Here is a 130,515-nt window from a genome sequence, read left to right as displayed (position 1 = left end):
CTTATCATTATACAATATTTCTGCATATATTCTTTGCATATTTGTTTGCATATATATTTGTGTTTACCTGCATGAATATATGAACCTGAAGTTCATAATTACTTTGAAACCCGAAGTTTCTTATACACATGCCTTGTTAGAAAACCCGAAGTTTTCACTTAAATATATCACCCATGAAAACCCGAAGTTTTTCATGCAAAATTAAACCAATACATGTCTATTAGAACCTGTATGTTCTACTCCTATGTGAATGGATTGATTTTTTCTCCATTACACTAACCACATCTTGTCCATCTATTTTGTGATAGGACCATGTCGAATTTGAACAAACTCGACTTCACCGCTTTGGAGGTTTCTGGAAGGAACTACCTCAAGTGGGTTCAAGATGTGAAGCTCCACCTCACTGCAAAGAACTTGCGTCCTGCTATTGAAGAAGCAACAGATAAACCTGTTGGCGAGGCTGAAAAAGCCACTGCTATGATCTTCATCCGAAGACATATCCATGACGCTCTACAAACTGAGTACCTTGCTGAGGAGGATCCACGTGCATTATGGGTCGCTTTGGCTGATCGTTTCGATCACCAAAAGGACATATTCTTGCCTGAAGCAAGACACGACTGGCAGCACTTGCGCTTCCAAGACTTTAAGTCTGTGAATGAATATAATTCTGAAGTTTGTCGAATCCGATCACTTCTCAAGTTTTGCAATGAAACTTTGACTGAAGAGGATCTCCTGGAGAAGACCTACTCGACCTTCTCTGCTTCTAATATTGTCCTGCAGCAACAATATAGAGCTCAGACGTTCACTAAGTTCTCGGATTTGATCTCTGTTTTACTTCTTGCTGAAAAGTAGAACCAGCTGTTGATGAAGAATCATCAAGCTCGACCTACTGGGGCTACTGCTGTGCCTGAAGCACATTATAGCACTAATCAGCACCCAAAACGCCAAAAGAGGCGTGGTAAGGGCGGCCAGAAGCCATCCCACCAAGGTCAACAGAGCCAAGGCCCATCCAAGGGAGGAAACAAAGCCCAGAAGCGCCCAAACCTCGCTCCCAAGGCCCCGAACTTCAAGAATAAGGGCAAAGCACCTGCCACAATGAATGACGATATGTGCTATCGTTGTGGTTCCAAGGACCATTGGTCCCGTATTTGCCGTGCTCCCAAGAAGGTTGTGGATGCATATCATTCTCGTCGTACGAAGTTTGAATCAAACTTCCTGCAAGTGGACGAACCGGAGACTACAAAGATGGAGGTTTCTGATTTTCAGGAGGATACCACTCCTATGGAAGATTAGAATCTTAGACATAGACTTATTTTTCAGTTAAAATAAGACAATTGGGGCCGAATTCCACCTAGTGGCCGAACCCCACCTTGTTTTTTGGTTGATTTTGAACAATTTTCCTTTATGTTTTGGATTATTAGTTGGCGATTTATTTTGGATATTAAGTTTTATCCTTGAATAAATGAAATTATTTTGAATTGATACTTGTTTTTATAAACTTTTATGCATGTGACCAATTCAAATTAATTTTTCATTCTAGGTATGACTAGTGGGAAAGTTAGTTGTCTGGCAGATAGTGCAACCACGCATACTGTTTTGCGTGAACGCATCTATTTCACTAACTTCGTACCTAAGAATGCACCTCTGACAACCCTCTCAGGCCCATCCAACCTGATCGAAGGATACGGTAAGGCACGTATAATGTTGTCCAATGGTACAATCTTGACCATTGCTGAGGCACTCTATTCTCCACGTTCCGGAAGAACGTTACTAAGTTTCAAGGACATTAGAGATAACAATTACCACGCTGAAACCCACGTAGAAAACGGAGTTGAATTTCTGTGCGTAACTTCCTACGAATATGGCCAGAAGCGTATTCTAGAGAAGATGGAGCGTAACCCGAGTGGTCTGTATATTACGACCATACGCCCCATAGAATGCCACTATGTGGCCGGCCCTACCACAGGGACTGCGCACGAAATTACACTTTGGCATGATCGTTTGGGACATCCTGGACGAATAGCGATGCGCCGTATCCTCAAAACTTCACACGGGCATCCACTAACCCGAAGCTTAGGTTCGATCCATGAAATTGCATGTCAAACATGTTCTATGGGAAAGCTTATTACTAAGCCTTCTTATGACAAGATTCGTTCGAATCCTCCCATTTTTCTACAACGGATTCAGGGGGACATTTGTGGACCGATTCAACCTCCCTGCGGACCATTTAGATATTTTATGGTTTTGGTTGACGCTTCTACACGTTGGTCACACGTGTGCTTGTTGTCCACAAGGAACGCTGCATTCTCCAAACTGTTGGCTCATGTTATCAAGCTCAGGGCTCACCACCCTGATTATCCGATCAAATCTATTCGATTGGATAATGCTGGAGAATTCACATCTAAAACTTTTGATGACTATTGCATGTCGGTTGGGGTTGAAGTTGAACATCATGTACCCCATGTTCACACCCAGAACGGCCTGGCAGAGGCTTTCATTAAGCGTTTACAAATGATTGCTCGATCATTGGTCATACGTACCAAGCTCCCGATCGCTGCTTGGGGCCATGCAATATTGCACGCAGCAAAGTTGGTCCGCCTGAGGCCTGTTGCGACACAACCATTTAGTGCCCTTCAATTGGTCACCGGATGCGAACCCGACATATCGCATCTGCGCGTTTTTGGTTGTGCGGTCTATGTGCCGATCTCGCCGCCCTTACGTACAAAAATGGGGCCTCATCGAAGGATGGGAATCTATGTCGGATATGATTCTCCTTCGATTATTCGTTACTTAGAACCTTTGACAGGCGATCTGTTTACCGCTCGTTTCGCGGATTGTCACTTCTATGAGACAGTCTTCCCGTCGTTAGGGGGAGATAAGAACGTCAACGTTCCTAATGAACGACGCGAATTATCGTGGACGACTCCCACTTTGTCTCATTTAGATCCCTGCACCGCTCAGTCTGAAGCTGAAGTGCAGCGCATATTAGATCTCCAGAGCATAGCTCAGAGCATGCCAGATGCTTTCACCGATCTAGCGCGCGTGACAAGATCACATATTCCAGCTGCGAATACGCCTGCAAAGATGGATGTACCAAATGTACGACGGACTACCCTCCTAGAAGCCCGGGACGCCAATTCTGGTGATCCACGTACATTAGCGGCTAGCCAATCATCTGCCCCTACACAAAAGCGTGGCAGACCCCTTGGTTCAAAGGATTCACACCCCCGGAAGAGGAAAACCACGGCACAAGGTCCTGAAGAGCCTACCGTGAATCCGACTATCGCTTACTCATTTTACCCAACTCATGAGGAAATTCTAGATTATGGAAGCGTCCTTGAAGAGACGAATCCTCCTCCCGAGAATCGTGAGATTTCGGTCTATTATGCTAGCTTAGATGATGTGTGGCGTAGAAATGAGATGATTGTCGACGATGCATTAGCATTTGCAGTAGCTACTGAGATCATGTTGAGCGATGACATTGAACCGCGTTCCGTTGATGAATGTCGACGTAGAGCTGATTGGTCAAACTGGAAACAAGCAATCCAAGTCGAACTTGATTCACTTGCGAAACGTAAGGTGTTTGGACCTGTAGTTCCTACTCCTCCACATGTGAAGCCCGTTGGCTACAAGTGGGTTTTCGTTCGGAAGCGTAATGAGAAGAACGAAATTGTGCGTTACAAAGCTCGTCTTGTAGCACAAGGTTTCTCACAACGCCCCGGGATTGACTATGACGAAACTTACTCACCCGTTATGGATGTGATTACTTTTTGATACCTTATCAGTTTGGTAGTTTCCGAAAAACTGGATATGCAGCTGATGGACGTAGTAACCGCGTATCTCTATGGGGATCTTGATACGGAAATTTATATGAAAGTTCCCGAAGGACTTACATTGACTGGTTCAAATATTTCCAAACCCCGGAACACGCTCTCAATTCGGCTGAGGCGTTCACTATACGGTTTGAAACAATCCGGAAGAATGTGGTATAACCGTTTAAGTGAGTATTTGACTAGTCAGGGATATGTGAATAACGAACTATGCCCTTGTGTGTTCATTAAGAAGTCACATTCCGGATTTGCGATTGTTGCAGTATATGTCGATGACATGAATCTCATCGGAACTCCTGAAGAGCTCGCGAGAACTGCTTCGCACCTGAAGTCGGAATTTGAGATGAAAGATCTAGGTAAGACTCGATACTGTCTCGGTCTCGAGATAGAGCATTGTTCGGATGGAATCCTAGTACATCAATCGAACTACACCCAGAAGGTGTTGCGCCGTTTTAATGAGGATAAAGCGAAGTCTTCGAGTACTCCTATGGTCGTTCGTACGCTAGATGCAAAACGAGATCCCTTCCGTCCGAAGGAGGATGATGAAGAGATTTTGGAGCCTGAAGTTCCTTATCTAAGTGCGATAGGCGCTTTATTGTACTTAGCTCAATGCACTAGACCCGACATCTCCTTCGCTGTTAATCTTTTGGCAAGATACAGCAATGCACCAACACGCAGACATTGGACTGGCGTGAAAGACATCTTCCGTTACCTTAAGGGTACTACGGATTTGGGCTTATTCTATCCCTACGAATCCTCGAGTGATGCCGCACCCTATGCTCATCGGGTTGATTCTCGCCTTGTTGGTTATGCCGACGCTGGATACTTATCTGATCCGCACAAGGCGCGTTCTCAAACGGATTATGTCTTTACCGTTGGAGGCACCGCAATATCTTGGAGGTCAACTAAACAGACCTTAGTTGCCACTTCGTCTAACCATGCTGAAATTCTCGCCTTACATGAAGCAACTCGGGAATGCTTTTGGTTGAGAGCAGTAGTGGGCCATATTCGAAGCTCCTGTGATCTTCATCCCGCCGTTAATGCCCCGACGATGATTTTTGAAGACAACGCAGCTTGCATCGAACAGCTCAAGAAGGGTTACATCAAAGGAGACAACACCAAGCATATTGCGCCGAAGTTCTTCTTTACACATCAACAACAAGAGCATCAGAAGATTGAAGTCAGGCAAATCCGATCACAAGACAATCTGGCCGACCTCTTCACCAAATCACTACCGAAGGCGACGTTTCAGAAGCTTGTTCATGGAATTGGTATGCGTAAACTTTCTGAGTTGTAACTTTGCTATTTCTCTGTGGAATTATGTCAAACTCAGGGGGAGTATCTTCTAGATACTTGCTTGATCTTAATGTACTCTTTTTCCCTACGATTAGGAGCATTTTTCCCACTGGGTTTTTGCTACCTAACTAGGTTTTAACGAGGCACCCACCTTGGGCTGGTCATATCCCTGATTACGTCCTGTAGACGTTTCTTTTGACTTTGCATTTCTCACGCATTTTTCCTTAGACTATGGATTTTGTCCCTACTTGGGTTTTTGCCATAGCCTTAGGGTTTTTTAGTGAGACTTACTACTTATGCAAGTTCCTACCTTATTGAGAATAAGCGTTGTTCCTTGGAATCAATGCCAACGAGTCGACTTCCTCAACTTCTGCATGATGCTGAATCTACCTTGAGTATTTACCCACTCAAGGGGGAGTGTTGTAAACATTCCTAGTTTAAGTATGATTGTGTAAATCCTAGATAAGATTTGATTCTAGTTATCCTTTCCTATTACAACTTGTATTACTTGGAGGAGAAGGAATATCTTCTCTCCCTTTACTACTATAAATAAAGGCACAATGTAGGAGGGATAACAACACACACATTCCCCTACAATTCTACAAACACACCTCTCTCTCCTCTCTCTCTCTGCCGCCGGCCCTAGTCCCTCTGTCAGATAAAATAGACCACAACATATTCTTAGTTATATATATTTATATTTTGGATTTTAAGATTCAAGTTTTTTCATTGGATGAAAAATATTAATTTAGGTATGTGCACCAGAGATGATTGCACTCAAATAAATAATATCTTTCTTAGTTGAATAACATTTTTACTTGCTGGCACGAGCTTCACCTTGAACTCAAATCTCATATCTATATTTGAATTTCACTTTAGCCAAACACATATATGAACACAAATATAGAATTTGATCCCAAAGCTCTTAATTAATTGGGTTAGAATAAAATCACCCTTCAAAAAACAAGAAAGATAAAAAGAGTTTGCTTCTCCATCATAGCTCCCCAACGTCTAATTCGATAACATAACTTAAGCATTTTTTCGCATTTTGCTTCATCTCGACCATTATAATACATTAATAATGTAAAACCCCTTCCCAAATTTAGTTTATAATTTTACTAAGTTTTGGGTTTTTAATTAAAAAAAAATGTTTTTGGATCTTAATTGGTGAGCCCAAGGGATCCACCCCCTGATTTTTGTCCCCCAAGCCTCTCAGCTCTATTCTCTCTCAGTACTCTCATTCTCACCTCACTTTCTCGTGCTCCCTCTCTCTGTGCTATTTCTTCCCTGAGCTCCCATACACATATACACTCATGCACACTTACACAATACGACGACCTCAACCCCACCCCATATCCTTTGCGAGTCCCACGAACCCAGGATCGATGGAGGAACCCCTCCCTCAAGCTTTTCTCTCTCCCATCACTGTGCAGCCTTCCTCGACATGTTCCGCCGTCTACGGCCAAGGGTAAGACTCTAAAACCTTGTAGGGTGTGTTTTAAGGTTCGTTAAAGTAGGTTTGATGTTTGTGTAGACTGGTTGGACGCAGAACAACTCAGGGAGGTGTTTTCCCAGTTTTACTGGTGAGTCCGACGGTTTCCAGCCAAACCATGACGAGTTGGTCGGCGTGCAAGGTATCAATCTTTTCGTCTCGCCCAATTTCACTGAGTATTGAAGAAGTTATATTCATTTGAATCTTACCCAGTTTCTGTGCGACCTCCATGGATTTCGAGGCATTTTCTGGCCAAACCATGGTTAGTTAGATGTCGTGCAAGGTACCATTCTCTTCGCCTCGTCGAGAGCTATGATTTTCATTCTTTAATCACTTGATTTCGTTGAGTATCGACAAAGTTATGAACGTTTAAAGTTTGTCTAATTTTCCTGCCGAAATCTGGCCTTCTTCTTCGTGGAGTCCGATGACCCACAAGTTAAACGGGTCAAACCCGAGTCAGAATCAGAAACCCAGCCCAAACCTTGGGCCTTTGTGACACAAGCCTAAATTAGTCCCAAGCCTAAACCCAAAACGTTTTCAAACCCAAACCTAAATCTGAATTTAGGCCCAACCTTTTTAGCCTAAACCCCTAACCCTTTGGGCCATTTAAAACTCAGGCCTTAGGCCCGTGACCCCCAAAGCCCGAACCCTTTTTATTTATTTATTTTATTTGTTTGAAACTAAACTCAAACTCTTAAAGCCCAACCTTTTTAATCTAGGGCCTTCGGCCCACTAAACCCTTTAACCTTTCAAACCCTAAACCCTAACCGGCCCACACCCTTTATGGGGAATATTTCATTAGGGAATATTCTATTAGGGAATATTCTGTTAGGGAATATTCTCTAAAATATTCTTTGTGTTGACTTTATGAAATTTACTCGGGACCATTCTTAGGGTAATTCGACGTCCTGAATCTGTTTCCGATGTCCGTTTTCCCAAATTCAATTGTTATAATATAGTTTTATTAATTGGTCCTTTTATGTGCTTAGGTGCATATATTGTAACGATTCCGTCTTCACTAGTTTGTGTGGCTCTTCGGAAGCGAAGTATCTGTGAGTGGACCCCTTCTAAAATACATGTTTTAATAGTAGAAATGCATACATGAAAAGGGTGATTTAATGATTATGTTTTATGAAATGTTGTATGAGAAATTGATTTTAATAGTAGAACTGCATACATGAAAAGCATGATTTAATGATTACGTTTTATGAGAAATTGATTATCATGCTATACTGAGCTTATTTTGGAATACCATATTTTCTATTGAACCCATGTTCTTGTAGGATATCTGATGGATGACGTTATACTATCTATAACATGTTTTTATAACACTTCTTTAAAGTATAGATGGTGGATGACTACATACTATGAAGATGTTTTTAAGATATATATACTTATGTTTGGAAAGACTATGTTCAATGGCTTTGTGCGTATCTAGTGGTCACTATATATGTGTTTTCGAGTGGGTGCTGTAGGAGCCTTCGGGCGATTAATATTATATATGCCTTCAGGTGGGTGTTGTAGGAGCATTCGGGCGATTGATACTATATATGCCTTTGGGTTGGTGCTGTAGGAGCCTTTGAGCGATTGATACTATATATGCCTTTGGGTGGGTGTTGTAGTAGCCTTCATGCAATTGATACTATATATGCCTTCGGGTGGGTGCTGTAGGAACCTGCAGACGATTGATACTTGTGAAGGAAGTGTTCTATGTTCTGCCTATGGGCGATTATAATACCACTAGTTAGCACACTATATACGAGATATGTTTTATGGCATGTTAGGGTTTACGGAAAATCTACCACTTATTATGCTATTAGTTTTCATAAAACTTTGGGGGTTAGTATGTTAATAACTGTTTCAATATTATATATATATATATATATATATGTTGATGCACAAAACCGAAGGGGTCTTGAAACAACGTAAATTCGACCGTGAATCTACAAGAAATGTAAATAAAACAAGATGTATCGTGGTTCACCCCAATGTTTGGGTTACGTCCACATTGATGTTGTATTTCTCTGAGATGTTAAAGAGGGAGAGAGAGAGCTTCTGAGGGTGAGAGAGCTCTTCTCAATCTAAGAGGCATGAGGGGGTGAGGAGGCTTCCTTATGTGAGGATGAGCTTCTCTGAATATGAGAGGGGATGTGAGGCTCTCTCCAATTGTGAGGGTGAGGAGTCCCTTTTATAGAATAAGGGCTCCTCACTTATTACATATTTGCCCCTTCCTTTATTACATAATTACATTTGAGTCCCCCGATGATTTATACGAGATCTAAATATGGATACCCTAAGTATGGTACAAACAATAGTCCCCCAAGTCTTCAGTCAAGAGAGTCTTTTGGCTGGAGACTTGAAATTCAGTCTATGTGTGGGCCGAAGTAACTAGATGTCGTCTAGGACTGATAATAAGTATGAGGCGGTGCTCAATTTGAAATGATGCTTAACTAGAAGTAGCATATGTTGCAAGGCTGCTCGGCTTGTGGCGTTGAAGGTGAAGAAATCCCTTTTATAGAATAAGGGCTCGCTCCTCAATACATAAATGATGGGCTAGAGTTGGCGATGCGGTTGCTCAGTAGGCGGCGGTGCTCTGTAATGATGGTGAGAGAGTCCATTTTATAGAATAAGGGCTTGCTCCTCAATACATGAATAATGGGTTAGAAGTGATGCTCGCGGCGATGCGGTTGCTCAGCTGGCAGTGATGCTCTCTAATGAGGGTGAGGGAGTCCATTTTTATAAAATTAGGGCTCGCTCTTCAGTACATGAATAATGGGTGCTCTTTAATGAAAGTGAGGGAGTCCCTTTTATAGAATAAAGGCTCGATCCTCAATACATGAATAATGGGTGCTCTCTAATGAAAGTGAGGGAGTCCCTTTTATAGAATAAGGGCTCGCTCCTCAATACATAAAGAATGGGCTAAGTTCCCCAAGTATTTTTCATGAGGCCCAGTTAAGGCCCAATATGTGGTACATAATGTAGTCCCCCAAGTCTTCGGTCAATAGAGTCTATTGGCTAGAGACTTCAAATTGAATCCATGTATGGGCCGAAGTGGCGGTTGTTCGGAGGCGGTATTTGTATACCCTACACTGAAGCTTTGTAGGTGAAGCTTTGCAAGTGAAGCTTTGAAGCTAGAGCTTTGTAAATGAAGCCTTTGAAGCTAGAGCTCTGTAAATGAAGCTTTCGAAGCTGGAGCTTTTGTAAATGAAGTTTTTGAAGTTAGAGTTCTGTAAATGAAGCTTTTGAAGCTAGAGCTTTTGTAAATGAAGCTTTTGAAGCTAGAGCTCTGTGAATGAAGCTTTTGAAGCTGATTGACATGAGTGATGCTCATGAATGTTTGTGTTAATTGACATGAGTGATACTTATGAATGTTGACATGAGTGATGCTCATGAATGTTGAATGTTGACATGAATGATGGTCATGAATGTTTATGTATGATTGACATGAGTGATGCTCATGAATGTTTATGTATGATTAACATGAGTAATGCTCATGTATAATTTTGGAGTACTGGACATACTTTTGATCAACCTGGTTGGTGATAATAGCGGCAAGTTGCCGAATAATTTTGAAGTACTGGGCGTATTTGTGATCACATGGTTGGTGATAGTAGTGGACTTGGCTCTTTTGGGCATATGGGCATTCGCCCTCCACATAACATTCCAGCCCATTATTTTGGGCTTTGCCGTTTTTTTTGTTTTTGACTACCCTCTGATGGGGTTTATACAGATGTCTCCGAAAAATAAGAAAAGTAAATTACATCATTCAAAAAAGCTGCTCCAGATATGGTTGGATAGTGGGATAGCATGCGCAGCTGTTGGAGGAAAACTTCATGTGAAGGCAGGTTTGGTCAGCAGGCATGGTCTTTCATACTTTGATACTTTTGCATGTTCTCTGGATGGGTTTTTCAAAATGGGAATATGCATGATGAAAGGTCAGTATACTTATCCAAGTGCTTTCCTCTTTCCTCTTTTTCCTTTATTCAACTTTTGCTTTCCTCTTTTCCACCGCACATTTCTCACTCAGTCTTTTTTGTTCTTTTCCACCTACAGACATCTTCACCTGCACATACTTGGTTTTGCTTTTGTTCTCTTCCTAGCGTTATGATTGATTCCTTCTATTTTACCAATTACAAGCCCAAAAATTGTCGTTAGGAATCTTTGTAACATATTGTTCACCGCCAGCTTGTATTGTTTACCTTCTAGAAGCTATGGCAGGACCTCCTGATTCAGCCTCAACAAGAACTTCATTGATCAAGTGCTCAGCCTTCGTGATCTGCTCCGGAGTACCCATGAGCTCCACCATCCTAGTTGGAAAATTGAGGTTCGCATCAGAATTTCGGGTAGCTTGAATCTTGGCTTCCGCCGTGTATATGGTGCTCATTCTTCCCAGAGCTCTGTCGAAGTACCCCGTTGGCGTATCCACCGTGCTCAATAGGATTAGGAATGGCGACCTTGCCCTCCTCAATGTGATTCAGAACTTGGACACTGTTTTCCTTTCGAAATTTTCTGAAAGCGTTGACGGTCCTCTAAATCCGCCGTCTGTTTCGTCTTCTGCGCCGGGAAGTTCAGAAAATAGAAGTGGGTTTAACCTCACCTTAGTTGCCTCTTCCGCTGCTCAAAGTCAAATATTTGCGTCAAAAAGCCTCCAGAAAAAAAAAGTGGCGAGAAGAAGCGATTCTTTAGCGGAAAGCCTTTCCATTTCCTTAGCATAGGCAACAGTAGCTCCGGGAACAACCTGTTGAACCATCGCTCAGCATACAGACCGTTGGAAGCGAATTCTCCCATCTCCGTAGCATTTCTGGCGACACTGCGGTGATTTACTGACTGAAACGGGTGCAGTGGTGGCGATGGAAGAGAAGGCCGACGACGGCGAAGAAGACGGAGTCGAATACCACGAGGTTATGGAAGAAAATGCAGGGAGGTAGCTCTGCACCAATGCCATTGGAGAAAGAGAAACTCTAGGGGTAGCTGAAAAATGAGAAGTGTACTGTTTTGAATCGTCGGGAGAAAGGAGAGACATGTGGGTGGTTGGTTTGCTCTAGCTGCTGATTGTTGCTTTGAACAGGAGAAATGGAGGGACGAGATCGCTTCGAGAAAGCTTGCAGACGCTATGGATGGCAGAGGAGATGGAGTCCAGTCTAAGCAAGAGAAAGTGGATCGGAAAGTAAGTGGAAAAACACTGGCAATGAGGAGGACAAATTAGAATATTGGCGTGGTGTTTGGTTTTCTTGGGTTTTTTTGCAGATTTTGTAGATTCACGGTGGAGGTGAAAAAATGAAAGAGAACCGACATAGTTTTTCATGTCGATTCCCACAGACGGCGCCAAATGTTGATGCACAAAACCAGAGAGGTCTTGGAACAACGTAAATCAGACCGTGAATCTGCAAGGAAGTAAATAACACATGAGGTATCGTGGTTCACCCTAACGTTTGGGCTACGTCCACACTGATATTGTATTTCTCTGAGATGATTGTGGGGGAGAGAGAGTTTGTGAGGTGAGAGTGAGACCTCTGGAAGTGAGGAAGCTCTCCCTAATTGTGAGGGTGAGGGGTCATTTTATAGAATAAGGGCTCCTTACTTATTACATATTTGCCCATTCCTTTATTACATAATTACATTTGAGTCCCCCGAGTATTTATACGAAATCTAAATACGGAGGCCCTAAGTAAGGTACAAACAATATATATATATATATATATATATATATATATATATATATATATATCAACTTCTTCCACTCATGTTTGTTTTGCGCCCCTTCAGGACTTAGAATCAAGGCGTACAATCCCGGCTTCAAGACACTTCTGCATCTGCATTTTCGAGTCATCTCGGTGTAGGACCCATTCCTTTGTTCATTCAATTTTATATTATTTCTTTTAGTGTTCTAGTTAGTTGTATGTTCTGAACACGTTCCTAAATTTATAAGTCTGAATTATTCTTGTTATCAGCATTTGTATTCAATAAATGATTTTCGTCATCCTCGGGTGTCGGCTAGCACGTACCTATCTTGATGTTCGGAAAATATTAGGATTGAGACGTGTCAAATAATCTAACGATCCTCATTTAGTTATAAGTCAACTTCCAACTGCATCATATTCACATGCAGAGCCACACCACGAAATTTACAAGCAGATGCCCTGCATGCCACATATCTTTAAAGTAGAGCTTATAATTAAGAGTGACGCGCAACATTGATTGATTTGATATTTATGAATTCTCAACTGTATATCAAGGGTACGATCCCCCGCCAAACAACTTCCTCATCAAGCAATTAAGAGCCGCCGTGGTTGTGGTTAAGCATTGAGCTCCCTCTTTAATTGATTAGACGGCCATCAACACGTAAAATAGCATTAGTTTAATCACATATGCATAAATTATGCTTTAGTTGAGAATTGTAATATTATTTTATATCTGGCATGGTGGGCGGTCGGGCGCCGGGGGGATGGGGTGCTCTTATTATCTTGTCAGTTATATATCTCAGCCTGGAGAGCCCAATTAAGCCACCTAAATATTTATTGCATGTTGAAATTTAGAACAACCAAAGAAGAGTGACGTTACACACTTACACTTACCATCTCAAATACTGGTAATGCACATTATTGTATATTGTTATTATTTATGTTTTGTACAAATGGTTGTATGTATATTAAAGGTAGGGAGTGAGCTTAGTCTTACAATAAATTTGCCAAAATAATGTGGTTCAATTTTATATTTGGCGGAAATCGAACCTAATGAGTTTAAATTTTGAAATTTCTGTTTATCCACTACACAAATATCAAAATTTAAACTCATTCAACGTTGATAAATAGGGTGGTGAAAAAAAATATTCTCTATTTTTCATATAACATCTGTATCACTTCTTTAATTGAGGTAGAGCCCAACAACACATCTAAGTCCCATCATTATTAAAAGAGGTGGTGCAAATATAGTGTAAAAAATGTGATAAGAGTAACATTAATTTTTGACAGCTAAATATTTATTTGGGTTGTTAATAAATGAATACCATCTGACAGCTTCGCTTCAGAAAAATCTATGGCTCGAACTTTTTTTGGGTCCAGACTCGATCTTAACCATATATAAACTGTAGAACCACAAGATTATGCTCATTTCTTTTAGATCATTCATTTTTGTGTACCTGCCACTTGGTGATATTGTCCAGATGCATGCAGTTGCAGGAGGACTAGGGCTTTTTAGTCCTAAACTGGCCAGGCTGCAGATGCAGTCATATGTAATTTTCGTGATTTTCTTCTGCAATATTATTAGTAAGAATAACGTCATTGAGGCAGCTGCGACAGTCAAGCTGCCGAAGAATGTGACTGTCCCGGCTGTTATTGCATTCGGAGATTCGATTGTTGATACCGGCAACAACAACGAAAACTTCAAGACATTTGCACGCTGCAATTTCCTTCCCTACGGAAAAGACCTCAAGGGAGGAATGCCAACCGGCAGATATTCGAATGGAAAGGTTCCCACAGACTTCATAGGTTGTCATCACCATCACCATCATCATCGAACACTAATAAAAGATTACTAACTGGTATTATTATGATAATTGAGTTAGGAATAAACTTTGAACCCTAGCCTCTGCTTTTTGTACAACTTCGTAAAACCGGTCAATTAACAATAGTTTTTATGTGAAAAATCCAAGAATTTAATTTTCATCTTTAATTTTGTCCCAGAAATTCTGAATTATTCACACATACAATAAAATGTTCAATAACCCTACTCTATGTTACGATTTTTTTTCATGTACAGTGGAAGCATTCGGAATCAAGGAGCTGTTGCCGGCATATTTGGATCCAACCCTGCAGCCTAATGACCTCCTTACCGGTGTTGTCATAGCTGCCGGTGGTGCAGGTTATGATCCATTGACAGCAAAACTTGCGGTACGACCTATATATTTAAGCTCTAATCCTTTGTTCTTTTGTTAATTTTAATTTTTTTTCCTCCATTAATTCTGGAATTCGATTGTGTAGGCAGTCGCATCGCTATCTGACCAATTGAAACAGTTCAAGGAGTACATAGAAAAGCTGAAAGGAATTGTTGGAGAGGAGAAAACAAACTTCATCATACAAAACAGTCTGATTCTTGTGGTAGCCGGCAGCAACGATATTTCTAATACCTATTTTCTTAGCGGTGTTAGGGAATTGGAGTATGACGTTCCTTCTTACACAGACTTCATGCTCAAATATGCCTCTGATTTTATCAAGGTGTGTATTTTCTTGATTCAGATTGCTAAAAATGAAAAATCTACATTTCCTTGCAATTTAATTGATGTAGCTAGCAAAGTTATGAATTTTGTAGGACTTGTATGGATTGGGGGCACGAAGAATAGGTGTACTAAGTGCACCACCTATCGGATGTGTGCCTTCTCAACGAACGGTAAAAGGAGGCATACAAAGAGATTGTGACGAAAAACAAAACCAAGCATCACAGCTGTTCAATTCCAAGCTCTCTGTGGAGATGGACCACCTTAACAAAAACCTGCCAAACTCGAGAGTGGTCTACATTGACATCTACAATTCGCTACTCGATCTAATCATAAACCCCACTAAATACGGTATGGTGTTTCATTTACTCTACCTAGCTAGCTCCATTACATTTCTTATAAATTAGTAAAGATTTATTTGTTTGTGTTGATCCATCCCGACAGGGTTTGAAGTTGCGAATAAAGGGTGTTGTGGTACTGGCACCATTGAAGTAACAAAACTGTGCAACCAGCTCCAACCTGCAGGAGTCTGCATAGATGACTCTAAGTATGTTTTCTGGGACAGCTACCATCCAACCGAAAGAGCGTACAAGATCATTGTGAAGCAGATTCTAGACAATTATACCAGCCACTTCATCTGAAACAATTCATTATATCTTTACAAATGAATAAAACCCTTCAAATTCCCTGCTTGGAATAACAATTTGTAAAATTGATTTGTTCTGGACTTAGGTTGATCAAAGAGTTATGTGTTTCTTTATGATTTAGGTCGACATGGTTTTGTTATATGAAACAAAGAAATCAGACATATTAACAAGAGAAACAAGAATTGTATATAGCTTCTTGAAATCATTCACACGTACATATTCGGAACAAAAACATGTTTAGATGCATAGATCTGTTTATCGATATGAATTAGACCAATAGAGAGTTTGACACGTGGGGACCACTGAGATACCGAGGGCGGCATCAAGAAACCGTAATTTTGAAATATTTTTGAAGAATCTGCGAAGCAACGTTTCCTGCACCGGCAGCTCTTTCTGTCGATCGGGTGAAAGTGAATACAAACATTATATAGAGAAATTTGTACATGTGAACGGACTGAATTGGCTTCACAATAAACCTGTTTCTATTGTTCCACTACCACAACAGCCAAATTGCGTAAGAAGCACTTCAACTGCTTTTTGAGGTTTCACTTGTATTTTTACTCATAATTGGTCTAAACAACATTTTTACCAAAAACGTTTTTAGTCACTTTAATAGCACTTCTAAACAAACGCTACAACTTTGTAAAGTAGTTTTTTTCTCACTTGACCTAAATTTCATTGGAACTTGAAAGTTAACCACATTTGGTTGGAGACGGACTCAACTATGGTGATTCACTACGTAAACTCTCCTAGTTATTCCTTGGTATTTGCATGTTGATTGGAGCAATTGCTTGTGGGCAGTTAGGCATATGCATGTTTTTGTTTCCCATATTTTTCGCGAGGGCAACTGTGTAGCCGATGCCTTAGCTAACTTTTTGCACAGATCATGATCCATATTATTGGTGGTCTAGTCCAACGTTCCTTCATGTGTAGCGTTTGCTTATATTCATGATCTTTCTATTTCTACCAACTATTGTTTTAGATGATTTTTATCATATATTTTCTTTGTAAGTGAAGTTCCCCTATCGTGTTACTTGCTATATATGTTATTTCCATCAACAAAGTTTAGCTTTATGTCTTCCTCATTTGTATTTCACTCAAAACATAGCCTAATTAAAGCCTGCTTTCTCTTAGTTATATTAGAATCGTATATTTTAAAATAAAATAAAATGACATTATGCATGAACTGATGCATGAGACATTTGTCGAAACTTTCATTAAAATTGTTCTCTAATGTAGAAAATCTAAAGGGGAGAAAATAATTTTTTTATCTTTTAGCTCTGTATCAGTATGGAGAGCCTATTAAGCCACCTAAATTAATTATTGCATGTTGAAAAAAGTTAAAACAACTGACTATTTATTTTCGTTGTTAATAAATGGACGCCATCGACTGAAGCTTGCTTGAGAAAAATCTATGACTCGATCTATACGTATATATTGTGAGGATGTGAGGACAAAATTTCACATTGGTGTGAGATTAAATCATATAAGAGATTGAACTACTCATCATATCGTTAATTAGTTTAATGGTGGAACATAGCATGTTAGCTCACGTATGAAACCTAATGACGACACAACGTGTGAGACCAAACATGCAAAGACGTATAAGAGGGATGTAGTCCAACTTTCTTTGTGTAGGCAACCTAAACTTTCTTTGTGTATAAAAGGGTTTATAAGAGGGATGCGGGCAACCTCAACTGTCTTTGTGTATAAAATGGTTTATACGAGGGATGTGGGCAACCTCAACTTTTTTTGTGTATAAATTTACAACAAACACAACAGCCAATCATATAAAATTCACCAGAAACAATCGGAAACTAATATAAATTCACAACAAACACAATAAACATTCACATATAAATTGATTAAATTCACAAGAAACAATCGAAAACTAATATAAATTCACAATCGGAAATTAAAGACCCACAAGTTTATGCTCATATCTTTTCGATCATTTATTTTTGTGTACCTACAACTTGGGGATTTAATTGTCCACAATGCATGCAGATGCAGGAGGACTAGGTCTGTTTATTCCTAAACTGATCAGGCTGCAGATGCAGTCGTCATATGTAATTTTCGTGATTTTCTTGTGCAATATTATTAGTATGAGTAACGTTACTGAGGCAGCCGCAACAGTCAAGCTACCGGAGAATGTGACTATCCCGGCTGTTATTGTATTCGGAGATTCAATTGTTGATACCGGCAACAACAACAAAAACTTCGTGACATTTGCACGCTGCAATTTCTTACCCTATGGAAAAGACCTCAAGGGAGGAATGCCAACCGGCAGATATTCCAATGGAAAGGTTCCCTCAGACTTCATAGGTTGTCATCACGATCATCATCACAATCATTGTCGTCATCATCATCACCACCATTAAACACTAATAAAAGATTACTAACTAGTAGCCATTCTGGCTTTGCTTTTGTAGAACTTCGTAAAACCGATAAAAAACCGTGCGCTAACTCCTAGTTTTTTGTGAAAAATCCGAGAATATAATACTTTTTATCTCTAATTTTGTCCCAAATATTCCGAAATATTCTCTTATACAATAAAATGTTCAATTAACCCTCCTCTATGTTACGATTTTTTTTTCATGTCCAGTGGAAGCATTCGGAATCAAGGAGCTGTTGCCGGCATATTTGGATCCAACCCTGCAGCCTAATGACCTCCTTACCGGTGTTGTCATGGCTAACGGTGCTGTAGGTTATGATCCATTGACAGCAAAACTCGGGGTATGACCTATATATTTAAAGCTCCAATCCTTTATTCTTTTGTTAATTTTATTTTTTCCTCCTTCATTAATTCTGGAATTCGATTGTGTAGGTAGTTGCATCGCTATCCGACCAAATAAAACAGTTCAAGGAGTACATAGAAAAGCTGAAAGGAATTGTTGGAGAGGAGAAAACAAACTTCATTATAAAAAACAGTCTGATTTTTGTGGTAGCCGGCAGCAACGATATTTCTTATACCTATTTTCTTACCGGTGCTAGGAGATTGGAGTATGACGTTCCTTCTTACACCGACTTCATGCTCAAACATGCCTCTGATTTCGTCAAGGTGTGTATTTTCGTGATACAAATTGCTAAAAATGAAAAATGTGCATCTTTTCACTATTTAATTGATATAGTAAAGTTATGAATTTTGTAGGACTTGTATGGATTGGGGGTACGAAGAATAGGTGTACTAAGTGCACCACCTATCGGATGTGTACCATCACAACGAACGGTAAATGGAGGCATAGAAAGAGATTGTGATGAAAGACAAAACCAAGCATGCCAGCTGTTCAATTCCAAGCTCAATGTGGAGATGGATCGCCTTAACAAAAACCTACCAAACTCGAGAGTGGTCTACATTGACATTTATAATCCGCTACTCGATATCATAAAAAATCCCGCTAAATACGGTACGATGTTTCATTTACTCTGCCTAGCTAGCTCCATTACATGTCTTATAAATTAGTAAAGATTTATATGTTTGTGTCGATCCATGCCGGCAGGGTTTGAAGTTGCGAATAAAGGGTGTTGTGGTACTGGCCTTATTGAAGTAACAAAACTGTGCAATCAGCTCCAACATGTCTGCACAGATGACTCTAACTATGTTTTTTGGGACAGCTACCATCCAACCGAAACAGCGTACAAGATCATTGTGAAGCAGATGCTCGACAATTATTCCAGCCGCTTCTTCTAAGCAAGTATTGATGTGATTTAAACAAAAAATTGTATCTGTTGTACTGTTATCTGTTATGCCGTTGTAAAATAAAGTAGTTTAAAAAAACTGCTTTTATTGTGGTGTAAGAATAAATAATTGTAAAATAACTAAATGTTTGGTTATTGTTTTTTTTTTTGTAGAAGTGTTTTTAACTAATAAAAAAGTGTTTGAGTGTTTGGTAAATTTTTATATGAAATTATTATGATTATGTTAAGAGATTAAAAAGCATATTATGTTCATATAATAATTTATTTAGTTAAAATAAGACTCTCTCCTTACCTCATTTTGTCCGTCCTCATCGTCGCTCCCTTATGATTTAGCAGAGTTGGTGCAATTTCATGGCTTTTCTTTCCCACTTTACGCTTTACCAAAGACAATCTTTAACGAAACCATCTGCAATTTCATGGCTCTTTGCCCACTTTAGGCTTTATCAAAGACACAATCTTTTACGAATCCACTTTAATTTCTCTGGTTTTTTTTATCTGGGTTTGGCTTGTTTTGTGATTTGGGAGTCGTTTTCTCATTTGCGTAAGTGCGAAATCCCACTCGCAGGGATCCCAACGGCGATGATTGTTGAAGCTAGGAATAATGAAAGACGTAGTGGCGGGAGAGAGAGGGAAGATTCCCCGACAAGCTCAACCACCCACAGTCTCTCTTCTGGACAAGGATTGTCTGACCTCCACTTCCGGTGCCCTCCTCGTGCCCTCCTGTTTGTGTGGTCACGGTTAAGCCACGTTAACATTTTATATTACTATTCATTTTTGTCTTATTATATCTATAAAAAAAACAATATAAAATGTTGACGTGGTTTAACCGTGACCACACAAAACATGAGGGCACAGGGAGGGCACTGGAAGTGGAGGGCAGACAATCCTTGTCCCTCTCTTCTACTTTGACTGATTCTCGTTCACCGCTCGAGGCCTAATTCGATCATCGTGTCAAGGTTGAAGAGGTCTGAACCTGGCTTTCTTATGAAATTGTAAATTTAGAGGGTATTCAATTGAGAACGCGAGAGTTTTTAATGGATTTATAAATTCATGGATTTTTATGGAGTTTAATTGATTTGTAGAGATTCTATATAAAATTTTGATTCAATTCCCTTGAAATTTCAAGGGAAGATGTGAGATTTGTGGATGTTTAAAATACACTATGAAATCTCTCAAATTCCTTCTAATTCCTCAATTTTCTCAAATTTTTTAAAATCAATTTCTGATTGAATACACCTGAAATGTTATAAACTTCTTTAAAATCCTAATTGAGTACACCAAGATTTCTAAGGATTTTAATAAACTATCTTAAAATTCTAATTGAATACACCTAGAATTTCAGAGAATAATTTGAAATTCTGATTGAATACCCCTAGATTTATTAAAAGAATTAAAATCCCTTAAAATCTCAATTGAATACACCCGTTAGTTAATTAACTTTAACCTAGAATTTGAGGATAAATTTGAAGAGTTCAAATCTGGAAGGAGACTGGGACCCCAGTAGACCTACTGCATGCTGCGGTATGTAAGATTAGGCGCCGTGATAGGTGGTCTCAAGGGCGGCGCCTGAGTATTGGAACCGGCAATAACAACGAAAAGGTTGGCAGAGATCCATATAGACTAGCTTCGCGTCTGTAAAGTTCGCATTGATGCAATCAAATTCAGATGATAACTTCGAATTGAACTCTCCAAACAACTCCATCAGTAACCCTCATCTGGTTCTGCCAAATGGCGTGCATCCTAATTCTTTATCACCGAAAACACCAATTCGCCTTGCCCTGAGGCTATATATAAATCTTCAAAGTCAGTAAGTAACACTATGCGAATCTCCAAACGCGAACAGTCCTTAAAATTTAAATGTTCCATTTTCTGCAGCAGGCAGTTGCGCGCCCCTCGATGGCTGCAGCTGCATAAGTTGTGGTGTAGGAACAGAAACATAATTGCACCTGAAGTACTAACAAACTAAATTCTTGTAAAAAGTTACATAAAGCATATTCACAAAAAAAAAAAAGTAGTAACACTCCTTCATATCAATTTTATTTTTAAGGTTCACTTGTTGTTTGGGCCCAAAAATACTGTTTTGGGCCGAGTTATATCTGTTTCGGCTCAGAATGGGATAAGCCGAGGTTAGATTCATCCTCGACCCAGAAGTTATTCTGCCCATGGGCCGAGCAGTCGAAGTGGATCATATCCTATCGGAAAGAGGAATATGGACGAATACTGTTATGAAAGGGAGTCTCGACGGGATCAGGATGCTGAGATTGAACACGGTTTGATAATGAGTTGTGTTCAAAGTCCTAGTAGGAATAGGATTAGTCGAGATAAAGGTGGATTATGAAAAGGAGTTCTAATCCAGGAATGAATAAGATTCAATATAGGTTGGCTGCTATAAATAGGGAGAGAAGACATCGAAACAATCCCCCTTTAATTTAACACACAACTGCCCTGCGCAAATTCTTTCAACTACCTTGAGACTTTTTCCTTTTCCTTTTTCGTCGACACACTTTCAGTTTGGATAAACAGCACTGTGAAGGCAACCGGTGATATCTTCAGTCGGCATAGATAGCACTGTCACCGTAGAACCAGCCGGTCTCGCAGCATCTTCAGTCGGCATAGATAGCACTGCATCGAGGGTGATTGGTTATCTATCCAAGTCTCGGTCGAAAAGGATTTTCGAATCCTTATTGGTCGAGGTCATCTCATTAGTCGTCTCGGCGAAGTGAGGTGTTACAGTTTATTAGGCTCAGCACATTGCACGCCGAGTTAGTTTATGATTGGATACTCTCAAGTGGGATTTAGAGTTCGGCATTCCGACGGCCGAACCACGTTTATTGTTAAGACATATATCTGTTTTGAGTATTTGTGCCCTTACACTTTGGTGTTGATTCGACGTGAGTTTACTCTGAAAAATACCATCACTGTAACCGAATCCGACGACGACGATTTGTGAACTTCGTAAGAATAGTAGCCTTGTCTTCAGGTTCGAAAACCCAAGAGGCCGAGACGTGTTCCTTCCTCGGTTGTAATCGCAAGACGCAGAAGTCGGCCGCGCGCTCAACACAACATCAGCATATTTTACTCCTCGGCCAAGCTCGACCGACAAGTTGGCACGCCCCACATTCAACCGAAGGACGTAGTTAACTCATAGATTACTCGGCCTACGCGCCACGTAGGCTTGGTAGTTTTTAGGGTCAATATTTTGGCACGCCCAGTGGGACCCAGTGCTAAAACTACGAAGTTCATGCTAATTGAAACACGATCGGTTAAAAAGAAAACAGCTATGGGAAAATCAACGACCGATTTGCCAATTCAGAACATAGGATAAAATATACCACAGGCGAAGAATCCCCTTAGCGCCGTGACACCTGAATCCACAAGTGTGACCCGCCGAGAAATGGAAGTTAATCTCGGCGGTCAGCTTCGTAGTCTAGAAATCCATAACAAAAACACATGCATTCTCAATGAAGGGATAATATAGGACTGTGATGAAGATGGTGGTGAAAGCTCTGATCCACCAACAAGATCGTTTCTTCGAAGACCACTTGACGAACAGTCTCGGATGGTTGAATAGACATTTAGTCGAGGAATTGATAAATTGCAAGACGTAATACGCAGTACCAGTGAGACACAAACCAGATTACTTGAAATACTGGTTAGAAAGGTCAGCGACGACATGTCTGATTTTTCCCGGTAATTACCGCCAAGAAATAATATGTTACCAATAGTGTAGGCCGAGCCAATCCCTGCTCGGCTCAAACCAATTAACTTAGAAACAAGAGGATGATCGAATAGTAGGTCAGACGGATCCGACCAGAGAGTGGAAACAATACCCGTTGATATGACCGAGGTCCAGCGGATGATTGATTCGGCCATGAAAAAGGGGCCGAAGTTCCTTAAATTTATCCATCTGTATCCAGCATATGTGGAAACATTTGAATACCCTAAAGGTTTCAAAATTCTAGATTTTAGCCTTTTCGCTGGAGAATCGTCCTTATCTTCATTAGAACATATGGCTCGTTTCACCGCGCAATGTGGAGATGTTAATAATGACTTTCATAAGCTACGGTTGTTCAACTTTTCGTTGATCGGCTCAGCATTTACCTGGTTTATCAACCTCCTACCTAATTCTATCCAAAGTTGGGAGGAGTTAGTCGAGAAATTTCACGAGCAGTTTTATCGGCCAGGGATGGAAATGTCAGTTTCTTCATTAGCAATGAAGGCCTAAGCATCTGATGAGTCACCAATGGACTATCTTACCAGATTCAAATCGGCCAGGAATTGGTGCCGAGTGCCTCTACCCAAAGTTGAATTTGTTAGACTTGCTCTGAACGGCCTCCACGTGGAATACAAAAAGAAATTCTTAGGGGCAAACTTTCGAGATATGTATGAACTAGCCCAGCATGTCGAGCAATATGATCATTTGCTCCGAGAAGAGAAGATCTTGAAACCCCCATCTAGATGGACGATTTACAAAAACACCACGGTTAGTTATGCATTGACCGAAGGTGAAGAGTCCCAATACGTCAGCGTGGACGCAGCCGAGATAGTAATAGATAAACCATACATTTGCAAGGCATTGACTTAGATTAATTCCAAGGAAGCTAAAACTCGCTCGGCCACGGAAGAAACAGCGAAGACATCGAAAGTCTACACTTTTGATATTACAAAGGCCGAAACAATTTTCGATCAATTGCTATCAGCAAAGATCATCAGACTTCGGCCAGGGCATAATATTCCCAAGGTCGAAAAGGGAAGACATATTGCAAATACCATAACTCGACAAAGCATGCGACAAACAATTGTGTCATATTTCGTGATGATATCCAAAGCTAGATTGACAAAGGCAAGTTAAAGTTTCCTGAAAAACGCATGACGGTTGATACAGATCCATTCCCTTCAGCGACAATAGGCATGGTAGACGCCCGTTTGCCCAAGAGCAAAGGAAAAGAGAAGGTCGATTTTGCCCCAGTACAACACATCCAAAAGCAAAGCTCCCAGCCTCGACTCAAGATCGACCTATTTTCCAACGCGCCACCTACCGAGCTCTCAGGACCGGCCATAGTTGAACCAATGTCAAACTACAACGACGAAGAAAATGGCGGGCCAAGATCAACTTGTTTTCTAATGCACCACCCACCGAACTCTCAGGACCTGCCATAGTTGAGTCCATGTCAGACTCCAGTGAAGATGGAAATGGCAGGCCGATAGTTTTGTGTAGCACTTGTAAGGCACGCGTTGTATTAACTAAGCCAAGAGGAAACTGCCTCTGATGCAGATGCCGACATCACAACACCAATCGGCGATTACGGCGAAACCTTTAAAGGAACCTAGTGAAGGCCAGCGTAAAAAAGTATTCGACAGGCTCAGCCTAAGGAAACAGACAGATGGTCCTACATCGGTCAGACAGCGTCTTGATTTCGACGCACCGTTTTACAACGAGGATTATTATTCCTGCAATTCCAGTAGTTCGAGCTCATCAGCAAATCAAAAAACCTTCAGGCCACCTGAACCACGTGACCAATGTTGGTACAGTTATAATTCTCTCACCGGCATGTATACCACGCTCTCCAAATCTCAGAAACGTCGACGTCAGCGTATAGATTGCTTGGCTCGACGGCAAGCGGCCCAGCCTATTTCGACTACTAAATGGCAGCTGAAAGAAACGGCAGGAAGCGGAGATGATCGACCAACCCCAACAATCATTGCTGAATTACAAGGGCAGAAGGAAACCGATCGGGACTTCGAAACTACCATTGAAGCAGCCGAGAAGCGCATCAAACTTCTTCTTCAGCCCGGGGAAATGAAAGCACGTTTCGAGCAATTTAAGAAAGAGGCCGAGAGCCAATTGCCCCCGTTACCTTTGAAAGAACCACTAATCAGAGTTCGGAGGAATTTGCACCCCCATTCCTCGGTGAATCATTAGAATATATGAAAGAATTTCAAAAGAAATATTTCGCCAACGACTTGTATGGGTTGCCCAAAGCCTGCCAAAAAGCTCTTAACCTGGCATTAACTTGCCCCGATGCTGAACAGATCATCCAAAAAACCACTGATCCAGCAATGAAAGCCTGATTCCAGCACATTCAAGAGGCTAGGGTTCTCGGCTTTGAGCATACACGGATATTAACACAGCCGAACTCTATTTTTCTCTTGAAGACCTTTAACACCTTCGATATCACTTCGAAGTTTTTTCGACCGTATCCTTGTTCGGTTTAACAACCGATGAGAAAGAACGGGTGGCACGTCTGGACACTTACCTGGACACAAGGAACGCCCCGATTGCCTATGAGGAACGAGTTCGTCAAATACGACAAGAGCAGAGTCCGACACCAGATGCATGTAAGCCCGACGAAAACAGTCAAAAGGACACAGAATCAGATTGTGTGCGACAAGTGCACGAAGATGTCGAGACACACAGCGATCAGGCCACGATTGCTCCAACACACGATGCTATAGTCCTCATTACCCCGAAAAATGAAGACCAGGATCTGATGAGCCCTTCAGTCCTTGAAAATAAGGAAATCAACATGGTCCATGTTCTACCTGCCGAATTTCAGCTGACTACACACCAACCAAGTTCCTTAGACGGTGATGTGGTCGCCGAGGAAGCAACACAAGTTGATTTCGTCACTATTACTGAAGACGAGTCAACAAACGACGACAATAAACTTAAAACAGCCTTAGACATCTTGTTTCCCCGTTCTTCCTCGACTAATCTTCAGCATTTAAAACCGTTGTATGTCACGGCCCATATTGAAGGCTACCAAATCTCCAAGATTTTCGTCGATTGTAGAGCAACGGTCAATATCATGCCTGTATCCGTCATCAAAGCATTACGATGATCCAACGACGAACTCATTCCTTCAAGAATAACCATGAGTAGCTTTGTCGGTCACAAGTCTCAGACCAAAGGAGTACTCCCTCTAGAGGTCAACATTGCAGGTCACAATCACATGACCGCATTTTTTTATCGTCGACTCCAAGATCGAATATAATGCTTTGCTTGGTAGGGATTTGATTCATTAAACGAATTGCATTCCTTCTTCTTTATATCAAGTTCTCCTTTTTTGGGATGGTAAATCAGTTATGGTCCACCCGGCCGACACACAGCTGTTTGAAACCAACATGATTTAGCCCCGCTATTATGATGATCACATCGGCTATATTACCCTACAGGGTTTTAATGAAGATAAACGGCCGACTCGGATCACATTCCAGAAAGCCATCGAGGTAGGCGCCGAGACTGTCCACCAGGATTCGGCGAGACTCGATTTGGCTAATTTACTCCCCACCACTGATGATTGACATAAAAAATGAAAGGCGTCGAGCCACGGTTTCATCCACGATAGAACGTTTGCTGGCCCATTGGTATGTTATTTCCAAGCACCCGCATTCGGGCATCAACTTAATCGGATTTTTGGCCGAATAAGACAACAGCCGGTACTATCATTGGATAAAGTTCAGGCCACACCGGCCAAGCTTGACGACAATCGACCCCAAGTTAAGGATCCTCTAGAGGAAATAAATGTTGGAACTACCGATGATCCTCGGTCGCTATTTATTAGTGCATTATTACCCCATGCTATGAAAGTTGAACTCCATCAATTGCTTCACGAGTTTAAAGATTGTTTTGCTTTGAGTTATCATGAGATGCCGGGTCTCGACCGGACCCTTGTCGAACATGAATTACGTATCAAATATGGTTGCAAGCCTTTTCGACAACCTCATCGATGATTCTCGACCGAAGTACAGCTCGGCATAAAAGATAAAATTGTTCGACTGTTAAATGCCGAGTTTATCCGAACTGCTCGATACGTCAAGTGGTTGGCGAATATCGTACCGGTGCTCAAGAAAAATAGGGCCTTACGCATTTGCATTGATTTTCGAAATTTGAATCTGGCAACACCCAAGGATGCATATCCCGTGCCAATTTCAGATTTGCTAATCGACGCCGCGGCTAATCATGACATGCTGTTATTCATGGATGGACATGTCGGTTATAACCAGATATTTATTGCCGAGGCCGATGTTCATAAAACTGCTTTCCGCTGCCCAGGAGTACTTGGAACCTACGAGTGGGTAGTCATGCCATTCGGTCTAAAAAATGTTGGTGCTACATATCAACGCGCGATGAATACCATTTTTCATGACCTGATCAACATTACCATAGAAGTGTATATTGATGACGTCGTGGTCAAATCAAAAAGTCGCTGAATGCATATTTGTGGAGCCTAGGCCCCACATGGATTTTTGGACAAAAGAAGACAAAAATACCCTTGATGCATACTGGGATTCCTACGCGCGAGCAGTGGGCAATCATTTTTCAACCAAGTCAAAAGTGCTCAAAATAGGTAACAATTTAAAGTCTATTTTATCAAATCCTTTCTATAAGGTAATTCCCAAAACCTAATTTATTTAATATGTTTTATATTCCATTATTTAGCTAATCAATTAGCTAAATAATATATTCCTTTCATATTTCCTAAAAATTGACTAATTAAGGGATTAATTACCTAATCAATCCCTTAATTACCAAATTGAAACACCCATTCAAACCTAGGGCCGGCTATCCCCATTTCAAAAACCTCATCCATCACCTTTTCTACCTTTTTCACCATTTCTTCCTTTTTATTAGCCAATAAATTCCATAACCACAAAAGCATTTCCTTTTATGATTAATTAGCCAATTAATTGGCTAATTAAACCAAAACAAAACCTAAAAACCCTACTAAGTGGTCGGCCACCCTTTCCTCTCCTATAAATTGGTTCCCATTTTCACCAAACACTAATTTCAATTCTCTTACAAAAAATCCCAAATACTCTAAACACTATTTCTCTCTAAAATTCTAACTTTGGCATCAGAGGTTCTTCGGCCAAAGTGCCCCCCATTCATCATGGGCGCGTGAGGCTTTTGGCCTTCACCTAAGGTGCTAGTTGTTTTGTAGGTGCAAAATCGTCCAAGATCGAGGAGGAGAAAATTTGCATCCACAAATCGGTGCTTTCATTGAGAGTTGAAATCCATACTCGTAGAAGACTCTCGCACAAAAAGGTTTTTTTTTTCTCTATTTTCTAGTCCATTTGAATATTTTTCATACGTTCTTATTATTAGAATTTTTTACTTGCAAAGGTTCTTTAATAAAACGTATAAGAAAAATATAATGGCTAGAAATTTAGAAAATACCACAAGTGAAAATTCGAATACTCAAGAAATGGGATTGCGGAGATCCGTGAGGCAAAATGCGACAATAAGTGGAGCGGCACCACCACCACAAGTTTCCACCATGGGAACCACCGCGATGGCTACTTCGGTAGCCACTCATGGCGAGGTCCATGGTGCCTTCACCACGGCCCGAGCCGTGGCATCCACGGCTCACCAAGGCCACGACCCAAGCCATGCCATCCAAGTTTACATGGACCCAAGCCCAAGCCTCGCATTCGCATGCACCACACATTGAGCAGCCTGCTCCCGTGATCCAGCCGGCTCTTGTAGCCCAGCCTGCTCTTGTAGCCCAGCCTGCTTCAGTGATCCAGCCTGCCCAAGTGATCCAGCATGCTCCAGCGATCCAGCCTGCCCCAGTGATCCATCTTGCCCCCGCAGCCCAACCTGCTCTCATGGTTTCCTAAGTTGCCCAAGTCAGCCCGAGACAATCTCAACCATCCGGACCAATCATCGAGGCTGGGGCGTTTTCACCACATTTCTCCGCAGATTTGACATTCCCCAACTCAAATCTCGCACTTGGAGTCAACCACCCTTCTATTGTTCAAGGAAGGGCATTCCATCCAAGTTCTTCTAATCCGAATGGTGAACAAAACTTGTCCCAACAAGTCATAGAATTGATGAGCGCCCTTGCGCAACAAACAACCTTGGTGAATCAACTTTTGCAATGCACTGAGATGCAACGTGCACACGATGAAGTATCCCGAAGTAGAACAAGGGCAGACAATGAGCCTCTTAAGTAGCGTCCTAGAAAGCAGTCGTTCAACCAATCACAAGTCGAGCATTCAGACAGCGCACACTCTCGATTAGGCCCCCGAACCAGAACAGCTGAGTCGGCAGGAGCAGTCGTAGCGGCCGAATGACCAACCGCTCTAGAAGTACTTGACAAGAGAGCATTAAACTTGACTTCCCATGAAGGCTGCACACAAAAATCATTTTATGCACAAGGAAATCACGAAAACATATAGCAAGAAGGTTTTTGTTTTAAACCTGCCGAGAGGAGACTTCGGCCATGTTTTCGGGTTCGTTGCTCGAACCTAAAGAACTTAATGACCGAGCCCAGTGTCTTAGACTGCTTCTCAGTTCACGCAGCTTATAGAGGTTATCTACGTTCGACGGCCACTGAGGCGGCCAAGAAATATAGATAACACATTTCGACGTGTAGAATTTTCGACAAAAAGAATGGGTGGGCACCTGACATTTAATATTTTCTCAGTTCAGACATGTTATAACAAATTGACAATAGAAAGTAATCGATCCTTACAAAAGTCTAGGTCACTTCTTGAGGAGGGATGCCGAGGTCGTGATCCTGAAGATGAAGTGGAGTTTCTGATGTCGCTTCAGGCTCGACCATAGGCTTCTTTCCGCGATCGGTCGTTGGAGGATCAACCTGATCGGCTGCCTCAACCACGGGGGGAGGATCAACGGAAGAAGCCTGGATTGGTCGATAGCGACTCGCCAGCAGAGTCTCGTCACTCCCATCATCCTAAAAAAAAAGTGTTAAAAATTGTTGGATACTTAATAAACAAAGGGAGTTGACAACGTAATCATACCTCTTCTAAAATGACCACCGAATGCTTCAGATTCCTGGAGAGATCCTTTCTAATCAAATGAGTCGTCTTCCCCAGAACAGGTACTCATGTTGACCCTGGAGCTGCATGCAAGTCAACCAAGGGTGCAACAACTAGCTCAACCATTACCCTGGAGACCTCAGGTGTTGGTTGAGCTTGGGTTGCCGGGCCAGCCAGAGAAGGCCGATTATCTGCCGAAGTTTGAGCAACAGGAGCGGGAGGAGAGGCACTCAAGGCTGTCATCCCAGTGGTATGGCTGGAGATGACATTAATCTCTCGAGCTCCATTCTTCGCCAATTTCTTGACGAGTTTCGGGGGACGAGGAGTTTCGCCTGTCGTCTCGGTAACCCGGTGATGTCATTTGTTCAATAGGATTTTTACGATGGTCGACTTAGAGGAAAGGGCCAGTTTTTTCTTGACCACTACCGGGGCGACCACATCCGTCTGTTTTAGTACCTGACCACCTAAGAAATCAAAGTCCCGTTAATAGAATTACTCAAATGTCTAAAAGAAAAATATAGGTAGAAACAGGTGTATACCTTGGGGAGCCTCTTTAGATTGAGGGGCGAAGGGTTTCTTGGGCCGATCACCAAATATTTTGTTGATCATCAACCGAAGTGCCAAAAAATTCGTGAGTATATTCTTCCCACTAGTCGCCGAAGATATGAGTGCCGAGAAACTCAGGAGAATTTGGTCGAAGATGAAATTTCCTGCATCGCTCCTAAAATTCTTTTTCGGCGTCTCTACACTCCCTTTCTGAATAACCAAAGACGCGTCATCGGGTCAAAAGGGAGCGAGAAAAAAGTAAAGGCAATGGGCAACCTTGGAAGTACCCGAGCTGCCGGGCAGCAAAGTGGGAGTGATAAACTTCCCAACTCGCCCAATGAGCATCACAACCAAGGGGAGGGTCGCGAGTTAACACGAATGACCCCAAGTTTTGACGAAAAGCAGCATCCTCACTGTCACTCCAAGTCGATGTGGGAAGCCTGGTGGAGCAAGGATATTCTTGACGACGACATATCAAAAATTCATCATCAAAAAAGACATCCGGGCCGAAGAGATGTTTGAAGACTTCTTCGGCTCGGTGATGAGGCACTGGTCGAGAGGCCAATTGAAGGTCGAGCGTTACAGTAGACTGGAGGTTAGAGACTTCTGGCCGAAGCGTCGAGAAATAAACCTGCAGCCAAAGTTGGAACACCCACAAGGGTCCATTCTGGTGCGGGTCAACCTTGTTAAGGGTCGTCTCAGCCAAGCAACGAAGAAGGTTGGCAAGGATAGCAGAGCTGAGTGCTAAAGAATGACCACTAGCTAGGGCTTCTGCTATTGGCATGTTCTCGACCAAGCATTTGTTTGACTTGGTACAACAAATGAATTTGTTATACCAGTAGAACAGGAAGACCTCGTGTTCCCCCTTCCGAAGGCTCGCCTCTCATCGACTAGCAAAATGGAGGATAAGGGTGTTGTAGTTCAGGAAATTCTTATGCAATTTCTGAACATCGACTTTTGAAGGCTCTTGACCTTCCTAGCTCAACGTCTCGACGGCTTGATCGTCGAATAACGCCTTGAGATCAAGGTTAGAAGGGCATCCAATAAGGGTAGCGTCGACCGGGATGCCAGAATGAGAAGTCCCAATAATAGCCAAGATGTCGAGGATGGTAGGAATCATAGGACTAAATGGAAGGACCAAGGTGTTGGTGGCCGAGCACCAGAGGCTAAAAGCTGCCATGAGAAGCTCTTTATCCATTGTAATCTCCATAGTCGAGAACTTAATTGCGTCGTAAATACCAAGAGTTTTCCACTCTTTGCCAAAGAACTTTTCCATTCGAATGACCCATGCCACCCAGTTTGCATTGGGTGAAGGCCAAGATCCTTGGGGTTTTGTTTGGCACCACTTCAACCAATCGAATCCTTGCAGCAAACCTGTCAAACAGTATTTTTTGAACAAGTTGGTGATGGATGACGGCACCGTATCCTTGAAGAATGGGCCCAGAACTTGGTGAGTAGTGTTGGACTCACCTTCGAAACGCATTGTTTTGATAGCGTGCTGATCAATGAAATCCTTGCACTTGTCGCACTCAGAAGAGAGTTGTGATACAAAGGAAGCCATTGGAGAAAGGTTAGAAATTTCTGAGATGAACAAGAAGAATCCTTGTTTTTGAAGTTTTTCTAGAAGAAAACAGAACGGCAAGAAAATTTCAAAGGTTTGAGAGAGCGTAAGGTATGAATGGAAAAGTCTAAGTATTTATAAGCATTTGGGAACGGAATGCTAAACGGTTGATTTTCAAAATCAAGCTGGAGATATGTTAATTATTGTACACGATCAGAAAATCGAGGCGAGAGGATCGAGATTTTCACGGATTGAGGACGCACGATGGCGTGTTACGGCGGTTTTAATGCAAGAGAGACGTTTCGGCGGTTGCATGGTTTCAAGGATCATGATTAAAGGCTGCTAGGGTAACCAGGGGATTGACACGCGACATGACGATTTGTAAATCGAGATTGAGGTATCACGCCTCATAAATGCGCGTGGTGGCAGTTCCCGAGAGTCGGTTTCACTTATTCAAGGTCGAGGCTCGAACTAAAGAGTATTGGTTGATGACCTCAGAAGCGAGGGGGTAATGTTTGGGCCCAAAAATACTATTTTGGGCCGAGTTAGATCTGTTTCAGTCCAGAATGAGATAAGCCGAGGTTAGATTCATCCTCGGCCCAGAAGTTATTTAGCCCATGGGCCAAGCAGTCGAAGTGGATCATATCCTATCGGAAAGAGGAATGTGGACGAATCTTGTTATGAGAGGGAGTTTTGACGGGATCAGGATGCTGAGATTGAACACGGTTTATAATGAGTTGTGTTCAAAGTCCTAGTAGGAATAGGATTAGTCGAGATAAAGATGGATTATGAGAAAGAGTTCTAATCTAGGAATGAATAGGATTCAATACAGGTTGGCTGCTATAAATAGGGAGAGAAGACATCAAAACAAGCCCCCTTCAATTCAACACACAACTGCCCTGCGCAAATTCTCTCAACTACCTTGAGACTTTTTCCTTTTCCTTTTTCGCCGACAGACCTTCAGTTTGGATAAACAGTACTGTGAAGGCAGCCGGTAATATCTTCAGTCGGCATAGATAGCACTGTCACCGTAGAACCAGTCGGTCTCGCAGCATCTTTAGTCAGCATAGATAGCACTACATCGAGGGTGACTGGTTATCTATCCAAGTCTCGATTGAAAAGGATTTCCGAATCCTTATTGGTCGAGGTCATCTTATTAGCCATCTCGGCAAAGTGAGGTGTTACAGTTTATTAGGCTCGGCACATTGCACGCCGAGTTAGTTTATGATTGGATACTCTCAAGTGGGATTTAGAGTTCGGCATTCCGACGGCCGAACTACGTTTATTGCTAAGACATATATCCGCTTTGAGTATTTGTGCCCTTACACTTTGGTGTCGATTCGGTGTGAGTTTACTCTGACTAATACCATCACTGTGACCGAATCCGACGACGACGATTTGTGAACTTCGTAAGAATAGTAGCCTTGTCTTCAGGTTCGAAAACCCAAAAGGCCGAGACGTGTTCCTTCCTCGGTCGCAATCGCAAGACGCAGAAGTCAGCCGCGCACTCAACACAACATCAGCATATTTTACTCCTCGGCCGACGAGTTGGCACGCCCCCACATTCAACCGAAGGACGTAGTTAGCTCATAGATTACTCGGTCTGCGCGCCACATAGGCTTGGTAGTTTTTAGGGTCAACACTTGTATATGGTTAGGACTCAGTTACCATGCAGGGGAATAAACGATGAATTTTGTAGGTGCATTTTAGAGTGTTTCAATTAATATGATCAGAAAGCACGCCTTTTGCATGCGCGGTAACAGATCCCTGCAAGCAATTGATCCCGAAGTCACGCAACTGACACTCACACATATGGTGAATTCTTCTTGCGTGTTTATAATTCCATACGTAATGCGAATCATGAGAAAACTTCATTGTTTTCTCCTGCAGTATTAGCTGCAATGACCAGTTTATTTTTCTTTTTGCTTGGTTCTCTAGACCTGATATTCTCTACTGCCCAAGCAACTGTGAAGCTACCAAAAAATGTTACAATTCCTGCTGTTTTTATGTTCGGGGATTCAATCGTCGATACAGGCAACAACAACAACCTTGTAACAATTATTAAAAGCAATTTTCCCCCATATGGAAGAGATTTTATGGGAGGAGTAGCTACCGGAAGATTTGGCAATGGCAAGGTGCCCTCAGACATCTTTGGTGTGTAATAATCTCTTAATCATATATTATTATACATAATACAAGTCCTAATCAAATTAATTACTAATGTTATCGGCTACTAATTAATTCTTTTTTCAGTGGAGGAACTGGGAATCAAAAAACTTTTGCCGGCGTATCTTGATCCAAGTCTCCAAAAGAAGGACTTTCCCACCGGAGTAAGCTTTGCTTCAGGCGCTTCAGGATTCGATCCATTAACATCTGAGATGATGGTACACACATATGTACTCATTTTTTTTCTTGATTTTAGTCATATTTTGCTGAATAGTATGATAAAAAAATGATCATATTCAGTCTGTTATACCGCTATCAGAACAATTATGATAAAGTTTGTTTATTTTGTGTTTTTGATTGAGTGTTTGAATCGGTTTCTTTTTGGTAGGATAGTAGAGAAATTGAAAAAGATAACTTGGAGATTGGTTTCTGCTATGCAAATAATGCAGCAGCCTTGATTGAATAAGAAGAGTGATTTTTACACAAGAGTATGGTGCATTTCCATCACCCATACTTTCTACAAAAGGTGATTGACAAGAGGCCTTAACAACCATTAAGCCTTACTACTCCAGATTACATCTTAACCCTTCATTTTGGGGTTAAATGATTTAATCTGGAGTGTACATTTGTCACTCACACACTTACACAAACATTTAAAAACAAAACTAGCCGTTGGAGACTAGAACCCTTCATTTTCTTTCTTCTTCTTCGATGCAGATGACATCCTTTTGCTCGGGAGTATCTTGCTGCCTTCGACTCCCCGACTCCAGGAGCTGGTTAGCTTCCAACACTCCCTTCTAAACTGCTTCTGGGAGTCAATCCGAGCAAACCCCTCAGGTAATTGAATCTCTCCTTCGGTAGTGCTTTTGTGAATATGTCTGCGATCTGATCTTCTGTGCTGCAATAGATTAGCTTGATTGTGTTGTCTTGCAATGCTTCTCTGATGAAATGATATCTTCTCTTGATGTGTTTTGTTCTCTGATGAAATACTGGGTTTTTAGTCATGGCAATTGCAGAGGTGTTGTCACACAGAAGTGGTGTGGCTTCAACTTGCAATTCGCCAAAATCTTTAAGTATGAACCTTAGCCAAATGGCTTGAGATGTAGCTTCTGATGCACTTACATACTCTGCCTCGGCTGTGGACAGTGCAACACTTTGTTGCTTCACAGAGGCCCATGAAAAAACCCCTGATCCGAAAGTGAAAGCATAGCCCGATGTGCTTCTACTATCATCCTCACTGCCACCCCAGTCACTGTCACAGAATCCAATTAGAATAGATGACTTTCCCATCTCATATTTGATCCCATAATCAAGAGTTCCTTGCACATATCTTAGCACTCTCTTAGCCGTGCCCATATGTATCTTGCTAGGATTCTGCATAAACCTAGAAAGTAGGCTTGCTGAGAACATCAGATCCGGCCTTGTTGCTGTTAGATACAATAGACTGCCAACAATGCTTTTATAGAGACTAGCATCTGCAGGTTCACTTCCATCCTCCTTCTTGAGCTTCTCATTTGCAATTAAGGGTGTAGAAACTGGTTTGCAACCTTTCAAACCAAACTTTTCAAGCAAAGTTTCAGCATACTTCTTTTGATGAATAAAAATGCTACTTGCTTTTTGAATTACCCCAATGCCAAGAAAATGATGCAAGAGGCCTAGGTCAGTCATCTCGTACCTCTTCATCATTTCTTCCTTGAACTCTTCCATCATTGCAGCATCATTTCCAGTGTAGACAACATCATCCACATAGATTGAGACAATGAGTGTCTTGTTGTTGCTTTCTGTCTTGGTGTAGAGTGTAGCTTCACTAGGACTTTTCTGAAATCCTTTCTCAATGAAATATGAATCAATCTCACTGTACCAAGCTCTTGGAGCTTGTTTTAGGCCATAAAGAGCCTTCCTCAACTTGTACACTTTTTCTGGAAACTCTTGATTTGTGAACCCTTGAGGTTGTTCCACAAACACTTCCTCCTCTAGCACTCCATTTAGAAATGCAGATTTAACATCCAATTGATGCAACTTCCAACCCTTCTTGGCTGCTAGTGCTATCAAGGTCCTTATGGTGTCTAACCTTGCTACTGGAGCAAAGGTTTCATTGAAGTCTACACCAGGTTTCTGTGAGTAACCTTTGGCCACTAACCTGGCCTTGTTCTTTTGCACAGAACCATCTAGATTTAGCTTCACTTTGTACACCCATTTTACACCAATCACAGGCTTCTCACTTGGTCGATTTACAAGTTCCCAAGTGTCATTCTTTTCTATCATTTCAAGCTCTTCCTTCATTGCTTTCTTCCAAGCTTTGTCTTTCTCAGCTTCTTCATACGTTTCTGGTTCTACTACACAGTAATTACATGTAGCATAAATCTCATCCAGATTTCTCAATCTTACTGGAGTTGAACTAGGAGTTGTTGTCTGTGATTGACTTGATTGTGGACTCATAGTAGCTTGCTGTGGAGTCCCTTGTATGTCACCATTATCTGTGACTTCTTCTTGAACTGAGGTCTCTATAGGCTCCCTTGTTTGCCTTTTGTTTAGGTCAATTTGTAGAGAGACACTGTCCTTTTCCTCTACCATTGTATCCCAGTTCCACATTGAGTCTTCATCAAAGATAATATCCCTTGATAGGATTATCTTTTGAGTCAATACATTATAAACTCTGTATCCTTTCTCACTGGTACCATAGCCTACAAAAACACCCTTGTTACTTGATTTCTCCAACTTGTGCCTTAGTTGATGAGGGATGAGATTGTAGCATACTGAGCCAAACACTCTCAGATGCTTCACAGAAGGCTTCCTTCCACTGAACACTTCAAATGGAGTCTTCTTCTCCAATGCCTTAGTAGGACACCTATTCAATAGATACACTGAGGTGTTCACAGCTTCACCCCAAAATTTATAAGGCATGTTCTTCTCATGCATCATAGACTTAGCCATTTCGACTATAGTCCTATTCTTCCTTTCTGCAATCCCATTCTGTTGTGGTGTATATGCCACAGTGAGTTGCTTCTCTAACCCCACATCTTCACAAAATACATTGAACTCATGTGAGGTGTACTCACCACCCCTATCACTTCTTAGTCTTTTGATTTGGTATCCACTTTGCAATTCCACCATTGCCTTAAACTTCTTGAATATTGTGAATACCTCATACTTGAACCTCATGAAATACACCCAACACATCCGTGAATAATCATCAATGAAGGTTAGGAAATACCTGTTTCCACTGATTGTTGTTGTTCTCATTGGTCCACACACATCTGAGTGAATCAATTCGAGTGGCTTTGTTGCCCTCCAAGCCTTTCCAGCTTCAAATGAATCTCTGTGATGCTTGCCAAACACACACCCTTCACAGATTTCATTGCATTGATCCATTTTTGGTATACCTTGCACCATTTCATCCTTTTGCAGATTTTGTAAGCTTGTCATGTTTAAATGACCAAGTCTCTTGTGCCATAGTTTCATAGAACTTGTCACACTTGCTTTCTTTGCCACTTCTTCTAAGTACTTCAGTACAAGTGGAAAGCTTCTGTTTTTCACTTCCACTTTGGTCACCAAGTTTGATAGGGATCTGTCATCATAGATCTCAACCACAGTCCCCCCAAAGAGTAGGAAATAGCCATGCTCCATCATTTGACCCACACTAAGTAGATTCTCATCCAATCCAGGCACTAGCATCACCTCCCTTATACATCTTCTTCCTTTCTTGGTGTTGATAACCAGAGTTCCTCTTCCAGTGGCTTTGACAATGTTTCCATCACCCATTTTCACTTTTCCAGTGAAGTTTGTGTCGATGTCAATAAGTAAAGACTCATGTGCAGTCATGTGGTTGCTGCAGCCACTGTCAATGTACCACACTTCATTGTTTCTCTCCATTTTTGCATTGAAAGCACAGAACACATTTGCTTCTTCTTCCACTTGATTTGCACAGTTTACTTGTTGCACATTCTTTGATCTGCAGTCCTTCATAATGTGCCCAAACCTGTTGCATTTGTGGCATCTAGGCTTGTCCTTGAACCAACACTCTCCAAGGTGGAATTTATCACAGTGCTTACATTGCTGCTTGGTTCTTGGACCTACATTGGTGTTGCTGCCTTGGTTAGGTCTTGAGTTGTGATACCCTTTTCCTTCCCATTTCTTGCTTTTGCCCTTCCACTGTGGTTTCTGATTGCTTGCACTGGCTTGACTGCTAGATCCAACATTGAGTGTTTGAAAGGCTTTCTCAGGTGCAGAGTCAGCATGCCTCTCGAGCCTTTGATCAAAAGCTCTTAAGGATGCCATCACCTCTTGTACACTGAGTGTTTCAGTGTCTTTGGTTTCTTCTATAACACTCACTATTGAATCATAGGGTTTAGTCAAACTAATCAACAGTTTTTGGACAATTCTTTCATTAGGCAGTTCCTCACCATATGTTTTCATCTTGTTTACAACATCAAACAGCCTAGTGAAGTAGTCTTTTAACAGCTCATTTTCCCTCATTCTTGTATACTCAAAATCTCTTCTAAGGGACTGAAGTTTTACCTTTCTAACTTTGGTGTCTCCTCTGTATTCTTGCTGTAAAACTTCCCAAGCTCCCTTTGCAGTCTCTTCATTTGCTATCCTCGGAAAAATGGTGTCTGAGACAGCACTTTGAATGATTCCAAGTGCTCTAGCATCCTCCATCCGATTCTGCTTCAGTGTTTTGAGTTGTGTTTCTGTGAGATCCTCCTCTAGAGCATCGATCTCCATCTCAGGTAGTTCATACCCATGTTGAACCATATCCCATAGATCATAGGATTTGAAAATGGTTGTCATTCTTATTCTCCAAAAATCATAATTCTCCCCATCAAAGACTGGAGCTTTTAGCTCACTGCTACTGCTGGATCCTTTCATTTCCAGAATTGTTTGTTGATTATTGTTATAGAAGACACTACGTTGGTGCTCCCAAAGATCTTATCTTGCACAGATTACGCCCCGAAAGTTGTAAGATCAATAACAAAGCTCTGAGGCCATGATAAAGTTTGTTTATTTTGTGTTTTTGATTGAGTGTTTGAATCGGTTTCTTTTTGGTAGGATAGTAGAGAAATTGAAAAAGATAACTTGGAGATTGGTTTCTGCTATGCAAATAATGCAGCAGCCTTGATTGAATAAGAAGAGTGATTTTTACACAAGAGTATGGTGCATTTCCATCACCCATACTTTCTACAAAAGGTGATTGACAAGAGGCCTTAACAACCATTAAGCCTTACTACTCCAGATTACATCTTAACCCTTCATTTTGGGGTTAAATGATTTAATCTGGAGTGTACATTTGTCACTCACACACTTACACAAACATTTAAAAACAAAACTAGCCGTTGGAGACTAGAACCCTTCATTTTCTTTCTTCTTCTTCGATGCAGATGACATCCTTTTGCTCGGGAGTATCTTGCTGCCTTCGACTCCCCGACTCCAGGAGCTGGTTAGCTTCCAACAAATTACTACTGCTGAAAGAATACAAAGAGAAGCTGAAAAATTATGTTGGAGGAAAGAGAGCAAAGAGCATTGTAAGCAAGAGCCTACACTTTGTGGTAACAGGCAGTGACGACCTAGTGAATACCTACTTTCATACACCTGCACGCTCCTTGCAATACGATATAGATGCCTACACTGATTTTATGGTGGTCGAGGCTTCAGCCTTCCTGCAGGTATATACTTCAACTTCTCTGGTTCCAAGTATGTAAACATGTTATAAAAGCAGTACTAATTAAATATAAACTAAACTAAGGAATTATATGCATCGAGAGCACGGAGGATTGTCATTTCTGGGCTACCGCCGGTTGGATGTTTGCCATCAATGAGAACTGTAGACGGAGGTTCAGAAAGAAATTGTGTTGCGAGATACAATCAAGCAGCAGAGTTGTTCAACTCCAAGCTATCCGCGGAGGTGGACCGCCTTAACAAGCAGCTATTCCATGCCAAAGTGGTGGTTTTGATGGATGTCTACCGTCCACTCATGGATATCATCCTCAAGCCACAAAAATATGGTACTAATTCAATTATATCTACATTTTGCTTCTTTCATTCGAGCGATTTCTAATCCAATCGAAAACACACTTGGGTACAAATGTGACACACTCTCCTATCCAAGTTAATTACGTGAAGTCTGATGAATTTATGCATGCAGGATTTAAAGTTGAAGACAAAGGTTGTTGTGGAACAGGAAGAATAGAGGTAGTCAGATTGTGCAACCGATTGTCACCAAACACATGCAACAATACCAGAGAGTACGTTTTCTGGGACAGTTATCATCCAACTGAAAGAGTATACAAGTTATTAGTCCCAAAGTTACTCCAAAAGTGCATTAACGACTTATTCAGCCAAAGATAAAGGGATTATATACCTTGCTGAAGAACTTACTAATTTAGTCAAAATTAATCAGTATTTATTTATGTACTAATCATGATTTAGTTGGGGATGTATGCTTCATACTTGATGTTGATGGAGAAATAAAACAAAAGGGTATTGAATTTGAGTCATCAAAACAATGATTACAAAGGGGATATTGCGAACTTCTTCTATAGCAATTTAGTAACAGAATCTCAACAATTATAAGTTTTATATAAATACGTAGAGTTTGTGTTCCTGGAGAAAAATAACCCCTCAGCTAACCACTTGTCATGTTCTAATTGATTCTTAGCGAGTAACATTTATTATGTGCTATTTTCTTGTTGATAAGTCAACATAGTATTTTTCTGTTATGCGAAAAATTATAAGAAATCGTCAGAAATTATATATTTGAAAATCTCAGTTGCTGAAGTTATTAATTTTTACTATGTTGTCGATATCTGATTTTGACTAATTCAACAATTAAGATTTGAGTTATGGTCATTTTACCTAATTTTCTTAAAATGAATAAACATAAAATGCTAACTTTTCAACTCAAAAACAAGCGTGGCAAGGACCAGGACCAGTGTTTATATTTTAAGCAAAAAGAAAAAGAAGACGAAGAAAGCAAAATGAGAAAAGAAGGAAGTTCAGTGGACCAAATGCTTGCCGGCTTGCTGCTCTCGCGTTGAGTCTGGATTTTGAAATTCCAGCGGTTTAGGTATGTAAAAAACCCTCGGAGTTTCCGAAAAATCGCTTCCAGTAATACTTCGTTGGCTGGGTCAGTAGGTGTTGGTAAGGTTTCTAAGATGGAACCCGTAGCTTTTGTTTCAGACAAGATACGAGGCTTCACGAAATCGACCCAGGAACTGTTCGGCAGCCTCGTCCATGGCCGCCCTCAGCCTTCAGCTCGCCGACATCCGGTATTTCCGAAAATGCTCCTTTCCATTTTTGTCACATATATTTTTATGTTTTAATTCGTTTTGCTGTTTGCTTGATCAGATTTAATTAGTTAATAACCAACCTTAAGCGAAGCTGATAGTAATTTGATTTGAAATACTAGAGCACCCATGGTGAGAAATTTTGGGGAATGTTCTGCTACAAGTGCTTTTATTGGAAGAAATTCAAAATTCAAGTGTGGCAGCCTGGCAGGTGCTTCTCCGGAATGCACTTATAAGTGCCTCTATAACCCAGAAGCATTTTTAGTTTCTGCTGCTAAACACTGCTAAAAGCAGTTTTGATTATATGAATTGAAAGCACTTTTGGCAATTCCAGAAGCATTCCGAAACAAGCTTTTATTCAGATTATATAGATGACTAATAAAGCACTAAGCTATTAAACACTTATATGCGGATGAGGTTGATCTCTTGGGGGCATTCTTACTTGTGCTTAATGTTGGTATATGGTCCAGCCCATGATCAATGTTCTAGATTATTCTAGTAAGCAAGTGAGGTGGTTGGAGCATGCTAGACAATTCTAGCATGTTATTAAGTTGATGGAAGAAGCTAGAGAGTATTAGCTTCCTTGGTTGCAAACGGAAAGATCTAGAAGCTACAATTTTGTGGCTAGTCTAGATCTTTCTATGCCAGAGGTTTGAAGAATACAATGTAAACTAGTAGAATGCAAAACCCTCACCTATAAATATGGGTGTGATGTTGTAGTGAAGTAACCAATTAAGAACCAAGTGTGAGTAGCAAAGGATCAAGTCCAAAGCTAGAGTTCCACTCCAAGAGTGAGAGTGAGAGTGAGAGTGAGAGTGTTCCACTACACATTGTGAGTGAAGTTTAGAGTGATAGAAAGTGTATGTCATACTTTCTTGTATCCATCAAGCCTTGTCTTTGGCTTGGTAAGACTACTCTTGTTGTACTCATCTTTTTTCATGTAGTGAAGACTGATCCTTGTTTCGTGGACGTAGGCATAAATTGCCGAACCACATAAATTCTTGGTGTCCATTTTCTACTTTACCTTGAGCATTCTCTATCTTGTAGTACCGACATTCCTAACACTTAATAGTGAGGATGAGGTTGATCACAGCTCTGATGCTCTTACTCGAGCCGGAATGAGAACTGGGGTTGATTCGAGGTTTGTTTTTTAAACTACTGTTAGGGAGAATGATACGCTTGTTGCAGAATTCGTGGCCGGCCAAAGGCACAAGAGTGGGCATTGATCTTTCAGAATGCCCACCTTCTCTAGCAAAAGCTTCCTATACGGCAAATGGTAGCAACTGGTTGTCTGTAATTGCAATTCCAGTGGGAGCTCAGTGCAGGGATGTTGCGGTTATTACTAGTCCTCTCACCAGGTATTACACGCATTGATGTCAATGGTTTCCTAGATTGTTTCCAGTATTCCTTTTCCTTTTCTTTCTGATAAGATATGTATGCATCAGTGGAAATTGGAATGCTTTTCAGGTGCTTATTTGATAGTATTATGGTCATGACTCACAAAGTAATATCTACCTAACGATTGTATCTGTTTGCTTACAGAACATTTAACGCTTACATAATTTGCATATGGCTTACTCGGTGTTTATCCTAGTCCGTGATCTTTTCGGTTCTTTAAGTTTATTTTGAGAATCAGCTAGGGTCACCATATCATTGGTAAGAGTGTTTATTTTGCGGCAATCATGCCTGAAAAGTTTTCATATTTTGGTGTTACATCGGTCTTGTTATGGATTTTAGTAAATCAGAGATGATTTTCTTTTCTCATGACAGGGGAAGGGCCTTACTGATCTTTCATCATTTGGGCCACTGGCAGTGCAATTGGCTTAATGGTGAAAAAAATCAAATGTTGTTGCTTCCTTGGCTCAGTTTGTTTCCGTACTGGCAATGCAACCGAGTTCAGGTAGGGTTGGGCGCTGCTTGAGCACCTTTGAGCAAATTGTCTATCAACTTCCTAGAGGAGCAAAGCTCTCGCTTCTGGGTCTATCAACTACCTAAGTTATCAGGTGAATGTGGGGAGCATAGAATTGGAGCTATTACAATTCCTTTTAGCAGTTTGGTGCATCGCAAATCCCCCGAGACAATGATTGAAGCCCTTGTTCCACCCCTAGGAACAAACTCACAGGACAATCGGTCAACTGGATCTGTTGCTCTGATGTTGGAATCAGAACTTGATGAGTTCACAAAGCTTGGGGGTTGGATTGAGATGAAGCAGTCGAATCCCAAACATTTAGAATGGGCTGTTACCGTTGCTGATGATTCGGAAGATTCAGTTGGATGGGGAATAGGTTTAAATGGGATATTTGACTTCATCTTCCTGACATTTTGCCATCCAAACATTTGATTTGTTGAACCTTCAATTTGTGCTCAAAACTCACATGACAAGAACTCTATTACACGTTTTAAAATTAACGCCACATACGTGTTATAGAGCTGACAACATTTTCAATATAGTCAATAATGCACATCATTTGATTTGGTTTACAGCTTGTTATTAATAAGGGTGCTTCTGATCTTCATATTGAGATGGATTTCAAGGCTATTGTTATGTTGTTGAAGCAAACCCAAGTTGATAATTTTCATCCTTTGGAGACAATTATGCATAACCGCAGATTAATGATGAGATAATTGAGGAGGTGTGAATTGAATCATATTTACAGAGAAAAGAATATTGTGACGGATCAGTTGGCTAACTGAAGTTATAATATAAATATTGGTGGTCTTGTATTTGATCATGTTTGAATTAAATCAGCTCTTATTGATGATGCTGCTGGAGTCTCTTGGACTCGTTTTGTTGTTGTTTTGTAGTTCTCTTTGGGTTGTAATTGATAGGATTTTTACTACTCATGTGAACGGGCTTAAATCTCCTATTTTACTTGCAAGAATCACAAGGTTATTGTAGTATAAACGGATCTCGCAAGGTCGTCTCCACAGGGACTATTAAATAATTCGAAACTAATCAGATTCTATTTAATTATTGTAAAGTAGAAATTGAAGTGATTGATTTTATAACCTAATTAAAATAAAAACGAAATTAATGAATTAAAATAAACAATCTCCAATATTAGAGCTAGAGAGAAAAGAAAACAGTTTTGGGAGAATAAAATTAAGAAAGCACTAGGGTTCCACCATCACCTAGCAATCCTATAAATTTTTAGGCATTACTTATGATCTATACATGCCACTTTGAAGGTTAGATTTTCCTAATTCATATTCTACTTGGAACCTCCAACATAGAACGTATATCTAACATGCAACCCGTCCGGACGTTCGGATCAAATCTGAACATGAAAGACTCATTATGCTTTATGAAAATCATTTGAAAAACCATGCAATCCTTAAGACGTGATATTCATTCATCCTAAGTGAAATTACAATTATTAATCACAAGAAGCCAACGTCAATTTCAGGGAACCTTCCGACCAAAATTGCATCAAATTACTTTTCTAAAGATCCTAATGGTGATCAGGCATTAAGACAATTAAATAGTTTTTATCCCGGTAATTAACAATTCAAAGTATGCATGCAATCAATCATAAGCAATTAAATAAAAATCACATATTCATGCTAAGGCTCAAGGTTTCGCCCTAGCAAAAGAAATTAGTTCTGCATATTCATAATTGAAATCATAGAAAATATTACTAAGAAAAGGATTGAAAACACCTTAGAGTAGAAAATCTTCAAGAACCCTAGCAATTCTCTCTGTCTTCAAAATTGCATAAAAGAAAGCCTAGTCTAATATGGTAGACGGCCAAGCAATATAACTGCTAAGCCACCACACAAACCCTAGGAAACTAAAATTAATTCCAATAAAATAGGAAACATAACCCTAAATTAAATGGTAAAATTCGCCTAAAATCTGAACAGCCACGTTTTGGACTCATAAGCTGCTCCAAAACTGGCCCAATATAGCTGGATTTAATGTTTGGAATATTCTAAACACTTCTTCAGAAGGCCACGAACCAATCTGAGGTCATCTTGGGCTCCAAAAACGCAATTTAAGCTCAAAAACGTCATTTTCCAGCACTGCGCATTGCTTCTTTATTTTATCGCCAGAAAATAACCGCTTGATGGAAAAATCCCAAATTTTGATACGATCAAGCTAAGTGACTCATGAACGTCCTCCAACTGGAATTACTCCAAAATTCGTCCATTTGGTCCTGTTTTGCTCCAGAGGAAGTCGAAAGTCCTATATTAAAAATACAATTCAAAGTATCAAAATTCTTTCAAAATATTTACCAAAATATACTAAGATTAGGGTAAAATATATAATATAAAATCTACTCATCAGTAATCTCCTTTCTTCACCCAAAAAAATAATAATAATAATGAAAAAAGGTTTGAAAACTTTGAGTTTTAATGATAAGGACAAAATAAATGATAAAATAAATAGTATCAATATTGAATTTTTAGTGTAAAAATATGATTTTTTGTTAAAGTAAATAATATCAGCATTAACTTTTTAATGTAAAAATGTAATTTTTTCGTTAAAATAAACCGTACTGGAAATTTTTCAATAAAATTCTCCAACAAATAAAAATGAGAGTGAGAATTATTTTAACTATTCCAATCATGTCGTAGGCCATCAAAACATATATGCCTTTTATAAAATTACTAAATTATTAAATAAAAATATTATATTAGAATGAGAAGCTAGTTGTCGGGCTTCTTATAAAATTACCTTGTTTTGTTTTTCCTCCAAATTCTCCAGTTCTCTATCAAATCCCAATATCATCTCTCTCTCTCGGGTTTTCGGGTTAAGGCAGCAATCCAAACGATGTCGTCGGAGAGGAAGATAACTCTGAAGAGCTCGGACGGGGAGACTTTTGAGGTGGACGAGGCGGTGGCTTTGGAGTCTCAGACGATAAAGCACATGGTGGAGGACGATTGTGCCGACAATGGGATCCCTCTGCCCAACGTCACCAGCAAGATCTTGGCGAAGGTCATCGAGTACTGCCGGAAGCACGTCGAGGCCGCTAAGCCCGAAGAACGCCCCGCCGTCGATGAAGACCTCAAGGCTTGGGACGCCGAATTCGTCAAGGTCGACCAGGCCACGCTTTTCGATCTCATCCTGGTCTGCTTCTTTTTTCCTCCTTTTTCGATTCTGCTGTTGCAGTTCGATTACTTTACAGCTTTATTACCTTAGGGTTTCTGATTATCTGATTTCTGATTGCTAAGTCTTGATGTTTTTAGAAACTTTTAGGGGAATAAATTCATGAATTTGTTTGTCTAATTATTAAATATTTTTTAATTATTTTTCGTGCTTATATATTTACTAATCACTTGATGACTACAAGATTACAACGGGCCTGTTTGGCAGAAAAAATTTAGAAGTGCTTCTGGGTGTGATAGGAAGTGCTTCTTTAGGAAAGCACTCCCAAGTGCTTCTGAAGCCCTTGGATTTTTAATATTTTTACTTGTCTCTAGGCTCTAGCAAAGGATCTTATGAACGTGCCCAATGTATGTTTCTTTGTACTATGACGTATTTCTGTATTCTGTTGGTAGTAAAACTAATTGAGAAAACATGTTATTGAGTTGTGTTGTTTATAGGCTGCAAATTATTTGAACATAAAGAGCTTGCTGGACCTGACTTGCCAAACAGTGGCGGACATGATCAAGGGAAAAACACCTGAGGAGATTCGCAAGACGTTCAACATTAAGAACGACTTTACTCCCGAGGAAGAGGAGGAGGTCCGCAGGGAGAACCAATGGGCTTTTGAGTGAAGGGCCTGGAGATGAACTCTTTTATGAGCTGTGGTTGTGGAGTGCTGTTTCTATCTGTTATCTGAAACGTTTCGTGACTTAGTTTCTATCTGTTATCTGAAACGTTTTGTGACTCAGTGAAGTCCTTTACGACTGTTATTTTCTTCCACCTCACTTCTAGCTCATCTAGACCTGCAAACTGCGATGTTAAGTGGTTCTCTTTTGTTATGATAATATATTTAAAATGTGGTTCTTACTCTATCTTCAATCTTGTCTTCTGATTTGATTGATTGTTTAGGCAGAATGAATTTCCAATTTGATATGGCCTCTTTGATTTTACCCAAATCATTGCATTTTAGTTTATGTGTATAGATTGTAGTCTTTTCCAATATAATTGGAAACTGGCATTGGTAAGGCCGGATTGTGATGAAACCATAGTGAGTCGGATGTGGTGATTAGGGAAGATGAATGATTGAAATAAAGAGTGGCTTCTGCTGTAGGCAGGGGCTTCCCCTTCCAAATTGACTGTGGAGGTCAGCTTAAGTTTTCATTGAAATCCTTTGGAGTCATTTCATGACATGCCAATCTCTTGATTTCTTGTGGTGTTGCATTTGATTAGCAGGTCGGGGTTTTATTTTGTGTTATCATTTCATTTAGCAGGTATTCGCGGGTTTTACATTGTCAGCAGCTGTTTGCTATATTATTAGGTCAGCTGTTTATTGCAGAGGCTTTCACAGTTAGACCGCTAGGCGCATCCACAGTAGCGCTGAAGACCGTTTCGCCATCTCCTGCAACGTTCGTAACCTTCCTGGTTACGTTCTTGCTCTTTTTTCCATTAAAGTTGGAAATTGCTATTGAAGGGTAGTTGATGTTGGATATGTAATCAGCATTGGAGTCCTTGGGGCAAGAAAATTCTTTGGGAACAGTTCTTGAGATGGTTTTAATTTTCGATAAGTCGTAGCCATAGTAGCACAGGTAGTTCAAGTAGTCAACGGTTTCGGTTTCATAAACCAGGCCTGGTTGTAAGGGTCCGGTTGTCGTCACTTCCCCTGCGCCATAATCATACGGCGTGGCTGTCGAATTTTTCTCTGTAGTAAATGGGATTCCCAGATTGTTTGTTTGAGATGCTGCAAAGAAAGAAAGTTGCATTTGAACTTCCGAGCTCACAAGTAAAACATGCTGTGAAATAAGAATCTCGACCTGTGGTGATGATCGCTGATCTGATCGCAGAGGGACTCCATGTTGGATTTTGAGATTTGACAGTGGCCGCTATCCCCGAAACATGGGGGCATGCCATGGAAGTCCCCGAGAGGATATTGAATCGCGGCGGATCCTGTCCTTCTAGAGCGACAGACGAATCATTGCCCTTCCATGGTGCAAGAATGTTCACACCAGGTGCTGCAATATCAGGCAGCAAACAAACTACGTTAGAAATATTGGTATTCTCTTTTCTTGGAAAATTAGGTATCGGAAATGAGAAGCCAGCTGGCTTGCCTTGAGAATGTTCCTTGTGCCGGATGCAGGTCCTCTGGCTGAAAATTTTACGACGATGGGCGCTGGTTTATACTTCGTCACCGTCACTGTTGGTAAGATGGTTGCAACTGGGTTTCTTGACAAATAAGTAATCGATTAATTTTGAGATGAAGGTCCAATTGATGAAGTTAAATTTGGCTTGGTTTCAGAGTTAGGGTTACCTGGTTGAGTTGATATAGGAGAGGATTTCTTGACCGTCCTTTACACTGATGACGGTTGCCGGAAGTGCTACGTATGTACCTGCAGCTACCCCCGGATGTTCTACTTGAAAAATGACACCTACTCCGCCCAGACTCTTCACTGTGTCAATCTGGCCATTCCTCGAAGAATCACCGCCGGTGTCACACAGAACAATCTTCCCCTTGATCTTTTCTGCCTCGATGGAATTTACTTCGCAGTTTCTGAAAAATGTACATGAAGCAATGTGATCGGAGAATCACAGATATCCAATCAGAAATTTTAGGGATGGAGCCTGAAATCGCATTACTACCTTGCACTAAGTTCATTAGCGTCATGTGTGCCGGCAGACAGAGCATAAACCAACGGGTAGACAGGCAGTTTTTCGAGTTTGGAAAAATTTATGCCTCTCCCCTTGATCACCTTGCCCCCTCCCAACAGCACATCAGACTCAAAATCTCGGTCAATGGTCGTGGCGCCAACTGTCAAAATCCAAGGTGCGACGTTCACAACGGTTTCAGGGTAAGGGCCACCATTTCCGGCGAAGCAGACAACGGCAATCCCCTGCTCCACTGCATGGAATGCTCCGATCGCAATGGGGTCATTGCTCAACTCCGGCGCAGACCAACTGGCTGAACCAAGCGAGAGGGATAGAACGTCCACCCCGTCCGCAATCGCGTCGTCAAAGGCAGCTAAAATGTCGGAGCCGCGACAACCTCCATCCGAGCATACCTTGTACATGGCGATCCTTGAACCCGGGGAGCCTCCTATGGCAGTCCCAGCTGCTACTCCGTAGTAGGACGCGCCTGGTACAGCGGTCCCTGCTGCTGTTCCTGCCACGTGGCTGCCGTGTCCCAGTGTATCCCTTGGTGAATCAATCTCTGTCGTGCCATCAGATTCAGAAGTGTTATAAAACCTTGCTCCTATCAACTTCCTGATCGTTCATCATAAAAATAACAGATTGTTAAGTACCTATAATTTCACGAAATAAATCAATTTTCGTAACACATTTAAATGATGAGTTAGTAAATTACCTATTACAGTTGGAGGAATTGAAATCATGGGATTTCATGCACGTTCCTTTCCACCGTGACGGAACCGGACCCGTATCTTTGTCATTGAAGCTCTCCGACTCGGGCCATATACCTAGATTCAATTTTTGGTTTCGTTATTAATCTAATTGACTTGCGAACCTTAGTCAATTCATGTGTGTCATCCTTGCGCGTGAAACATGCTAATTTTCTCCGTATTGTTCCAATTTTACTGTAAGGACAATCTCAATTTTGTTACCTGTGTCCAAAATACCGATAATGGTGTCAGATCCATCGGTGGTAACTGATGAAACTCTGTCCGTGGTTTTTGAGTTAAGATTTGAGTCGATTTTTAAAGCAGTTTGATACTTGAGGAAATCCCAAGAATGAGTAGTGTGGAGTTTCAATAAGGGATCGGGAAATACTGATACAACTCCAGGTTTTTCAGCAATGGATCTCGCCTCTTCGTTCGAGAGACGAGCCGCGAACCCTGAGAAACCATGCTTGTATGTGTACACCACTGCATTTGGTTTCCTGCACCCACAAATATAACCCTTACTATTCAACTTTCAACTTCAAGTAATTTCGTCTTACAATAAACATATGAAATCAAAATTTTAACGACAGAATAAAGTAGTAAAGTTTAGGAAGGGGGGACAGCTTAACTAGCTCCAATTTAGTAGGATAACCTAATTAATTAGTAAACAGACAGACACGTTAATCATATTAGTTCCAAGCTAAAGGTAGTTCCAATCTTCATCTTCATGTTACACGTACGTGTACATGATTAAATGGACAGCCTGATTATACTTAAAAATATACGTAGAATTACCGACCGTGTTCTGACAGAGCTGAGAAGCTGAGCATGATCATCCTTTAAGGAAGAAAGATCATCACTACTTGTTGATGAGACTGCCGCGGAACCCATGTACACGATATAAACGCGGTCGCTCCGACTCCATCTCCCGGCATTCTGATCATCACCATCAGCTGCTTTGGTTTGTACATGAAACGAGACGATGATCAGGAGCACGAGAAAAGTACCGAAAGACGTGAAAACGGAGATGTTTTTTATGCGCATTTTGATCTCTCTCTTGTTCATGCACTTCACTCTGCTAAGCTAGCTAGCTAAGAGATTGTTTTTGTACCTGGGTAGCTAATTCACTGGTGTCATATATATATATATATAGAAGATAAAAGGTGACAGGACGAGGATTACGTACTTAAGTGGTTAAGAGGAAAGATCTTAATTGGGCTACATACGTCAAGTCAATAGTGGGATTAGTAGGCTATATCTCTAGAACCTAGACTCTAAACCCACCCATATTAATCAAATTATTGCGCTCTTATCTTGCTTAATTTTATAATCTGATTTCCATTAATTGCCACATCGTTCATCTATATTGGATTAATTGGATATCGGGGTGGTGGAGGCCGGTACAGTGGTGATGGTATTGGTACGTAGTAGTATTCCTAATCCTAATTTGAGAAACTTTATAGAAATTGAAAATACAAGTTATGTAGTGTATTATTTCACGCGTTATAATAAATATCTAACTGAAAATAGTTTACAGAGCACGCCATTGCCATTATACTATTATTAGCAATCTAAGCATAAATTTTGATAACAGGTTATTTATCAACAACTCAACTGAACAATGACCCCATTATATATGCACATGCACTTTGAATGGTAAGGCTAATTTCTTGCATAGTAGGATTGAAGAAATTTCGGATATATTTATCTTTTTTCGGTCGAATATTTGTATCAGATTTATCAGTGGACTTGCTTAATCCTAGAATCTGTGTGCTGACTCACACGCTTACACTTCTGTAATGATATTTTGTGGGGTGTAAGGCTAAAGTATTCTTTAAAGTGCGTTTTGAACTGATTTGAGTGCTATTTAACTATGGCCTATTTTCACGTGCCTTTGAGTCATTGGCTAACAGCCTAATTAACTATACCCCCTTTAATCCGTGATTACTTTGACTATACAAGCAAGAAGGTTGAAGCAAATGCCCCCGTTACAAACCTCATGATTAAATCCCCTTTAAATTGGATGGTTTTAATGCCAACTATATTGATGTTTCTTGTAATGTCGAGCTATGCATGTGATTAAGTTGAGATAGTAGCGGTGTGATTAGTAGTAACACACTGAACTATCTATTAAACTTTAACAATGACTTAAAGTATCCCAAAATCAATAACAGACTACCATGTGAAAATAAACTTACACATTATATTATACTATTGGCTTAAAACGTCACAGTAATATTGATAGGATGCATATAAATCCTTCTCTCTCAAAATACAAACAAAATTAGGAAGGTGGTTTGAATGCACGTTTGTGGTGCGTGCGAGATAAGCATGTATAGTGGTTGTGGACTATACTTTATGCTATATTCACATGTTTGAGTATTGACATCAATCTGAAAACGAAATGATTAGTGGTTATTTAGATACAAGAAACCCCATTCCCACCCTTATGAGTTATATTTACAGAATAGCTGCAGCCTTCCTCAAATCTTACAAGTGATTACTCTCGATCTCATCAAAACATGTCACATACTCAATGCATCATATACTCAATAGTGCTCCACTACGTACTCCACTACTATTTCCATTTTTCCATTTTTTTCTTATTTCTCTAGTTATACTAGTAGAACTCACATCGTTCTAGCTATTCTTTCTTCTTTTTTTCTTCTTTTTTTTTTTTAACTCCATGAACCTCAAAATTTGTACCCTTCTTAGATTAAGAATTCCATGCTAATAATAATAATAATAATAATAATAATAATAATAATAATAATAATAATAATAATAATAATAATAATAAAATGTTTCCAAAAAGAGAGTCATGTTTAAAATTTTCTTTTAAAAATGAAAATGTATTTCTGAGTTATAATCTTATAGAAGTGTTTATTGAAGAAGAAGCACTTGATAGATGCTTAATCATGTAATACGTTCAAGTGTTTCTAATGAAACCACTTATAGCATAAGTGCATAATTATGAAGCGAAAAGCCCAAAGCCCAAAGCCCAAAGCCCAAAGATAAGGCAAAATGGTTAAGTGCTCCACTTCAAGTGGTAGTATTAAGGATTTTGCACCAGCCAAGATACAAAGTTGCGTCTCGGCACTCTGTACTTAACTCCAACGCTTTGGTGGTATCAATTTTAATGGAAATCGCTTTCGTTCTTGTATTCACACACAATTCATCCAACAACTTACCTTCTTCTCTCCGTGCCCTCAATAGTTCATGAGGAATATGTGTTTCTAAAAGATTTTTTTATGTTGTGCATAATCTCCAAATTAGTTCTATACATTTGACAAACAATTAGAAAAACAAACGCAATAACTAAATAATGACGAGCCACATTAGTTAGCCTTAAATTTTGTATTAGTGGATGGAATCCCTCCATAAGCGTTAGTTTTCTCTTAATAGTGCGCAATTAGCTTGCTTAAATCTTAGCAAGAATTCCATTAAAGCAATTTTAATGGAAAACAACCTTGATGATCCTACATCTGACAAAAACTTTATTCTATTCACTTTCTAACAGTTCCTCGTTTGCGTACGGTCTCCTTAAAAGCAAGCATGCTCAACGATATACTTTGCAAACTAAATTACCTACAACACTGCAGGAAAGGGAACAATCAAAAACCAAATTAATTTGACTGTAAATTTCAAACAGAAAATAATGCCAATAAAATTTTAATTTATCCAATCCAATTAATAGTTTTTAAATTACCCAATTAGGTTTAGCGTTTGGACACACAGCCGAAACGAGTGAGGTCTGTTATAACTTATAGCAAGAAATGAAATAATATGATTAGTAACATTGTCCGGAACTTGCAGATGCCACAAACTTACTGTTGCGAGCCAAATTTATAATGATTTTCTCTTCTAATTTTCTAAGAAAATTGGGTCTTCCATGTATGCACATTAAATACAAATACAGTAATTATACGTATAACAAAGAGAAACTCATAAACCAAGGAGACTAGAAATTTTAGCGTAGCAGAGCACAACTTACAGAATAGCATTTTCACATGTAAGCCTTTGATAACATCGCACTTGGGAAAAACACGTCAAACTCAATACTTAATAGAAAAATGAAAAAGATGAATTATGCCATTTAATTTAACAGTGATTACATTACGGGTAGGTTCTAGAGGGTTTGGGCTGGGTTGGCTTCACCATAGAATCCCACTGTTTCTTTCGTGTAGCAGAACATAAAATAAACTTAATACGTGTCAATCAATGATAGAAACCACACATAAAATAGAGGTAGAAATTTTGAACTGACTTTTTTGGGGTTTTGAATTTTGATGACAATTTAGTATATGGGTAATTTTTGCTTTATTTCAGGGTAAAGCAAGAAGAAAAACGGCTCGACTACCGCAACTGGGCGGGCCACTACTTTGAGTAGGGAGTCGGCCCAAATTGAAAACTATAGAGTCCAAAACCCTCATCGTGTCCATGGACTTTGTGATGATGCAATCCCCACAGATCACGATTACCGTACATGAACTCTGACATCGACCAGGCAGCGAAGGACCTCCTAATTTTTCTTTTCTTTCATTTCTTCTTATTTGAATGATTACGGTTTAATCACGTCAACATATTATATTAATTTTTTTATAAAGATAATAAGACAAAAAGTAATATGTGAGAGGAGGGGAGGAAAAAGAATGAGAATAGGAGGGAAGCGAATCTTACTTAAAGAGTAAACGAAGCAATTCTCGGTGTGTCGGTCGGAATTCGGCTACCTGACAGTCATTGTTCAGCTCAAAATATAAGAGGTGTATTTAATTTTTTTTAACATACTTTACAAATTAAAAGTAAAACACATCAGTTCGTCCACCCTTATCCGTAATTTTATCAAAAAGTGAAAAATTAAACCACCAGACCGTTCTCTGTGCTTTTATATTGTGTTTGATAATTAATTAATTGCAATTTGGCAAGAGTGGTATGCTTATCTCTTCATCAATAATTAAGTAATTGCAATTTGCAAAAGCATTTCACCAAATTGATCCCTCCCCCACATCAAACTTAAAAATTGCATTCCCACAACCCTTCAGTCCAGAGAGATGATTACCGAGAATATTATAATTACATGTTAGTGAAGTGTGAGTGTGAACTGTCAATGAAGCAAACAAAAATTGTTTTATAATTGGACCAACTTGGTGATTTGATTATATTAACAATTTTCTTGAGATGATAATTGATAAGCGTACCGTATTTACGTTATTTTATGTCACGATATATTAATTTACACCACAAGTAAACTAATATAATAAGTGAACAACGAGTCTTTGGTTAGTTATATTTGTCTTCATAAAGAGGTTTTTCAATTCCCATGATCATGAATGACAATAACAATATATATTTATGGTTAACTTGATACCTAACTGTGACGTAATTTGATTAAGCATGCATTGTAATTATCTTATAATTTGTAAAAGAATGATAATAATGTAACGAATGTACTAGCTAGCTACAAGCTATGTCAGTTGATCTATTTAATAACACATGTACATAGACATTTCATAATGTAACAAATGTGGGGTGTTTTACAGTATATAAATGCTCAAAAATATTGTTACATGACTCAATATTGAGTTGTGTAACACCATTTCAAAAGTTTACCGTTATTTACATCATATAATTTGTATAAATATGAAATTCTATATATCGTTTTAATTGTTTTAATGTAACCTGTAAAACCATTGATTTAGTGCGACATTGCTTACATTAAACATGCATGGATTTTGCAGGACAAACATAAAATTACCGAGCAAAATTCCAAAAGTTGCCATAGAAACTAGAAAAAAAATTCAGTTGAAGAAGACAGAAGAAGTTTGAGAGAGAGAGAGAGAGAGAGAGAGAGAGAGAGAGAGAGATAAGGTTAGGAAATACGATGACTTTAATTATTAGCCAAACATGTCCCATCTAGTATTATAGATTAACCAATATGTGGCAAATGGCTTTCGTTTGGAAGCATGCATTTTACCTGTTCCCTACCCACTCCTCCCTCTCCCTCGATCGCACAAGAATAATGCTACAAACACAATGCGATAAAGAAAATACTTACATACGAGAAGTTAAGTTTATCGAAACATTTAGAAAAAGTTGAGATTTCACTGTAAAATCAATTAGTAATATGAAAGTAGTCCAATTCACATGCAAAGTCCTTAACTTCCGACATTGGATTCGCATTCTCAACAAAACTATTTTAATTTCTTCTGATAAGCATAAGGTTAAGGTGGAGGCGAATGAAAGAGAAAAGAAAGGCATAACATTTTACATATAGGAGGGAAGGAATGGTTGTTTCATGCAGTTTGAGGTTGCCTTAACTGGTCAAAATGGAGCTGTTGAAGTTCTGAACAGGGTTTGCCTTTTTGGAAGCAGCCGCTGAGCAAGGGTAGAGGGAGCCAAGCAGGACTGCAATCACAGAAAAATCAATCAGCCTATTTATTTATTTATGGGACACTTTGGATGCGGTCCCTAGCTATTAATATTCTTTGATTGAAACCTTGTTAGTTTTTAGTTTTTGATTGAGGTCCCTAACATTAATGTAATAATGTAAGTTACTATATTTTTAAATTAAAAATTAAAAATTAAAAATTGAAATTTGTAATTGTTTATATTAATAAGATTTTAAATAAAACCCATAATTTATGGGATTAAAAATAATAAAATATAAATTATACTCTCTATTATATTGTGTGTGTGTGTACATATATGTATGGGTACATTAACCAAAATTAACAAAAAAAGTTATTGTACCAAAACATGGATACATTCTCAAATCAACGAAAAAAATGTACCCATATAAGTTTAAACATGGATTAAAAAATTTGAATGGATTTTATATTAAAAAAAACGTACATTTTACATATAACAAATTGATATATTTGAGAATGGGTACATTTAAGATTAAAAAAATTAAAAAATTATATAAAATGGGTACATTTAAGATTAAAAAAAATTGAGAATCTTTTTATATATATATAAAAAAAAAACTAATAGGTACAAACTTAATTTAATTTAATTTTTTATTATTTTGGAAATGTTTGAATTGAAAATTAATTAGAAGTTTAATAGAGGTGTGAGTATTAAACCCTAAATTAATTACTAATTTTTATATTAAAAATTATATAATAAACATGTAAATTCATTATCACATTAATGATAGGGACTTAAATCAAAATTTGAGAACTAATAAGATCTTAGTCAATGAACAGTAAGAACTAGGAACCGGATACTAATTTTTCCTTTATTTATTTTTATATATACGAGTTATAATCTACGCTGAAAGGAAAGCAAAAACATACAGAATTGATCATCGACTTTGCTTGCAGCTGTCTCTTGAGCCTGGCATTTTCCTCCCGCAGCTGTGCAATTTCAATCTCCAACTCATTTGTATAAGCCTGCATCCAAATTCCAAAAGTATGCTATATATTCACGAACCAAACAAAACAAAAGTAGTAGTGTAAGAGCACACGATCAGTAATGAAATAGATGGACAGAAAGGTTCCTGCTTTCGGGCTCTGGAGCGAGCAGCGGACTCTCGATTCTTCATCATGCGCTTATGGCGGCCATTAGTGGAGTTGTGATGATCCTCGCGATTTTGATCATGATCATCTAGAGCCCTTTTCTTGCAGCAAGAAGGGAAGACTGAAGAGGGATTATTCAAAGAATTGGGCCTCGTAGTAGTAGTAGTAACACTAGTACTAGTAGGACGAGTAATTGGGTTTGGTTTCAATAGAGCAGGACCAGTGATAGTAGCACTAGTGGTTTCAAGTAAATGCTGTTTAAGATCAGATCGAGTCCCACAATTCAAGCGTAGAACAGTACTAGCAGCAGCGGGTGGTGGTGGGTCGATGTTGGAGGAAGTAGTACTAGTAGAAGCCAAGAAATCTTGAAACGTGATGCCCCGAAAAGCAGCGGCAGTGGGGTGGTGAGTGGAGGTGGTGGTGTTGTCGCTGGCGTTACGAGAAAGAGACGCCAGGCTAATGTCTTTCCAAACATCTTCCATGGACTTTGTGCTACAGCTACTTGTAGTTGTGGAAATCATGTTTTATAGAATCACTCGCGGGGTGAAGATGGATGAAGCCGGAAAATTTAGGGCAGTGGAAGGATATCTTTATATGCCGGGGAGGAGGTAGAATACTTCAATAAAGCCCTCTCTCTCAGTGTCTTCTATTTGACGGGTAACTTCAATGCTATGTTGGCCCACTTCTCTTTCGTGGGGATAACTTTTATACATGGAAGTTGCTATCGTGACTCCAAAAAGGGAAAATGATCCCGTGATCTTATCCGTTCGTATATCGTGCAGTCAGTTTTCGTTAAGTACTATTAATATTTAATTTTAAATTTTGAATTGATTTCTGACCACACAATATATAATGAACGAATAAGATCATGAGATTCCTAAAATCCGTATGAAAAGATCCGGCGATGATCCTTTTCCTCCAAAAAGAATCATCACGTACCTTATCTATGGAAATTGGCTTGAATTACAATCTAAAACAGCCCTCCTTTTAAAATCTAAATATCACTAGCCCTCTTTGACGAAAATACTTATGACTTAAATATTCTTTTGTAGTATCAATATGCTATTGATATATGACATCGATATTTCATTAATTTTCCTTTGATCTGCTTATTCTGAGTTGAGGACTGAGAAGGGTCTTCAGTCTTTAAATAACATACAATGCTCGTCGAATAGAAACAGTAATGGTGGTGTTAGTCAGGTACCAAATGTTCATGCACATTGACAAACCATGATATATACATATGCATAGATTTTGAATGCAATTGGATCCAGATGTGTTAGAAAGCTTCAGCCCTCAATTTCATGGTGTGTTGAAAAGATTAAAAACGAAAAGGATCCCAAAAGTTTAACCAGTAATGAGAACGTGACATGGGTCCCTAACCAGGAAATGAGGAAGGACTTAAATGAAAGAGTTTGACCACTACTGTGGTTTCACGGTCCTAAAATGCAATGTCATGTGCAAGTTTCTCTTTATGTGACATTGCAATTCGATTAGGAAGCCCTATGACGATGAAACTTCCATGAAAATTGCAACATTGCAATTCGATTAGGAAGCCCCATCAACGTTTATGATTTGAGAAATCTTGAAAAAGAAACCTAAAACAAACATATATGAATACTTAAGTGCATATATGATAGAATCTGAAACATACTTATCTGACAAGAAATAAACTTAAAAGGAGAAGAAAAGAAATAAAGATGGGCAAAAGTTACATAAGTGGAGTACAAAATTGTGAAAATTCAAGCAAAAGGTCTAACCATCCTTTGGTGGAAAACAAACAGAGAGTGCACTGCAGCTCAAATCACACCTCTACTCTATAAGTGGAGTCATGCGCGCCAAAAAATAAACCCACAAACATTCACACCAAATCCAAACTATACAAACCAATGACCTCCAGATTCTCCTTTGCTCGATTCTCTTCATCTTCTTCTCTTTCTTCTTCTCAATCGAAGAATAATTTATCGTTATTTTCTTATTTGTTTCCTGTACTAGCCTCAAAAACATGCCAAAACTAAGCAAAGTAACAGATTTATAAAGAAAAGAATTTGCATGCCCTCGGTATAGGCTATACAGCTACCTCCCTTCCCCCATTACCTTAGCAAACCCTTCAAAATTGGAAGTGCACTTTGTCTCCATGATTTTGCTTGAATCCTTTTAGTGATAAACATCTACTTCGACTTCAATGATCGGTTTGAGTAACATCCCCATTAGGAAGTTGTGATTGGCTAGTTGACTCAGTTGAACAACTCTCTGGAATAGCGACAGAGTTTGGATCTGGCTTACCTGTCATACTATTTTGGCTAGGTCCTTCCACAGTCATCTTTCCAAAAGAATTTGCAAGTGTGTTATCACTTAATACACTGGAGGATAGTGTGGATGGTGAACCTGACTCAGGTGGAAGCTGACCAGCAGTTGATATCCATTTGGTCCATTCATTACGCCTCCTCACCTTATCATCCTGTCACAATCATAAGTGTTAGACCAAAACAACAAATTGGCAGCACAATTGTTATATTTTCCTTACAAAAAATACTGGTTCCTAATGTAAGTCGTTTCATTTGGTCGGCATTATAATGAGCCAAAAGGTCATCTTTTCCTTTGAGCAACAAGGCGGAAGATACCTCATTTCACAATCTAAACATATATCAGTTTTCTTCAGTAGGACATGTTTTTTAAAAATACAATGCATGTTTAATAAAACAGCAAATATTAAAGGAATTCACCTGTACTTCAACAATACTGGAACCTCTTAAGGAATCGAGTATTAATTGGATATTGGTTGTCAAACTCTTGACCTACAATAATAAAACATCAAGTGAGGATGAATGATACTTAAAGGGACAAGGATAATTTTTTTTAAGAAACAAAAGTTGACTGAAGTAGCCAAAGATGACAAGGAAAGCATTAACATCGAATAAATAAGCTCAATGGAGATACGTACGCTCCTGGGGGTTTCAAACTAAAAGTCGCATAGGCTCTAATTTTCTCTGTGTTTTCAGTTATTTTTTGTTTCTATGCATTCCCCATTCATTTAGAAAGTACCAATCACCGTGCTCTCCGTCTACAGGATTTTCTCCATTCAATAAAGTCATTTCCTAGCAAATATCAAATCTTCAAGGGAACAAAAATACCAAGAAAACAAATAATCCTAAGTTATTCCTGTCATACAAATTTTTAATGGCATGGATTCAGGCAGAGAATCATCTGAATGTAAACTTCACAAGAGGGAAGGCAATGAACAGAAAAGCTAAAGGTTGAGACTTAGATTAAGGAAAAACATTTTGCCATTCAAGCATCTTAAGAGAGAACTATAAATGTTATGCAATTTGTTTGTTATAATACCTAACTTGGTGAAGCTTTTATTCCGAAATCATGTGTAACATATCATGAACATATTACAAACGATTAATCATTGTCGCACAACGAGAAGTCAGTTTTTAACTTTATAGACTAAAACGTCTTTTGAAAATTTAGATGTTTCATCATGTTATACATAGAGAACTATTGCGATAATATATGTCCCAAAGAGAGCAAAATGTGCTTAATCAATCATAAATAACATACCCAAGTTACCAAAAATAAAAAACATAAATAACAACATATATAACATACCCGAGGAAAGCTTGCTATTAGAGATATAGGAATCCAACCCTGAGCATCCATGTTGGACCGTAGAAAGTCGTCTTTTATTAAATTAGCATCACTGTAGTAACAAAGAAAACAACTTGGGCAGTTAATTCTCAAGATACTAAAGAATTTGTTCATACAGCTAACAAATTGTGAATCAACGAAGGATGGGAATTAAATGTACCTGAAGTAATAATCTATTTGGTTGATTATCAATGAAGGTAGAGGAGATTCTGCAACAGGATAAAACATTGCAGGATGTGGTGGTTGAGAAATGAACGGTGGCATGCCTCGAATGGGCTCCAAGGGCAATGCAGGGATATACACAAACTCTGGAAAGAACAGAGACATAAGTTATACTTCCAAACATATAAAAAATAAAATAATAAATAATAAAACTATATTAAAATAGTATACTCACCAGGAAAACCCATGGGGTTTGCAAAGGGTCTTGCAGGCTGGGGCGGGAATGCAGCATTATTTGGTGGTAATGGCCTTACAAGAGCCATTGGAGGGGCTCTATGCTGATGCATGTGGACATCCCTGGGATTCATATAGTTTCCACGATCCTGGTCACGTTTGCCTCCATGATTATTGTGGTAGTGACCATCTCCACGTGGGCGCGGTCCAAAATTTCCCCTACGAGAATTCCGATGGTCGTTTACTGGGTGTGGTTGCGGCACAAAGCCACCAACTGGTCTAGCATCCCAATTGCTGCCCCGGAATGAAGGATCTCGTGGAGAAGGATCTGGTATTGCTGGTACCAGATTGCCATACCCATTAGGAAGAATAGGGAAAACAGGGAATGGTGGTGGTGGTGGCGGGGTGACAGGGTGTCCGAAACCACTATGTGCATGCCCACCCCCATTGTTGCCACCGCCACCACGCTTAATTGATCTTTGCCGAGCTTGTGCATGATTCGATGTGGAATTCTGATTTGCACTATTAGCAGGATGTCTTTTGGAGTTGGGTGAATGTGCTATAACAGGTCCCTATCAACCACACACAAGATCAATCGTGCATATAGAATGACTATCAGTACTTAAAAAGTTAGAATAATATCCCACTCAGGAAAATATGATAACTTTTACACTGGTTTGAGAGAAAATGCAGGATAATGTGTTAGTAGCTTTCTGAATCTAAGTTATTTCATCAATTTTGGCACCTGACGAAACAAAAATCCGCACAACTGTTTGGATTAATTAGGTAAGTAATTGATTAATGGTTACACAAAATTTAAACAATTCATTCTTTCCCTTTTCTTAATATTTTTCAGCAGCAAAACAAATAAAAAAAGGAAAAACGAAGGTGATAGTGAACAAACCTGGGAAACAGGGACTGATTCTTGGTTGACAATTGTTTCGGAGACAGTCTTTGGAGAGGGATCAGCTGGTAATTTAGGTGAAGCCCTAGCCAACTCGGATAAAGCAGGCCAAGAAGAAGCATCCATTACAGTTACAGGACTAACCTCAACTACGCTGTTGGAGGGCTTGTTCCAAGCCGGCTTCTTTGGCCGACCGGCATTGCTGTTATGGCCATTGGGGCTGTGAGCAGCTGAAAAACCATCCGGCGTATGCGGAGGCGGCGAAGAACGAGCAGCTTTGGAGGATTGAGAGCAATCTGAAAAAGGGGTTTGCTCCACTGCCAAGTTGCCCAATGAGGACAACGATGAGGATAAGGACGGCGGAGATTGGACGGACTCTAGTTCACCTCCTCGGACAACTTTCGCCCACGGAGAGGGTAAACTACTTCTCTTATCGACAACGCCGCCGCCACCATCGGTGGAAAATTCAGGGCCACTCGGAGAGTGGTGATTGACAGAAGAATCAGCAGCCATGGCCATTCCAAATTAGGGTTTGCAGCAGTAAAAACAAAACTCCGATCAATTTATGAGCACGGATATAAACTAATCAGTTTACAAGGAATCAATAAATTAATCAGACAACAAAACAAAAACAATTGATTAATTAATCAGTTCACAAAAGATGATTGGCAAAGACTCAAGGAGAGGATTTAGGAATTGTTTTTGGGTTCAAGAAATTAGAAATTTCGGAATGCAGGATTTCGATAGGCTAAAACGGATCTTGCACGTGCAAATCACAAGCAACCGTCGACACTCAGAACCAACGGCGTGACTCTCCGCCGTGCTCCTCCCTCTCTCTCTCTCTCCTCTCTGCTTTCTCTCTCTCAGAACTCGAAGGAAACTGGAGCCTACAAAGCTAAATCTAACAGGTTTTCTTATGATACCACTCTCAATTACTGAAAACCCCCTTTCGGTTTATTCTATTACGTTTTTATATCCGTCCTTCTTTCTGAGTCGACAATTACTGTTTTAACCTCTTCTCTGTGATTTTGGTATCAGCGGCGGTATTTGATTTGGATTGTGTCGACTTCTCCTAAACCTTTTAAGGTGAGGAAACCATTTTTATTTTTATTTTTTTTGTAAGCTATATTTTTATTTTCCTCTAATTTATGGAGATAAGATTTAAATTTTATTGTAAAGGAAGCACATTGTCTTAATCAATTCTGGATGCAACGATTTTATTCTCTTTTTAGGGTAGGTGGTGAGTTATTCTCATTTTAGGTTAGGTTATGAAATTTAAAAAAAAAAAAATTATACAACAATATGTTTACATTGATGACGCAGGAAAATATATTAGTTACGAATTCTCTATTTATGAGTTTTAAATTTAAAATCTCTTACTTGTAATAAAAAGATAAATATCATTAAACTTACATATTAGTTAAATTCTTACTTAACCTATTTAAATTTGTGAGACCACTTTTTCTTCTTCTTGGTTTTTTATAGAAATAAAAAAAATCAAAAAGAAAAATCATAAATACCTTTTGGTAAAAGGATAAATGGTTTGTTCCCTAATATTGCAATTTATTTCAATTTCTGTCTAATCATGTTGATTACTATTTATATTATTGGAGTTGGTTTCTCTTTCAAATTTATAATCTGTCCAGCTTGTCAATAACAACAAATATACAGACAAGAAAAAAACAAAAAAGATAAATGAAAAATGAAATAAAGGAACGTTGATCTGGGATTTATTGGGCTTATTTGCCATCATACTTTTCTAAATATGGGCTTTAACATACTAAATTCCACCAAATGTTACGGGCCTTGATGTATAATTTTACAAATCTAGCTCAAAAAACTATTCAATATTCAATTTAATAACCTGACGAAGATTCACCTGCCCGGCTAGTAACTACATAGTGTAATGTCGATCGCGCATTCAACATAGCGTTTAGACTCGTGTCCTCCAGGGATCTCCAAAATTAACTACGTAGTGTAGTGTCGTAGTGTCGATCGCGCATTCAACGAAGATTCACCTGCCCAGCTAGTAACTACGTAGTGTAGTGTCGATCTCTTCTCTAGCCGGTCATGTCCTGACTCTCTTTGAAATAATTAATTTTATAAAATATACAAAATTAAACAAAAATTACATTTTTTAAATAAAAACACGAATGCTAAATAAAAACAAAAAACACAAGCATCTTCAATGATATAAAAAACAAAACACGTCATGGTTGTGAAAAATAAGCTCAATTCACATTGAAAAGTTAGACCAAACAAAAAAAAGTTAGGTTGCTCGCACTAGGATATTGTTGTCACCAACCGCATATTAATAGTCAATCTTTTTAGAGAGTGGGAAGCCGTTGAGTCAAGTCAACTAGTCAAGTAGGAAATGATATAGCACCTGCAGCTGCAGATGTCATTTCCTATAACTTTGTGTTATTAACAAATGATGAATTATTTACAAGAGTCATGCGACTCATGATCATGGGTCGCGTGGGACTGTTATATATATTGAGTTGTGCCGAGTGAGTTTCTGCATCCCAAGACCAAAGGCCAATCTGACTCTAATAGCTAGTCATGGCTCAGACGACTCCAAATCACACACAGACAGTTTCTGGATGGGCAGCTCACGATCCCTCCGGCAAGATTACTCCTTTCGTCTTCAAACGAAGGTACATATATATACACACATATGCATAATAATTACAATTATATAACTTTCATTTTCTTCTTTAATTCGATTGTTGTTCAACTAATCTTCAAAATGCTATACAAATACAGAGAAAATGGGATCAACGATGTGACCATAAAGGTCTTGTACTGTGGGATATGCCACACTGATCTCCACTTTGCTAAGAATGACTGGGGCATGACCATGTATCCCGTAGTTCCCGGGTAACTAATAAATAATAATACATATCTCTCTCAAGAGAACTATTGCGACAGCATCCTTACATCGTCGTTAATAGACATGTTAATGACACTCTGTGTATGGTGGTACTATACATATAGGCATGAGATTACAGGGCTGATCACGAAAGTTGGGAGCAACGTGAAGGAGTTCAAGGAAGGAGACAGAGTCGGGGTTGGGTGTTTGGCGGCGACATGTTTGGAGTGTGAGTTCTGCAAATCCTCCCAAGAGAACTACTGCGACCAGCTCCAGTTTACATACAACGGCATCTTCTGGGACGGCAGTATCACCTACGGTGGCTACTCCAAGATGTTGGTCGCAGATCACAGGTAACTAACTGATGTTCTTAAAAACTCGGTAGGCTTATTAATCACCTTAGTTTATTAATTATCTTGTCTATTTTTATCTCTATTTCCGAACCTACTACCTTCAAAAGATGGGGTGTGCTTCACCAAGTTAGATAGAAATAAACACCCCGATCCTCTTTGTCAGAGTTTTGAGGCGCTTTCTGGTTGTCCTTTTTGCAAAAGTTGTAGATTGAAAAGCTGGGCATCTGACTTTGCGATAAGGTTTTTGGGGTGTAGGCAAAGCGTAACAGAGAATCGTTATAAATTCATGCAAAGTTTCTTTAACTTATCGACACGAGACTCTAATATATGTGAATAATTTTATCTGGATGATCATATGTGGCCCTTCGACTTTACTTGCGCAGACCATCTTGAATACCAGAATAAACCCTTAAACTAATTGGCAGTTGCCGATGGAAAATAGCTCAAATCCTAAACTTCTAACTTATTTTTTTCAGCGTGCTTAATAATTTGGTCTCTAGCATCGCCAGCTAAGCAGAGCAAATTAAATCTGTTTTAACTATAAGTCAATGATTAATTAGCATATATAAAAATAGTTGGTGATGTGATTAAGTAACGTGAACGTATTACAATGAAGGTACGTGGTACACATACCAGAGAATCTGCCGTTGGATGCAACAGCGCCGCTATTGTGCGCGGGGGTAACGGTGTTCACCCCCATGAAAGACCACAAGCTCCACAAAACAACGGGGAAGAAGATCGGGGTGGTTGGCCTCGGAGGTCTGGGACACGTAGCAGTGAAGTTTGGGAAAGCCTTTGGTCACCATGTCACTGTCATCAGCACCTCTCCGGCCAAAGAGAAAGAGGCTAAAGAGCATTTGGGTGCCGACGACTTCCTTGTCAGCACTGATCCTCAACAACTGCAGGTTATACTTCAATTTGTGTTGTTTTTTGTTATTCTCTATGTAAACCTTTAGAATAAATTAATTAAGGATTAATTAAAGTTAATGATGATGATTGCAGAAAGGGAAGAGGACACTCGACTTCATATTAAATACAGTGTCCGCTAAGCACTCGCTTGGGTCCATCTTAGAACTGCTCAAAGTGAATGGAACTATGGTGGTTGTGGGTGCACCGGACCAGCCATTTGAATTGCCTTCATTTCCTCTGATATTTGGTACGTACTAAACAAAACACGATTATTAATTTGCAATTTTTGTAGAAAATAATGAATATGCATGCAATGGCACTGTAATTAATGGATTGACGTGCACGTAACACAGGGAAGAGAGCAGTGAAGGGAAGTGTGATAGGAGGAATTAGTGAGACAAGGGAGATGATGAATTTATGCGGGAAGCACAACATAACGTGCGACATTGAGCTTACAACGCCGGACAAAATCAACGAGGCGTTGGACCGCGTTGCAAAGAATGATGTTAGGTACCGATTTGTCATTGACATTGCTGCTGCTGATGCTAAGGCTCGAATGCCTTCCAAACTTTAGAGCTTTTGAGTGTTGGGGTCTACTCCGACTATTGTTTCCTATTGTGCTCTCTCGTATAGTTAATCATCACTTTATTTCTTAGGTTTTATTATCCCAAGTCAATAAAGCGATAAAAATGTGTTCGGAAATAAATTTTTTTTTTTATAAGCCAAGTCTATAAGTATAGTACATGAGAGTTAAATTCAAAGCCAAGTTTATGTTCTTTGAATTAGTCAATTGGTTGAGTCTTTTTTTTGTTTTAAAAGTTGGGTCAAGACTCAAGAAGTTGTGGAGAAACTCTCAAGAAGTTGTGGAGAAACTCTCGGAGCACGGTTGTGTCAAGGACTCATTGTCCTGTTGTTAAATAATAAATTGTCGCGTACAACATGTTGGAGTAATTCCTCTGACCTTCTCCTTATATTTTTTTTTTTTATAAACAAATGATATTATTTACATTGAGAGAAAGAAAGAGAGTTTAACCTCACAAAATGCTAGTTAACACTAATGTGGTTCGACTTCATCTTTAACGAGAATCAACTTAAAATTTCTCACTTACAAGGAAAGAAGAATAACATTAGACAGTTGTACTAAATAGCCTTCTTTTTATATTTCTTTCTTTAATCACACATTTAATTAAGAACAAGTGACTGATCTTTTCTTTTGTTGGCCGGTCTAACGTTTTGCACAAAATAGTAAGAGACCTGCAGTTAAAATTTTTAAAAGCATTTATCCTTTTATTCGTCTATTTTTGCCCTACCAATCCCCACTATTTTATATATGAAATAAAAGCGGCAAACAAATACGTTAATAAGTAGACGGGAAAATATTTAACTAAAATGTTGAAGAATATTTTAGCTCTAAAGAAAATGAAAATAACTCGCCGCATGACGCATACTCCCTCGTTATACACTACTGATAACGAGAGTGACAAAAAGGAGGGGTGTATGCAATCCTTTACATTTAGGGAACTTTAACGAAAAGCTCCTGGTACTGTTCACTTTAATGAAAAATCACATTTTTACACTAAAAAGTTAATCCTTGTACTATTCACTTTACCATTTATTTTGGCCTTATCATTAAAACTCAAAGTTTTCAAGTCATTTTCATTAATTTTCCTTTACATTTAAGGTTGTCTCTGATCAAGAAGGACGTTGAAAAATGGGTCAGTTGGACTTCTTGATTGCAAAGGCCCAATCGAGCACAAAACTAATGTTCATCTTTTGAGCCATCAAATGCGTGTTGCTTCATTTATGACTGGTTTGGTATTGCTGTACTTTGAAAAAAAAAATGTTTCTACTATGCTGTAAAAATAAGTAACTTTGAAATAAAGCAACATAGTGTTTAGTAAATTTTTTTTGTAAAAATGCTTTTGAAAAAAAAAACAGTATTATAATGTTTGATAAACTTTTATGTAAAATATATGTGAAAAAAAGTCGGTTTTTCAAAGCTGGGTTTTGCAGCTTCTTGTTTTTGGCTTTTTTTCACCCAAAATTGTGAAGAAAAAAAACTGAAGCTAAATATTTACCAAACATATGAAAGCTTTTTTTTATCCCAATTTTTTTCATAATCACATCAATACCAAACCAGAGCTTAGTCACGTGCGTGTGGTGACCATGCTTTAGATTGTTTGTTTGAACATTTCTGCATGGCTACACTTTTGCGATACTCAGTAACATCTTTATGACCGATCCTTACCTCCTTTTATGGCACAACGATTCAACATCTTCAAATAAAACACGTATTATATAGTAACTAATCAATCATTAGACAATTTTTACATTAATCATTCCATTTTAAATAATTTATCAAAAGGTTTTTTTCCCTTCTTCATAGTGCTATATATAACGATTTTTGACGATGTTCATGGGCGAGATAGATGAATAAGTACATGTAGAAGGATAAGATGCATTTATGTGATAAAAAATTTGCCGAAAATTTAAACCCAACCAAATAGAAAAATAGTGTTTTGCACCAACTTTATAAATTATGACTATTCTCAATGACATATAAACAATCAATCAGGAGATTTTTCGAACCAAATCAATTCGTCTTCCACTAATAGTGCTATATTACAAAAGTTAAATCTTCAAATTCATGTTTAGTGCAAATTTAAAGCACGGTACATAAAATTAGGAACTCAATAAAAGAGAAAAAAATAAAGAAGTTGACAAAGGAAAAGAAGAATTAATCTTATATTTTTAATTTATAGCGTACATATGATCATGAAATGAGGAACTTGGAGCTAGATATTTAGAAACGAAACTAATTGAGCAGTAGTAGCATGAAATTTGGCAGTCGAGTTATCTGCTGCAATATTGTTAGGAAAATGATATGGGAGACCAAACTTTTAAATCAAATTTGCAAACTAAATGAGGTTTCACCAAAAAGAAACAAGCATGCTAATTAACACTTATTTATAGCCACATCATTTGTTTTGTTAATTTGATTTAAAAAGTTTAATTTCTTTAATATTATTCATAATTTTATATGTTTTGCTTGAATTTGGCAAATAATAATTGGTTTGGTTTTCTCTATCTGATCAGACAGATCCGAATTAAAAAAACATGGGACGTTCTCTCTCTAGATTCATTATAACTGAGCTTGAAAGCCTTACACGTGCAGAGCGAGCAAAACGTGTGAGGAGAATCTGGCGTGTGACCAGAGCCACAAACCAGGTGGTGCTATAAGCCTATAAATGCCGACTGGGTGTCGACCACATCTCTCTCTCTCTCTCTCTCTCTCTCTCTCTCTCTCTGCATATATATACACGCCAACTTTATCGAAAAATTTTTAGTTATGATGGAAATACGGATAGTACACCACGTATTTTTATGCAAGTGGTGAAAATTTTTAATTTTTAATTATTAACCTTTTAACATACATAACCCACCATTTACACTTGATGTACCACCTCGTGTGACTGTCACATTGAAAAATCTCTCAACTTTATCCATATCTTCTTTCTTTTTAAACCGCTTCGACTCTACTGCAATTTGAGAGAGTGAACAAGTTAGCAGCCCCGTTAAACATCTTCCGAAGAATGATCATATATACATATTATGTATTTACATAATCGTGTCTAAGATTAGGAAAACCCTACGAACCAAGTTGAGTCAGGTCAACTAGTCAAGTACGAAATTACATAGCACCTGCAGGTCCTATAAAGTACTAAGCTCATTGTTTATAACTTTAGGTGTTATTCACACATGATGAATTATCTACAAGAGTCACATGGTCGCTTAAAACTGTTATTTATATGTCAACATGCCTGGTTCTTTGCCCCCATACGTGTTATACATATTGAGTTGTTCCGAGTGAGTTTTGTGTATCCCAAGACCGGATCTAACATGGCTCTGACAACTCCAAATCACAAGCAGACAGTTTCTGGGTGGGCAGCTCACGATTCCTCGGCGAGGTTACTCCTTTCGTCTTCAAACGAAGGTACATCATATACACACACATATTTATACATGCATATTACAATTATATAACTTTCATTTTCTTCTTTAAGTGTAAGTATTTAATCGATTGTTGCTCAACTAATCTTCAAAATGCTATACAAATACAGAGAAAATGGGATCAATGATGTGACCATAAAGATCTTGTACTGTGGGATATGCCACACTGATCTCCACTTTGCTAAGAATGACTGGGGCATGACCATGTATCCCGTAGTTCCCGGGTAATTAATAATTCATCTCTCTCTCTCTCTCTCTCTCTCTCTCTCTCACGTCGGTTTGTTTGAGACGAGAGTAACTTACTTCATTATGCGGGAATGCTGACTGTGTGGTGGCGATTGATTTCAGATGCTGTTATATAAGTGACATCATCGTTACATGAGTAAGACATGTTAATGTGATAATGTGTGTATGGTGGTACTCTATGTAGGCATGAGATTACAGGGCTGATCACGAAAGCTGGGAGCAACGTGAAGGAGTTCAAGGAAGGAGACAGAGTTGGGGTTGGGTGTTTGGCGGCAACATGTTTGGAGTGCGAGTTCTGCAAATCCTCCCAAGAGAACTACTGCGACCAGCTCCAGTTTACATACAATGGCATATTCTGGGACGGCAGTATCACCTACGGTGGCTACTCCAAGATGTTGGTCGCAGATCACAGGTAACTAACTGATAAACTCGGTAGGCTTATTAATCACCAAAGTTTAATTATCTTGTCTTTTTATCTCTCTTTCCGAACCTACTACCTTCAAAAGTTGGGGTGTGCTTCACCAAGTTAGATAGAAGTAAACACTCCCTTCCTCTTTGTCAGAGTTTTGATGCGCTTCGTGGTTATCCCTTTTGTAAAAGTTGTAGATAGAGCTGGGCATCTGACTTTGCAATAAGGTCTGTGAGGGTGTTGGGCAAAGTGTGATAGAACTCACATGTGAATAATTTTATCTGTATAAGCACATGTGGTCTTCCAACTTCACTTGCGCAAACCATTTTGAATACTAAAATAATTCTTAAAACTAATTGGCAATAATGGAAAATATAGCTCAAACCTAAACTTTTACCTTATTTTGTTCCGCGTGCTTAATTATTTGGTCTCTAGCATTGCCAGCTCAGCAGAGCAAATTAAATATATGTTTAACTATAAGGCATTGATTAATTAACATAGATAAAAAGAGTTGGTCATGTGATTAACAATTAAGTAATGTGAACATGTATTGCAATGAAGGTACGTGGTACACATACCACAGAACCTACCGTTAGATGCAGCAGCGCCGCTATTGTGTGCGGGGGCGACGGTGTTCACCCCCATGAAAGACCACAACCTACACAAACCAACGGGGAAGAAGATCGGCGTGGTTGGGCTCGGGGGTCTGGGACACGTGGCGGTGAAGTTTGGGAAAGCCTTTGGTCACCACGTAACTGTCATCAGCACCTCTCCGGCCAAAGAGCATTTGGGTGCCGACGACTTCCTCGTCAGTACTGATCCTCAACAATTGCAGGTTTTATTCCAATTTGTGTTGTTCTTCTCTATTTTACTTTTAGAAAAAATTAATTCAGGATTAATTAAAGTTAATGACGATGATGATGATGACGACTGCAGAAAGGGAAGAGGACACTCGACTTCAGTGCACCGGATCAACCATTTGAATTGCCTTCATTTCCTCTTATATTTGGTAAGCATTAAAAAAACACGATGAATTAATTTCTAATTTTTGTAGAAAATAACGAACATATGCATACAATGGCATTGTAATTGATGGATTGACGTGCACGTAATACAGGGAAGAGAGCATGATAGGAGGAATAACTGAGATAAAGGAGATGATGGATTTATGCGGGAAGCACAAGATTACATGCAACATTGAGCTTACAACGCCGGACAAAATCAACGAGGCATTGGACCGCGTTGCAAAGAATGACGTTAGGTACCGATTTGTCATTGACATTGCTGCTGACCCTAATGCTAATGCTCAAATATCTCCAAATTTTAGAGCTTCTGAGTGTTAGGGTCTACTCAGACGATTGTTTTCTATTGCGCTCTTTCGTATAGTTAATCATTTGGGTTTTATTATCCTAGTCGCTAAAGCAATAAAAGTGTGTGCTGAAATAAATTTCTTTTATATAAGCCAAGTCAATAAGTATATGTGTCATGGATATGGGATTTAATCCATATCAAAGGCAAGTTTATGTTATTTGAATTAGTCACGGTTGGGTCAAAAGACTCATTGTGCTATCGTTAAATTGCCGCGTACATGTAGGAGCAATTCCTCCGCCCTTCTTCTTGTATTTCTTCCTTGACTTAAACATTTAATTCAGAACAAGTGACTATTCTTTTATTTTGTTGGCCGGTATAACGTTTTGCACTACAGCTTGTTTCTCAATATAGTAAGAGACTTGCAATTCTTACGAACATTTAACCTTTTATTCGTCTATATTCCACTTACCAATCCCCACTACTTTATGTATAAAATAAAAATGACAAAGAAATACGTTAATAAGTAAACGGGGACAAAATATTTAGTTTTAGTCTATTTTAACTACAAAAATGAAAATAACTTGCCACAGGAGGCATACTCCCCTCGTTTCATGTGACATAACGAGAGTGACGAAAAGGAAGGGTGTATGCAATGCAAATTTTTACATTCAAGATTGTCTGTAGTCAAGAATGGCGCTAAAGATGACCCAGTTGAGCTTCCATGTAGAAAATGTGGGGAGCTCGCATGTCCATACTTATGCAAAACGGAGAAATTCTTGATTGCAAGGGCCCATCCGAGTACAAAACTAATGCTTATCTCCATCAAATGCATGTTGCTTCATTTAGTCACGGCGTGTAGTACTAAATTATCCATTTGATCATGCTTATCATAGATTGTTGTTTGAACATTTCTGAATGGCTACATTATTGCGATATTCAGTAACATTTTTGTGAACTTATTTATTCATATAAATACATCTTACCTATTAGTGATGTCCTTTTATGGCACAACGATACAAAATCTTCAAATAAAACACGTAAATTATAGCAACTAATCAAATCATTATTGGACAATTTTCACACCAACCATTCATTTTAATAAAGGGTTTCTTTCCTTCTTTATAGTGCTATATACAAAGGTTTTTAGTACGATATTTATTGACGAGATAGATGAATAAATACACATAGAAGATATAGGAGGATAAGATGTATTTATATGAATAAGTTTATATTTTACACGTCAAAGTAAATAATATCGTTTGTTCAATATAATATATATAGCTTGAAAGCCATACACGTAGAGAGAAAGAGCAAAACGTGTGAGGGACTCTGACGTGTGACCAAAGCCACAAAACTTAAGCCTATAACTGCCAACTGGGTGTCGTCTCTCTTGCTCTCTCTCTCTCTCTCTCTCTCTCTCTCTCTCTCTCTCTCTCTCTCTCTCTCTCTCTCTCTGCGTGTCTATATGCCAACTTTCTCCATATCTTCTTTCTTTTTAAACCGCTTCGACTGTCCTTCGATTTTAGAGAGAGAACAAGTTAGCAGCTCCATTTAAACATCTTCCGTCGATCGAAATATATATTTATATCCCTATTATTTTATTTTGATGATCATGTCTAAGATGAGGAAAACCCTACGAACCAAGTTGAGATCTGCGTTCTCCAAGCCAAGTGAGTTCCGATTTCTATATTTCTATGCATGTTAATTTCCTTAACTTATGATTACTAGTTGATTATTTCACAATTTCAAAAAAATTATTATGTTGTTTTTGAAGAATCAATAGATATTGCTTTAATTGATTGGTATATTAATTTCAGGAAGAGAAAAAGACAATGTCGGCGGCAATGGCTTCTCCAGCAAGTCAAGCGTGAACGAAGAATACATGGAAGTTTTCAGAACAAAGTCGTACGTAGAAATGTGGGATAGGGTTCACGAACAGCTGCCAAGCACTAGCACTAGCACTAGCCGGCTTCCTTCGTCTAGCTCGTCGCTTCTGTCTAATATGGTGTTGGACCGCTCCGAATATTTGCTCGAACCACGGCAAGAAACCCTTAAAAACATCATCGATGAGGAGGGCTTAAATCTCCACCACCTTCTCACCGACTACTTCGAAGCCAGCTTAGACGCCTGCCACATATGTGACGTGCTCCTGCATAGCATCCACCAAACCCGTGCCGAAAACCGACACACGAAGAAGCTCGTATTAATACTCAGCCAAAGAGTTCACCTACTTTATAATGATAATATCGACATTACTGATGATGAACAATGCCTGGAAATTTTCGGGGAGCTTGGCACATTTGCCCTAGCTAAAAATCCGTTGTCGATAATCAGCCCTGGGCCGTTCCGTCACATTCATGATAGCTACGTGGCGTTATTCGATAGGCTGATTTTAAAGCACAAAAAGGTGCGAAGGGCCTCAAAGCGTAACAGAATATGCAAAAAGGTTGGAGGGGTTGGTCTGGTGGTGTCACATACCGCGCTTTTGATCGCGTTGCTTGTGTTTGCAATCCACAGCATGATTGGAATCGTGGTGGCGCCGGCGCTCATAGCCTGCTCGTTGGGTTTGTGCGCGAGAAAAATGGACTCCGCAGCGGAGTGGTTGAAGACTAGGTTTCCCGAGAGCCACGGGCAGCAACTTGACGTGGCGGCGAAAGGGGTTTATATTTTGATCAATGATTTCGATACAATGAGCCGGATGGTGAGGCGGTTGTACGACGAGGTGGAGCACAGGAAAGCTGTCGCCAGAATGTGTGTTAGCAGTGTGAGGAACATAATTAGTACTAATAATGGTGGATCATCTTCAAACTGTGACATATTTAAGAAGGTGGTGAGGGAATTTCATGCGAGTGAGGATAGCTTTGTGGAGCAGCTAGAGGAGCTTGAAGAACATATTTACTTGTGCTTGCTCACCATAAACAGGTCGAGAAGGCTTGTGATACAAGAAATATTGGCAAAGACCTAATTGGGAGCTGAGTGGTGACATCGTAATCGGTCATTAAGTTGGTAATCATACATCATGGTATGGGAGGTTACGCCAAAAAAAATGCAGATATATATAGTAATAATCAATGATATATTGCATGACACATATAGCTTGGACGTGAGCTACAAGTCTTTGGCTGAAGTAGTTATCCATGCAATTGCTTCATCAACCAAGTATTCTTCTTCACGTGGATCGACTGAGGTTAATGGATTATTCATTATCTAGATCTGTAATTGCCACTTAAAAGTACGTGAGGGTAATGATATTGTAAAAAGATGACCTTTACATCACTATCCCTAATTTAAAAAAAAAAATCTTTAAAATACTTTCTTTTACACAGTAAAAGTGTACATGTGCCATAAGCTTCAATCTTAATTAAGTACATTTTAGACCAAAAATCATGCAGTTTAATAACCGATGCTAATGAAGTACAACATGAATTATAGGGCATTATGATTTCGAAGAAGATTAAACTATTACACCAAATATTTCTACATGGTTGAAGCTGCATCTTCACGGCGCTTCTTATTCAAACGGTACAAACGGATGTTGTTTTGGGATCGAGCCCTATACTTGATTTCTGGGCATCAGAAATGACAACATATAATCACTTAATTTGATAAACCCAAAAAATGTGGCGGGCTGCCTCTTGAAAAATAATATAAGCACGCCTCTGCCGTTAATTAACCCAGAACCGTAAAAGCAGCCACTTGAATTAATTAAACCACCACCAGCTTAATTATGAGAACTGTACGTTGCTGGTGAACGTTTGGCCAAATCCCCAGTTGGCGGGAGCAATGTCGTTAAACAGTTGAGTTTCGCCGTCGGTTGTGGTGACTCTGAACGACAGAGATTGGCCGTTGAGGTAGGCGTTGGACTGCCAGTTTGCTCCCCAATTCATGGACATTGCCATCCAACCAGTTTGGGATCCTTTAATGTAAGCAGACGTGATAGATCCAGCTCCTCCGACATTGGTGATCAGCACAAGCTCAAAGTAGTTCCTCCCATTTATTGTGAATCTCACACCGCCTTTCTTCTTGCATGGTACCCTGCACACACATGATCCAATTCCCATTAATATATTACACTACAGTACACAAAGGGTTCAATACGGAAATTCTTTGTGCAAAGACGATGAATGCGTTGAGGTTGCTGAAAATCTACGTGTCGATAACATGTTGATTGGTTTTGTCATAGATATTATATTGGTATGGTTTATAACATGTCGATACATAATGTAAGTTACAATGATATCAACACATTATCGATAACATATCAACTTCGGATCAGAAATTAATGATCTAAATTCGAACTAATTCAAGGTTTGAAGTTTAGTTTTCGGACTAATTAAAGTTACCTTTGGAACAGGACGGGGATGATGCCACCGCTGTAAATTCCGATCTTTTCCCAGGCAGGCTGAGCCATGTCGAAATGCTGAAGGGGTGGGTTGCACCATCCTCCATTGTTGTTTGGAAGATCAAAATTGGGAGGACAAAAGTTTGTTGCAGTAATTGTCACGGACCTTCCTTTTATGCACCATCTAGAATCTGTGCTGTAGTCGCATATTATCTTATAGCATTGTCCACATGAAGCTCCGTCGTTAAACAGGGCGGTACTTAAAGCCGCCGTCCTAGTCCCGTACCTGGTGGAATACAGGTTGCCATATCCACAAGCTCCCCCTGCAGTGCACAACCCGTAACACGTTAGAATTAGGATAGGTGAAGAGTTCGATTAATCATTACAAAAAGTGAGTAAGGGAAGCAATTTCCGCATACTTTCTTTTACAAACAACTATTTGTTTCGGCATTTGGAATGAATATCAAACAACAGAAATAAACAAAGCTATGTACGTACCCATAGTTCCAGAGGCATCACTTCCTCCATAGAATGTGGCATGACCTTTAGTCCAGCCAGATGCTGTGAATGCAGTGACATATGTCGAGAGACTGTATACTCCAAGAAAGATTGCTAATGGAAAAAAGAGCTTCGCCATCGTTGATTAGAGAGAGAGAGATCGAGGAGAGAGAGATGGGAATTGGTACGTATTTGGGAGTGTATTTACACTAATCGGGCATTTTAAAGTATAAATAAGAGAACAGATCGACTCAGTGATGCATTGCCCATGCAAGCACCTCACATGGGAACTCTGCAGCCGGATTGAGCGCATATGATTAATTTGGTGTATTAATTAAATAATGAATTAAATTATCTCTCTCTCTGCAAAGTCTGACTTGTTCAGTCAATTATTATTCCCACGTCCACTCCACATGCTCTTGGCCAACAGAAGAGCCGTGAATAAATCAAAATGCAGAAATCCAATTGTTCCTTTGATTAAGGGTTTCCTTCTTCAAAGTTGCAGGTTGTTGCTATTTGAAAATAGAATGTGCACATATTTAATGTGTTTTTGTATGGTTGGAATTTATATATGTCAGGGTCGTATTACTTCACATGCTACTTCCGTGAGGCTTGACCTTATATGATACATACATTGGCATCATTCTTTTTTCTTCATGTGCATTACACATGACCCCTTTTGCACATATGCAGATAGAAGCGGACATTCCGGACACATTGTATGGCAAGGCTGGACAATTGCTTTTTCCTTTTCTACACGAAACCATCGGCTATATCCTCCATTTAATGAGAATTTACTCACTACACTCAAATTTATTTATCTCAACTTCCTTCTTCAATCCCTCATGCGCGATTGTCACTAAGATTTGTTCACCAACCAATAAAGGCAAATGTGTTGTAAAAAATAACTTATTAACTTCTTCTTTTTTAGCATTTGGCCTATCCACAATAAAATTTCTGAATCCGTCGTTACAAATGAAACCACTTTATTTTCTTTATAGAGAAAACAAATGAATGTGTAATTTTGGAAAAGAATTTTTGGTATGATTATATTTTAGTAATATGTTCATGACAGTTGCCATGTGATGTAGCACCGTCAAGCACTTGTGACAGAGAGAATCCATCGACTTGTAATATAGTTTATTAAGCACCGCTACGCTAGCGAGATCTAGAGAGGGCTCTCCCATACAATATCGTTTAATAAGAATTTGACAATCATATGAAGTCGTAAACATTAAGAGTTTTTATCATTCTTTTAGACGATAAGGGTGCGGAAAGTCAGGAGTTTGTACGGAAAGCAAAGAGAGTTGTATACATTAATAGATAATAAATCAAGGGTGGTGCTATTTATACACCTTCTATTAATTTTTGTTCTTTGCTTTTCTTCAACTATTTCGATCCAACGTTCAGAAATTAAAAGACGTGTATCGATGAGAGTTGTTTAGTTGAAATGTCAGAAAGTCGTTTGAGTGAAATGATGGTTAGGAGTTATTAAGTTGGTGCTTAAATGATTGAAAGTCAACTACTCAATTCTTGCACATGATAATACATCTCACAATTCAGTGTTTGAACTTATCAACTCTATAATTCTATATTCACACTAGACGCTCTAGTGGTACAATTTTCGTACTTGAAAGCATATCAATCGTAAATCAAAAGGATATATGGTTGTTTAAGTATAGGTTAAACTACTCTCATTATGTTACAATTTTTTTTTTGTCAAAAGACATATTTGTTAGATTATTTATTAGATTAGAAACCGACGAAATTTAAACTCATATCGTTGTGCAAGAGCAACATTCATCTCCACTACTGTGATAAAGGGCCACTTGCATTTTACGGAGTTTTTAACTGTTACATTCTTGGTCAAAGATACAACGGCTAACAGTTGACATCGAAATCATTGGGGTATAAGATATTTGAGAGCATAATAAAATTCTTGTACGGGATAATAACTAATTGTAATGTGATAAACGCTAAGCATGCTGTTTGTGTATTTCGGAGTTTGTAATTTGGAATTTGGGGCTAGCATGCGTCAGATGGTAATTTTGAGATCTATGAATGTAGGATTAAGCATTTAACATAACAACTGATAACAGTTACAATTTTGAGATTAATACACTTTGCATTAAAAATCATCGTCGTCGTCGTCCTCTGCAATACGATTGGCAAGCTCTTACTCCTGTTGTTGCCTCTCCTCCTTTCAGCACTTTCTTTCTCCGCAGTGCCCGAACTGCTTCGTTGTGCATGTTGAGACAAAAGGCAATCCTGGAGTTGAAGGCAGCCTGAAGCTCATTAGTAGAGTAAATGTCTCCAGCTTCCTTGGACACCATCCACCCATTTGCATGATCTAACGAGGCCTCAATGGCACCGTCACGGATAGCCTTAGCCACGATGCTTTCAGCATCCGCGATTGAGTACTCACCGTCTTTCTTCTTCAAAAACACCCACCAACCAGAATTTTTGAAGCAGCTGCTTTTCTTGGTTGCAGGCAGCAGTGCCAGTGTTACTCTTTTTGTACGGGTTTTCTTTCTCTTCCAAGTCATATTTCAGTCTTCAATTGAGAGGAACCAAAATATTCACCATTATCAAATTTAAGAAACAAAATAGGGAAAATAAAAAAGCTTTCCACATACAAGCACTTGTATTACAATTTAGAATACAATTCTTAACCGAATTAAACTCCATATTTTTTTTTATGCTACTCTATTATTAAGAGAGGCAAACGTGGCTTTATCATTATGACGAAAAACAATTATGTTTATGCACCGCGGTACAGGTTTGATTCTAACCGATTTCTCTCTTCATAGCAACTAACAATTTAACCTACTTACGCTATCGTTTACCCAAAAAAATTTACTAAGATAGGAATATCAGACCAAGTCCCACATGTCAACAATAGGTCCATAACTAAGCACCGAACTCAACAAAAAGATTGTGTAAATGAAATGTGAATAACCCATCCTCTTTTTGAAACTAGGAGCTCTTATGGTTCTGTAAGTGCTTGAAACAATTTTGTCTTCTTCATATTTCGATATCTCTAGAGTCAATAATTTTATATAAAGAACTTCTGGACTCAATCACTTATCGTCGTTACCCTTCAATTTTCAGTGGAGGTCTATCGTGCAGAGGCACTCAAATTAAATCCCTGAAAGTGCTTCTTGTATAACCTGGTAACGATACCGGCACCCAACAAATTTTCGCAGTTAAAAAACGAGTCATCAACTTAAAAGAACCACAAAAGTACATTATGCCGCTCTCGCAAAACCCAAAAATGAAGGAGATGGGGGAGGGGAGACAACAACTCTTCGACACCAAAAAATTTGGCAACAAAAATAAAAGAATACGCTTATCAATCCAGATGGAAAATTACAACTGTAAAAACATCTCACCTAATCTACAAGACAAAACAGAGGGATTCCCTCATGGAACTCTAAACTAAATCTACAGGGATCATACCTTACAGTTAATAATAAGAAGTCTGCCATACCAGGGGTAATAATAAACGACATAGGAAAACGGAAACTTGTAAACATAGATATTTGATAAGATAAGGCGTCCATTATTAAACACTGGCCATTTTTTGTATGATGTTCCAACGACGCTCATATCGCACCTCAAGCAGCTGCCTGGATCGGCCCATTTGACCTATAGCCACGTCCCCTTCCACGATATCCTCCCCGCCCACGGCCACGACCTGCACACCAATATTGTATTGAGAAGCAACGTGTAAACAATTTCAGTTGGCTACATCACAGCTGCCTATGCAAGTCAATCAAGCAAAAGAATCTGGGAACCCACACACTACTCTTGTATGGGTACGGCTATATGCAAGGGAAAAAAGGAGATTTACATACCGCGGCCACCTTGAGCAGGTGCTTCTTCATAGTATCCTCCATCTTGCTGAGCATCAAACTGGGGACCATTGTACCCTCCTCTTCCACGGCCGCGCACACCACGTCCTCTCCCACGGCCCCTACCCCTAAAGTTACCCTGACTGCGGTCATAACCTCCATCGTCATATTCAGTTGAGACAAAGCCATTCCCTGCAATTATTAACATATTAATTATTACCTTGTCAAAACAATTGAACCATTAAAACACTTCAATAGCCTGTTTTAAATCCAAAACCAGTTCCTAATATTCAGGCTATAATGCTGTACACCAATCACATAACAAAAAACCATCACAACATTCTTGAGTCACAATTACTCAAACATTTTACAACGTATCTGTATATAAGGGACACAGGGTTGAAATTGGCAAAGGAAACAATTATAGTGCCAGCAGAATTAAAAGGAGAATTTATAGAAAAAGGTAAGTAAAAGTGTAGAAACATTCTAACAGGCTACCTCTAAACCTTCCCCCCCTTCCTCTGCCACGTCCACGGCCACGGCCACGACCATTTGGTGTGCCCTCTGCAGAAAACAGAAATGTTCAAGAAAATGTAGAGTAATACAGGGGGGGGGGGGGGGGGGGGGAAGGAAGACAATTGCTAATTAAATGAATGTAGTAGTAAAATGGTAGTACCTCCTTCATAATCAATCTCTGTTGATGCCTTCACAAGCTCAGCAGGTAAAGGTGGCTGATACCTGATGGTAGCAGTGGTTCACAAATGTTAATATACCTCTTAACAAACGGAAAAGGACCAACAATGGAAAAGGACCAACAGGACATAATTAGTAAAAAGAATTTCATATCCTACATGAAAGCAAGAAACTATACGGTGATAATTTCTTAGCCTATTTTGTAAATAGAAGTTCTCACACATGCTCAAACTATACAACAGATCTTAATGTGTGAATCAGCAATCCATAATGTTAAAACCAATGTAAACTGAGTATACTTATAGTAGCTACAAGATTTATACTAGAACCTCCAATCTTTTGAGTAATAAGGTTCCTTATAGCCTGTTATTGTCAGGAAGCGAATCTACTTACGATAATACAACTCTACAACCTCGGGTTCTATTGCAAATAAGAAAAAGGTAACTCTTACTCACCCGATGGAGGATTGATTTATTTCCTTCTTAGACAGTGTTATCACAATCATTGACACATGCCTTGTTGTCTCCAAACTGTGACAAAAACAGGACAACACGAGGTATAAAATCACCAATAAGAGACAAGGCCAAAAAAAAGTACCCCACCTCATGAGGTACTGCAACGAATCAGAGTTGTTCAAAAAAAGTTTAACTAGTCTTACGTATCAAGGCCTTCCTCAAGGGGTTCGTAGATATCAGTTATGTCTGTAGATCCAATTGTAGTGTTCTGGTGAAGACCAACAATTCTTCTCTGAAGCAACAGTATAAAAAATATATCGTCAGCATAATCCACCCACCGAAACAAACATCTCAAAACCAACATTAAATGATTCAGAACAAGAGATATAACCTTGATTAACTCCACAATCGTTACAGTCTTGTTGATGGCTCTTCCCATAGCCTTGAACACAATTTCGTCCGATCCTTTTTCCTGAAAGGATGTAACACAAACCGATAAGGAAAATCTAAGGTATTGTATTATTTATTAGAGGACTAACATAACCTAAATCAAATCCCAAGTCTTTCAGAAAAGCAAACCCTAGGTCTAACATAACGTAAATTAAATCCGAAATCTAAATACAATCTTTAATAATTCGGTCACTAAGCATTCTCAACTCGCATAAGCATTATATATTACCAAACAATTGCATATGAATAGAAAATCAACAGCAGCAGAGAAATACACAAGGTTTGAATTTGTTTCATCATAATCCACAACACAATTTCATTCTATTCAATTTTTTTTTCAACTCGATACATCCGAATGCGGAAATTAAACAGAAAAAAATAGCAACAAACAAAAAGAGGAGAGAGAGACCTGAAGCAGGGTCAAGGCGTAGGTGATGTAGTTGCGCATCCTGCCCTGACTGGTAATCCTAATCTCGTTCTCATCGATTGGCGTCTCCACTCTCGGCTTCTCCACTCTCTGGTACCGATCCATCTCTTCCGCCCTAATTTTTTTCAAAACACAAAATTAACCATCTCCAAAATACAAAAACAAGAAAAAATGAATAAAATTAAGCCATCACGCTATACAAATTCCAGGACAAACAAGAGAAAACCAGGTCCCAAAAGCACAGCTCAACACAAACAACAAAATCAAAAAAATTATCGGGAAAAAGGTTTTTCTCGGAAACCAAACAAGAGCTAAGGAGGCGGAACATGCAAAATCGAGAGGAGAGAGAAGGAAACGGAGGGTTGGATCTGGACGAAGAGAGGAAAGGGAACGTACCGGTGGTGGTGGTGGTGGTTCAAAAAAGGATAAGTAAGCGCTCCACACAAAAAAGAGCCCTCTTCTACGGCTTCGTTTTTCTTTTACGCCCTAATTCGCACGGTGAGTATCTCTTGGCTTATATACTCCTCACGAAACTACCCTAACCACCACCTTTACTTCCTCCCCGTCTCTGTCTCCAATCAGTTACTACTTCCCCTCCCAAAATCCACAATTTGGGCCGTCTGACTACATATTGAAATAGCCCTGGGCCCGAGACAGCCTTAGGGCTAAGTAGAGGCTGGCCGGCCCATACGACACTGGGCCTCTTACTCTTGCCATTTCAATGAATAAAAACATGGTTGACAATGCCGTGCTCTGCCCTTTGAACTTTTAATTTGGTTTTAAACTCTTTCATATTCTCATTTAGTTTACGGTTTGATGGTATTCTTCTATTTACAAGTGAGTTTTAGGTTCGATTCTCGTTAAAGCCAAAGTTGAACTACATTGCTAGTCCATTGTGAGGTTTAATACTAGTTTGCTACTGAGGTGCTTTTATAAAAAATAGGTATAAAAAAATGCTAAGCTCAAAAAAGTGTTTGGTAAACACTTAAAAACAGCTTATTTTCACAGTTTTGGATGAAAAAAAGCTGAAAACATGAAGCAGCAAAAATGAGCTTATTCTCACAACACATTAAAAGCAGTTTTTTTTCAAAGCAAAGCAATACCAAATCAGCCCTTAGCCCACTCCACTACCTTAATGTAGATAATATCATATGTTAAAATAATAATAATAATAATAAAACCTCTTTCATATGTCCAATTCGTGAGGGCCAACCAAGTGAATACCTCTGTGAATTTTCTCCGCCCCTAAAATGATGGACTGCTGTGTCAAATCCACCAACTGGTCCCTTTTCAAAAAAAAAAAAATGATAGAAAAAACCAAGTGAACACAAAATGCCGCAAGGCCTTTTTTTTTTTTTTTTTTTTTTTTTTGCGTTCAAATGCCGCAAGGCCAATTGGTTACGTGCTTTTGTCAAAGTTAATTGGAAAAAAAACCTTCCTACCAAGGTAATCGCAATATTATGTCACAAGAGGTGCAAAAGTCTTGAGCAGAGTGGATCCATTTTTCATAATGGTTACAAATCATTAATTCCACGACAACAATTCACAAATAAAAATATACACCGGAACCAGCTTTGTAGAGTTTATTCTTCAACCAACCAAGCACATCAAGCATATAGCTCAATCAATCCTTCACAAGAAGAAGTGCATATTTCCTTGGCTCTTTGGCACCCCATTAAACGACAACTAATGGATCAATGACTTTTTTCCACCCATTAAGATCTAGAGTGGATCCAGAATCAGGCAGTACAAATCCATTGACAAAGAAAGTAGGCGTTCCATACACCCCTCTCGAAGTGCTATACTGCAGGATGAAAGACATTCGACATGAAAAAAAAAAGATTATACGAGTAATTTGAAGCACATGTGTAACAAAGAAATGATATACTACGGTACCTTGAATGAAACCCTTGTTTTGAGGTCCGTTTTCCGGTCATTGAAGCCGGATTCAAGGGCGCTATGATAGGAGTTCCCAATCACTTGTGTGGCAGAGTTCACTATATCATTTACAACAGCAGCCCGGGAAATGTTACGAGTTTGAGCATTGTAATACCTCTCCTGTTTAATTTTTTGAAACAAGTTCAGATCAAAAGAAACTTCAACGCCAACAACACATAGATATCTCGGCTAATAAACTACCAGGCAGCAACCAACTCCTTGTATAAAAAAGAAGGAAAATAATAGGTTTCATCTGAGAAATATGAGCCCGAAATCCAGCGAATTCGCCTAGCAGCTGAGTAATGGATCGAATAAGTGAATTCCCGAGAGCAATTCAAGAAATTTAATCTATATAATGCAGATTGCTGACAGACCAGTAGTATCAAATGAAAAAGTAAGTAGAGCATCAGCATCAGCATCAGCACCCAAAAAAGATATGCAACAAATAAAAGATAGTGAAGTGATCTTAACCTGATTCTTGAAGAACCAATCCAACAACGGGAATGTGGCAGATTTTTTCAGCTGATTTACGATGTGCAGAGCCCGAGAACTAACGAAAGCATTGTCGTGGTAACTGCAGTTTCAGAAACAATATTTTTTGAGTAATTTCATACTTACCAGTCAGGATAAAGGTCGCCTCAAAGTCTGAATTTTGCAAAATTAAGCCTTGTTTATATGTCAGTTTAATTTTCTTTAATTTAATCACTTTGATTGTTCCTCATCCATAATCTTCTGACTTCAAATTCATAACATGCAATCAATTTCTCAAATACTACAGTAGAATTCCTACTTATCCAATTTCTGGCAAACATATAGGCAGAGAGAGAGAGAGGGACAGAGAGGAATCTGTTTACTTACGGTAAGGGTAACAGGTGAATTACCACCGAGACGCGAGGGGCGTAGTACTCGACGGCTTGTTGGAGGGGCGGCCAGGAGTCCCTGCTGTCTGGGCAGACCGGGTCGAAGAAGGCCTCGATCAGGATCGAATCCGAGTCAACTCGGCGATGTCCGTACAAAAACCCATCGTATTTCGAAGGTGGCAAGCTCTGCGCGCATCCGTTCAAAACTAGAACGACCAACAACGTTAAAGCTGTTTCGAGTTTAAGGATTCTGTGCTTTGCTTCCGCCATTTTTTTTTTCTCCTTCGCCTCTCTCTCCTTTTCTTCGAGTGGACTTTATAAGGTAAATCACCTGAACCGCACCGAGACAAGACTACATATAGCCGCCTGTAGCAAATGTATTTTCCATGGAATCTGAAAAAATATTTATAGTAAATTAATATTTAAAACCTACTTTAGTCAGTACTTATTACGGTCTGCTAGTATTCCTCTTCATTTAATCATTTAGAAGTGAGAGATCTTAAGTTTGAATTTCAGGAACGACGAATTCAATACCAAATTAGGTTGTCCATTGTGTGACTTAGTAAAACTCCCCCCTCCCATTAAAATATCGATGTACTCAAAAACAAAAACAAAACAAAAAAAACACACCAAATTTGTATCTTCCCCGGCCTTCTGCTAAATTGGTTGGTAAAACATCCCAATTGAATTGGTAAAATTTGGGCTCCTACCAAATCAGACAGCCCAATTGTCTACACGAATAATGTCAAGGAAATATATTAGACGGCCCAAGTGTCTACACGCTTAATCATTTTTTTGGAGAAGTTATTTGCCCCACTCCCTTCTATTTTTCCCAACGTTTGTTTATTTCTGACATTTAGGTAATAAATTAAAATAGCAACATGAGGCACAAATAAAGAAGAGTGAGCAGAGGAATCATATGCTGAAATCATTTTTCTCCGTTCAAAAATGTGATTCTGTAACTATAATCTTTAGGAAGGAGAAATCAAACTAGAGTTCAAAAAAGGGCCATACTTCTTACTAACCGAACCAAAATTTTAGTTGAACGATCATATTAGAATTGTCAAGAAAAAAAATAAGAAACCTATAATAATTTGCAATTATAGGGTTATCATTGTGAGGAGTCATGTGGCATGGTGGACAACTAGAGGTAAGTTGCAGGGCATCAAATTCAGGAATGTTTGATCGTGTACACCAATTATTTATGATTCGAGCTAAAGAATTTGGTCCATATTTCATGGGTCTATCTCTCCTCAATCCCCCAACTGGCAAACAACAGAATAAGGTTTCTAATTCCTTGTGGGCCTTTTTAGTAAATTGCGGAGTGCGGCAAGGCCGACGAGGGCCCACGCTGACTTAAAAGAGTTACCAAGAGAAACATATTCTTTTCTTAGGGACATACCGGAAAATTGAGTTTGATTTTTTTTCTTTTTAAGAGAAGGATGATATTCATCGATGATGTACGATCATTCGTAAAAGGGTGTTTTATTGAGATCTCAATAAAATTTGTTAGAGATTTCAACTCGGACAAAAGGAAAGAGCATTCCACATCATAATATAAAGTTTAAACATTATCTAGATAGAGGTCTGAAATGATATTTGGAGGTTTTTGAAACCACACACAGTTTTTGTGATGTCAATAAACAAAGCGCGCCAATTGATGTGTCGCTGCATTCGCTGCTCTATTAACATAATGCCCTTAAAGAAGTTTTTCCTGGACAGCCAATTATCACCCCGTCCCTTAGTTTTGAAACCATCACCAACTTGCCAGCGACTCCATTATAGAATCACACACCTCGCCTCTCCAATACTACGCTGGAATATTTTTGTTTACCATCCTCAAGTGACGGTGGTGTCATCACCTTAATTATAACTGTTGGATAAGTTTAAATTTCGAGATTTGTATAGTGGATAACTAGCAACAAATATATCTTGATCTATGTCTCTTTTCGGCCACATATTAGGATCTCAACCTCATTAATAAGAGAGAGGATCATCACCATATCCTCTTTGTGAGGATATCGGTGATCCTCCAATCACATTCGTTTATCGTGCATCGTGCATCGTGCATCGTGCGTCAGTTTTCGTCAGGTACTATTTATATTTAATTTTAAATAAAAAATTTACAATGATTTCTAACTACACGATGTATGATAAACGAATGTAATTTAGAATCTTAACAAAAGGATCCGACGAGAATCATCACTTCGTTAATAAAAAGAGGAAACTACAATTTCCAAATTGAAGGAAATTGCCCACAAGTTGTGGGCCACAATGCATCAACACCATCAGCCACGACGACACCACACCTCACAATTTCTTTCTCCCTCGAGACCCGTCACCCACCACGGCACCATCACTCTCTCTGCCGCACCCAAGAAGCTGGGATATGTGCGAAGTCGATTTCAGACCCAAAATTTGCTCTTAATCTTGGACTGCCGACGGTGACTGAATGCGATTAGTGGAAGGGGTTGTGGTTGGGCTTGTGGGTGGAGGAGGAGAGAGACTGTAAAGTTTAGTGTTGTTGTATTGGAGAACTAATTTGAAAAGAATAAATCAACAAAGAAAATATTAAGTTATTAACTGATGTGACATGTACAAATTAGTTACCACATGAGATGACATGATTTGACGGTTTAAATTAGTTGTCTCCCGCATTAGTGACGGTTCAAATTAGTCAAGCAACAATAGCTGTCCCAAGATATTGCGCTTTTACTTGCGGAATAAGAAACGCGTGAACAGAGGGGGAAAAACCTGTATACGAAATGAATACTCTCCTTCCAAATATAAACCGCTGCGGACCAAATAACCGACCCACGTCAACATTGCCTAGTCACACTGTAAACCACCCAGCCAGGCACCACCTCACTTTCCTAGTTTCCATCTCCCCAAGCCATGCTATTTATTTCTCATTTTTCCATAACTTATTGTTTTGTCTTTCAAGAAAAACCCTACTTTCCGCTACGTTTTGCTACACACAACAACATCACTCCTCACTTGACCAACTTCTCCACCAGCCACCCTAAAAAAACCCTAGGTCTGCTATAGAACTCAAATTTTCTGGTCCACTGTCTCGAAATGCTGGTTTCGGTGTTTTTGGCGATCTTTGTGCCGTGCGTGGGGATGAGCGTGGTGTTCGTAGTGTACGTCTGTCTGTTATGGTACGCTACGAACAACCAAGCCGCCAACGTTGGGCTACCTGTCAAGCAGATTTCCGAGAATGGATTGTCGGCGTCAGAACTCGACAAGCTGCCTAAAATTACGGGGAAAGAGGTGATGGCGGAGAGGAGGGAGTGCGCGGTGTGTCTGGACGATATCGAGGGAGAGCAACCGGCGCGGGTGGTTCCCGGTTGTAACCACGCCTTCCATCTGGTGTGCGCCGATACCTGGCTTTCGAAACACTCGTTTTGTCCGGTTTGTCGGGCCAAACTCCACCCGGTTGTTCAGTCTCTCGATTCGTCTGAAAATCAGTGCTGATTAAGAAACAAACGAAAATATTGCAGAGAAAAAGCAAAAGCTAGCTGTGCTTTTGTTTCCACCGTGGGTTGGTGATTAGCTGTCCATTAAGACTGATTAGCATGCGAATCCATTGGCATTCATTCATGGTACCTATCACTTTTGATTCGAAACATCAACCATTTTTGCTACTGTATTTTCAAAAAATTTGTTATTAGCAATTAGTTTATTATTGTTATTGTTTCGGGTCGAAATTATTATTTTCTGAGTTGTATTGATATCGGTGCAATCTCCATGTATGATCAACTATTTCTTGCAGGCAGCACGAGCAGTAATTTGAACTCTACAGAAGGTAATTGGAACTTAGGGCCCCGTTTGGTGGGCTAGATGTGATAGGTTGTGATCAATTAAAGGTTACTCGAGTCTATTTTATTTGTTGTGTCAAAATATAAGATAAACATGAATGGAAACGATTGGTTATGAATTCACAATAAACTATAGTTATAATAAAATAAAAAAAGATATTTGTCCGTTCTAATCAATGTGACTTCGTTCAATTCTATATTTCTGACGATGCTGGTGAAGTTTTAAGTTACCGACATTTAAGAAAGCGTGAACGCTTGGAAAAGCATAAATTGTGAATATGGTTTAAATGGTAGGGAGCACAAGCAGGTTGGGTCACCTGGGTCGCATGATTGAGCTCCCCAGTAAAGTTTAGCTGACTAGTGGTGGACATCCTGGCAGCGGGGCGTTGGGCCACGTCGTGGCGAAATTTGACTTGCCTTGGAATGAAAGGGGAGCAAGTGGGCCTCCTGGTTGGTGGATGGAGATTGACCATCTGAAACCCCGAAACCGAAGTGCACGGGCTCATGAAAAGCTTGCAGTTTTAGTTTTAGGAGCCCACGGGTTTCGTATTTTATGTGCGTGTGAAATTTTAATTCCTTATTTCGAAAGAAAAAAACTATTGAACTTGATTCAGGGTTCCCACCTGAAAGTTGAAATTCCTTCCAAAAAATGGTTTAGATTCATTGATTGCAAACCTAATCAGTGTATCGCCAGCTGTAACAATAAATCACAGGATTGCCACGTCGCATGCCTTGTATTGCAAATGCCAAACAGAAAAGGAAAGGCGAGTAGACGGTAGAAATAATTTCTTACACAAATTTGCAACTATGAGATATAGATGGGAAATGATAAAGAGAACTCTTTTAAAAATGAAATTTTTTATGAATTCTTGCGTCAATTCCCGTATCAATATTATAAAATATTGTGTTGTTAATTTCTGTATCAAATTATAAAATATTGTGTAAAAAAAATATGAGGTAACAAAAATTTCCATTAACATTTCTCTAGATACAATGAAAGAAGGGGGGGTGGGGGATGGGGACTGTTAACCTCCGAAATCATTGGATTTACATATTAAAAAAATATTGCGTAAGGCTATTTTGTTTTTCGAAATGAAAACTGTAGAAGTTTTATAGGAAAATTTTGCAAATGTGGTCATACCTACATTTATAATCGTTAAGGTGAATATGTTTGTTGTAGTGCATAGTATCAATGCTCGTACCTGCATCTTAAATTAGATTTAAATAGATAGGGCTCATACAAAGTAGGGGTGGGTTCGAAAACCAAAAATAATGGAGTTGAACACCAAATCGAAAAAGAAAAAAAACCGAACTAAACTCAAACCAAATCGTTAAAACCGAAATGAAGAAGAAAAAAAAGAAAAAAAAACTGAAAGAAAATCCGAACTAAAAAAATTGAAGTAATTTCTGTTTGATTTCTAGTTTGGCAAAAAACCGAACACACTCCAAAGTAAAGGAAAATTCGAAATTGGGGTCGGTATTTGAAGAATTTCGATCCAAACCTTAAATTGATATGGGCTTGGGTTTACCTTGAAAGTGACTGATTGAAAATTCCAGTTTAACCCAAGCTTTCATTTTAGACTGTACAACCTAAAGCCTAACGAAACGTTGAGAGTCAGCACGTGAAACACAACCAAGTCGGCACGTGAAACACAAAGTATGATGTGCACCAAAATTCTAACAATCGATTGCGCGGAGTGACTGTTTTGTTCACACTTCACATAGTCAAAATTTTTGCCGTCTCATATTATTGTTATGATATTTTATTATAATGTTAACATAAAAATTAACATTAATTGTAAACTACCAAAAAGTACATATAAAACTTCACTTTTAAGATTTTCTTTAACATTTCTCTGGTTAGATACGAGTTTTTATTAATAAAAAATAAAATTAAAATACCCAATCCAAACCTACCATGTTTGTTAAAACGAAGATTAAGAAGATAGAGGCAGATTCTCTGCCCTCTCATTTTTCGTGCCCTTCCCTGCCATCTTGTTTTGTATGATCACGGTTAAGCCACGTTAATATTTTATATTATTTTTTTATAGATATAAGAAGATAAAAACAAATAATAATATAAAATGTTGGCGTGGCTTAACCGTGACTAGGCCTGGCAAACGGGTCGTGTCAGTCGTGTTCGTGTCGTTTTCGTGTAACACCTGTTATCTTAACGGGTCGTGTCGTGTCACACCTGTTATCTTAACGGGTCCTTAACAGGTTGGGTCACTTTACCCAACGGGTAAAGTGACCCGACCCGTTATGACCCGTTAAGAAAAATATTTTTTTTCTTCTTAAATTTGCACATACCACATATTGTCACGTAAATATTACTTCAAAACATTAAAACACATTTGTCGTTTAAGTACTACATCTACACTCGAAAATAAGAGCCTCATAAAAAATACATCCATACACTACTAATCTATTACAAATATTAAATGTGCAAGGATATGCAAAATGAAAGTGTTTTTGTTTTAAACGTTGTGAAGCCTTTCTTAAAAGTTTAGACCTTACCAATGGAACTCAATGCTTAATGAAAGTGACCCACTAATGTGTTTATTCGTACTTTCATTAAGTATAACATAAGATTTTGTGGTATCCACTAGTGTAAATATGTTAAATTGAAGATCGAATTCATTCATTGTATTCATAAAGGGTCAATGAGTGTAGTTGTAAAAAATCATCAAAATCGGAGTTAAAGTAACCGTTAAATTGTGATTTTTCGTTTATAACCGTCGAAAAGTTTTGTCCCGTTACTTAATCTTTAAATGTTTGTTTTTTACAATTTTTGGCGTATGTGATCTCGAAGGATATACAAACAAGTGACGGTTAGATCGTTGAAACTAGTTTCGTATAATGCATATCCCATCAAAACAATAGATTCTCTAACACTTAAGAGTTTATTCTCACTTTTATTAAGTATAACATAAGATTTTGTGATATCCACTAGTGTAAATATTTTAAATTGAAGATCGAATTCATTCATTGTATTCATATAGGGTCAAGGAGTGTAGCTGTAAAAAATCATCAAAATCAAAGTTAAAATAACCGTTAAATCGTGATTTTTCGTTTATAACCGTCGAAAAGTTTTGTCTCGTTACTTGATCTCTGAATGTTTGTTTTTTGCAATTTTTGGCATATGCAATCTCGAAGTATATACAAACATGTTTGACGGTTGGATCGTTGAAACTAGTTTCGTAGAATGCGTATCCCATCAAAACAATAGATTCACTAACACTAAGAGTTTATTCATACTTTCATCAAGTATAACATAAGATTTTGTGGTATCCACTAGTGTAAATATTTTTAATTGAAGATCGAATTCATTCATTGTATTTATATAGGGTCAAGGAGTGTAGCTGTAAAAAATCATCAAAATCGGAGTTAAAATAATCGTTAAATCATGATTTTTCGTTTATAACCGTAGAAAAGTTTTGTCACGTTACTTGATCTTTGAATGTTTGTTTTTTACAATTTTTGGCATATGCGATCTCGAAGCATATACAAACAAGTTCGACGGTTGGATCTGAAACTAATTTCGCAAAATGCGTATCTCATCAAAACAATATATTCACTAACACTTAAGAGTTTCTTAATATTTCATAAGTATAACATAAGATTTTGTGGTATCCACTAGTGTAAATATTTTAAATTGAAAATCAAATTCATTCATTGTATTCATATAGAGTAAAGGATTGTAGCTGTAAAAAATTATCAAAACCGGAGTTAAAATAACCGTTAAATCATGATTTTTCGTTTATAACCGTCGAAATTTTTTGTCCTGTTACTTGATCTCTGAATGTTTGTTTTTTGTAATTTTTGGCGTATGCGATCTCAAAGTATATACAAACATGTTTGACGGTTGGATCGTTGAAACTAGTTTCGTAGAATGCGTATCCTATCAAAACAATAGATTCACTAACACTTAAGAGTTTATTCATTCTTTCATCAAGTATAACATAAGATTTTGTGGTATCCACTAGTGTAAATATTTTAAATTGAATATCGAATTCATTCATTGTATTCATATAGGGTCAAGGAGTGTAGATGTAAAAAATCATCAAAACCGGAGTTAAAATAACCGTTAAATCGTTATTTTTCGTTTACAACCGTCGAAACATTTTGTCCTGTTACTTGATCTATGAATGTTTGTTTTTTGCAATTTTTGGCGTATGCGATCTTGAAGCATATACAAAAAAGTTTGACGGTTGGATCGTTGAAACTAGTTTCGCAAAATGTGTATCTCATCAAAACAATAGATTCACTAACACTTAAGAGTTTATTCATATTTTCATTAAGTATAACATAAGATTACTAGTGTAAATATTTTAAATTGAAGATCGAATTCATTCATTGTATTCATATAGGGTCAATGAGTGTAGCTGTAAAAAATTATCAAAATTGGAGTTAAAATAACCGTTAAATCGTGATTTTTCGTTTATAACCGTCGAAAAGTTTTGTCTCGTTACTCGATCTCTGAATGTTTGTTTTTTGCAATTTTTGGTGTATACGATCTCAAAGTATATACAAACATATTTGACGGTTGAATCGTTGAAACTAGTTTCGTAGAATGCGTATCCCATCAAAACAATAGATTCACTAACACTTAAGAGTTTATTTATACTTTCATCAAGTATAACATAAGATTTTGTGGTATCCCCTAGTGTAAATATTTTAAATTGAAGATCAAATTCATTCATTGTATTTATATAGGGTCAAGGAGTGTAGCTGTAAAAAATCATCAAAATTGGAGTTAAAATACCGTTAAATCGTGATTTTTCGTTTATAACCGTCGAAAAGTTTTGTCTCGTTACTTGATCTGTGAATGTTTGTTTTTTGAAATATTTTGCTGATGCGATCTCGAAGCATATACAAAAAAGTTTGACATCGTTGAAATTAGTTTCGTTTAATTCGTATCCCATGAAGTTCAATGGTGTGTGTGTATATATATATTTATTTATTTATTAAGTAGATTTAAATCTATTTATTTTTTATGTATAATTATTATAGTTTTTAGTGGTATAAAATTTAATATATATATATATATAAATATAACTATTATAGTTAATATTTTGGGGGTATAATTATTATAGTATATATAGTTATTATAATTATTATAGTTAATTTAATATATATATATATAATTATTATACTTTTTAGGGGTATAAAATTTTTAAATTAATATATATATATATATATATATAATTATTATAGTATTTGTTTAGGCTTATAAAATTATTAAATTAATATTTTGGTTATCGTGTATCGTGTTACCCGAACCAACCTATTATCTTAACAGGTGCTTATCGGGTTACCCGATAACGACCCGTTTTGTTATCGTGTCGATCCGAACACCTATTAATTTCGTGTCGTGTCGTGTCAGGAATTGCCGGACCTAATCGTGACCACACAAATAGAAATGGACGAAAAATGTGAGTGCAGAGAATCTGCATCCTAAGAAGATTACCAAAATTTATGCACTTGTCAGCAGCTAGCGACCTATGTGATTCAACCTTGGGTCGTGGGCCCCCACGCGAACAACTTTGCCAAAGTCTTTGGAAAAGGTTCCTCTTCGATGTCTTCTCTTAAATCCATTCAATCATCTAGTCTGAATCTTTAAAATTTGATCCAACAATTAAAGTGATTATAATTTAAAAAAAAAATTACTGTTTTTAATTGTTAAATTAAATTTAAAATGTCTGAATTGATTGATGAAAGAGATTCGAAAATGATACATTTCCAAAGTCTTTAAATTTGAAAAACAGAAAAAAGCACAGGCGTGTGGCCGAAACACTCAACGTGTTTCTTCTATGATCACACGATCCCTGCAATCGCTGGCTTGGAGTTCACGAACTCTGATCTAGTTTAAGATTAGACCATCACTTTTGGCTTTCTCTTCCTCGGACGGTACTACGACAGGTGGCCTCAATGTCCGGAAGATAGCTTCCGGTGGGACCCGGTTCGATGGTTTCTAATATAACATAACTAATTGACCCAAGAAGGAGAATTAATTACATAAACCGCAAAATTTTTAGTTGCAACATGGTCTGTATTTTGAGGTTATTTGTTTGCTCACGAGATGTGTTAGGTTAGAAGAGGGACAGACGTGAGGAGGAAGAGCTAATCACGACAAAACTTTAACCGAGTTGTACTTAAGTTTCTCCCCTACATGTGACCCCCAAAAAAAAAAAGTTTTCTCCCTTACACGAGATGAGTTATCTCAAGAAAAAATCAAATCAATAATATGATATGTATGCTTTTGTGGTATTTCAAATCAGTAACATAATATTATTCGTATTTTAACTTTATTAATATGTTAGTATTTTGTGTTTATATCGGTGTACGTGAGGGCTTGTTCATTAAGGTTTGCAATTTTTTTGTTTTGTAGATATAAAAACGGGGTGAAAAATGCACCCGACATATTATTTTATGAAAATAAACTCAGAAAACGAAAAGTACAGAAAATAATATTTAGCCTAAGTTCTGTAGAACATCAAATTGATGTTTCCTCTGTGTATCAAGAACAATTTTTAAATAATAGAAAATTAAAGATACATTAAAAAAAAGTTAAGTTAATATTAACATCAAATAAAATCATATTTACCATCACCGTCTTCGCCATTGCCACCATCGCAATCACCACATTATCCACAGTTTCACCATTATCACCACCTCCTCTCACCATCACCCTCACCATCACCCTCACCACCACAGCCACCACCATCTCTAGCATATCATCATCGCCACAACCTACACTACCGCCACCGTTTCAACATGACCACCACCACCTGGACTTCCGCCACAGTCACCTTGGCCATCACCACCTCAACCGTCTCACTATTGTAGCTACCACCATTGCCACCACCCCCATCACCACATTCTCCACCTTGTTACCCTCACCATGGACATTACCACCTCCACCATATCCGCCACCATCATCCCTATCGCTCAACCTCCATTTTCACAACCATCATATGGCACCATTGCAGCAGTTGCCACTGCTACTACCACCACCACCACTTCTCCACCAATTGCCTCAATCCTGCTATTTTAACTACTCATATCTCATCACTATTGACACCTATATTGTCACCACTATTATCACGCTTCAACCACTATTGCTACCAACATCACTCTCGTCTCAATCACCATCCCTACCTCATCGCCAATTGCTTCCAAACACAAATTTATATTATTATTTGATATTTGGTACTATCCGCATTTTCAATGTTTTCATTCAAAAAAATTATTCTTGAATTAAAATACAAGACGCGTTTTCAAATCATAAAAGTGCAAAAATTCCGTTATCATTTTTGTTTTACAAAACAGTTTTAAATTTATTTTATAAAACGTTACTAGATGGACCCTAACTAGTAAATTAGCATAGAAAACTAAAATAACCAACAACCGTTGATAAACTTGCTTTAGTTGAAAGAGAAAATAATGCAGCTCGTACGTACGAACATGAAGGGGACAACATTATCCAGGAAAAAGCATGAATATTAAAGTTCATTAAAGGGGAATGGAAAGAAGTAGCGACGGACACGTGTCTCTCTGTTGGTTTGTCTTTCAGAGAAGGATTATCTCTCTCCCTAATCTCTTTTCCTATTTAAACGATCACAATTAAACCATATTAACATCTTATATTAATTTTTTTATAGAAATAATAAGACAAAAAATAATATGTGAAAGGAGGAGAGAAAAAAAGATGAGAATGGAAAGAAAGAAAATCCTACACCTCATCTTTCACAAATTAAAAAACCATCCATTCAAAAGTCCTTTATGATTACACGGACCTGGCCTCCTTTGCCTTGTTGCCAAATGCCAAGTGCCAATCCCTTACCCGTTACCGTGATTATGTAGAATTCCTAGCATAATATCCACTAGACTTGTGTCACCTTCTGGTTGGCTAGGGTTGACCTTTCACAGTATCGACAGAATAAAAGTTGGATCTTTTGGGTGAATGATGCGGTGATTGGAGAAGCAGTTGTTTTGGATAAGCACTTGAGAAGTAGGAAATCAGAGTCTCTAGATTAGGGGTGGGGTTGGGTTGGGGGCAGATTTCATATGAATAAATGATGCGGGGTGTGGGGCTTAATTAGTGTTGGATGTAATGATGTGGTGGGAATGAGATTATTTGGAATGTAATAAAAGGAGTTGGAGTGGAGGCTATTATTTTTTATTGAATTTTTGGACCCTCTACAGTATTCTCTTTCCCTTTTGTCTTCAATTAATATTTGTGTCTTGGCAGAGAAAGATATCGATATGAAGGAGGAGATGAACGTGAAGATCAGTCATGGTTATGAAGCTGCAAGCAACGGTGGTGGGGGTGGTGCTGCCGCCGACACCGTCTCGAGCTCAAGAGTTTCATCGCTCCTGGCCTCCCAAGATCATGACTACCTTCTTACTCCGACTGGAAACCAGGTCTCTCTGTCTCTCTGTCTCTCTCTCTCTCAGAGTATATTAAGTTTTCTTTTCCTTTTAATATAAAAACATCTGACTGAAAACAGTTTTCTTTCATGGGATAAAAATCCAAAGATATAGGAACTTGAAACGAATATTTTTGTCGAAATTTTTATGCAGTCCGATTTAATAATTCTGAGATGGATCTGAGATATGTACTCCCTCTCAAAAACATAAAATATGACTAAAAAAACCAGCTGCTTATCTTCCCGTGAAATCCTTGAACATGTCTGAAGTATATATAATCTTAGATCTAATGGAGGTCCCTATGTTATTTTTTTCCCACGAAAGATCGATATAATTTTATCTAGAAAATAAAAGTATAGTATCAAAGTAGGAACACATAGTCACAGGCATTAGTGGATTATGCTACTATATATAAGACTACACAGCAAGGATTGATGATCATCTGCTCTATTTATTCTCAGAACAACATAGTAGAACCAAATCCCTAATAGAAAAATCTTCGTCCCCGAACACACCAAAACGATGATAGAACAACATACTCTTCTTTGATTCAAAGGAAGGGAGGCCTCTGTATTTATATGGCTACACGTACAAGTACGGAACTAGCTAGTTTAGAAGGAGAAAGATTCTTCCACCTCCTTTTCTCTCACTTCTTACCTCATTTCTTACTTGAACAGTTACGGTTAAGATACGTCAACATTTTCTTACAATTGTGTTGTTCTTTGAGGATATTTACAAGTCTCGTGAGGATTAGAAAATGGCAAGATTCAACAATATAAGAACGAGTTTTGAATGTTACAATTCTAAAGTTGTGTGCTTACTCTTATGATAAATTTTTTTTATTTTGTTTGAGTTCAATTTTAGATGTATTCTGAGTTTATGTGTTATGCATATAATAATAATACACGTACGCGTGCGAGGAGTTGTTTTTGGTTAACTATTTCATGCAAGAGTGCATAAATTACGTAAACCTTTTCTTACAATTCATGCTGAGGGAAACGAACGTGTACGTAAATGCATGCTATGCCGATGATCTATAGAACAAGTAAGAGGGAATTTTACAGTATTTGACTAATTTTATGAATTATTATGATTATTTATATGAGGACTTATACGAGGTTCTTGGTCGTCCACTCTCCTTTTTGATAGATCAAACATTTGAGTACAAGGAAATTCGTTTTAAATTAAAGAATTTAATTGTGAAGGCAAAAAAATTGAAGCCTGATCAAAAAAGCAAATTGAGGAATTTCACCATAAAATCAAGTGATAAGGTAAGGAGTATCGAATATTTTATAAGTATTTGTACTGTTTGATCTTTCATCGATGGAGTACTTTATTTTGACATTCTCACACTTAGCTCAAAGACATTTTATGTGCTTTATTATCAGTACTTTTGTTAAGTAGTTTTATTAACAAAGAAGATTTGAACTCCTGATTTCAAACTTTTTTATATCCATCACTCTTATCTACCCTCACCATTATAGTAACCTCAGTAATTTATTCTCTTCAATATTTTTTATTTTTTTTAACAAAAGATATTTACACTAGGGAAATAGATGAATTTAGCTTTACAATAAATTAGTAATAGTATGGTTCAAATATATCTTTGATAAAAATTAAACTTAAAATCTTTTATTTATAAATGAAGAAAAACGTCATTAAATTAGAGTACTAAATGACTATTATCAGAAGGTTAAAGAAACCTTTTTATTAGTGATGAATTTAACCAAACCAGAGCAGAAAGGCAGAAAATTTAACTGTGACGTTACTTGTCTCGAGATGAACATGGTAAGTTGGTGTCACGATCGAGATGGACCACCACCACACATTGTTAGTTGTCTATAAAGAGCCACTCTAGAAGGGCATGTGGCACTCTAATGTCAACTTCGTCCCACAGAAACGTTATTGGTATTACACGCGGTCCATTGGCATCCATGCACCTGTATTCATTTTTGGTAAAACATCGCCTTCAAGCTTTACTAGATTCGAGCCTCTAGGCTGAAATATCTGGGGAAACTGGCGAATCTTAACTCAATCCCCACTGTTAAAGTGATGATCTGTCGCCCTTGTCGGAATTATTTAGGCGGTCCATCCCTGCTCCAATTGATGCTTCTAGTTGTTTGGCAACGAGCAGTTTGGTTAAGTATTTGGGGTGGAATTATGGAAATAACAAAGAACTTGTCTTTCATATGAAAAGGTCTTAATCAATATTCTTATTCTTTCATGCAAAGTTTAAAATATCGATGATATCAAAAATATCAGTAGTCCAAAAACACGAAAATTTCGATGGAAATATCGGGATATTATCGATATCGATAAAAATTAAATAAAAACCACAAAAATTGTAAGAAAAACTTGGAAATTTTTATTGAAACTTTTCAGAATGTTTATTTAGTCAATTATCTATAAGTTTATCACAGAAAATTGGAAGGAAATGTATTGCATGATGGATTTAACTGATTTAAGTTGATTATATAGCGAGCTGGCAAACATTGTGAGTGTAGAAAATATGTAGTAATTAATGAAAGAAGTTTAAACACACCATAATCATTTATATATAATGAATTATTACAATATTTTACACTTTATACATTGCATAGTAAGATACATGAGTGATTTAGTACCACATAAAGTTCCTATCAAGGTCTAAAATATCGATGATATCGGAAATATCGGTAGTTCAAAAACACGAAAATTTCGATGAAAATATCGGGATAATATCAATATTTTAGACATTGCATGTAGTTTAGTATTTTAATGGATAGAGTATTTAGTTTTTATTCATGCGATTTGAGTTTGAAATTCTTTTTTTTTTTATGGTAAATTTACAAATAAAAAGAAGTATATCCGTACTCTTTGGACTACTAATGCTCCGTTATGTACTTTATAGTTGATGACTTCATGAATTCCAGTTTATAAGGAAAGGGTTTGTAAATTAAAGAAAAGTTAATTATAATCGATCAACGGTGTTTAATTCAGTTTGTTGTTTGTTTTGTTTTTGTTTTAATATTGCAGGTAAAAGTTTCTGATCTTGAAGGGAAGATAATAGGCCTATACTTCTCAGCCAATTGGTACCCGCCATGCTGGAACTTCAACCAAGTCCTAGTTGGCATCTACGAGCAGCTGAAGAACAGTGGGACTAACTTCGAGATTGTGTACGTGTCATCTGACGAAGACTCTGACGCCTTCAACATCTACCATGCATGCATGCCGTGGCTGGCGATTCCTTTCTCTGACTTGGACACCAAGAAAGCCTTGAACCGTAAGTTTGACGTGGAAAGTATTCCCAGCTTGGTCATTTTGCAACCTAATGATAACAAGGACGAGGCTACGTTGCATGATGGAGTTGAAATTATCTATCGCTATGGGGTCGAAGCCTTTCCTTTCACAAAACAAAAGTTGGGAGAATTGCAAGATGAGGACAGAGCAAGGCATGAGAACCAAACTCTGACCAATTTACTAACAAATCATGATAGAGATCATCTTTTGGGTCACCCCACGCCTAAACAGGTAAAATTTTAGAATCTTGCTGACACTGTTATACAGTGTGTCGATATTAATCAATGTACCAATCTATTACGGGATATATTTTTTAGAATATGTCAGACGTGATGCACAGAAAATTCCTACACTATAACATAAACGCATACCTCTGTTTTGAATGCAGGTATCTGTTGCTTCATTAAGAGGCAAAACCATTGGACTCTACTTCTCAGCTCAATGGTGTCGTCCATGCGTTAATTTCACTCCCAAGTTGATCTCCATCTATGAAAAAATCAAGGAGAAAATGCTAGTAGATGATCACGACGGAGAAGACTTCGAGATAGTATTTGTGTCAAGTGATCGTGACCAAACGTCGTTCGACTCCTACTTCAACACCATGCCATGGCTAGCGTTGCCTTTTGGGGATCCAAACATCAAAGAACTTGTCAAGCATTTTGACGTCAAAGGTATCCCTTGTTTGGTAATTTTAGGGCCTGATGGTAAAACTGTGACCCAGCAGGGTAGAAATCTTATAAATTTATACAAAGAAAATGCGTATCCCTTCACGGATGCCAAACTGGAGTTGCTGGAGAAGAAAATGGATGAAGAGGCTAAGAACCTCCCTCGATCGGTGTACCACGGTGGGCATCGCCACGAGCTGAATTTGGTGTCGGAGGGCAATGGAGGAGGACCCTTCATATGTTGTGATTGTGAAGAACAAGGATGTGGTTGGGCGTACCAGTGTCTTGAATGTGGATATGAGGTGCACCCTAAGTGCGTGACTGCTACCACACCCAATAGCAATAGCAATAGGTGATTCATTTGAGCCTATTAATGTAACTAAACTTGTGCTGTATTATATAAGTTGTGGTCTCGTTTCTTGACGACGGTTTGGGGCTGACAATAATTAAATTCCCTTTTTAATCATTATGTTTAATGTTGTTCTTATTTGTCAAGTAATTTGGACTTCACCATCAGTTATTATTATTAGCAGCTTATCGATCCTTAAGATTTACCGGCAATTATGTGGTGTAAGAGATTTATGAATCCATAATTATAAACAAAATTATTAGCAATACCCTCTAGATCGAGATCAAATCTTCTACATCCAAAATATGTGTGATCTCTCTATGGTCCTAATAAGTGTTTGATGCACATTAAATTTATGACAACAAAACTAAGAAAAGTTAAGATAATAAATACGTGTCAGTCACTTATTGAGGTCACAGAGAGACTGCACCTATTTGTGGTGCAGAAGATTTGGTATCCTCTAGACCCACAGGTCGTGTTTCACATTACGTTGTTTCATCTTTCTATTTTGTAATGAGTACTGCTAGGTAAAATAAATTTGCAAATTAAATGATGTATCATCTATAAGAAATCAACACATTAATCAACACTTAACTAATAATTCAATCTTCAACATTCATGACATTTAGTCTACACATTTAGTCTCTCTAGCATTATTCTTTATAATTAGTCCACCTATACTCTTATTTTGTGCCATTATTCTCCGTGGCGTTAGTTCTACCAATCACTTGTAAGTTTCAATTCTCTTTTAAATTTTCCCTAACACAATTATCATAATTTCACGTATTTACTAATTTATTATGCACGTAAGATCTTCTCGACAAATATGCACCTTAATGTTACTCATGTGCATTAAACGTGAGAGGAGATAGAGGCATATTAAAAGTACAAAAGGGCTCAAAATTAAATTGAAAGTTCTAACTTCGGAGGACACCATTACAGTTTTATTTGTTTTTTTTTTTCTTATTACAAACGATATTAATACGTTAAACTAAGCTGAAGAAAATGAACAGAATGCATTGAGTTGACGAAAAAGACTTTGTCTACCGTCTACTGACTAGACAACGAAACTGGAAAGGATCATGGGTCCTTTAGGACATCATCAGGGGCCCCATTTAGTATCGTCGTTGGGGCCTTGCCAATAACAACAAAAACGGACACCTGAAATGAAATGCGTAGCAGTAACGCCACAGCGCCGTCGTAAGAGAAACGTTGGCCATAACATCCTTCTCGTCTCTGTCTCTAATCGCCGTTGAAAAGCGTACGTGCTAAAAAAGTGAAGTGAAAGAAAGGAAGAAAGCAGAATTATATGCTCGGCAACATCCAAAGGGCAAAAGCAAAGCATAAAATAAAGCACACAGAAACATCACACACAAGCAAACATCTACTAAATATGCTCTCCTTTCATACATCTTAAAACCCCTCCAACCAAATACTCTCTCTCTCACCCTTAAACTCTCTCTCTCCCCTCTGTCTTCTCCTCTTTCTCTCTCTCTCTCTCTAGAAATGGGACTCTGTTTCACAAAATGTCAATCCCATGACATCCCTATATCTTCCTCAGACTCGCCACCTCATCGAACCCACCCAAAATCCAACAGAACCCACGACCCGTATAAGCCCGCCCCATCAAAACCAAACCCTTATTCGCCTGCTTATAGTTCCGGCACCTCTTTCGGCAGGACCCATTCGTCGTTTCAGATTGGACCCATTCTCGGAAAACCCTACTTCAACATAAATTCCCTTTATACCCTTGACAAGGAGCTGGGGCGGGGCCAGTTCGGGGTGACCTATCTCTGCACCGAGAAGACCACCGGAAAAAAGTACGCCTGCAAGTCGATATCGCGGCCGAAGCTGTCGACGACCAAGGACATCGAGGACGTGAGGAGGGAGATTATGATACAGCAGCACCTGACGGGGCAGCCCAACATCGCGGAGTTCAAGGGGGCCTATGAGGACAGGCAGAATCTGCATTTGGTCATGGAGTTGTGCTCTGGCGGCGAGCTTTTCGATCGGATTATTGCCAAAGGGAGCTACTCCGAGCGGGAGGCAACGAGGATTTTCAGGCAGATTGTGAATGTGGTGCATGTCTGTCATTTTATGGGGGTGATGCATCGGGATTTGAAGCCTGAGAATTTTTTGTTTGCGAGTAAGGATGAAGACGCGCCGCTCAAGGCCATTGATTTTGGACTCTCTGTTTTCATTGAGCAAGGTAAGTATTCAGTAATTACTCAAATTTGTGAAAATTTTGTTTGGAGATTACATAAATTTGTGTGTTTATTTCCATACAATTGTTTGCTTAATTAAAGACGAAGATAATTGTCTAGAAGATATTAGAGTTTATAATCCACTCTAACTTACAAAGAAGAAAATTCAAACGTGCATACACAATAATCTCTGCCATTATGGGTTAGAGAAGACTTAAGTCAATGAAGATGGGGACAAGTCAACCAAGTCAACAAATTTAGTGATAAATAAAATAAAATAAACACGACGAGATAATAAGTGGTGCATCACATTGTGACTAGATTAAGCATTAAGAAATGTGGCGCAATACGTGCAGCATGTGGGTCCTATGTTGTGCAAGAAATCGACATGCTGCATATGATGAACGTATACAAGAGTGAACAAAAATTTACAATCTACCCATCATTTTGGAAGCAGTTGAATTGATGAATAACATGCATAATTTTTATTTATTGAATTTTTGTTACTGTAGAATTTCAATTAATTTTCATGATCTACACGGAGAAATGACTTGTCAGCAATTCTCCAGGGAAAGTGTACAGGGACATAGTTGGGAGTGCCTACTATGTGGCCCCAGAAGTGTTACAGCGGAGTTATGGGAAGGAGATTGATATCTGGAGTGCCGGAATCATGTTATATATTCTTCTGGCTGGAGTGCCTCCCTTTTGGGCTGGTAGGTAACTTGCATTGCACGCTACTATTTTTACTGTGTCTAAAACTTTAAACCAGAGCAAGAAGAACAATTTGTGTTTCTTTCTAAATTTGGTTTCGACGTTTTGATGTGTGTGTGTGCAAATTCTGTTTTTAGAGACCGAGAAGGGGATATTGGATGCAATTTTAGAAGGCAAACTCGATTTACAAAGCGCACCTTGGCCTTCAATATCTGATGAGGCAAAGGATCTCATCAAGAAAATGTTAACCATGGACCCTAGGAGGAGACTTACAGCTTCGCAAGTTCTTGGTAAATGTTAACAGAAAACCTACTCAACAACTCAACTCCTTTATTTTAATTGTTCCCCTTGAGTAAATTTTTGCCGAAATAATGTGCATTTTAACCAGAACATCCATGGATGAGGAAAGAAGCATCGGACAAACCTATTGACAGTGCTGTTCTCATTAGAATGAAGCAGTTCAGAGCAATGAACAAGCTCAAGAAACTTGCTCTGAAGGTATTTATGATTCGTTACACCTCCATTTTAATTGTTCAAATCATATGCGCAAGGCTAGACAAGTTTGAAAACAACCGTCCGTCCAGCCTTGCGTGTATCAATATTTGTTCCTTCAAATTTGTATTTTTTACGTTATTATTCATCTCCTGTTTGTGTAAGCAACTGGAATTTGGATTGGTTAAAGGTAATAGCAGAAAACCTTTCGGAAGAAGAAATCCACGGCCTGAAGGAAATGTTCAACAACATAGACACGGATGGAAGCGGTAGCATCACACTTGAGGAACTTAAAACTGGATTGGCGAGGCTGGGATCCAAGCTCACTGAAACAGAAATAAAACAGCTGATGGATGCTGTCAGTACTCGAAAAATCGTTTCTTTGTGCTCGAATTTCCCTAAACATTAATAATATCTAGTTACATTAATTTGTTCTTCTTTTCTCGTTAGGCCGACATTGACAAGAACGGTACTATAGATTACACTGAATTTATAACTGCTACCATGCATCGCCATAAGCTGGAGAAGGAAGAAAATTTGTACAAGGCTTTCCTGTTCTTCGACAAGGATCAGAGCGGGTTAGTTTAATCAATTTAATTAATCCAAAGTTTTTGATAAGTAAGTTATACTTGAATCCTCACCGACTGGTTTAAGCTGATCAGGTATATCACAAGAGATGAGCTAAGACAAGCAATGACTGAATATGGGATGGGGGACGACGCTACTATTGAAGAAATCCTCGATGATGTGGACACGGATAAAGTAACATCTATACACACACGCATATGATATATATACACACATGTATATATATGTGTGCGCGTGTGTGCGTGTATATGCATACATGTTGTGTGTTGTGTTTCTCCAGATGACTGAATAATACTGGTTTAATTTTTGTGTAGGATGGAAGAATCAATTACGAGGAGTTTGAGGCGATGATGAGAAAGGGAGTTCAAGATGCTGATGAGAAACAAAGATAACTGGTTGACAGCTTTCTTACAAGAATCCATGAAGATCAAATAATAAACAACTCCCAAAGCTCAAAGCTCTGCCTCTGAAAAGTAAACCAATGTCCATAAATAACCTCAAGCTGTTATACATCATGTGTACTGCATGAACAAATTAATAATAATAATCCAAATATACAAATTACAACTGTTGAGTATAAATTTGTTCGGCTAAATTGGCGTCGAAGCTTTCCATATTATGAAATTTGAAAGTTAAGTTGAAGGACACTCTAAGATGAACTAAATTGTCGTTTATACATGTTTATTGTATATTTAGTGTTTCTTAGTGCTGTTTTTAATTAAAAATTTGTAACCGATACCATTACATGTTTCCGAAGCTTTGTCAATGAGACTACAACATTTTTAACTTTTACAACATACACCCAAAAGTTTGGGGTCTCACTTTCAAAAAAACGACACTGTCTTTTTTTTTTCTTTTTCAAATTACTATCTTCGGAGTTGTTTTATAACTATTTTTTTCAAAAAATGAAAGTAGTTAACAAAAAATATTTCAATTTTCAGTTTTAAAAAAATAGTGAAAAAAAAAATTGAAAACGAAATTAATGAAGAACAAAAAAGAAAAACTGAAACCAAAATGGTTATAGAAGGCAATAAGACTAGTAATGCCAAAAAATTATAGACAAAAAAATTATTTAAAATGTTAGGTAGTAATGTGATTAAAAAAAATGAAACATTGTGTCTGTTTTGTGACAGCGGGCTCGAACCTCGGGTAGTTAGAGCAGTTCCAGCCATGCTGGTTGCTCGGGCCACAGGGGAGGAGAAAGGGCCCTCGGGCCGGTGGGTGCAGCTCCAGCCGTGTGGAGGCCGAGCGACGGTGGGAGCCCGAGCGAGGGGGGGGTGGGGAGTCGACGGGCCTGTGGCCCGAGGGTTTTACAATTTTTTATGTTTTTTTGTGTCAGAGAGAGAGAGAGAGAGAGAGAGAGGGAGAGAGAGAGGGGGGGGACCGGTTGCAATTTTTTATTATTTAAACAAACAAACAAAATTATTATTTTAATTGCTTATTGCCAGGGGAAGAGTTTCAAGGGTGAAGATGTAAATGTCAATTACTGTTCATTAATGGTAGTTACTATTCATTTAAGGCAGTTACTGTTCAATAGGGTGGATTAAATAGTGGATTGCCAGGGGGAGGGCTCCATGGCTGGAGTTGCTCTTATGCAATTAGCTCGTACGTTTAAGATTAGGATCATACGACATGTCGCTCAACGTCGGACATAATATGATCTGGTATTCTGGTTGACACTTTTGGAGGGAACCGGTTGCAGAGGAAACCATGACAAGGCAACCTCTGAATCTGCTGCTGGAAAGTCTGCCCCAAACCATCCTCCAATTTCTGAACCCCTTCACTGCATCTCTTTCGCAGGCGCGTCAAGCCCACGCCCAAATACTCAAGACTGGCCTCTCCAACGACACCAATGTCACCACCAAGCTCCTCTCTGTCTACGCCAACAACCTCTGCTTTCTCGAAGCAAACCTCGTCCTCGATTCGATTCCGAACCCCAACCTGTTCTCCTTCTCCACCCTAATCCACGCCTTTTCGAAGCTCAATCAGTTCAGCCACGCACTATGTTTGTTTTCTCAAATGTTGTCCCGAGGCCTCGCGCCGGACGGTTTTCTCTTCCCCAGCGTCGTCAAGGCCTGCGCTGGCCCGCCAGCGGCTCCGAGAGCCGGCCGTCAGGTTCACGGCATTGCATGTGTATCTGGGTTTTCTTTCGATTCGTTTGTGCAGTCCTCTTTGGTGCACATGTATATCAAATGTGACCGGATAAAGGATGCACGCAAGGTTTTCGATAGAGTGCCTCAACGGGATGTGGTTATTTTCAGCGCCTTGATTTCAGGGTATTCTCGGCATGGTTGCGTGGATGAGGCTGTGGGACTCTTGTATGAGATGAGGGGGATGGGTTTAGAGCCCAATGTAGTCTTGTGGAATGGGATGATTGCGGGTTTTAATCAGAGCGGGTTATGTGCCGATACTGTGTCTGTTTTAAAGAAGATGCATTCGGAAGGTTTTCGACCTGACGGGTCTAGTATTTCTAGTTCTCTTCCTGCTGTCGGACAGTTGGAGGATTTGGGCATGGGGTTTCAGATTCATTGCTATGTGATCAAGCAGGGACTCGTGTCGGACAAATGTGTCGTCAGCGCGCTTATTGATGTGTATGGGAAGTGTGCCTGCGCATTTGAGATGTCACGGTTTTATGATGAAATGGATCAAACGGATGTTGGTGCTTGCAATGCTTTAGTCACGGGGCTTTCACGAAATGGTCTTGTTGACAACGCACTGGAGATGTTCCAACAATTTAAGGGCCAAGTGGAACTGAACATTGTGTCTTGGACCTCGATAATTGCTAGTTGTTCCCAGAATGGAAAGGATATGGAGGCTTTGGAGCTATTCAGAGAGATGCAGATTGAGGGTGTGAAACCAAACTATGTGACAATCCCTTGCTTGCTTCCAGCTTGCGGTAACATTGCAGCCTTGATGCATGGGAAGGCAACTCACTGTTTCGCTCTGAGGAGGGGGATCTCTAACGATGTGTTTGTGGGTAGTGCATTGATTGACATGTACGCGAAATGTGGAAAAATCCACTTGTCTCGGCTTTGTTTTGATAAATTGCACACCAGAAATTTGGTCTGCTGGAATGCAGTTATGAGTGGATATGCAATGCATGGAATGGCTAAGGAAACGATGGAGATATTTGATATGATGCAGAGGAGTGGTCAGAAGCCAGATTTTATCAGCTTTACCTGTATACTCTCTGCATGCAGCCAGAAAGGTTTGACGGAACAAGGATGGAATTATTTTAAAAGTATGTCAAAGGAGCATGGTCTAGAAGCCAGAGTGGAGCATTATGCTTGCATGGTGACACTTCTTGGACGGGCTGGAAAACTTGAAGAGGCTTATTCCATGATCAAGAAAATGCCCTTCGAACCAGATGCTTGTGTTTGGGGAGCTTTACTAAGTTCTTGTAGAGTTCACAGTAATGTGACTTTAGGTGAGTCTGTTGCAAAGAAGCTCTTCAATATGGAACCGAAAAATCCTGGTAACTACATTCTTCTGTCAAATATTTATGCTTCCAAAGGCATGTGGACGGAAGTCGATAGAGTGAGGGATACAATGAAGAGTCTTGGTTTGAGGAAGAACCCTGGCTGCAGTTGGATTGAACTGAAGAACAAAGTGCACATGCTTCTTGCAGGAGACAAAGGGCATCCGCAAATGAACCAAATTATTGATAAGTTGGATCAGTTGAGCTCGGAGATGAAGAAATCGGGTTACTTCCCCAATACCCACTTTGTATTGCAAGATGTGGAGGAACAAGACAAGGAGCACATTCTGTGCGGACACAGTGAAAAGTTGGCGGTGGCGCTAGGACTTCTGAACACTCCTCCAGGGTCCCCCATCAGGGTGATTAAGAACCTCAGGATATGTGGTGATTGCCATGCTGTTATAAAATTCATATCTAGCTGTGAAGGAAGAGAGATTTCGGTCAGAGATACAAATCGGTTTCATCATTTTAAAGACGGAGTTTGTTCTTGTGGGGATTATTGGTGAACTATCACTATCAGCACGTCTGATTAGGGGCTTACTCTTCAAAAGGATGAAGTTACTTCAAGCTACTAAGTCCGTCAGGTAAAGGAAATGAACTTAGCTTACATTCTGTTTTTTCATCATGCACTACAAAGAAAGAAGTAACCCGACGCATAATTGTTCCATTTGCAGGTCCCCCCCCCCCCCCCTCTTCCGTGTCAGTGCTCAACAAAACCGAGCTATTTCTACTTGTCACCGTAAAATACTACATGGATGGAAGGGTTGGGAAATCCTGTCAGCGTGTACATGGTGGAACCAGGACTTGAAGACAGCGCAATTCAAGGATGAATCTCATTTTGAGGTACTCATGATCTTGCACCTTATTTATACGAATGTGTTTTTATTGCCCTCTTTACAAGAATGACTGCGTCTCTTGAATAAATTCGACAGGAAGGAGTCTTAAATAAATTCGGTGTCTATCGCATGCTGTAAATAAACTCGACAATAAGGCACTCTGTATTCTGCTGTATAGTTGGTTCTGTATTCAATTCATTGTTCCTGCTGCAATTTTTGTTGTAAATTTCGCTCAATAAAAGGACTCATTGTTAACTTAACTACAAATCGAACATGCCGTCAAGGCATGTAAACTAGGATTGACGCACTATGAATCTGGTTACTAAAAATAAATAATGAATAAGAATGATCCTCGTACCAGCCTACCAGTACAGTAGAACAAGAAAACTGAAGAATTTAAGTGCTAATAGTACAAAAGTAGGTAAGAATTGAGAAAATGTGAGCATATAGAAATAATGAGAACATTGTAAAGGTTAAAAAGAATTCGTAATTACATAAATTCCGCCCGGTAAAAATGTGTTGTTTTGGTACAACACACACTCTTCTCTCAAGGTATAACTTGCTGAAAGACATGCCCTAAATCCCTAAACTGAGTACTGGTTAGACCAGCAAATCAAGTGAACGGCGGTTCAGACCATACCATACGCATCTGTTAGTGATTGTAAGTCTCCTAACTTCCATAGACGACCAGCACGGCTTAACATAAAACGACTTAGACTTTGTACTCTTGAAGATGCATCCACTTTGTACACGACCACTTGTTACCCCTTATCACAGGGCATGCACCTGCAACAACATATAACATGAATAACAATCCCAAGAAAAACAGAGAGCGGAGAGTGCAAAATAGCATACCGTGCAAACTTGACGGGTCTAGAGTAGCATCAGGCCTCATGCTCCAGAATAGTAATGCATCACCCATTTTAGGTTTCAGGGCAAGTCCCTGTTTACCACATTCTGATAATTCATTCCACCATGGCACAGAGCTGATACTCCCCTTTGCAGTAGGAAACACTGTCTCACCGCCTTCTTCAACATCCGACCTAAATCAATGGCAAGAAATGGCAAATGGGAAAGAGAACATTGACAAAGAAAAAAACCGCATACAATAAGACACGAGACAGATACATCAAAAGAGAAAAACCATTATGGGAAGAGAAAAGCCATCTTACAGATACATCAAAAGAGTTGCAACCCGTTGTCCGCCATTCTTGGTGTTGAACTCATCTGCGAAGTAATCAAAATGCGCATCGTATTTCTGCCCAACTTCATAGTGGAGAACCTGAAGTCCTTCCCCATGCTCTGTCAGAATGAAAATCAGCAGAATTAGTGTGTACCTGAACTGAGGAAAATAAAAATCTGGATCGGAAGAAACGCAAAGGTGTAGTGTAATGTAGGTAACTATGTCTAGCAGTCACGTACCTACAGGTATGAAGGTGAAGTCTGCTATTCTCTTCTCGATATCCCTAATTATTTTATCGCGTCCTCTCCTCAGAAACATTCCGGAGCTTGTGCGCACGCTGCAGAAAAGGATTTCGAGGGTATCACACTAGTATATTTGTTTTATACATGTAGGGAGGTGATCGAAATGCTTAGAAGCATACCTACTGTCTTTGCTTTTCCCAGTCTCGCTATCAACAACAGTTGACTTTACCATATGAGGTTTAGCGAGATTAATTAAGTAGTCACATTCATCCTTGGACTGTCCAAAATCATATCTAAGATTAACATTCTCGAACAATAACGAACACCAACAGAAACACCACCGATTTCGAATAAAACAGAAAATTAAGATCAAGCCAAACAGATAAATTAATTAAAACGAGGAAAATTAACCAAGAAATTGTGATATATGAAGGCTCTGGGCTCCCAAGAAATCACTTCCGTCCACTGCTCTCCTCTATTCCCCAATCCATCACTTCTGACAAAATATGATTACATTTATTTTTACTTAAATCCAGAAAGAAAGAAAAAAATATTAAAAGGAAAGCGAATTCATCACGACCGTGGACTTACGAGCGAAATGCGTACCTCTCGACGATCTTCCGCCTAAAGGAGCTGAGATCGTTAGGTGAAGAGCCGTCGGTGCTAACCGGAAGCGACACGATTCCAAAAGCGAGCATGAGAAGCACCACCGACAGCACGAACAGCATCGACAAGACGAGCGTGAACGGAGACCATTTCTTGCTCTGCAACCTACCGTACCTCCCCTTGGCCATTGTTGAACGGGCTCCGAAATCCTAGAGCTCTGATGCGGAATTCTCATGCAAAAGCGAGCGCTGAGTGCTTAAATTCTGAGTTCTCTGAGAAGGGCGAATTCTGAGTTGTTTTGAAATGCGTCGTAATTTATAGGTCGGAAGGTTAACAATAAACTATTCGATGTGACGAAATTACCCTGGTGTTTATATTTGGGGCGGGGTTAATGACTGGGGTATTTTAGCGATTTGCAGATTGCGGTTTTATTTTCCCGCTTTTGCAGTGCTGTGGGCTGCACACTGGTTATGACTCAGGATTATTTTCTTATTTTCTGCTTCCGGGTTTTGAATAAATAAAATCTGATTACATTCTTTTTCTTGCGGTCTAATTAATTAATTTTCTTTATTCAGCTTCTACAAAGAAACAACGTCCTACAAAAACCATCAAATTTACTGATTCCTCTGGGTCAAATGTGAAATTGAGTATTTTCGTCCAACGGCAGCAGAAACTCAAAAATCGAACCGTTTAAACTGCTTAATCTTGACCCCCTCCTCGCTCCTTCTGAATCTGCTGCCGCTGCTTCTCGGCGAGCTTATCTATCGCCGACTGCACCGCATCATGCCCGCCGATGAGCAATCGAGAGTCCAGCCACAGCACGCCTCCAGAGTCCACCCACATGAAGAATCGAGTCGCCCTAATTATGTCTCGGTACAGACTCAGCGCCTCCCTCCGAGTGCTGGTGGGTCGCCGCCGATTCCTGCAACTCCTCCTCCTCATCGTCGCGGTGTTTCTCTTTCTTCACTACGTGTCTGTCCAGAAGCTCCTCCACGGTGTCCGGGCCCTCGTGCAATAGACGCCGGCCACAATTGAAAACTATGTCGTTTCGCGTCATGAGCTTCAGAGGGATTCGACATTTTTGTATATTCGCGGTCATCCTTTCCGGGCAATTGGGGGCGTACAGAAGATTGGCGCAAGTAGAATACGGAGAGGAATATAAAAAAAATTATTCTTAAAAACTTTTTCTTTCAGTGAGGTGGGCTTGAAAACATTTCCACAAATGTGTAGAGCATAAAAAATTAGGAAACTAACAAAAAATTCAAAAAAAATTAGTTTTAATGAAAAATGATAAATAAAGGTGTTGTGAAAAGTATCAGGGAAAGATAAAAATGTGGTTTTTTGTTAAAAATGAATAGTATCGGAAGTGTTTCGTTAAAACTTCCTAAATTTTTTATTAAGGGGTGTGCTATCCACACATCCCATTTTACTTCTCACACACCCCTTGATAATTTCTGTCCGTTGATCTTCTTCAATTCATTCGATCTGACGGCTGAAAAGTAAAAAAATGTGTGAGAAGTAAAATAGGATGTGTGGATATCACACCCCATTTATTAAAACTGAGGAAATGAGAATTAATTACCAATATGGTTAAAAGAAGAGAAATATTTTCATTAATGTATTTCCTGATTTACCAAATAATATAGCTGTATTTTCCATCTCAGGGAAATTGGACATACTGATTTTCCAAGCCCTTGATTGGCTCCGCACATTTTTTTTCATCCTAAAACGGTGTCAATTACAAATTAATTCTCAACTGTTCCATTCATCTTAAACAATATAATTTCTAGTCCGTGATTGCTTTCTAAAACATATCAAACTACTCTACTCGATGGGAATAAGGATTTGAATTCGAATGTAAAAAACCAACACATTGCGGTAATCACTCGGTCACATGACAAATATTTTATTTTCTGGCTTACCAGCAGTTGAATCCTTATCAAATTGTGATTATAATTCTTAACGTTCCCTAGCTATTTTACAATCCTTTCCCAAAGGAAATTAGGAAGGCCAGCTATAGTACACGCTGTGCAATTAATTTGTGTCAAAATTGAAATTCAAATTAGCATACTAGTTAGGATTCAAGTGTGACTAAACTAACGCACACAAATCATAGGAGAGGTATACTTATTGCACCACTATAAATTGAAGCAATTTTACAGCCATTCTATTACTGCCTACTTCCTTGGATTTGAACCTTTTCAGAGTGTCGTAGATGGATCCTGCTGACGGGTCCCCGAGCTTGTTGGCACTGAAGGAATTGATTCCGTTAAAGCCTTGGAAGACACCGCCCCCTCCCTTGTCACAGAGTCGATGCGGGTATTATATGAAGGTGAAAGATGGATCAAGAGTGTATTGGACGTCCAAGACGGCGCTGCACAGGGAAGCAAATGATGATATTATAGAAGTTGAGATTCCATATGAAGGATTGTTTGAGTTCATTGACAAGTTTGTCGTTAGGAAGGTTAGGGTTTGGATTGACCGGTTATTTGGAGAGATATTATGCTTACCAAAGTATGATGCATACCACAGTAAACGATTCTTATGAATATTTTTGTTTGTTTAGCTTTGTGCATAGTTCTCTAATCCCTCATTAGATGTAAATTATGCCATGCTAATTGTCTGACCTTAGTTTTTCAGTTTTGTTTTGCCTCTTAATTAGGGGTTATGAAAAAGAAGACACGTTTGTTGTTAATGTTGATGAGAAAAAGGAGTTGCTGTATAAATAAAAGGGAAAACTAATGAAAATGACTTGAAAACTTCGAGTTTTAACGAAAATTACAAAATAAAGGGTAAAGTGAATAGTACCATGATTTACTTTTTAATGTAAAAATATGTTTTTTCGTTAAAGTGAACAGTATCGGGAACTTTTCGTTAAAGTTCTCATAAGAGCAATTCCACCCCTAAAAAAATGCGCCAGTACACAGCCTATTTAATTCACTCAATGAACAGTGATAGACCTAATAGATCAAATGCATCTCCACCCCTAACAAAAAATAGCATGATCAATTTTATTAAAATATTATTAAAAAAAAGGAGAAGGTAAGTCTGGAACCTCCCTGCATTTCTCTCTCCCTCTCCCTCCCCATTCGGATTTGGAGGAGCTCTGCACCAAGATCTCTCTGCGACGCGTTGATTGTGCGAGAGGTTGATGACTTGGTTGAAGTCATATGGCCCAACATGTGGGTCTGTCGATTTTAGGCCGGTCTATTGCTTGGCTTAGGTTGGGTGCCGATCAAAATGCTGGGCTAGAGTGGATAGCTTGGGTGCCGATCTGGTTTTTAAGCTAAGTGTTGGCCTATCAGTTCCCCGGTGGAACTGCTCTAATAAAAATCTGTGTTCTTCATTGGATTTGTATTTTCTGTAGGTGATTGGTGACGACATTGTCCCTATACAACTAGCACATGAAGCACAGAAATCTGCACTGACCCAGAGAAACAAAGACTCAGGCCCATATTATGCCGGGTAACCCAGGCCCATATTGTATAACATTTTGCTTGTGGGAGCGTGTGCCCCTACAATCAAACGACGTCGCCTTTGGCCTGAGCTTCGCGCTTCAGCCTCTGCAGTCTGCCCCCCTCTCTTCTTTCCGCCGCTCCTTCCTCTCGTCTTCTTAGGAAGCTCAGCTATGGCGTTAACCAAATCAACCCTCCATTTCCGCCGCTTTCTCTCTCCCACTCCGCCGCGAATTCTCAAGCCCTACTCTTTCTCTTTAGCTTCAGAAGCACCTCTTCAAGAGAACGACACCCCAGACAACGATTCCCAACCTGCCCCTGCTCCTGCCCCCTACCTATCCGCCGACGAAACCCTAATTGCCGACAAATTCCACTCTCTAATCAAAGATCACCACCGCAATAACCCCAACCCGAACCCGAACCCCACTCCCCCGAACCCCACCTTCACAATCCCTGCTCTCTCGCAAGACTTCTCCCAAATCTCCGCCGTCCATTCATTATCTCCTTCCGTCGTCCGCCGTGTTATCGAAAAGTGTGGCGGCGTCCGCCACGGCATCCCTCTGGTCCAGGCAGTTGCTTTTTTCAACTGGGCCACTGCCCGCGACGGGTTCGAGCAGAAATCGGAGCCATACAACGAGATGGTCGACCTCGCTGGAAAGGTGAGGCAGTTCGATTTGGCTTGGCACGTGATCGACCTGATGAAAGCACGGAATGTTGAAATTACGGTCGAGACCTTCTCGATTCTTGTCAGGCGGTACGTGAGGGCCGGATTGGCTGCGGAGGCGGTGCACGCGTTTAATCGTATGGAGGAGTACGGTTGCGAGCCTGATAGGATGGCATTCTCGGTAGTGATTGGGATTCTGTGCAAGAAGAGAAGGGCCAGTGAAGCGCAGTCGTTTTTCGATAGCTTGAAGCATAAATTTGAAGTTGATGTTGTTCTGTACACTAGCTTGGTTAATGGCTGGTGTCGAGCTGGTAATATCTCGGAGGCTGAGCGGGTGTTTCGTGACATGAAGGCAGCTGGGATCATGCCGAATGTGTATACTTACAGCATTGTGATCGATGGTTTGTGTAGGTGCGGCCAAATTACGCGCGCCCATGATGTTTTCGCGGAGATGATTGATGCCGGTTGCCAGCCAAATTCAATAACTTTCAATAATCTGATGAGGGTTCATGTGAAAGCTGGCCGGACTGAGAAGGTGTTGCAGGTTTATAATCAGATGAAGAGGCTGGGATGCAATGCGGATGCCATTACTTATAATTTTCTTATAGAGTGTCATTGTAAGGACGAGAATCTTGAAGATGCAGTTAAGGTGCTCGATCTGATGGTTAAGAAAGGCTGCACCCCGAATGCATCGAGTTTCAATCCCATATTTCGGTGCATTGCGAAGTTGAAGGATGTGAATGGTGCTCACAGAATGTATGCTAAGATGAAGGAGTTGAAGTGCGAGTTGAACACGGTGACCTACAATATATTAATGCAGATGTTTGCTGAATCTAAATCTACTCATATGGTGCTGAAGCTGAAGAGGGAAATGGATGAGAATGAAGTCGAGCCGAACGTGAACACGTACAAGGTCTTGATCTCCATGTACTGTGGAATGGGGCATTGGAACAATGCCTACAGGTATTGCAGGGAGATGATTGAGGAGAAATGCTTGAAACCGAGTATGCCGGTTTATGAGATGGTTCTAGAACAGTTGAGGAAGGCAGGGCAGTTGAAGAAGCATGAGGAGTTGGTGGAGAAGATGGTCGATAGGGGCTTCGTTACACGGCCGTTGGCTGTGTAGTCTGTAGAAGTAGTTTAGCTGCATTGCTCGCATTAGATTAGTCGTCGGATTACCTGTTTTCGTTATGGATTTATGATGTAGCGTTTTATGTTTGAGAGCTGGGATCACAATTTTGACAATTTCTTACAGAAAACTGTTACGCATCTGAGCTTCCTGTAACCTTTTTGTTTATTGTAATCTTACATCAAAGTTGTTATATGCTAATCAAGAAAGGCAAATCATTTCAAAATAAACATCATATGTTAACAAATGCAGCATGAGTCACCTGTTGGTGTTGGAAAAGTACAAGGGGAATGTTGACATTCAAAAACTCAACAAATTAAGGAATACAACTAGTGACCTTGCATGTCAAGCATCTCGTCGAGACGTTTCAATCTCTCCAAACCTTCACTTAACAGAAAACGAGTCCGTTGCCTGTCACTGCAGTGCCGGTTGTTCTCCAGTTCCTGTCGAATCATCGATCTTAGTTCACCTGTAAGCACATCAACAGAAACATAAACCCAAGATGAACACTACTAATGGATGTAATGGGCAAGGAACAAGGTGTCATTTGATTTAGAAATATGGTAATTATGGCGTAAATTTGAGTAAAAGATTGTTGGTGAGCAAAATTTGACCTCTGGAATCAACGGGGGCTCTTCGGGTAATCCTAAGTGCTTGCCTATAAAGCTTCAAGACTCGACCGCGGAGAAGGAAGTCCTGCAAATCAAGGGCTTTAGCCATAACCCCAACACTCACTCCTTCCCCCAAAAATACCTACAACGCAAAAACAACAACTAAATTCTCAGTTGGTTCATCTTTTTTGTCAAATTACCATATCCTTATTTTCTTTTTTATTTACTTTGCCTGGCTATGAATTTCAGATCAGAGACCGGAGCCTCATTTCCGCAGTTTCCAATTGATCGATGTTGCCATTTACAGATACAGCTAGGATTTCATAAATGGAGGCAACAAACATGAGAATTTACTTTAATTTAAAGAAGAAAAATAAACAGCAATATCTGCAGACCTTTGAGGTAAAGAGATGGGGCAGGAGCAGTGGCGGGAGGTCGACGGTATGAGGAGTTCGAGGTCGCCCTGTGCTGCTAGCCACGCCGTTTTCTTCTTTGATTTGTGGATTTGCCAATGTTATCGGGCCTTCAATTGGTCTTAATTTGTAGATGAGCCCAACTTTTGTTACCCAAAGAAGCTGGGCTTCTCTTACAGCATTTTCCAAACTCCCAACAAATGTCTACTTTAAACCGTATAATAATTAGGATGCACGCAGCATGTCGTCGTCAATTCGTCATCTTAAAAGTTGATGGATGTCGGAAATGAATGTCTTCCGGTGACGAGTCTCCCTCCGCCTTCATGCTGGCGTAATTAGACGATGCAATAAATGTTGCAGCATGCCAGCAACTGTGATGTAGACCAAGCGTTACATGTTTGACCATGTTAATGGAAAGTCAAACTAGTGCAACCCAACGCTAGTAATTAAGCTCAAGCTCCCATGAACGAAGACCAAATACGTCAACATATTGTAACTTATACTAATCATATTTCAGTAGGATGGAGGCTGGGCCACTTCAATATTGTTTCAAAAGCAAACCAATTACAGCTAATTGTATTTTAACTTACTAATTAATTATTATCATTAGGCCCATTAACACGTGATCTTTTGCTACATTTCACTCTAGGGAGAACTATAATGTTCACACACTCACTCAAGGGGTGTGCACACTACTCATCATCACTCACAACAAATTAAATAATTGACAATTAAAAAAATCAGAAACAAGCGGCTGTATACTATTAACAATTGTTATTGGCAAAGAAAGAATGAATAATATTGTTACAATTATCAAATGAACTCTTAATTACTTCACTTACAAGCTCATCGGTTTTGTATGTAAACAATTTATTGCGTCCTCCATTTCTAGTAAAGTTAAAATAAGCTAATTGTGTGAATCTAAATAAAAGTTACTAAAAGTTCTTAGTATTCATCTTCACTTATAAGTGAGAAGTCTCATGTTCGATTCTCTTCAAATGCGAATTTGAACCACATTATTGTTAATCCATTGTGAGACCCCTATAGATAATATCGTTTGTTTAAAAAAAAAATACTAGAAAATGCTATAATTCTATTTATCCTTCGTTATATACTGCTCTTATTTTATTTTATTAACATATGGATTATGTATGTTGTGCACGAGTTAAACAAGAAAAACAAAATATTCATTTAGATTTATATATATTAAGTTTTTTTCTCCCTAATGATTCTGTTTAGGTTAATTAAGTTGATAAAAATTAAGCAAGCACGTAGTATCATCCTAAAATTTGGTCAACTACGTACACGTTATATCAAACTTATCTTATATTTCCCAATTTGAAAAGGAAAAAAATCTTATATTTTCCCAATTGCAAATTTGTCATGATTATCCTTGAAATCCGCGTTCAATGATTAGATGAAGGTTTAACAGAGCCCCCGGAAAGGGTAGACAAGTCAATTCCTACGCATTGCTTGGTTATTAAATTCGATTTTAGCCCGTGGATTAGAAAAAAACGTTGAATCTAAATTAAATCTCGTGCAGAAAAAACCGGAAAGCTGCATCAAACGCAAGCTGTATTATTTAATTCAATCGAGCAAATATGGTTTGCTGGGTCACACACTCACACACACCTCCCTTGTTTGACCGACCTCTCTTTTCTTGATATATATATATATATATGTGTGTGTGTGTGTGTGTGAGTAGTTTTACAGATATATATAAGTAGTGTTGCTGGATAAGCGATTCAACACAATTTCATTATCCTCCTCAACTTCCAAGCGTGCGACAAGATTAGGGTTTTCTTTTACAACAATGGATCATCAGAAACAAGGTAAACCAAAAAACAAGATCTTGACGTTTCTACCAAAAGCTGCTTCCGGTATTTATTTTCACAACCCTCCTTACAGCCCTACCGGAGACGCCGCCGCCAAGCTTAAAGCTCACGGGCGGCGAGGGTTTTCCGGCCCTTTAATGATTCCAGATCAAGTCCGAAGGAAACAGAAGAGCGGAAGCTTTGACGGCCAGACACGAGAAGAAGAGCCGACATCGCCGAAGGTATCGTGCATGGGACAGATCAAGCACAAGAAACACACTAACAAGATAAATAGCGTTAATTTGATCCCTGAAGATCGTCAAAAATCAAAGCCTCCTCCAGGCCCGTGGTCGCCACGGGAGATCAAGAAGCACGGTTTTCCGTTCCGGAGGATGTTTAGCAACATAAACCCTGGAAGAAAATCTGAATCTGATGCTAGTGATCTTGATCGTGATCGGACGGCTCCGAATCTTCCAGATAGGGCGCCTTCGTTGAGTCAGATGAAGAGATTTGCAAGCGGACGTGGCCAATCTTTCGAAAACTTGGATTGGGAATCTCCTCATGATATTATGAATGATCATCGCGATTATTCAGATGAAGAGAGAGAAGATGTGAGAATCGCATTCTCGGCGCCTCTAGGGATTGGAGGAATAAATCAATTACATCAAGTGCCTTTGCAGCCAAGGAAAGAAATCAATCTATGGAAGAGAAGAACAATGGCTCCTCCCAGTCCTCTAGAATTGAAACCCATGGTCAAAGCAAATTAATTAAATTAAATTGTTCGTAATTGTTGCGGTTTATCATATACATTATTTCCTTTTTAGACTAGTGTTGCCCTCCTCTTTTTAATTAGATTTGTTCCCAAATATGTAAATTAGAGTGTAAGAATTTGTGAAGAAGTTTGAATTGTTCCCTGCTTTGATGCGTAATTATGTTAATACAGACACGTGTATGAGACAAAAGTTGGGATCCACAAGGTCTTTTTTATCACATGGTTTAGTTTTCTTGTGCTCAACAACGCTTTTGATTACGTTAATACAGACACATGTATGAGACAAAAGTTCGGATCCACAAGGTCTTTTTGGTCACATGGAAGAGAAGAACAATGTGCAGGACGTTTTTTTTTCTTCATCCGAGTTGAAATATCTAGCAAAATTTTTATCGAGACCAATAAATCATCATATCCTCAATTTATACGTGTTTCTCATCTTTAATGAATATCGTACTTTTTCTATATAAAAAAGTAAAAAATAAATAACTTTTGATGATGTTTAATTTGCTTATTTGGAAGTGGTGCAAGATGTTTAATTTATTCTTCTTTATCTAATTGATGGAAATTGACCATTAATTATATAAAAATAATTAGGTCAAATTTGGGTAACACATATCAGTGAGGTAGCTGCCACAACTGAATAAGGTTAACTAATAGATTGGTGGTTTCCCTGTCAATTCCAAATTATTGTAAGATTAATTGGGGATGCTACAATCTGTCTTTAGCCGGAGCCACTGGATTTTTGGATGACTCGACGATCCCGGCCCCTTTTGGGGATGAAGCTCATAATTGAGATTAATTATTGTACTAAAATAATGCCATCACATTGTTTACTTACACCTAACAGCTTTTTGGAACGACTCTATGCTGATTTCACATATGATTTCATGCAACAGATTCACATTTGGACCGCAGCATGACAATTTTATAGAGCTATTTCTAGTATGACATGTCTCACGCCCTATGAAATTAGATTGAGGTCATATGTCAAAATAACTAGTTACTGTAGTTTATTTATTTTCTTTTTTATGAAATGTGCTTTATTAATTACGTAATCCGATACCTCTATTTGGGTTTCATCCAAAACACTCCGACACAAAATCTTATTGACTAGAGTGAAAATTTTCTCCTTTTTATTTGGGAAATTGTGATTGTTGTAAATATTTTCTCGCAAATGGTAGAATTGGGGCTTGAACTTGGTAATAGGGTGGGGCTATTCACATACCCATTTTTACTTCTCACAGTCTTCTTAATTTTCGACCGTTGGATCGAATAGATTGAAGAAAATCAATGGACAAAAAATAATAAAAATATATGGGAAGTAAAACATGATGTGCGAATAGCACTACCCCTAGTAATATTGATACTTGAAAGAAGGGCTAGAATGAATTTAACCAAGATTTGCAACTTTATAACACCGATTACAGTTTCAATTCTCAAAAATAAGGTGACAAGTAAAGATCAATTGGTGCCCTCCATGTTTGGATACTGTGAGATTCGGTGACCCTTGCAATCAGTACTATACTCCATAGCATACCTGCATATCCATTATTTTTCTCAATAATAATACACAGTTACCACTTAGTACTACGGTCTAGTGATATTCCTCTGCACTTGTAAATGAGAGATCTTAGATTCGATTCTCGCGCACCTCTCTCTTTTAGTGTAGATAATATTGTTTGTTCTTGATCCAATCTTTGTAAACAACTAGGCAACTTCTTCCGAAATCTGTGACATGCCGACTCACACAACCGGGTGGATGTTGCTGAATAAGTTTCGGCTTTTGGCCCAATGATTTTTCTGGCAATGAACAAACCGTTGCAAACCTTAATCCGTAGTGATAGTATGTATTTTTTTGTTGTTCCTTTTTTATAAGACCTTTATCTATAGTCCTAAGTTCCTATCTCCTTAATTAACAAGTACATAATTTCTCTCTACTGGAAGGCCGAAACACGTACATGTAGGTCATCTCTCATACAAAGCATGAGAATTTTTTTTTATTCTGGTATCTGACTTTATGTGAGCAAGAGGTCGCACTTGGTGCGATGGCAAGTGCCTTCGCCCATGAGCGGTAGGTCTCGGGTTCGAGACTTGGGAGCAGCTTCTCCATAAATGGGGGTAAGGCTAGCCGACATTCACCTCTCCCAGACCCTGCGTAAAGCGGGAGCCTTGTGCACTGGGTACGACCTTTTTTTTTTTTTTATCTGACTTTATGTGAGCGTTGCTCATATAAGACAATCATATAAAAGTTTATCTCATTCAAGAGTATTATATACTAGGTTCATAATTAAGGTTAAAGCTAAATACTCTTTTCTTGGGCTAAAACATATTAACCTTAATAAAAAAAACCCATTTCATTCAAAAATTAGTTCAAATCTGAAGACTAATTCAACTTCATTAAAAAATAAAGTACAAATTTTGTAAAATTAAATTTATATTTTTCTAATTTGTTGATAATTATCCTAATAAGTCACACGGACTCCTTGGTATCTTAGAATTTCACCAATAAGCTCACCTTTCCCAGAACCCACATACCTTCCACAAATCTCGCCGTCTCTAATGAACAAGAAAGTAGGCACCTCCACCACCTCCATGTCCTTGAGGAACTGCAGGCAGCTGTCGTTCTCATCGCCGTTCATCCTCGCAAACACCACCGTGTCCGACATTCTTTTCGACAGCTTCACCACCGTCGGATATACCTTGACACAGGGCCCACAGTGCTTGAGCCCCACGTCAAGCACAATCAGCTTGGTGTCCGCCTTATGCTCCTCGATCAGCTTCTCCACGTCCTCCCTCTGATGCAGCTGCACCACCTCGGAGTGGTTGTCGCCGTAGTACAACACGTCCCCCCTAAGCCGATCACCATCGATTCCTTCCTCCTCGTGAATCTTCTCCATGCTCTTGTAGAAGCTGAAGTGGGGGACTTTGTCGATGTTCTCTCTCCTGCAGAGCTCTCGGGTGTCTTCCGACTCGTCGCCCATGACCAATAAAAACTCGACATCGTTACATGTGCGGCTGAGGTCGACCATAAAAGGGTACATTTTTCTGCTCTCGGCGCTGTGGCTGGCGGCAAACTCGACGACCACGAGCTTGTTTTTTGCCAACCCTAGGGCCTCATCGAATTCCTGGATGCTGTGCACTTGCTGAACTCTGTCGTCACTTTCGACCTTTTTAGTGCCGGCGGCAGCTGTGGCCTTGATGGTGAAGTTGCGGAGTTGATTTTTTTTTGTTTCAAGTTTTGTTGCTAAAGGTTTAAGCTTCGTCACCAAACTTAAACCTTTAGCAACAAAACAACTTGTTCTTGGGATTGAAGATTGAGATGACGAAGGTGGTTTGACTATGAAATTTGTGACGGTCGCCATTGAAGACAGGGTCGGAAGATTTGGTTTGTGTTGCTTAATTTGCTTATTCAAACCTGTGAGAGTGGTAGGAGGCTCTGGTGTGGAATTATCTTGAAATCTCAGTGGCCACTGCTTTTTGTGATTCGTCTTATCCACTGACGGAATATATGGGTGATTTTTTTTTTAAATGTCCTTGGCATATTCAATCTTTCATTCTCTTTGCAGCCCAAAATATCTTCTTTTGTGGTTTTCAAACTGTCTTGATATGAAACCGGCCCATAATATCAGATGAAGGTTGTGATAGTAGGCTAAAATCATTGATCCACAAAATTTGGGCTTATAATACTTCGGTACTACTACATGTTCATTCAAATGGGTTTGAGTAACAACAAATTGTTGAACAAAGGACATCCACCTTCAAGTTATACTTTAAGGGTGTGTTTGTTGCACTGGACTGTCTTGGACTGGACTAGCTGCATGGACTACTTTAAGGGTGTGTTTGTTGCACCGGACTGTCTCGGACTGGACTAGCTGCAGGGACTAAGCTGGACTGGCTTAGACTAGACTAAGCTGGACTAGTTTAGTGAAGCGTTTGGTGCAGTGTCGGACTAAGAAGCAAGATAATCATAACACAGGAACTTCACAAACAACCATCCATTCAATCAATTGTTCAAATTGATGGTCCGAGCATATTTCTGCTATATAGTCAAAGAGTTTGTTTTCTAATTGTTCATTACTTCATTTCATCTCAACATGCAAACAAAGAACAAATCTGACTTTCAAAAGAATGAGTTCTGACTCTCTGTAGAGAATTAACTCCAAGAAAATGTTGCAACTACGAACAAAGAATTTAACTTCTTTGGTTGCAAAAGATACCAAACCAGCAGGGCAGCAAGTTGTTCAGTAACACCACTAAAATTGGAATTCTTAAATGTGAGAACCAAAATCACACAGAAAACAAAGTAATAATTTTTCAAAAAAATAAGAATTGAAGTAGTAGAAGTAATGAGTAACATCCCCAAATCAGTTGAATAACCAATCAAATTTCATTTCAGTTGGGTATTTCTTCAAACACCTTATAGGCAGATAAGCTTCGCACTTCGCAATTGAAAATCCCAGAAAATATACATAAGCAACAAGGATTACATGAACCACCATCGTATTTCATTCCCTACCAAGATAAGATTTAGTTTCCCAAATCACACTTATTTTGGAGAACCCAGATGCTCACATTAATTAACATTTCAAAATTAATGAAAAAAATATGTTATATAAGTCATATTCTATAAACCTGATCAAAGATAATCAAGTTTAAATAACAACTCAGACACCAAAAAATAAAATTTGTTCCTGCAGATCCATGAAATGACATAACAACAATAATCAAACAGACAAAGCAAGATGAATTAGGAAGAATCCCCAAAGTCTGCAAGACGAATCCCCAATTTGCAAGACAAATAATCTCCCCTCGCTGCAAGACGAATCCCCGATTTGCAAGAAGACGAAGATGAGTGGGGTGGGTGGGGCTATAGGTGCAAAGAGAAGACAGAGAAGCAGACGGGGAATTGAACAACTGCCCACCACTATCGGAGAAGATGATTGGGGTGGGTAAGGCTGTCGGTGCAAAGAGAAGACATAAAACAAAGGAGAACGAAGGAGAGGCTGCTGCTGGTGAGGATCTGTTGGTGAGGTTGCTGCCGGCGAATGAAGGAGAAGACGGGACTAGCAATCCTCTCATTTTTGGGGGGACTGGCTAAGACCTTCTAGCGAAGGTGCTAGTCCACGCTAGTCCTCACGAGTCCCATTAAACTTAGTCTATCTCTGCAACAAACACAAGACTTCACTAATCACTAGTCCAATCCAGTCCAGTGAAGGTTAGTGTTGTCAAACAAACACACCCTAATGGTCCGTTTGGAAGTATTTTTATAATGAGGGACGTTTTGGAAAACGAATTCTTGTTGTTAAATTCAAACCAACAGATGAGGTTAAACTAATAGTTGTGTACAAAAGGTCAAACAACATTGGATTAGAGAGGAACCATGGAGATCGTCGTGGTGGTGGCTAAGAAAATCAAGTTGGCGATGTTTTCAATGGTAGTTGCGATGAAAGTGGATACGATGAATAAAGGAAAGACCGGGAAATGAGATCTGAGAAGTTACAATTGATATTGGGTAGACATTATTGATAGTGACGTCTATAATTGGTATCAATACGTCAACATAACGATGTATTAACATCATTGATGTATCATAGTTAACGACGTTTGTATCGCTTCATTTACTATAGTGTGTTAGCTCGAACCATACACCTAGTTTTAACTTGCACTGTCAATCAAAAGGTGCCAAGAACTCCACAAATCAACCCCAACATAGTAGGAGCTCTCAAAAACTTGTGCTCATAAGCGTTTATGCCACAAATAGTTTTATAAAAGCTCTAGTACTTTAGGGTCTTCGACACAAAAAAATTACTTTAGCGAAAACGCTTGGACAAAAGTGTAGTGAGAAGAAAGATTCTCATATCAGTTATGATACGCCGCTAGAATAATCAAATAGAAATTAGAAGTATTGGATTTGGAAGTTTAGAGCCATTTGGAATCTGGATATAACACTAACATACATCACCGGATATTTTTGTGTAGGAACAATGTTTGCTATTCACGCAATCAGCTAGAACCACAACTTTGAGTTTTGACTAATCAAACATGAATAAATGAACCTTCAATTCCACAGACCCAAAAAATATCCAGGCTTAGTGAGAACACCCATCTTTTTTGTGTACAAATTAAGGGCCTTTGGGGGATGGCTTAGTCAAAAAACACCGATCGCCTTTCACAAAGTTTTTCTTCCAAATTTGTAATTGAATTGTGCCCCTTCAAAATATCAGACTCACCACCTTTAAGTGGTGGTAATGCTCACGACCTTATCTATTATTATTGGATGAGTTAAAATTTAGACATTTGTTTATATCCATAACACAAATCTCAAAAATTAAACTCATCTAACGATGATGAATTGAGTGATGAGCATCACAATCACTTGAAAGTAATGAGCAAAAATATTCCCATATGGCAATTGGCAAAGCATTTCAAGTGCCACTTCAATAAACATATTAATTAATGCATTTACTCATATTTATGACTCATGACTAAAAATAATGAAAATTATTGCATGTTACGTAATATAAAATGTTACGAGTATTGAATAATTATTTAGATTATGACTTTAATTATGATGTCGTGAATTCAAATTATTCACTACTCATAGCATTTATTGGTACGTAGCACCAAAGTGGAACGCAGATAACAAGGCAAGATAATACTCATATTCAAATTATTCAATACACATTTTTATGACTCAGGACAGACAATAAAGAAAATTATTGCATGTTACGTAATATAAAATGTTACGAGTATTGAATAATTATTTAGATTATGACTTTAATTATGGTGTCGTGAATTCAAATTATTCAATACTCATAGTATTTATTGGTACGTAGCACTAAAGTGGAACGTAGATAACAAGGCAAGATAATACTCATATTCAAATTATTCAATATACATATTTATGACTCAGGACAGACAATAAAGAAAATTATTGCATGTTACGTAATATAAAATGTTACAAGTATTGAACAATTATTTAGATTATGACTTTAATTATGGTGTCGTGAATTCAAATTATTTACTACTCAAAGTATTTATTGGTACGTAGCACCAAAGTGGAACGTAGATAACAAGGCAAGATAATACTCATATTCAAATTATTCAATATCCATATTTATGACTCAGGACAAAGTATTGAATAATTATTTAGATTACGACTTTAATTATGGTGTCGTGAATTCAAATTATTCAATACTCATAGTATTTATAGGTACGTAGCACCAAAGTGGAACGTAGATAACAAGGCAAGATAATACTCATATTCAAATTATTCAATATACATATTTATGACTCAGGACAGACAATAAAGAAAATTATTGCATGTTACGTAATATAAAATGTTACAAGTATTGAACAATTATTTAGATTATGACTTTAATTATGGTGTCGTGAATTCAAATTATTTACTACTCAAAGTATTTATTGGTACGTAGCACCAAAGTGGAACGTAGATAACAAGGCAAGATAATACTCATATTCAAATTATTCAATATCCATATTTATGACTCAGGACAGAGTATTGAATAATTATTTAGATTACGACTTTAATTATGGTGTCGTGAATTCAAATTATTCAATACTCATAGTATTTATAGGTACGTAGCACCAAAGTGGAACGTAGATAACAAGGCAAGATAATACTCATATTCAAATTATTCAATATACATATTTATGACTCAGGACAGATAATAAAGAAAATTATTGCATGTTACGTATTATAAAATGTTACGAGTATTGAATAATTATTTAGATTATGACTTTAATTATGGTGTCGTGAATTCAAATTATTCAATACTCATAGTATTTATTGGTACGTAGCACCAAAGTTGAACATAGATAACAAGGCAAGATAATACTCATATTCAAATTATTCAATACACATGCAAAAGATAAATGCTAAAAAGACTATCTCACTCAATGTGAGACTCTCCCACATTGATATAATTATGTGCCAACAAATAATATAATTATAACTGTAGGGAAAAGAATAAGCCATTAATAATATTATTATTACGTGCCAACAAATACAGGGTGGCGTGTCACGTGACGAAAATTATAAAGGAAATGAACAGACCCGGTGGGAGTGGCAGTAGCAGCGGCTGGCAAAGTAGCATGGAAAACAAAGAAAACAACCAGGGTGGGATGAGATGAGAGAGATCCAAACCCAAACCAACCCAACCAACTCAGTCTAAACCAAACCAAACCCGGGTGGGTGTGGGCCCAGATATGTCGGCATGTTGGCAGGCGTAGCTAAACACCAAGAGCAACGTGACACAGAGCCAAACAAACTGCCAAGTGCCAACACAGATTTGGCGCCACTGTGACTGACACTCAGTTTCTGAAATCTGAACTCACTCCGCTACTCCTACAGCCAACAACACAAGAGTCAAAGGGCTCCCCCCGACTTTCCACACTGCTTGCCAATTGTACCATACACCATACACGGTTGATTTCACCTGTTCGCACTTCCACCCCTTCATCCCTGCAGTTTTCTTGGCGGAAATGAGAGAATTACTTACACTTACCGGATACATTTATGTCTAGTTCAATAACACAATCATATGCAAACAAAAATTAATACTTCAAATTATGTTATTGAACTAATCGTTACTGCATCGGTATTTAGTTTATGAACGTGTTCACTTCATTTCTCATCGCTAAATCACA

The 130,515-nt window shown here is 38.9% G+C and overlaps 20 protein-coding genes, 1 long non-coding RNA gene and 5 pseudogenes across 26 annotated transcripts; 14 read left to right on the top strand and 12 right to left on the bottom strand.

The window, feature by feature from the left end:
* The first annotated feature begins 13,652 nt into the window (after nucleotides 1–13,652).
* Nucleotides 13,653–15,668, top strand: LOC126603373 (GDSL esterase/lipase EXL3-like). Its single transcript, XM_050270198.1, has 5 exons — nucleotides 13,653–14,105; nucleotides 14,377–14,507; nucleotides 14,598–14,831; nucleotides 14,926–15,181; nucleotides 15,275–15,668. Exons 1-5 carry the CDS (start codon nucleotides 13,721–13,723, stop codon nucleotides 15,469–15,471), a joined length of 1,203 nt encoding a protein of 400 aa, XP_050126155.1. The 5' UTR covers nucleotides 13,653–13,720; the 3' UTR covers nucleotides 15,472–15,668.
* LOC126603379 (uncharacterized) lies at nucleotides 13,961–17,813 on the bottom strand. The gene is made up of 2 exons (XR_007616251.1): nucleotides 17,742–17,813; nucleotides 13,961–14,044 (listed from the first exon to the last, which is right to left on the bottom strand). It is a non-coding gene; the product is annotated as an uncharacterized LOC126603379 (long non-coding RNA).
* LOC126603374 (GDSL esterase/lipase EXL3-like) lies at nucleotides 17,383–19,372 on the top strand. Its single transcript, XM_050270199.1, has 5 exons — nucleotides 17,383–17,802; nucleotides 18,083–18,213; nucleotides 18,305–18,538; nucleotides 18,629–18,884; nucleotides 18,978–19,372. Exons 1-5 carry the CDS (start codon nucleotides 17,475–17,477, stop codon nucleotides 19,166–19,168), a joined length of 1,140 nt encoding a protein of 379 aa, XP_050126156.1. The 5' UTR covers nucleotides 17,383–17,474; the 3' UTR covers nucleotides 19,169–19,372.
* Nucleotides 19,373–33,953: 14,581 nt separating this feature from the next.
* Nucleotides 33,954–40,764, top strand: LOC126603378 (GDSL esterase/lipase EXL1-like). The gene is made up of 6 exons (XM_050270202.1): nucleotides 33,954–34,225; nucleotides 34,325–34,455; nucleotides 34,538–34,564; nucleotides 39,694–39,900; nucleotides 39,981–40,239; nucleotides 40,380–40,764. Exons 1-6 carry the CDS (start codon nucleotides 33,973–33,975, stop codon nucleotides 40,580–40,582), a joined length of 1,080 nt encoding a protein of 359 aa, XP_050126159.1. The 5' UTR covers nucleotides 33,954–33,972; the 3' UTR covers nucleotides 40,583–40,764.
* A 391-nt stretch (nucleotides 40,765–41,155) lies between these two features.
* On the top strand, nucleotides 41,156–44,001 carry LOC126605718 (uncharacterized; annotated as a pseudogene).
* A 2,180-nt stretch (nucleotides 44,002–46,181) lies between these two features.
* On the top strand, nucleotides 46,182–47,481 carry LOC126604646 (SKP1-like protein 1B). The gene is made up of 2 exons (XM_050271929.1): nucleotides 46,182–46,591; nucleotides 47,068–47,481. Exons 1-2 carry the CDS (start codon nucleotides 46,295–46,297, stop codon nucleotides 47,239–47,241), a joined length of 471 nt encoding a protein of 156 aa, XP_050127886.1. The 5' UTR covers nucleotides 46,182–46,294; the 3' UTR covers nucleotides 47,242–47,481.
* Nucleotides 47,482–47,849: 368 nt separating this feature from the next.
* Nucleotides 47,850–51,496, bottom strand: LOC126604645 (CO(2)-response secreted protease-like; annotated as a pseudogene).
* Nucleotides 50,110–50,221, bottom strand: LOC126606077 (U6 spliceosomal RNA; annotated as a pseudogene).
* A 4,584-nt stretch (nucleotides 51,497–56,080) lies between the features above and the next one.
* Nucleotides 56,081–58,369, bottom strand: LOC126602151 (protein FD-like). Its single transcript, XM_050268982.1, has 3 exons — nucleotides 57,492–58,369; nucleotides 57,297–57,384; nucleotides 56,081–56,403 (listed from the first exon to the last, which is right to left on the bottom strand). Exons 1-3 carry the CDS (start codon nucleotides 58,037–58,039, stop codon nucleotides 56,320–56,322), a joined length of 720 nt encoding a protein of 239 aa, XP_050124939.1. The 5' UTR covers nucleotides 58,040–58,369; the 3' UTR covers nucleotides 56,081–56,319.
* Nucleotides 58,370–59,192: 823 nt separating this feature from the next.
* LOC126602144 (la-related protein 1C-like) lies at nucleotides 59,193–63,489 on the bottom strand. The gene is made up of 6 exons (XM_050268976.1): nucleotides 62,473–63,489; nucleotides 61,570–62,140; nucleotides 61,333–61,480; nucleotides 61,134–61,224; nucleotides 60,245–60,316; nucleotides 59,193–59,979 (listed from the first exon to the last, which is right to left on the bottom strand). Exons 1-6 carry the CDS (start codon nucleotides 62,989–62,991, stop codon nucleotides 59,701–59,703), a joined length of 1,680 nt encoding a protein of 559 aa, XP_050124933.1. The 5' UTR covers nucleotides 62,992–63,489; the 3' UTR covers nucleotides 59,193–59,700.
* Nucleotides 63,490–64,921: 1,432 nt separating this feature from the next.
* On the top strand, nucleotides 64,922–67,577 carry LOC126602146 (probable cinnamyl alcohol dehydrogenase 6). Its single transcript, XM_050268978.1, has 6 exons — nucleotides 64,922–65,129; nucleotides 65,239–65,352; nucleotides 65,470–65,697; nucleotides 66,314–66,602; nucleotides 66,700–66,853; nucleotides 66,960–67,577. The coding sequence occupies exons 1-6, from the start codon at nucleotides 65,035–65,037 to the stop codon at nucleotides 67,178–67,180; spliced, it is 1,101 nt and encodes a 366-aa protein (XP_050124935.1). The 5' UTR covers nucleotides 64,922–65,034; the 3' UTR covers nucleotides 67,181–67,577.
* A 2,929-nt stretch (nucleotides 67,578–70,506) lies between these two features.
* Nucleotides 70,507–72,883, top strand: LOC126602149 (probable cinnamyl alcohol dehydrogenase 6; annotated as a pseudogene).
* A 1,123-nt stretch (nucleotides 72,884–74,006) lies between these two features.
* LOC126602145 (UPF0496 protein At1g20180-like) lies at nucleotides 74,007–75,901 on the top strand. Its single transcript, XM_050268977.1, has 2 exons — nucleotides 74,007–74,253; nucleotides 74,401–75,901. The coding sequence occupies exons 1-2, from the start codon at nucleotides 74,190–74,192 to the stop codon at nucleotides 75,546–75,548; spliced, it is 1,212 nt and encodes a 403-aa protein (XP_050124934.1). The 5' UTR covers nucleotides 74,007–74,189; the 3' UTR covers nucleotides 75,549–75,901.
* Nucleotides 75,902–75,995: 94 nt separating this feature from the next.
* On the bottom strand, nucleotides 75,996–77,636 carry LOC126602147 (expansin-A11-like). Its single transcript, XM_050268979.1, has 3 exons — nucleotides 77,424–77,636; nucleotides 76,927–77,248; nucleotides 75,996–76,618 (listed from the first exon to the last, which is right to left on the bottom strand). The coding sequence occupies exons 1-3, from the start codon at nucleotides 77,560–77,562 to the stop codon at nucleotides 76,309–76,311; spliced, it is 771 nt and encodes a 256-aa protein (XP_050124936.1). The 5' UTR covers nucleotides 77,563–77,636; the 3' UTR covers nucleotides 75,996–76,308.
* A 3,109-nt stretch (nucleotides 77,637–80,745) lies between these two features.
* LOC126602148 (uncharacterized) lies at nucleotides 80,746–83,863 on the bottom strand. 2 transcript variants are annotated; one of them, XM_050268980.1, is made up of 9 exons: nucleotides 83,699–83,863; nucleotides 83,285–83,417; nucleotides 82,817–82,897; nucleotides 82,629–82,717; nucleotides 82,426–82,500; nucleotides 81,954–82,015; nucleotides 81,776–81,841; nucleotides 81,281–81,469; nucleotides 80,746–81,120 (listed from the first exon to the last, which is right to left on the bottom strand). In XM_050268980.1, exons 2-9 carry the CDS (start codon nucleotides 83,405–83,407, stop codon nucleotides 81,041–81,043), a joined length of 765 nt encoding a protein of 254 aa, XP_050124937.1. In that variant the 5' UTR covers nucleotides 83,408–83,417; nucleotides 83,699–83,863; the 3' UTR covers nucleotides 80,746–81,040. The 2 variants fall into 2 exon arrangements, with proteins under 2 accessions (XP_050124937.1, XP_050124938.1); XM_050268981.1 differs by lacking the exon at nucleotides 81,776–81,841.
* An 878-nt stretch (nucleotides 83,864–84,741) lies between these two features.
* Nucleotides 84,742–86,436, bottom strand: LOC126602152 (uncharacterized). Its single transcript, XM_050268983.1, has 4 exons — nucleotides 86,099–86,436; nucleotides 85,712–85,814; nucleotides 85,199–85,360; nucleotides 84,742–85,106 (listed from the first exon to the last, which is right to left on the bottom strand). The coding sequence occupies exons 1-4, from the start codon at nucleotides 86,368–86,370 to the stop codon at nucleotides 84,978–84,980; spliced, it is 666 nt and encodes a 221-aa protein (XP_050124940.1). The 5' UTR covers nucleotides 86,371–86,436; the 3' UTR covers nucleotides 84,742–84,977.
* Nucleotides 86,437–88,921: 2,485 nt separating this feature from the next.
* On the top strand, nucleotides 88,922–89,878 carry LOC126601698 (E3 ubiquitin-protein ligase ATL23-like). The gene has a single exon (XM_050268439.1). The coding sequence runs from the start codon at nucleotides 89,179–89,181 to the stop codon at nucleotides 89,575–89,577; it is 399 nt and encodes a 132-aa protein (XP_050124396.1). The 5' UTR covers nucleotides 88,922–89,178; the 3' UTR covers nucleotides 89,578–89,878.
* Nucleotides 89,879–98,012: 8,134 nt separating this feature from the next.
* LOC126603929 (probable nucleoredoxin 2) lies at nucleotides 98,013–102,767 on the top strand. Its single transcript, XM_050270963.1, has 3 exons — nucleotides 98,013–98,348; nucleotides 101,370–101,864; nucleotides 102,022–102,767. The coding sequence occupies exons 1-3, from the start codon at nucleotides 98,190–98,192 to the stop codon at nucleotides 102,652–102,654; spliced, it is 1,287 nt and encodes a 428-aa protein (XP_050126920.1). The 5' UTR covers nucleotides 98,013–98,189; the 3' UTR covers nucleotides 102,655–102,767.
* A 1,087-nt stretch (nucleotides 102,768–103,854) lies between these two features.
* LOC126604558 (calcium-dependent protein kinase 29-like) lies at nucleotides 103,855–107,209 on the top strand. The gene is made up of 8 exons (XM_050271852.1): nucleotides 103,855–104,856; nucleotides 105,421–105,564; nucleotides 105,700–105,852; nucleotides 105,951–106,060; nucleotides 106,245–106,412; nucleotides 106,505–106,632; nucleotides 106,717–106,816; nucleotides 106,957–107,209. Exons 1-8 carry the CDS (start codon nucleotides 104,154–104,156, stop codon nucleotides 107,032–107,034), a joined length of 1,584 nt encoding a protein of 527 aa, XP_050127809.1. The 5' UTR covers nucleotides 103,855–104,153; the 3' UTR covers nucleotides 107,035–107,209.
* Nucleotides 107,210–108,226: 1,017 nt separating this feature from the next.
* LOC126604557 (pentatricopeptide repeat-containing protein At1g20230) lies at nucleotides 108,227–113,626 on the top strand. 2 transcript variants are annotated; one of them, XM_050271851.1, is made up of 3 exons: nucleotides 108,227–110,699; nucleotides 110,795–110,963; nucleotides 113,563–113,626. In XM_050271851.1, the coding sequence occupies exon 1, from the start codon at nucleotides 108,353–108,355 to the stop codon at nucleotides 110,624–110,626; it is 2,274 nt and encodes a 757-aa protein (XP_050127808.1). In that variant the 5' UTR covers nucleotides 108,227–108,352; the 3' UTR covers nucleotides 110,627–110,699; nucleotides 110,795–110,963; nucleotides 113,563–113,626. The 2 variants fall into 2 exon arrangements, with proteins under 2 accessions (XP_050127808.1, XP_050127807.1); XM_050271850.1 differs by lacking the exon at nucleotides 113,563–113,626 and having other exon boundaries at nucleotides 110,795–111,223.
* Nucleotides 111,379–113,296, bottom strand: LOC126604559 (probable prolyl 4-hydroxylase 3). Of its 4 annotated transcripts, none has more exons than XM_050271853.1 (7): nucleotides 112,973–113,296; nucleotides 112,793–112,877; nucleotides 112,561–112,658; nucleotides 112,379–112,476; nucleotides 112,129–112,258; nucleotides 111,812–111,999; nucleotides 111,379–111,742 (listed from the first exon to the last, which is right to left on the bottom strand). In XM_050271853.1, exons 1-7 carry the CDS (start codon nucleotides 113,173–113,175, stop codon nucleotides 111,669–111,671), a joined length of 876 nt encoding a protein of 291 aa, XP_050127810.1. In that variant the 5' UTR covers nucleotides 113,176–113,296; the 3' UTR covers nucleotides 111,379–111,668. The 4 variants fall into 4 exon arrangements, with proteins under 4 accessions (XP_050127810.1, XP_050127811.1, XP_050127813.1 ...); XM_050271854.1 differs by having other exon boundaries at nucleotides 112,793–112,874; XM_050271856.1 differs by having other exon boundaries at nucleotides 112,793–112,874; nucleotides 112,988–113,296.
* On the bottom strand, nucleotides 113,456–114,283 carry LOC126604561 (uncharacterized; annotated as a pseudogene).
* A 2,215-nt stretch (nucleotides 114,284–116,498) lies between these two features.
* Nucleotides 116,499–118,465, top strand: LOC126605503 (pentatricopeptide repeat-containing protein At1g20300, mitochondrial). Its single transcript, XM_050272912.1, has one exon. It carries the CDS (start codon nucleotides 116,616–116,618, stop codon nucleotides 118,230–118,232), a length of 1,617 nt encoding a protein of 538 aa, XP_050128869.1. The 5' UTR covers nucleotides 116,499–116,615; the 3' UTR covers nucleotides 118,233–118,465.
* Nucleotides 118,454–119,408, bottom strand: LOC126605505 (uncharacterized). The gene is made up of 3 exons (XM_050272913.1): nucleotides 119,242–119,408; nucleotides 118,850–118,988; nucleotides 118,454–118,704 (listed from the first exon to the last, which is right to left on the bottom strand). Exons 2-3 carry the CDS (start codon nucleotides 118,953–118,955, stop codon nucleotides 118,565–118,567), a joined length of 246 nt encoding a protein of 81 aa, XP_050128870.1. The 5' UTR covers nucleotides 118,956–118,988; nucleotides 119,242–119,408; the 3' UTR covers nucleotides 118,454–118,564.
* A 1,401-nt stretch (nucleotides 119,409–120,809) lies between these two features.
* On the top strand, nucleotides 120,810–122,063 carry LOC126604668 (uncharacterized protein At1g76070-like). The gene has a single exon (XM_050271954.1). It carries the CDS (start codon nucleotides 121,073–121,075, stop codon nucleotides 121,838–121,840), a length of 768 nt encoding a protein of 255 aa, XP_050127911.1. The 5' UTR covers nucleotides 120,810–121,072; the 3' UTR covers nucleotides 121,841–122,063.
* Nucleotides 122,064–124,180: 2,117 nt separating this feature from the next.
* On the bottom strand, nucleotides 124,181–125,340 carry LOC126604667 (thioredoxin-like protein CDSP32, chloroplastic). Its single transcript, XM_050271953.1, has one exon. It carries the CDS (start codon nucleotides 125,205–125,207, stop codon nucleotides 124,308–124,310), a length of 900 nt encoding a protein of 299 aa, XP_050127910.1. The 5' UTR covers nucleotides 125,208–125,340; the 3' UTR covers nucleotides 124,181–124,307.
* Nucleotides 125,341–130,515: the final 5,175 nt, after the last annotated feature.

The sequence above is a fragment of the Malus sylvestris genome, chromosome 15, assembly GCF_916048215.2.
Source record: "Malus sylvestris chromosome 15, drMalSylv7.2, whole genome shotgun sequence".
NCBI lineage: Eukaryota > Viridiplantae > Streptophyta > Magnoliopsida > Rosales > Rosaceae > Malus > Malus sylvestris.
Note: the sequence above shows the minus strand (reverse complement) of the source record. Positions and strands in the feature narration are given on the sequence as shown.

Excerpts from the sequence above, each read along its gene's own strand:
- LOC126603373 (XM_050270198.1), top strand. The coding sequence starts at position 13,721 with ATGCTCATTTCTTTTAGATCATTCATTTTTGTGTACCTGCCACTTGGT. Across the intron at positions 14,106-14,376 it reads GGTTCCCACAGACTTCATAG|TGGAAGCATTCGGAATCAAG; the intron begins GTTGTCATCACC and ends TTTCATGTACAG. Across the intron at positions 14,832-14,925 it reads ATGCCTCTGATTTTATCAAG|GACTTGTATGGATTGGGGGC; the intron begins GTGTGTATTTTC and ends TGAATTTTGTAG.
- LOC126603374 (XM_050270199.1), top strand. The coding sequence starts at position 17,475 with ATGCATGCAGATGCAGGAGGACTAGGTCTGTTTATTCCTAAACTGATC. Across the intron at positions 17,803-18,082 it reads GGTTCCCTCAGACTTCATAG|TGGAAGCATTCGGAATCAAG; the intron begins GTTGTCATCACG and ends TTTCATGTCCAG. Across the intron at positions 18,885-18,977 it reads AAAAAATCCCGCTAAATACG|GGTTTGAAGTTGCGAATAAA; the intron begins GTACGATGTTTC and ends CCATGCCGGCAG.
- LOC126603378 (XM_050270202.1), top strand. The coding sequence starts at position 33,973 with ATGACCAGTTTATTTTTCTTTTTGCTTGGTTCTCTAGACCTGATATTC. Across the intron at positions 34,565-39,693 it reads TACCGCTATCAGAACAATTA|CTACTGCTGAAAGAATACAA; the intron begins TGATAAAGTTTG and ends TCCAACAAATTA. Across the intron at positions 39,901-39,980 it reads AGGCTTCAGCCTTCCTGCAG|GAATTATATGCATCGAGAGC; the intron begins GTATATACTTCA and ends AACTAAACTAAG.
- LOC126604646 (XM_050271929.1), top strand. The coding sequence starts at position 46,295 with ATGTCGTCGGAGAGGAAGATAACTCTGAAGAGCTCGGACGGGGAGACT. Across the intron at positions 46,592-47,067 it reads CGCTTTTCGATCTCATCCTG|GCTGCAAATTATTTGAACAT; the intron begins GTCTGCTTCTTT and ends TGTTGTTTATAG.
- LOC126602151 (XM_050268982.1), bottom strand. The coding sequence starts at position 58,039 with ATGATTTCCACAACTACAAGTAGCTGTAGCACAAAGTCCATGGAAGAT. Across the intron at positions 57,385-57,491 it reads GCCCGAAAGCAGGAACCTTT|AAATGAGTTGGAGATTGAAA; the intron begins CTGTCCATCTAT and ends GCAGGCTTATAC. Across the intron at positions 56,404-57,296 it reads CAAAGTCGATGATCAATTCT|TCCTGCTTGGCTCCCTCTAC; the intron begins GTATGTTTTTGC and ends CTGTGATTGCAG.
- LOC126602144 (XM_050268976.1), bottom strand. The coding sequence starts at position 62,991 with ATGGCCATGGCTGCTGATTCTTCTGTCAATCACCACTCTCCGAGTGGC. Across the intron at positions 62,141-62,472 it reads AATCAGTCCCTGTTTCCCAG|GGACCTGTTATAGCACATTC; the intron begins GTTTGTTCACTA and ends TGTGGTTGATAG. Across the intron at positions 61,225-61,332 it reads CAAATAGATTATTACTTCAG|TGATGCTAATTTAATAAAAG; the intron begins GTACATTTAATT and ends TTGTTACTACAG.
- LOC126602146 (XM_050268978.1), top strand. The coding sequence starts at position 65,035 with ATGGCTCAGACGACTCCAAATCACACACAGACAGTTTCTGGATGGGCA. Across the intron at positions 65,130-65,238 it reads CCTTTCGTCTTCAAACGAAG|AGAAAATGGGATCAACGATG; the intron begins GTACATATATAT and ends ATACAAATACAG. Across the intron at positions 66,603-66,699 it reads CTGATCCTCAACAACTGCAG|AAAGGGAAGAGGACACTCGA; the intron begins GTTATACTTCAA and ends TGATGATTGCAG.
- LOC126602145 (XM_050268977.1), top strand. The coding sequence starts at position 74,190 with ATGATCATGTCTAAGATGAGGAAAACCCTACGAACCAAGTTGAGATCT. Across the intron at positions 74,254-74,400 it reads ATCTGCGTTCTCCAAGCCAA|GAAGAGAAAAAGACAATGTC; the intron begins GTGAGTTCCGAT and ends TATTAATTTCAG.
- LOC126602147 (XM_050268979.1), bottom strand. The coding sequence starts at position 77,562 with ATGGCGAAGCTCTTTTTTCCATTAGCAATCTTTCTTGGAGTATACAGT. Across the intron at positions 77,249-77,423 it reads TGATGCCTCTGGAACTATGG|GGGGAGCTTGTGGATATGGC; the intron begins GTACGTACATAG and ends TGTGCACTGCAG. Across the intron at positions 76,619-76,926 it reads ATCCCCGTCCTGTTCCAAAG|GGTACCATGCAAGAAGAAAG; the intron begins GTAACTTTAATT and ends ATGTGTGTGCAG.
- LOC126602148 (XM_050268980.1), bottom strand. The coding sequence starts at position 83,407 with ATGGATCGGTACCAGAGAGTGGAGAAGCCGAGAGTGGAGACGCCAATC. Across the intron at positions 82,718-82,816 it reads CGATTGTGGAGTTAATCAAG|AGAAGAATTGTTGGTCTTCA; the intron begins GTTATATCTCTT and ends CTGTTGCTTCAG. Across the intron at positions 81,121-81,280 it reads ACCTGCTCAAGGTGGCCGCG|GTCGTGGCCGTGGGCGGGGA; the intron begins GTATGTAAATCT and ends ATTGGTGTGCAG.
- LOC126602152 (XM_050268983.1), bottom strand. The coding sequence starts at position 86,370 with ATGGCGGAAGCAAAGCACAGAATCCTTAAACTCGAAACAGCTTTAACG. Across the intron at positions 85,361-85,711 it reads ATTGGTTCTTCAAGAATCAG|GAGAGGTATTACAATGCTCA; the intron begins GTTAAGATCACT and ends AAAATTAAACAG. Across the intron at positions 85,107-85,198 it reads AAACAAGGGTTTCATTCAAG|TATAGCACTTCGAGAGGGGT; the intron begins GTACCGTAGTAT and ends TTCATCCTGCAG.
- LOC126601698 (XM_050268439.1), top strand. The coding sequence starts at position 89,179 with ATGCTGGTTTCGGTGTTTTTGGCGATCTTTGTGCCGTGCGTGGGGATG.
- LOC126603929 (XM_050270963.1), top strand. The coding sequence starts at position 98,190 with ATGAAGGAGGAGATGAACGTGAAGATCAGTCATGGTTATGAAGCTGCA. Across the intron at positions 98,349-101,369 it reads TTACTCCGACTGGAAACCAG|GTAAAAGTTTCTGATCTTGA; the intron begins GTCTCTCTGTCT and ends TTAATATTGCAG. Across the intron at positions 101,865-102,021 it reads GTCACCCCACGCCTAAACAG|GTATCTGTTGCTTCATTAAG; the intron begins GTAAAATTTTAG and ends TTTTGAATGCAG.
- LOC126604558 (XM_050271852.1), top strand. The coding sequence starts at position 104,154 with ATGGGACTCTGTTTCACAAAATGTCAATCCCATGACATCCCTATATCT. Across the intron at positions 105,853-105,950 it reads TACAGCTTCGCAAGTTCTTG|AACATCCATGGATGAGGAAA; the intron begins GTAAATGTTAAC and ends CATTTTAACCAG. Across the intron at positions 106,817-106,956 it reads ATGATGTGGACACGGATAAA|GATGGAAGAATCAATTACGA; the intron begins GTAACATCTATA and ends ATTTTTGTGTAG.
- LOC126604557 (XM_050271851.1), top strand. The coding sequence starts at position 108,353 with ATGACAAGGCAACCTCTGAATCTGCTGCTGGAAAGTCTGCCCCAAACC.
- LOC126604559 (XM_050271853.1), bottom strand. The coding sequence starts at position 113,175 with ATGGCCAAGGGGAGGTACGGTAGGTTGCAGAGCAAGAAATGGTCTCCG. Across the intron at positions 112,659-112,792 it reads TCATATATCACAATTTCTTG|TCCAAGGATGAATGTGACTA; the intron begins GTTAATTTTCCT and ends GATTTTGGACAG. Across the intron at positions 112,259-112,378 it reads CTTCACCTTCATACCTGTAG|AGCATGGGGAAGGACTTCAG; the intron begins GTACGTGACTGC and ends TCATTCTGACAG.
- LOC126605503 (XM_050272912.1), top strand. The coding sequence starts at position 116,616 with ATGGCGTTAACCAAATCAACCCTCCATTTCCGCCGCTTTCTCTCTCCC.
- LOC126605505 (XM_050272913.1), bottom strand. The coding sequence starts at position 118,955 with ATGGCTAAAGCCCTTGATTTGCAGGACTTCCTTCTCCGCGGTCGAGTC. Across the intron at positions 118,705-118,849 it reads AGCCCCCGTTGATTCCAGAG|GTGAACTAAGATCGATGATT; the intron begins GTCAAATTTTGC and ends ATGTGCTTACAG.
- LOC126604668 (XM_050271954.1), top strand. The coding sequence starts at position 121,073 with ATGGATCATCAGAAACAAGGTAAACCAAAAAACAAGATCTTGACGTTT.
- LOC126604667 (XM_050271953.1), bottom strand. The coding sequence starts at position 125,207 with ATGGCGACCGTCACAAATTTCATAGTCAAACCACCTTCGTCATCTCAA.